Here is a 106,584-nt window from a genome sequence, read left to right on the forward strand (position 1 = left end):
TCAGTCTATCACCCAAATAATGTTTCAGAGGGATGTTGAGGAAACTTTAGAGCAGCTTACAAGCATGGGCGTCAATCCTGGGGGCGGGGGCGGGGGATACGCCCCCACATTTCGATGGGTGGGGCTATGAAAAGTGACCGAGAGTTTTCACTCCGGTATGACCTGCAACTTTGTCTGTGTGTCGCGACGAGGGAAATTTGAGATTGAAACCACAAGCTGTGTGCGGATAATGGTGCGGCCGGAGCCTACAACTAGTTCAAGAAGTCATGGCACTTCGTAGCTAGAGCCAAAGCCTGTACATATTTGTTGTTTAGTTGTAGATGGTGTTTCAAAGACGGTGCCCGTTTCCTAATATTGGGGAAATAGGAGCATATTCCTTAAATATTAATGCCGCATGAACTTTATTGCAGATTTCCTGAGTGACGAATTTGTAATTTTCTCCCGAAATCACGCAACTAGACGGCTGCTATCCAGCCTGGCAAGTGCCGTCTCCAGCGATCTGGCAGGTATTAAAAACTGACATTTTCTGGCTACGCTGCGCGCCAACCAATGGTGGCGCTCCGCTTAGATAGTACTTGCGGCCGGAATACTCGAATCGATTACGTCCCCCAAGTTTCAAATCGGATTGACGCCCCTGCTTACAAGGCCTGGGAAGTGGCGACGATCTAGGAGGCCTCTTTAGCTAAATATTTTCGGTCAGCTGCGCGCCAACTCATGGTGGCGCTCCGCTTAGATAGTAACAAGACGCCCTCCCAGGAAATGGTCAAGCCCCCCCCCAGCGCCCCCCACTGAAAAATTCCTGGCTACGCCACTGGATACCACATTATTTTAACGATTTAGTGCGAAGTCAATGGGAACTTATATGGAGTATGCTAGCAAATAGGTGATTTCTACACCAGCTTTATTTGCTATAGCCGATGCCCGGGCACATTATTGTCATTGAACTACGTGAACGGGTACCAGATACTGATAATTTATTATCTGAAAGTAACTAGTAACCGAATGAAATACAAACAAAACATGATAGGTGCCGCCCCATTCTGTTGACAAAGGTTATCTTAATAGTGTCTAAATCAACCATTAATGGTTGATAATGGAGTCACATTCATAAAAAAATATTTGACTTCATGTTGCCTGGGGATCCTGAAAGATTATTTTATATCGTACAAGCATTTATTACTATTGAGAGGATTATGGGAATCTTAAACTCTATGGCCTTGTGAATCATATCAACGAAATATGCGGTTGTCCTCTCCGACGCCCCTCACCCCTCTCCTCACCCTCTCCACACCCTCTCCACACCCTATACTCTGTACTTGTTATGCTATAGTTCACCAGTTCAGCTAAGATTTCCTATACATACCAGTATTGCTTTGTTAGAGTGAAGGGTAAAAAATGTACCAACTTTATCGAAAGGAAACGGACCTTTTGTAACCTTTTGTTACCAGTTGAAGTTTGCATGCAGAAGCTAAAGAACTCTCTATGCTAAAAGGTTGAACTCATCGAATGCAAAAAGATAGCATAGGTTAGATACAAAATAATAAAGGAACAGATCACATAAAGAAAGAAAATTAGCACAACAGAAATATTCAAACTATGTGTAACTCGATCAATCTATTTTTGACGTTGTCTTGGTTTCCCAGAAGCTCTTAATCAATTATAAACTTCCCCCTTCGGCTTCGTTATTATGTGTAACTTGGCTAGCCATGCTTATGACCTACAATGTAACGAAATGTTAGTACTGAACAGAATAATGCATGAATCCAAACCGTAATCAAAATCGTCCCTGTGTTTTTTCAGTTATCAACAATGTGACTGTTTGCTAGATTCCCTTCCTACCAAAGTGAGTGTAGATGTTTTCGTGTAACGGTAAGGTATATAACTGACAAAGCAGTGTGTTTAGTGAATAGTAACGAATAATTTCGCAGCATTTTATATGATCACAAACTCTACATGATCTCACTGTAGCTATAGCTCTCCCCACTGGCAGGGGAGACTGGGGAGGACGGATGGGGTATTTAGTCATTGAAATGTTTAGAAAAACTTGGGCTATGCGAGTATCGATTATGGTCACGAACTCACGAATTTCATGCAAGGATAAGTGTTTGGCCTTTTCGTTTTAGTTCAACTTGTTAGATTATTGAGGTGGATAAAAATCAAAGGACTATTGTTGCCTATCTCCGTGAAAGAAAATACCCTCATGGGTTCATCATCGTACGATACAAGGGGTCAAAGGTTAGAAACTTCCTTCATTTTCATAATGACTATTGTTGGATATCGAAACAACGCACCACAACAAGAATTTATGTAAACTTACCGTGACTGTTGACCCAGAGTTGCTCACTTGGTCAACAGTTTTCTAACAGCAATTCTGATTGGTTGGAAAGTTTTTGAGTTGTTGTCGCGCATCACGCACCGTATTTTGGGGGTTGGGAGATCTTTGGAGCTATTGTTCAGCAGAGTATAAAAACAAATTTGGAACTTTTCTTACATCAGAGAGGACTTGGAGAAGAACACTTTGGCGAAACCATGAAGTACCTGTTGCTGTTATCTGTTATCGGGCTCGCATTTGCGGGACCCACCCCTGTTACCAAAGGTAAGAAATAACGCCTTACAATTACATGGTTTTTAAAATTATATGCATAATTCAGTCGGTTAAGTTTTATGCTCATTTTGAGGGTCGAATACAATCTCTACACTATAGAAACTTTGTTGACAAGTACTTGCTTAGGACTCTATTTATCATAGCAGTGATATTCTCATATTTCAGACACAGTTCCAGTACGTAGAATATTTTATGCTGCTTGGTGTTTACCTGTATTGCACAATGTTGAGGTTAAGTCCAGTAAGACTCCTTTTGCCTTACCTCCTGTCTCACTAACCCCCCCCCCCCCCCACCCATCCTCTTCTCCTTTTTGCGCTAGGACTCCCTTTCCTTCAAGGTGTAACGGTGCAGTATTTTACCAATTTCCGTCCGTTCGGGATTGAGGGCGCATTGCAAAGTTGTTGTAAGCGGTGTCGGTGGAAGACTGACACGCGAAAAGTTCACACGGTCACATTGATCACTGGTAACAGAAACCATTTGGGAATTCAATCTAACTTCGGTGGAAATGTCGGCTCTTTGCGTCCACACAACTATATATTTCCTTAGAATTAAGTCTTAATGACGGTTTATAGCAAGCCTAACCGTATGATGTGTCATGAAATTCCTCGTCTATCACAGAAAGTTTTGCTTGGAGGATTTAATAACTTGGCAGATCATTTAATTTAGGTGATTGATCCTGCCTATGTATCAGTATCAGTATATGTATCAGTGGCATCGGCCTAGTAAATGTCTTGTCCAGTGTTGGAATGTTGGCGATGGTGTTGACATTGAATTACTACCATTAAGGCTTAACCGTTCCTCATTATCCTTGATGATTACAGCTTTGTACACATCTCAGCGTTATGCCTGCAAAAAGTCACGAGGCCAAAGGCTTTAATGCTAAGTAAACAAACTTCTACTAGATCTAGGCTACCTTAATTGTCAAACAAAGGCCTAGGCTATGGCCTTTGTTAAATTGTAAACTGTGTAATCACTGCATGTTACTGTAACTGGACACTACGATTAAGTAAGGCAACTAAGGGCTAGATTTGTACTTTTCACAACAGTAAAGCTATCATACTGATCTTATTCTTAGGTAAATATTTCCAACCTTCCTGCCATGATTTGTAGTGTTTTTATACTTACATATTGATCAGCATTCCATAATGTTCTAATATTACAGTATTGTCTCTTTTAGTAATAAACCACCCCAACCATAATCACTACTATCTGAGTAGACTACATGTTACAAGTTACAAACTCCATTTGATTGCCTGATGAAACTTGAATTGTAATGACTACCTTGCCAGAGTCCAATATAGGCAAAGAAATTTCAGTAGCATCAAAGGCAATAATGATGTTTGTCGAATATGATGTCCACTTATCAATGTTACACTGAACTATTTGTGTTCCTCACTACATGACCTTTACTTTTGCCACCATTTGAATAGTTTCACACTGGTGACCATGGGTGTAAGACTCCACCAGATAGGTGTAAGACTCCACTAGATAGGTGTAAGACACTACCAGATAGGTGTAAGACTCCACCAGATAGGTGTAAGACTCCACCAGATAGGTGTAAGACTCCACCAGATAGGTGTATTAGACTCCAAAGATAGGTGTAAGACTCCACCAGATAGGTGTAAGACTCCACCAGATAAGTGTAAGACTCCACCAGATAGGTGTAAGACTCCACCAGATAGGTGTAAGACTCCACCAGATAGGTGTAAGACACTCTACCAGATAGGTGTAAGACTCCACCAGATAGGTGTAAGACTCCACCAGATAGGTGTAAGACTCCACCAGATAGGTGTAAGACTCCACCAGATAGATGTAAGACTCCACCAGATAGGTGTAAGACTCCGCCAGATAGGTGTAAGACTCCACCAGATAGGTTTAAGACTCCACCAGATACTTTTAAGACTTTGCCAGAGAGGTGTAAGTTTAACAGATGATGCACCAATCATTATTCTCGTTCCAGACGTAGTGACAACCGGCACATGCCCTGTAGACCATGTCTTCCAAACAGAAGGAATGTGTGAGCCAGATTGCCTGGACGATAGATACTGTCAGGAAGGCCTTAAGTGTTGCATGACCGAAAACTGTGGCCTAAAATGTCTTGCTCCAGTGCCAGTGGTTGAACATGAGAACAGTAAGAAAACCTGTTTAAATTAAAAGTTTTAAATTATGTTAGAAAAATTTTGGAAATATAGGAGTTTTATCAACTTTATCCAGCTCAAGCCTATGGACTTTTTCTCGAAAATATCAGTAAACCTGTCTAAGAATGTTTAATTTATTATTAATTAAACTCTGAGTTAATAATTTTATTGAGTAAACTTTGCATTCCTGCTTCTTTTTAATCCAAAGAATTTGTCTGAAACAAACATCAAAGGAAGCCTTTTCCCAGCATAAAAGTTTACAGAAAACCTTAATTGATATGTTTTTGCCATTTTGATGTAACAGGGTAATGTCATTTTTTATTGTACAAGGCTGGATACATATCTCACCTCTTGTGCCACTTGCTTAAATTTAGTTTAAAGGGAAGCCTACTGTACTCTGTGAAAAGCCTTGTTCAAGGCCCTGACATGGAATCCACTGAACTTAGCACCATTATGATAACTGTATTAATACAGTGAGTAGGTTAACAAACCACTCTCTCCCCCACTGCCAATGAAATTACCTCTCCGCTTTTCAAGTTCAATTAGCAGTATTTGGAATCTGAGAAGTTTTTCAAAGCATATATTTATACTCTGATTTGCCGACAGTCACCAAGACAAAGCAGGAAATCACTGACTTGTTGACCACCATCTTGGAGGAACGTCAAGACCTCATTGAGAAACTGGAGAAGTTCCCACCACCAATGCTTCGTTTCATTGCAATGAAGAACCGTACAGATGTTGTGCGTATGTGCGTTACATCCCCATGCGAGCTCAGGAAGTGCCAGCGACTTGCCACCGAACTTACCTACAACGTTGTTCCACGCAAGGAACACTTTTGTCAAGTTGCCACTTGCACTAAACAGTGCTTGTTCTGGTAAGTACCATACCTGTCTAAAGCTGTTCATTCTTTCACTACGGTGGGATATAGAAACAGGGAAATATAAGATTTAGTGAGTGGAGGTAGTCTGACAGAAATTGAATCATTAATGTAAAACAACTTATTGCAAATTGTTGATTTATTTACAACTGTTCATAAAAATCATTCTTACATATGGATAATAAACAATGGTATTTTTATTCAAGATTTATTGGATAAATGTTTTCGGTCTTGTTTTAGGGTTGAACGCGGATGGGCCGATCTTGTTGTAGCTCATGATCTTGATATCTATCATGCCAAGACCAAGTTTAATGTTACTGCCTTTGCACAGGAGACCTTGAAGAATGAAAATGTGAGTGATTCCTAATTCTATCAAAGCTGTCACTAACAAATATTATTCATAAAAATTTGAATTCTTTTAAATTTATTTTACTTTTGAAAAGAGCAAGGAATTTATAACTTTTCTCATGTGGTAGGTCACTGGTTGAACCCCATTTCTAGCCATTAATTCCTTTTCTCCATTCCATTGTCTAACATTTCCTAGTCAGTGTTCTGTAATTTACTTACTTATTTGTTTACTGATGTGTAATCTTTATAAACAGAAGTTGAGGGAGGGCATGTAATAGCAAAAAAAAACACAAATTTTGTTTTACCTTGGGGAGTTAATTTTGACTACTCCCAGATTAACGAACAACATATATGTGTTGTTTAAAAACCTTGTTGTTTAGGTCAACTATGTCTGTTGTAAGCAGGCAAGCTTATTGGATAATCCTTTATAGCATTTTGATCCATTTCTTTTGTATAAAAGCTGGATTCTCCTCTTGAAATTCTTTACACAGACTGATTTGAATAATTTCAGTGGATTTTTTTCTTCCTGTTTGATAGCTTGCCCTCATTGAGAAGGTGAGCCAGAACATCACCTTGGCTGTTACCATGAGACAATCGCACATTCATACTCTTAACCAACTTGAGGGCGCTCCAATCTGCAGTGCTGGCATCAACAATACTGCTTCCTTCATCAGCCCCGTCGCTACGCTCATCTCCAAGGGTATCATCCCAATAACTGGTAGTGTCTTGGAGAGTGCTGCTGACTTCTTTGGTGACATGTGTGTCCCAGGTAAGTGCATGGCAAGCTTTCATCCAGTTCAAGTAGCTATTAAAATGTGCGCTCTGCGGGCATCATAAATGTTTAACTCCCATTATCATGTCTTTATGTTCTTTTGACTATGTGCATAATAACAATTGATATGCCAGATAATTAACCTTTGACCCTAGAGGGGATTTCTAATGCAGTAAACTGGTGTACTTATATCTCCTGTGTCTTCAATTATCAGGTGCTCTGAACAAAACCACCGTCAACACCAACGAAACTCTCCCAGAGAAGTTTTTGACCGGATGCAACCAGCGTGTAGATGAATTCACTGGGATTGTAGGCTCCCTCGGGTGTGTCAGCTCAGTCAACGGTGTGGCCTTCGTCGACCACAAGATCGTCAAGGAGATGATGGAAAACGCAGAGTACAGTAAGTGTAAAGAATTGTTCGACCCATCTAAGGACATGAAGCCTGAAACATATAACATACTAGTGGGTACAAACATCCATAGTTTCGTCCCATAACTGGCCTATCAAATGGTTGTTTAGTCATCTTGAGAACATTATTATTTTTCAACACAAATGGGAATAATTAATTTACTGAGAGGTTTAATAGAGAGAAACATTTATTAGAGGAGGGGGGCAGAGAAAACTAATGAAACTATCCCTAGACTGAGTAATGTGCAAGTTATAGGCTGCTAGCCTACCATACCCTATTAGTGCAAAATTTCATTTTGTTTGTTGATGGTCAGAGTTTGCATCTGTGCAGGCTGGAACTAAACTGCAGGGCCGCTATTGACAACCCTTGACCTTATAATACTTTTGTTTTTAAGGTTGATCTCATTGTAGTTTAAATTTGATACAAATCTTTGGCCCAGCTTAAGTTATCATTTATTTCAAGTCCATAGCTTACATTACCAGCTGATGGCAAGTACCATTGTGGGCAGGATGACTTGTCTTGAAACCCTTCTATAAATGAAATGTCTGTGTAGTCTTCTTCTTGGCTGATGAAATTGATGCTTCTCTGATAACAAACTTAGCTTAGATAGTATAACTTTAGGGAAATCAATAACAATTGTTGTCTGTATCCTCAGTCCTTTAAGGGTTTTATTTCAATTGGGACAATTTTTTGACTACCATTTTTATCATTTAGGTGTTCTGGATAAATCTTTAGAAATAAATACATTATAGCATTGTTAGCAATCTTCATGAGTGGTCAGCCTAGTATGACATCCTGGCATTATACTAGTTTATATTTAAGTAATTGGTGAAACTGTTAATAGGATTATTTTGAAGAATGAAGATAATTTTGAATGACGACTACTCTCACTTTCAACTTCAGATGCTAACTTCAAACTGGTATGCGAAGGTGAGAACAAACCACTCTCCTCATGGGTTGAGAAGCCTTGCCAGATCGGATACACACCACGTCCAATTCTGTTTGTGAACCCTGAACGCAACACCACATACATCCAAGAACTCACCACCATCATGACTAACGTTGTTAAGGTGAACAGCTTTCTCAATTTGATTTTCCAATTTTGGATGCCATAATTGCTAGTATTGCTTTCTTACCTCTGAATGTGCTAGTTTAATATAACAACCAACGCTGGTGAGGTGCTGGTAAGCTGTCCTTGAAGAGAGATATTTGAAGCAAGATTTGCTCTGTTACTGGTGCTACATGAATACAGTCAAGTTTGGCAGACTTTGTAATGCTCAGCTGGTTTTCTCAGGTTCTTAAATAGCATTATATTTTTCATACCTTTTGTCTTCAGAATGTAGAAGACACAGTTTTCTTTGATGTGAAAAATCTGTTTTAAATATTTCCCTAAACTCACTGTTGCTCTTCTTCTTCTTCTTCTGTTTAATAATTAGAAAAATACTGGCAAGGTTGGTTCACTGAACATCTTCAACAGCACTGAGATTGTGTGTGGCAATGAGCCCAATAAGAACCTCATCTTCATGGATGAGAACAACGCCTTCACTGCCATCAACGAATCCATTGCCGAGCAGAGGATTGAGACCAAGAGCTACTTCAGGACTTACAACATTTGCGAGAGTTTGGTTCCCAAGCCAACTGTCAGATTCTGCGTCACCAAGCCAGTAGAGTACAACAAATGTTTGACGATGAAGCATGTCTTCGAAAAACATGAGAAGGTGAGAGCTGTTATATGGCCCTCCCTTGGTTGAGCTCATAGTGTAATTACATCTTCATTTTTGATGTCCTTATAATTTCTGTATTTGATTTATGGTTTAATTGTTCCAGCTAATGTAGATTTTTACCTTTACATTAGAAACAAGAATCGATAACATCACTGTTAGTCTTTTGGGATCAACTTTGTTTGAGAAAGGAGTAAGGCCATTTTTAAACCCTCCTTCACCCAACCTGCATCTGGCCTCCTCATCTATACTTAAAACCATGTGATATATTTGTCTTTTAACCTGGCTACAGCTCAGCCACATTGCCTGGGGATGTGTGCATGCCCCTACCTCAATGGAATGCATGCGCAATGTCTTAAACGGAACTGCTGAGATCTTCTCTGGCAACGTGAAAGAGATCTTCATTGGAGGTCGCGACTTCTTGCTCCAGCCAATCATGATGCAGGATCCAGTTGTGCGTGAATCCATCAATGACTACGTCACCAAGGTCTTTGGAACCCACTCCGTCTCAGTCATGAAGAAGAGCAAACTCTGGAACAAATTTGGACAGGACACCAAATTCCAAGAAGAGCAAACTCTGGAACAAATTTGGACAGGACACCAAATTCCTTAACATCCGTAACTTAACTGTCTGTTCAGCTGGAATCAACAAGGTAATTTTTCTTTATTAATATATGGGAGAAGAAAAGAATAAAGGGATGATGCATGATTGTTAACACATTTTTTGAGTTTCAGAATTATTCTCAACTTGGTAAATTATTAAACCAAGGCAACCAATCAAGTCATACATAAAAATGAAAGAAAACGAAACATTTGTTAAAGGTAAATATTCTGCAGAGTTAACTTACCAGCTAGTTTTGTGTCAGAAATGTATGACAATTGTAGCTTCACGTGTGTCTAACTTCACAGCAGTATGTTAAGTATAGAATTCACCTATAGTTCACAGTAGTTTGTGAGATGAGAGTCTTCTCCAGTAGTGGATGACTGAATAACCAATATCTTCTACTCTCTCTCTCAAGGTTGAGAGCTTCCATCTGCCAGTCGGACGAATGCTGTCTACCAACGTCATGCCACGCATCGGATCCGTTTTTGAATCAGTCAACAGATTCTTCAAGAGCGCTTGCATCCCAGGTTTGTTGGTGTTTCAGATTTAAAACAGCACAAAAGTAGAAAGTAAAGAAAGTAAAGAAACATATTGAATTATTGGAAGTATATTAAAGCAACTATAAGTGTCTGAACACTTCAATTCTTCATTACTCTTAGCAGTTTTGTTAGTAGTTTTGGTATATTCAGTGATTTCAATTTTGTATTATTTTTTGGACAAAATTTTGCTAGCAAAAGACTATGAAATGTTTCTTTTTATTAGGGGGGGGGGTAAAGCTGCTAACCTCACCCTCTCACATCGGGTAGCTAGCATACCTCTCTGGTCCTAGAATCGGTCGTTGAATATGACTATATTAGCATTATATTAGAATATTACGTGACACTACACGTTGAATATTTATAACAGGAGCCACCCCTGTCAGCTACAAACATGATCTTGATCTTGTTATTGGACATGAACTCAACTGGGGAATCCCTGGACTCAGCTTCTACAACTTCACTGGCTTTGACTGGTTCATCTGGAATGCACCCCACACCTGGACTTTCTACATTTACAATCGTAAGACCCCAGGGTGAGTTGGTCTTGGCTTTTGGACAAAGACAGTGTCTTTTAGTGATGATTCATGCATTCAAAGCAAAATGGAAGCAAATTATTAGATAGCATATTTCATAGTTCATAATGGAAGCAAACTAGATTAAAAATAACTTACTTGACAAGGTATATAACAAGTTTGAGTTGAGTTTATCGGTGGATCATCTCAAATGCTCATAGCATATTTCATAGTTCATAATGGAAGCAAACTAGATTCAAAATAACTTACTTGACAAGGAATATAATAAGTTTGAGTTGAGTTTATCAGTGGATGATTTAAAATGGTCATAGCATATTTCATAGTTCATAAATCAATTATCTGCAGAAGTGAAATTTATTTGTTTGCTTAATGTAAGTTTTTGGAGAAGGATGACATGTAAAAACTAACTATCACTAACTATCAGCAGGCTGGAAAGTGTAGTTATATCAGGCAAGACATCCACGTGTTTGATCTTGATATCTATTGGTTTGTATTATCAATGTGGTGTACATCCTAAACTAGACCATAAACTAGTTATTGCCTCTTGTCTTGTAGAACTCTTCAGAGATTCATGAAGAACCGTCTGCTTGTCCCACTCCTGGAAGGTAAACTCAGCCTCCCTGATGAGTTTGACCCTAACACCTTCGACTACAGCATCCTTGACGATGTCCTCAGCGTTGAAGGACTTGGTGACATCCTCAGTGACATTCCAGACAAGATCAGAGACAGACTGGTGGATATGAGAGTCTCCAACAAAGACAAGGTAATGATGTCCTCCTAAAGTTAAGACAACGTAAGGATGTCCTCCTAAAGTTAAGATAAGGTAATGATGTCCTCCTAAAGTTAAGATAAGGTAATGATGTCCTCCTAAAGTTAAGATAAGGTAATGATGTCCTCCTAAAGTTAAGACAAGGTAATGATGTCCTCCTAAAGTTAAGACAAGGTAATGATGTCCTCCTAAAGTTAAGACAACGTAATGATGTCCTCCTAAAGTTAAGATAAGGTAATGATGTCCTCCTAAAGTTAAGACAAGGTAATGATGTCCTCCTAAAGTTAAGACAAGGTAATGATGTCCTCCTAAAGTTAAGACTAGGTAATGATGTCCTAAAGTTAAGACAAGGTAATGATGTCCTAAAGTTAAGACAACGTAAGGATGTCCTCCTAAAGTTAAGATAAGGTAATGATGTCCTCCTAAAGTTAAGACTAGGTAATGATGTCCTCCTAAAGTTAAGAAGCGTCAAATTTTGGAAAATAAATTGTGAAGTTAAGAACAATATAGGTACAAGGACATTTTCCTACTCAGTGTGTGATATTTATGGTTCTGTTGTAAACGCTTTGCTATGCTTGTTTAAATTGTGACATGTGACACCCTGGAGATGTCAAAGCGTTACTGTAAAGAGCAAATTCAGATGAAAATCAAAGCCAAATGAGATGGTAGCTCAGTCTGTATCCTGCAGTGCTGTTCAAAGATACAAGTCACCCAGTATCATACTTTCCATTCTTATACCAACGGATACAGAATTTGAATATTGTTTCAAAAGTGCTGGATGATCTTGATTCCGACTGAGGCCTGTTCAATATGTCATCACTGATTGTCTTTTACTGTTTAGATGAGCACCTTCAAAGACCTCTACGAGGACCGCACTGGAACTGAATTCGTCAGACCCAAGGACAAACGTCTCAGCAAGCAGACCCTTCGCAGGTGAGAAGGTTGTGTTGAATATTCATGATATATGAAATGATTAATTAAGCTTATATTAATTGTCTAAGAATGTTCTCTGTTACAAAACTACTGCTGTGTGGAAATTAGTAACTTGACTTTAACACAACTTGAACTTGAGTTGAAACTACTATAATATATAAGTTTGATCATTGGGACAACATTGTATTGTATTGTATTTTATGGTATCGTCTGTTCTTTATGATAATATAATATAATGTAGTGTAATAGATTATGATATTGTATGGTACCCTTATATAGGTATAATATATGGTTGGATGACACGCTTGATTCATTTTCCCTGCTTCATTCCTCACAGCTACCTCCAGCAATCTTTCACCAACATGCAGGACGAGTGGGGTATCTTTGAGAATGTTAATAACCCAGTAATGACTCCCAACAAGCCAGTCAAGTCTATGACTGGTAGCAAGGTCACCAATGTCCTCCGATTCTTTGATGAGCATGTTAAGGAAACCGACCCTAACACCATCATTGGCAACCTCCTCATGGACTATGACAGGTATGCTGTCAACAAATTAGACCTATAGTCTACTGGGTAGTATACTACCCAGAAATGTGGACCAAACTGTTGGGATTTCACGTGCTAAATTAACTTAATACATTTTAACTTATATATTTTCACCAAACTTTGGGATTTCACCTGCTAAATTAGCTTAACACATTTTAACTTATATGTTCACCAAAGTTTGGGAATTCACCTGCTAAATTAGCTTAACACATTTGAAAGTTATATATTCTTCAAACTTTGGGATTTCACTTGCCAAAGTAGCTTCACACATTTTAAATTATATATTCCCCAAACTTTGGGATTTCACTTGCTAAATTAGCTTAACACATTTGAAGTTACATATTTCATCAAAATAGATGATTTAATGTTGGTTGAGATATGAACTTCCTTTCGTTCTTTAGTTTTGTGGTTTGATTGCTTATTGGTATTATGACTCTTTATCCTGTAAAGTGGAATCACCAAGCTGTTCTTTGTCTTTGAATTAAACAGCGAGTACACAGTACCACTCATCACCAAGCTCTTTGCAAAGGTCCTGAACCAACGTTTTGATACACTCTTCGGATTGGCCGACAGCTTGAACGTCCTCCATGGTGTCCCAACTATGTCCAGTGTCCACGATGAGCAATATGAATGGATCAAGCACCCTGCTGTCCAGGTGAGGACAAAAATGTCTTAAACTCCTACCATCTCCATAACAAATTAAGCTACTGAAATCAAGTTAATTTACAAGCTTGGCCCTAACTGGCTTTATGTTGAATGTTTTAGCCCAAAAAATGTCAATATAAGCTTACAATTTGATATTTATGCATTAGCGACATGATAGAAATAAGTAGTATCCCATACATATATCTGAAAGCAGAGTATTAAAGTAAATAAGCTTTGTCCAAAAGTTGGGAATAAGCTCCTTGAATTGCCAATTAACTCTTGCTCTCTGAGGTAGAAATAAAAAACTGTAACACTAGGAGGATTTGACAACAGTTACAGCTTTTTTTTTTTAGCTTAAAAATTGTCTGGTGGAATTTAAGTTGTCTGTTATGGTTGGAAGAAAGTAATATGTAAATTGCAAAAGAAACCAACCAAACATACTGTATGGTAAAAGGTTCGTTCGAAGTGTGTGGAAAATGAATTGCAACTGTTTTGTAGTAAGATTTTTCCTTTCCTTGTTTTTTTGTTGCTGCAGGCTTTCGTCAGGATCTATGCTCCACGTCTCGCCACCTACTACTCTGACCTCTACACCAACTCTGAGCTCAACAGCATGGTCCACAGCCGCTACCACAACCCACTCTGGCTGACACCAACTTACCCAGAGTTCCTTGATACCATGAAGGTTAGAATTCAACTTGAAGGCAATGAATATTTGATAGAAAAAATTTAGTTTTAAAATCAATGAACTAATGAAATAATGTCTGTATTGATAACAGATTGATGTGTGTGATTTATCAAGACATTATTGGCTGATTGTCAAAAATGTAAAACAGTGTTGTCTTTGAGATTTCAAGCAAACTTTCTTGGAAATAGGCTGCTTCCTCGACCCCCCTTTTTGGAGAGGTGGGGTGGGGTGGGGAGGGGTGGAAAGAGAAGGAAAGGTTGTGTGTATGTGTGTGCTTGTAATTTCATCCTGCTTCAAGCATAAGGTTTGATAAGAACATTTCATTGTATGAGCTCATGCCAGTTCAATGAATCAGTTTTCCTTTTGATCTAACATCAGACACACATGACAGACCTCATCCACATTTGCCAGGGCTTTGGCGAGCACAAGGGTGAACTCTCAGACGAAGAGCCATTCTATGGCCTCGCTGGATCTATTGAGTGCATTGCTGATGGCAGTGAGGGCGACATCGCTTTTGTTGAACTCGAGAGTTTAGTCAAAGAACTGCCCAAGATGGGCCAGAGCATTTTGGACTACGTTATTGTCACTCCACTTGGTCTCGTCAAGGAAGTCACCCCAGAAATGATCACAAACATTACCTTCTTGAGGAACGTAACCTTCGGTGTCAAGGCCTTCCCCGCTCTCTTGACCTCTTTCAACAAGACAGGTCAGTAACAATTGTTCTTTGGCTATTAGTTCTCATCTACAGCCTCTTTTGAATTATCTGGACATGTCCTTACCTTTCTCAGACCACAAACACCGGAAAAGAGGCAGAAGTTTTACCCTTTGTTTGACCTTTTTGCTCCTGTAACATCTCTGTGTACAAGTTTGTTACCAGGGTAACCGATCTCAGCATCAGATCCTGTGACATATCTCTTTCTTACAGGCTTCCTTTTTTTCTTTCATCTTTATTAGCTCTGCCTTATTTTCTTCCTTTCTTTCTTTCTTGCAGGAAGCTGGAGATGGAATGTTACCAAGGCTCTCCTGGATGCCCAGAAGATCTTCTCCGATGCACAGAACAACGACGACCAGTACCACATATTTGGATCAGCCAGCATCTTTGCTCCTGAGACCGTCAAGCTGGCCCCCATCCCCATCCAAGACCAGACCTATGCCACATACCTTGGACCCAACCTCACCCGCTCATTTGAGGCCATCATCAAGCCATCCACCTGTGAGTTCATGTTTCATTTGTTTGTAGTGAATAATTCTTCACATGTTTTCATGCCACTGCTTTCAACACTGTGAGACATGGATCCTATTTATATTAGAAGCAAGAATTAAAAATCCTACTCTCCTGCTGTTGCATATAATGATATAAACTTGGTACAAATAATATGAAAAAAATTAAAGCTTTGGTTTGTCAAGCTTCTTGAGGAAATGAAATCCCTTTTTCTTTAATAATAGTTGACTGGTGGAAGGAGAGACGTCACATCTGCACCGGAGAATCTTACACCAATGTCATTGAACAGAGGAACGGAACCTGCAAGGCCATCGTCAAGGACGTCACTTGCGGAGGAATGCCACGACCCAAGGTCATCAGTGTCGGAACCACCGAGAACAAGAAACCAGTCGTTGTCAGGATGTGCAGGTGAGGATACAATCTTATTCTGTTTAATTAGAGAAGCAAGGAGAATGAAGTAAAGGATGCCGGGACAAAATTGAAAATTAAAGCATATTAAGAACCTCTTAGGAATGATTCAAATGGTTCAGAACTGGCATAGGTGAGTCAACTATGGTAGGCAGTTCTAAAAAGGTTAAAATTGAAGTATCGGACAGCTGTTCCTTGGTAAGAGCTGAAAAGAAAAAAACAAAGCAACAAAGTTAAGTTTAATAACATAAAAATGGAAGTTATTTAGTTTACTCTGTTTTTCATGAATGTAGAGTTCTCTCCTCTACCTCACAACACTGAAGTTTTGTCTTCATATTCATGACTTCCAAGACCCCCCCCCCCCCACCTTACCCCCTTCTCCACGATACGTCTTTTTTAAATGCATGTGCAGTTGATATCCTGCTACAGTGTATGGGTAAGAGACGAGTAGCTTGAGATGTTTTCTATGACTTTTGACTGTCATAGTAGATTGAATGCATTCTGTTTATTTCAAGATCTTCTTCTTCCTTGATATTATTTTGAGATCGTTCTTTTGCTCTTTCCAGCCGTCCAACCTCTTTCGTTCGTGAGATGGCAGAGTTTGTGTGTGACAACGGCCATGGCTATGTGTCCCCAGTCATGGTGCCAACCACTTGCTCATGCATCCCATGTGAAGATATTGAATACATCCCAGACTGGACCAATGACACCATCTGGAACACCACTACTTTGAACCATACCATAACTGAGCATTTTGAAACTCTCATGCCACTCTGGGGTAAGTCACCTTTTGCTGTACACTTTCAGTATCCATCAGGAATTACAGTGAAATACCTGTTTCTGTACATTATCAGTATCCATCATAAATTACAGTGAAATACCTGTTTCTGTACATTCTCAGTATCCATCAGGAATTACATGGAAATACCTGTTTCTGTACATTATCATTATCCATCAGGAATTACATGGAAATACCTGTTTCTGTACATTATCAGTACCCATCGGGAATTACAGCAAAATACCTGGTGTCTGTACATTATCAGTATCCATCAGGAATTACAGTGAAATACCTGTTTCTGTACATTATCAGTATCCATCAGGAATTACATGAAAATACCTGTTTCTGCATATCATCATGCAGTATCCATCAGAAAATATTATAGTTTCCACCCTTTTGTGTTCCACATAGGTTCACAAAGCAAACTTTTTTCTTTAGAGCCAGAGAAAAATAATGATTTTTAAGGAATGGACTAGGGTTACTGAATATTAGTAATTAAAGGCAAACAGCTCATTTACATAAATGAAGAATAATGATGACTTATACCAAGCAGTCACAATTGGTAAAGATTCTATAAATTATGCTTGGGTGCTGAGATATACTGGTGAGATATCAGGAAAAATGATATCTTTCAATTCAAGAAACTTACATATTGTTAAATAAATATTACAAGTTTGCTAAATAAACTTGCAAAAGGGAATGAATTAGGAAAACAAAACTAGATTGAAATAACCTCAACTTGAGATTTTAGAAATAATGTAATAAGAGACTAGGAAACATTTGGGTAATTAAGGAAATATGACTTTTCACTTTTTCTCCAAGTAAAAGCTGAAAAATGAAAGATGTACGAGTGAATTCAACCATTTTACGTTGAAATGTGGTCTGTTAACCAAGGCCTGGCTTTTGCATTGTATAAGTACATGAAAAATATGACATTTGAAATATGTTGCGTATTTTCTCATTTATTTGCATGTAACATTTCTTATTTGTAAAATTCTGTAAATATACATTTATTCAAAAATGCAGGATAAATAGCCATTTAAATGGAATAATTTTACACAACAGTGTTACCTTGTTAATTCATAGTAAAACGAGCAGACATAAACATTTTATCTCTATTCTGGTGGATTAGATGTCTTAAAAGAGTTTGCTGTTACAGATACTAACAAATTAAGCAATTTAGCCATAACATTCACTGAATTTTGAATAAACCATCACTTACTAACAAAAGCAAAGATTTTTATCAATCAAGTTGACAAAATATAGCAAAAATTTAATATATGATTACTTTTGGTATGATTTTCCCAAAGCGAACATAAAATGAAGTATTTTTTGATAAATAGTCATTTTGGGGCAAAATGGATATATTGTACAATGTTTTTTGTATCTTTGGGGCGTTCCAATACACCCCAACCAGTTAAGTGTAGCAATACACCACTATATATCTTTGGGGCGTACCAGTACGCCCCAACCAGTTAAGTGTAGAAATATACCTCTATGATAAATTGTATATATCTTTGGGGCGTACCAGTACGCCCCAACCAGTTAAGTGTAGCAATACACCACTATGATTAATTACATATATCTTTGGGGCGTACCAGTACGCCCCAACCAGTTAAGTGTAGAAATATACCTCTATGATAAATTGTATATATCTTTGGGGCGTACCAGTACGCCCCAACCAGTTAAGTGTAGCAATAGACCACTATGATAAATTGTATATATCTTTGGGGCGTACCAGTACGCCCCAACCAGTTAAGTGTAGCAATACACCACTATGATTAATTACATATATCTTTGGGGCGTACCAGTACGCCCCAACCAGTTAAGTGTAGAAATATACCTCTATGATAAATTGTATATATCTTTGGGGCGTACCAGTACGCCCCAACCAGTTAAGTGTAGCGATAGACCACTATGATAAATTGTATATATCTTTGGGGCGTACCAGTACGCCCCAACCAGTTAAGTGTAGAAATATACCTCTATGATAAATTGTATATATCTTTGGGGCGTACCAGTACGCCCCAACCAGTTAAGTGTAGAAATATACCTCTATGATAAATTGTATATATCTTTGGGGAGTACCAGTACGCCCCAACCAGTTAAGTGTAGCAATAGACCACTATGATAAATTGTATATATCTTTGGGGCGTACCAGTACGCCCCAACCAGTTAAGTGTAGAAATGCACCACTATGATAAATTGTATTTATCTTTGGGGCGTACCAGTACGCCCCAACCAGTTAAGTGTAGAAATATACCTCTATGATAAATTGTATATATCTTTGGGGCGTACCAGTACGCCCCGCCCCAACCAGTTAAGTGTAGCAATAGACCACTATGATACATTGTATATATCTTTGGGGCGTACCAGTACGCCCCAACCAGTTAAGTGTAGCAATACACCACTATGATTAATTATATATATCTTTGGGGCGTACCAGTACGCCCCAACCAGTTAAATGTTGAAATATACCACTATGATAAATTGTATATATCTTTGGGGCGTACCAGTACGCCCCAACCAGTTTAGAGTAGAAATACACCCCTATGATAAATTGTATATATCTTTGGGGCGTACCAGTATGCCCCAACCAGTTAAGTGTAGCAATACACCAAGAAAATTGTGTGTGTTTCTCAAAACTACATATCTTCTTTTACACAAGTTGTTGCAAGAAAATAAGAGTACACACTGCACAATCAATAGTATGTGTAAAACATAAGGTTTCCTAGTTATTCAGCTCAAATTCTTTATCTATAGCTGCATATCTTTCTTTCAAGTCACAGACTTCCCTCTTTGGAAGGCGATTTTTATGGGTTAAATTAAAGTCCCAGAACATTAAGGAATGGAAAGAAACTGACGGTGTGTATGGCTGCTTATTTCTTCCTTGGCCACAGTCTAGCAGTTTCCAGTCTCCAGTCCAGGATCCCTTCATCCAATGTAAAATAACCTCATCCTTTTAAATTTTAGTGACTTCTCCAAAGTATGGTCGTGTGCTTGAATCAATGAGGTTTACGGCTGCTATATTCCCAACTTTAATATAGTCAGATACTTCAATAACTTCTTTAGCAAAGTTATAACATTTATATATATCACCACTCTGAAGATCTTCAACTCTAAAAGCAAGGAGCAGAAGGGCAGAAGGGCAGAAGGACAGAAGATAGCGGTTCTTATTCTCCCTGTAACAATTATCCATTTGCAAAAACAGATCCTTCCCAAGAGTATCCTTGTGCTTCACTAGTGTCCACAAATTGCATGTAATGGTCATGTTTGAATCATGTTGGATATGCTTCAGATCAGTCATAACATATACCTGTATGCAAACTTGTCACATGGACCTTTAGTGTGAATTAGGACACCTGAAAAGAAAGAGAAGAATGAATATATACTACTTCATTGACATGTATGATAAAGAGGTTGTTATTACTTGTTTTCTGCTATTAAATAAAGTTTGATAATTAACCTACTATGTGCTTTAACAAAAAAAACACAGTCACATAATATTTGATGGATACTAAGGCCATTATCTTTATCAGAACAACAAATAAAGAACAGAATTGATTTGACCTCAACCAAAACAATAGGAACACTAGACTTCTTGTAACCTTAGGTGTCCATCCTTATACTACTTATGAAGATAATCAAACTTCCCCTCTTGAGACATTGTGTTGTAAAACAAGGCATCGTACAAACAAACACCCTGTATAAACACCCACACACATGCTGCTCACGCACATACATACTGTACTATACACCAACATGACATCACAATTTCATACTGTAGGATTACAATTTCTCGGAAACCAGAAAACGTGATGTTTACACTTATAATGACATAAACACTTTCCGGTCACTGCATAATACCATGGAGGTAAAACAGACCTCCATGATAATACTGACCTGTTATGTGGATGTGGATGTTTTACATCCTTATCACTCTGGACAAAATGTGGCAGATCAGTCTTTGATTGGTCCATTCCATCGACTATAAGGGTATTCAGTTCCAAAGAAACCTGGCACGCCTTAGTGCGGGCAAGATGTTACTGCTCTCCTTTTGACCTAGTAAAAATAGAACATATTATGATACAAAATAAACTCTTAACTGATACAGGGTTTACGATATCAGATAAGAAATATTGATTTGAGTTTTGATCCAATATCATTTGAGAAATAATGTAAATGATATATGGGTCAATCCATGCCAAATCAACAGATTTTTGGGTCGATTCCACGTCGACCCTCTTAGAATCGCCTGGAACTGATATGGTGTCTTGCCATATGTCTCAAAGGATGAAATTGGGCAAAAAAAAAATTTGAAAACTTTTTCGTTGCTAGGTTACGACCCCGCCTACTGTAGCAACCAACTTAAAGTGGCGAAAATGAGAGTTACATCAGCCCTACAGAAACATGCTTGCGAGGGCAAACAGTGGTAACATTGTATCTTCATTCAAGGAGACCACGTAAAACAACATTAGAACTATTGAAATGTTATTTATTAAAAGGGTTCTGTCTAGTACTCTTTGACTCCCTCTCACCCCCCCCAACACCCTCCCCATAGTGCACTATGCAGATTTGTATGCATATATGTTACTGAATTTTAATACTGCAAAGAGACTGCATAAACATGCATTCAAGGTATACTGAATTATTTGGTAAGGTAATCTTCTGCTTCAAATTGTCTGTATGCATGTAACTCACCCCCTTCCAACCAAAACCTCTACCCAACCCTATATCAGATTAGAATATGAATGTGAACCAGTGCATACATACAGTGTGCACTATATATGTGTGTATCATATGTGTATATATGTGTGATCATTCCATTCAATACTGTGCATATTTCAGTATCATTTTAAATATTTGCAATTTAGTGTATGCTTTTGCTAATTCAATAATTAAGAGACTTTCAATAATTTCAAAGGAATGTTTAACCAGTACATAAATGTGCAGTGTGTACTGTACATGTTTTTGGACAGTGTTTGTTTAATAGTAATTGGTGTAGAATAACACTGTACTGAACATGTACACACATATATAGTGCAAAGTGCATATTTCAATGTCTTTTTAAATATTTGCAATGTAGTGTATAATTCTTTTGCTAATTCAATAAATTAAAAGACTTTCAATAATTTAAAAGGAATGTTTAACCAGTAAATACATGTACAGTGTGTATACTGTTCATTATCTTGGACAGTGTGTATTTAATAGTAATTGGTGTAAAATAACACTGTACTGAACATGTACACACATATATAGTGCACACTGTGGACCATACCAATAATTCAGTATACCTTGAATGCATGTTTATGTAGTCTCTTTGCAGTAAAAGTCAGTCACATACTGTATGCATGTATTCAAATATGCATAGTGCACTATGGGGAGGGTGTGTGGGGGGGGGTTGGAGTCAAAGAGTATTAGACAGAACCCTTTTAATACATTTCAATAGTTCTTAATGTTGTTAGCATGATCTCCTTGAATGAAGATATAATGTTACCACTGTTTGCCCTCGCAAGCATGTTTCTGTAGGGCTGATATAACTCTCATATATGCCACTTTAAGCTGCTCTCCAGAGCATTAATAACTTATATAAAATATGATTTAGCACATTCTTTGCATCATAACTATACATATCTTACTAGTTTGTATTGAAAACCAAAAATAAAACTTTTAATTGTGACCAAATTTGACCTTGAAATGCCCAAAATAGCTGTTCACAGACATCGTTCGACATCTATGACCCTGGAAATGCAGTTTATTTGTAGTCCTTATGCTAGTGGACCACCCTCTTAATTGTTAAGCACCTGTATGCTAATGCTAAGAAGTTGTTGTCATTTGAATTACTCAAATCAGCTTGTGCAAGCATTTTCATACATATGAACGAGGTGATTTTCGCAATTTTCGAGTCAGAAATTTGAGTAGATAACACAAAATACACAACTTTTTTACTTGAGTTTCTAAAAATAGTGTCAATACGCTCCTGAAAAATGGTATTTAAAAAAAAATTGAAATATACCCACAGGCCCAAAATGGACCCCCCAATTAGGGCCAGAAGTGAGATTTCTTAAGTTTGAGGGCGCTGTTCATAAAACGTACCACCCACTTGACTTTTTTTTGCACTTTCGCCGTACAACTACTACTGGGCAAGGATCCTATGGAAATTAAAACTCAAACATGCCTTTGCTTGTGAATATAGAGCACACTCAGAGTAGGGCTAGAAAAGGCCCCTATCTCATTTTCTGCCATTTTAATTACTTGTTACGAAAACTTGAGACCGATCCAATGACCTTTCTCTGAACTTTATGGTTTATCATCTTAGTTAGGGCTACTATATCCAATTTGTAGTTCAAGCAAGTTTTTGAAAGAGATAAGTGTTAACTAGGAGCATCACTGACACACCCACACATATAGAGGACTTGAAGGAATAGATAGTCTTTCTATTGCTTTTGACTTCTGCAAGGATTCAAAAAGGAAAGCAGACATCAACTTTTAATTCTAAATTAGTAAAATATTTTGACTCACTTAAGATGATTAAGATGAACTTCTTGCAATTGTCGGCATTCTTCATTTTCCTTTCCACTCCTTGTTCTTTCCGCTACCTCTTTCAAGTACCACTCACAGTAAACTCAGTCGTCTAGAAAAATATAATGTTGAAATACTTTAATTAAGCATTTAAAGTATAAGTTTTACTTCACACAATGGTGTAAAATTGAACTGCTTAACCTAATCAAGAAAAAGTTATGTAGTGATTAGTGATAGAGTTTTATTGTGTCAATTTGAACCATGTTGTTTTCATGAATACCCATAGAATAATGCAATGAGCATGTTGAAATTTTTTACTAATAATAACTGAAGTTAAGCATTCTTTTAGGTACTTTAGAGAATTCCTTTAAAGGAGTATAGGGTGTTGAGAGTAGCTAATTGAGAAAAGAACAAGTAAAGCTGTACAACATCTTCTCATGTTATTTATTAGACCAATTGATAGGGATGTTTGGAAATAAGACCCTAATCATTTTCCCAGACAGTTGAGGTAAATGTCCTCAAAGGTGGAAATTAAAACAATTAAAGAAGTTTGACCAAAGGTAAGCACATTTCAATTTCTGGCATATTTGGGGGAACTTTCTGAAAATGTCACTATCTAAGGGAGTTGTTCATTGACATTTCAGCAGAAAGCACTTTTACTCCTGATTTGAGTGGAGGTTGCAATCAAACTTATGTCACATGTTCTTTAGAACTTCTTTAAATCAAAATTTGTGACAATAATTCTAATGTTTTTAAGGAATGATAATGCAGCTTTAGTGGTACACTAGCTGTGAGGTGTATTCTCTCCAGTATGTACAGTACAGTCTTTGTGCTTGCTGAAGCTGAAGCTAACAATAGAGACACATGAATTTTTCTGAAGAGATGTTTAATGGACTGCACATGTAGTTAACTAAACAGATTAAATGTCACTGGATTGTATGAAGTTAAAGCCTCCATAGTCAGCAAAGAAAAAAGGATGCAATGCCTGTGGTTTTGACACCCCGGGCTATAACCCGCCAATTGTGATTGATCAGCAGACCATGTACAGTACTTGAAAGTTATCATTTGTAATGTACACAGCTATTGTTTGTGTGATAATTCTGGCAAAACAGTCTTACAACAGCACTTTCGACCTCACAAGTTTCAGTATACTTTATCAATGTCTTTATGCTAGTTAATCAATTTAAAGCTACTAGCTATGAGGAATTTGAAATTTTATTCCCCTTTTCCCATGCAATGTATGCAACAATAACTGTCATAAATCCATGCACATTCACAAGATAAAATAATTAGGAATCTTGAACTCTTCTAAAGATTTCCATAAAGTATTCCTTGGAAATGATGCTTTGTTCACCAATGCCAATTTCTATCATTTCCTTCTTCATGCGTGCATGGAGAGAAGTCTTTGTGTATGACACTGGAAGGTGCACTTCTGTTTTGTGGGGCATGTAATCTCCAATATGTTCAAATAAACACCTCATCCAAGCTAGTGCAAATGGAGTTTTTGTTCTCATCTTTTTCTTGCCTTTATTGCCATGAATTGCATTTTTCTTGCCAACTTGAAATTATTTCAGACAATCTTTGAATAACTTGCTACTAATACCAAAGAACATACAAAATGCTTTCTCACATACAATCTTCCCACAAATTACATAAATAGAACAAGATTTGTCTCAGGTGTGACATGATCTTTCCTGATGAATCCAAATCTTGTCCAGAGTGAATTGCTTTAGCTCAGTTTCCCTCACTTCACTAACCTCTAGAAAAGACTGTTCTAGGTCATCGTAAGAAAGCGATTTGATACAGCTACCATCACAGCAATCAGATTGGAACATAGGCAGAGGATCAAATGCTTGACTGCGTCTCCTTCGTTTTATCTCACTCCTGGTGAAAAAAAAAGGTTTTGATCACATGAAGAAATTGATGCAGAAAATTCTCTGGCAATACCAAAGCTACTGCTACTACTTCCATTTGAACTTACGTCAAGGTACAACCACAGCGAATCATTTGTTGTATCTGGAGAAATAGTACTGATGTTGTGACTCACAGTGACTGCCCCATTCAAACGACAGTGAAAGTTTTGTTTTAGTATGATTATTTAAAGTTGGTTCCTCTTCCAAATTTTCCATTTCATTATCCATGCTCACGTTCCTTTTAAGTGTATTAGGTAGGGATGTATTTCCCTTGCTTTTGTGTGGAGATGAGAAAAGAGTTGGCTCAATGTCCAATTTGTCAGGATCATCCTCTTTACATTCTGACAGAAAACTGGTAATTTGTTAAAATTTGTAAGGTTTCCTTCACACATTTTGTTTCCCATGTAAGTGGAGCACAATGACAAATGAGCACAACTAAATCTTCATTTACTCAGCTGCACACCACAATAATATGAGCCATGAATGTGAAACAGTATCCAAAGGCATGCATTGAAAGAGTAAGTCCTCAGAGCATGACCACTGCTTAACAGTTTTACTCCCTTTCTGTGGTTAGCCCTGCTTTTGAAGACTGTATATATTCACTGTTGGTTGCTGCAGTATAGACTCCCTTACACTGTGATATGAACTGGCTAGGTGTCATATGATCCTTTATTGACACACTGTTTGACCACAACCAAAGGGACAAAGTTTTCAGGTTTTATTTCCACAATGGAGTTGCAATCAGGCAAGACAATATTGTTGTGATTGATTGCTTCTGAGGTTAGTATATACTTTATGCAGACTGTGTAGCCCTGTTATGAAATCTTGCACATCTGTGAGGTACTGTATGTGGATGTATGGAGGGAGAGGACTTCTCAAATGTCAGTATCAATGCTGCAATGTTGAAAAGTGAATTTTTAGTTGACAATATTTTGTCGAAATGGTAGTGTTCCACCAAACTTCAGTACAACTTGTAAAAAAGGACAAAACTCATTAACTTCAATAAAATAGCCTGACCTTCAATAATTTTCCTAGCCATTGGGACACAGTCCCTAGTTCCCACAATCACACATAGTGAGAGCAACAAATGTGAGTAAAAATCTGCACACTGGACCATGCAGGGACATATATATGCCAAAACTGTTATTTATGTTTTGTTATTTTTTTCTTGGGGGGAGGGGCATGTTTGTAACTGGAAAAGCCTGAAATAAATTATAGCAATATGCACCATGTACAGTATGCAATAATGAAGTATATGAGCCTATTTGCTGCTATAAAGATTAAATTTGAAAATTAGCACTTACCTAAGTTCTTAAATCTGTTCTTGGACTTGTGCTTTTATACAAGATCCAGATCAGATCCTCTGATTTTATCAGACGATCATCTCTCCACGGGGTAAACTGATGCATTGATCCAGTCGCATTTGCACTCGAGCCGTACTATGGATCTGATCCTTGCCCGGGCCGGTAAAAAATTCGGATTGGAAATGTGTCATTCGCAGCCGGAAATCGCGTACTAGTAGTACATTTGGTCCAAAACTTTCGTTTTCAATGTTCATAGCCTAGGCTAGAGTGACAATGCTACGTAAGATGCATAGGTCAGTTATGATTATTATGTTGTATTGTATCGACGATGGTCAGGAATTCAGGATGCAAGCTTTTTACGAAAAACACCCGATTTCGAAGAAGAGTTGACGATAAAAATCGTGTCAGTATGGACGCTAGCAACAAGTGTAGAATTTAAAACGATAGGCTCAATATTCGGAGTTGCCCTGGGACAGGGAGTACAACGTATGTGTCATAACACACGCTGTTTTTGTGCGATTACACTTACAGTATCTACTGTACTACCAGGGAGTTGTAATGGGTTGCGGCACAGCTGATCTGTCAATCACTTAAAACTAGTACGGGGTGGCCAAAGGTCATTTACGGTTAGCATAATAATAATCAGGGTTACCAGCGACAAGTAACAAAAAAACGTTAGATTTGCCAAAATAAAACCCCAGAAAACGCTAGATAATCAGTTTCACTCACTTGTTATGTGTTGTTTTCAATAATTCGTTGACTGTTCGTTGCACTGATTCATATCATAGGCAGTCTAGTGATTATTTTAACAAGTTAAAACGGTTAATAACAATCAGGAAATAATACAAGAAAATTAACTGTGGATTTTACAAAAATACTGATTCAGTCCTAATGAAAAACCCAAGTATGAAAAACCCATTAATATTAAAGCAGTTCACGCGGTATTATAGTGTAAAAGCCACGGAAGCCTATAAATATATTTTATTGGGTTGCCAAGTGGTAATTTGGTCTCAAAGTTTCAGAAAACAAAGTAATTATTTTGTGAATTACCGATTTGGTGCGATTTTTGATAAAACGTATGCTGGAATCCTAGAAAGGTGAAAAAATACGCTAGATCTATTGTGTGAAAAGGCTAACGCTGGTAACCTTTATAATAGTACTGTAGTAGACTTGTTTAGTTGTACTGTGTAAAAATATGCACTATGCGGAGTTCTCATCAGTATTACTTGTCAAACACACATGCATGCCTATAGTCTTATTTGTGTTAGGTTAGCCTTTCTGTAGAAGTATTCATTTGTGGTTTACATGGATACATTTGGAAAATGTCGCTTTCACTTGTTTGTAAACAGTAGCACGGTGGGGTATGGGGGCAGGGGCATGGAGATCTGCCCCACATCGATGCTAACCCCAGCTCCCAACGACTTTGCTGATCCTATATAAACAACGGTCGACCTGACCACCTCCCCCCCCCCACCCAAAAAAATAGCTGCATGCTTGTAAGATAAATTATGGTATATTTTTTTTCAGCCAGCTTGTGATCATAACATTAAAATCACTTGCTATAAAGAATATCATTATATCCCCACCCCCCCCCCCGCCTCACCCATACACAAACACATACACATTTCTGTTGCGACAAGTCCATTACAATATAGTCCTAGCCTACGGCGCTCAACCCTCCGATTTTCTACAGCCATAGCTATTTTCACTTAATTAATCGCACTAACATTGACAATACATTTAAAGCCTCCTAATGTGGCAAAATACATCAAACTTTCATGATAATTTTGGAAAACAGTAAAATGCTTGTGTCTAATTGATAGGGTTATTTTAATTTGTTTGGAGTATAATTATACAAATTTACCAATTTACTCTGTGCATTGTGATCAACTCCTAGCTGAATCATGTTACTATATAAAGGAAAATACCTAGTCTCCAACAAAAGAGGGAAAAAACATATTTTAGCAACAAGATGGAATAGAGGGCGTACTTTTTTGCGACGTGGAAAACACACATATCTCTGGATCTAAAGGTGTTACAAAATCCTCCTTTACATATGTCATTGTCATTAACACAATTAAAAAGATGGGTAAAATTCAAGGTCATATGTATCAATTTGAGAAAAATATCATGTATACATTTTACAACCAAAATTGTTTATTCGCCGACTCTAGGCATATACTCTCATTTAGGATTTGTTCACATTCAGCACTTCTTATTGATTAATATTTTCGGAAATAAGATTGGAAACTGATATGCAGAAGTTATACACAAAATCTATCACATTTAGGGTTGAGGATCTCGCCACCACCTATAGTTAGTGATGTATTGAATTCGTATAGATTATGCCCGCACGTCATTGGGATTTAAATTTTGTAATTTTTGTGAAATAATATGTGATACGGAAAAACAGATGTACTTCGGGTTCTTCATCCATCATTACTGTCCTCTTTCATGTAGTACAGGGGGGGGGGGCACATCACTTACTTATGGAGGCACAATGTGTATTGTTAAATGCCGTCCTGGGGGAGGGGTGATAGGGGAGAGTTCTCCCTTCCACTTTGTGAATTTTGGATCAATTTTAAGGGTCCTCAGATGCAATCTGGTGCTATATTTAGCAACTTGAAGTAATTTTCGGGCTTGCATCTGTCCAATATTGATGTTTTTAATTTAGGCAAATAAAGATTTTTGTCTGAGTATTTTTTTTAACACTACAACCGCATCTGAAGGGGAATGGCACCTGGGGCACGATTTTTTCAGGCCCCAGCCCCCCCCCCCCCCCCTTCGGCGACGCCACTGATGGGTACGTCAATGGTACTTAATGGTAACGGGTTTCTTACTATCATAGGAGGCACCCCATACTATAGCCCATCTATCAAAACGGGAAAAAGACATTACGATTAACATATATACATAGACAACATATGTACTGCACGCAGCCGCGTACACTACACATATACATATTGGTTAACATGCATGTGTGCCCACGCTTTATTGTGCCCACGCTTAGACATTGTGCCCACGCTTGAGAAAGTATGACTGAAATATAGTAGTCTTCACAGAAACTGTTTGAAAATTAAGCGATTTAGAAGGCATTTAAACCCAATACAAACGAGTAGACCCTTTAGGAACTGCACTATTTAAGAAGCCTATATATTACAAACTTTCTTGAATCCTCTTTCCGACCCCCCCCCCCCCGCCTCTTTATTTTTCAAAGGTGTTGCATACGGGGAAGTTTTGGTCTCCAGTTAGGTTCAAACCTTGTTATATGCAACTACAATAGGTTATTTCGAAGGCTTAAAGTTATGATGTATTGGCCCCATATATGCTACATATTAAAATATGGTCACCTTTGGGTAAAATTCTTAAACCGTTTGATTACCATCTAGGAGGAATTTTACCTCACTGGGAAATTCAGTCATCTATAGGTGCCTATGACATACCGATCTTGAGAGACATTTACATATTGGTATACGTTGTCGTATGTATCCGTGTCGGTTTCTTGAAAAATATACGAACTCAGAAGTTCAATGGTAATGCAGGACACTGCGAGTTTCGCCCGTGTATTATTCGACGTGCCGTGTGTATACGTACACTCAGGAACGTCGCTAGAGGGGTGGGGGTGTCTCACACCCCACCCCCAATGTTTGTAAAACTGATGATAGTTGGAAAATTTGAGTGCGACAGTCCGAATTTCTGACTGTCTCACTCTAATTTTTCCGACTGTCGCACTCTAATTTCATATATTCTTGTAATTTGTGAGTGACCTACAATTTTCGGTCAAAATTGACCTTTAATCAGTCATATTTACCACGTTTTCCTTGTCACATTTAGAAATTGTATCTCGCGATCTTTATACTCCACCATACAAAACTTCGTGTGATTTTGAATACTGTAAAAAAAAATGCCTTATAAAACTACTGTACAACGTATACGATAAAAACGCTCAATGCTTATCTACGGAAGCTTTAAAGTGCCATCAACATGAGAAAAACTTTGCCCCATAGGGTGAAATTTTTCAGTAAATTGTTTAGATAACAAGATAAAATCTTATAAAAAATAAGAAAAAAAATGTTGGATTGCTTAGTTGCTTTAACTGAGCAATTGAACAATTTTCTACAAAATGATTAATTGACAACTTATCATATCTCGTGAATTGGACATTTTGCTGCAAAATGTTCAGTTGTTCACTTCATTCCATCTGAGCAATGAAAAATTTTCTGCAAAATGTTTAATTGACAACATATCTTATCTCGTCAATTGAACATTTTTTGGCAAAATGTTCAATTGTTCACTTTATTCCAATGGAGCAATTGAAAAATTTCTGCAAAATGTTGAATTGATAACTTATTGTATCAGTCGTCAACTCAACATTTTTCTGCAAAATGTTTAAGTGTTCATTTCATTCCAAATGCTCAGTTGGAATGATGTGAACAATTGAAATTGTTTTCATGCAAGTGATAAATAGCCCCCCCCCCCCCCCCAAGAAAATAATATTAAGCGCGCTAGGAAAAAGCACTGTATTTTGTCGAATATAATTTGTTGAAAAAAGGTTTTCCCCTTTGTTACATTAACATAGCTTTTGTAGTTAGTAGTCTATGTAGCCTATCAAGCAGATAACTCAACTCAGGTGCTTACCCGCTTAACCAGAGTGATTAATAAGTTTGTGAAGTGAGGGCCAGTGCTACAAATGTACCGCAAAAAAATTCGGAACAAAATTGCAGTCGCGAAAGATGGGATGTCTGACTAACACTGACCGTATCGTTCACGAGTAGTGCGGGTTGGGGGGGGGGGGGGGGGGTTCAAGTCAGCAGTCGGAATTTTCTGGCTCCAAAACCCATCCAGTTGGAATTTCAGCCACTGCATTCCCCCCCCCCCCCCCCCCCAACTTCAGGCCTTAGCTACGTCCCTGCGTACACTCACTTTAAAATTGCAAGGGACAACCTAAATACTATACAACCCTGTTGAATACTAAAAATATCCTAGTGGGAATGTGTGATTGTGAGTAATGATGTAAAATTTGTTGTACACATAGGTTAACGTTTCATTTATCTGTTCTTCAGGAATCACACAATAACAGAAATTCAATGATATTTAACGGTAACGGGTCTAAGACTATAGTCAACTATCCCCATTCCCTCTTTTGTGGTATGTTATTTACATTTTCTATTGTGTACTTTGCAAAGAGGGCAATTATGTAGGTGAACAGGCTCCCGGTTCCGCTTACGTTTTAGTAATCACAACTAGTATATTTCGTGATAATTTGATCAGATTCCCCGTTTCCGAACATTTCAATCTTCATAGACATTCTCTCAAAAACTAAAAATGTATTTTAATTGCCTCGAACTTCAAATTCGCTACTGAACGTAAACGTAAAGAAATCGATTGGATCTTTCGTATTAAGTCACCGGCCTCGACAAAGACTTGGGACCCCTTAAGTGCCTTAACAACTATCAGTTCTACAAACATGTTATCCGTTCTTTGCTCATTCATCCGCTTCCTGTATAGTCATGGTTTATTTGGTTTTTAATTCCATCAATGCAACTTACACTTATCTAGCGTCAAACTTTCATTGTGTTAGTATATTTTGTACTTTTCATTCGACTGCCAAGTATTGCCAACGAAGGCCCCAAGGGGACCGAAATTCTAATATATTTTCTAAAACTTTACTCCTTATTTGTCAATTATGAGTCATCTTATTTCTCTGGTTTTCTATAATAATAATAATAATAATATATATATATATATATATATATATATATATATATATATATATTATTTTAATCCGACGGACAATTACGACGGAATCGGATTAAAATAATCCGACGCGGATTAAAATAATCCGAATTTCTAAAACTTCTGCTCAATTCAGCAGAAATCAGTAAGTCGCTTTGCCTTTACAACTTTGCCGACATCTTCTCTATAAAATAGTTTCAATTCCTGCTACTCCTTGTCACTTTCGGTGATCATGCACTGAAGAAGAGCTAGTTTTGCTCGAAAGCTCTGCAAAAACCAAACATTGGCTGTTTTACTTCCAATCACTTACCTATATATATATATATATATATATATATATATATATATATATATATATATATATGTATATAGAAATATATATTTATGTATACATATATATATATATCTGCAGCCTTATTTTCAATGAAATGCATCATATATTTTTTTAATGCAGCTTCTTTGTTATTCCCATCCATCCATACCTATACATGTACATGCATTGCATACATACATACACTCACGCATGCACACATGCATACACCATGGAGGGAAAACTGTTTTTACCTCCAATTTACCTGTTTTTTTTTTACCTGTTTTTGACCTCCATGCATACACATACTGGTAGGTATATAAATGATCCTATTCCCCAAACACACTGTTTTCATTATTTACAACTATAGTTCTAATTAAAGGCTAAGGCCATGGCATGTCGTCAACTTAAAAAACGTTAACCTTCATTTCCTGTGTGAGAGAACGCAACGTGATAGGAATGATTACGTAATATAATCTTTCATCGGCCCTCTCGATGTTGACCGCAAACGTGGAGATGTTCAACCAGACTTTGTTGTCTTTTTTCTACCACAAACATCCGCACTATTATTTGATATCGTAAATTTTCACTGTGGTAGTTGCATACACATACGTATACGTTTGTTAGACCAGGGAGTTGTTCAGACCACCAACGTATTTATACCCTGACAAGGTTAGACTGCTCATGGACGGATGCACCAAACGCAAAATCGTAGAGCCGAAGTTGCGAAAAAGTTCGAAACGCCTAAATAATAATTTTATAAAATGACGAGACCAAGAAATTGGTGTGTGGCAGAGGAAGACTTATGATTTTTCTTTTTTTCGGACTTGTCCGGACTCTACTTTTGGAACCAAAGAGCCCTTGTCACCAATTACATGAAGATTCGAAATATACCGCTGATCCCAAACAGCATTAAGGTGAGGAAAATTTTTGGACTTATTTCCGTATAATGAAATATATTTTGTGTTAAGAATAACCAAATGGAGTTTTTGTTTCTTGCATGTATATGGGTATGCTTTTAAAATAAATTGAAAGTGCATAGCCAATCGCCCCAAATCATAGCACGCTAAAATTGCTAGGCGTTTTCAAAAAGTACTTTCCTGGAAGCATTCACTCTCCATTTGTTCTCAAATATTCTAAATGAACACCCAAAGCCATTCTTACCAAGGAAGTGATACTTCCCATGTTCGTACACTACTTGCAAGTACAACTTTCTCAGACAAATTATTCCATAACCCTCTGAGAATAAAAAGGAGTTTTGACAAATATATGGTACTTATAACTTCTGGTGTTTAAGGCATTGATCTCTGGTAATTCTGCTTGGCAAACCTGAAAAGGTCAGTGAAGGATAAAATGTCTAAACCATACCATTCTTGAAAACCCGAATCAAGTCACCGCGTAATTAACCGACCTATAACCTCCATTGTGGTGGGTTAACTGTCAGAATGCACATTATCAGTGTTTTTTATCTTCATACAGCACTGACATCAACAGTGAATACTATTGTTCTCTGACTCGAGTCAAAGGACGCTTGAACCGCAGTGTGCTAATGTAACTGCCAAGAGTAACTTATTTGTGATTGCAGGTGTCCAACCGCAGTGTAGACAAGCATTTAACGTTATACATTGAATTCGAACTTCATGATCTGTCGTCATATTTTGTGTATTACTATTTTTAAGTTGTTCATGCAAACACATAATGGACACCCTATACATTGCTCTAGACTGACTTTGACGAAAAACCGTCCGTGTCATGTAGTGTGGCTTGTCACAACCCAAACTGATTAGAAAAGATATTTCAATCAATTCTGACTTGATTGTGAGTGAAAAAATGCTACTTGAAGCAAGTGCAATAACAAGCAAAGCTGACAGCCATTTAACAAGTCAACGAGTGACACTCCTGACGGTTTCCACTACTACAATCTGTTTCTGTGATATTTTCCGACGAACAAGAAAACGGCGACCACAGTCGCGTAGTAACATACAAGTGCTACCTCCTTAAGCTTATATCAACGAGGTAAATGAATCTGGAGGATTCATGTCAATTGGGTGCGCGCGTACCATGTATGGAGGGTCATGTGATGTGTTCCAGGGTGGTACTATACTGATATTTCTCTGCAGCAGTTCGAGAACAGTGTTAGTGACTTCGTGAAAGATTGGTCGGTTCGGACATGGGAACTAACGGCATAAGAAGCTACTGGTACTTCAATCCTACGAAATAGTGCTAATATGCTAACGTTCAACCTTATTCTCTTGAATGAAGGCAGGTCTCTACATAATAGATCTTACTTATTAATACAGCTGTAGGGGCAAGCTTTGTCTCATATGGCCTAACGTTATTACAACACGCTATAAGTGAATGAAATGTGGGGAAATGTTTAGTTCAGTGCAACCACGGAATTCTTCATGGAACAGAGCCTAATGCTGCTCGACGGGAGTATAGCTATCACGTTAGGCTACAGGCACGGTTATTGCTAGGTAACGGGTGTCGTCTGCTGCTCTAAGCACGCAAACACATTTACGTACTAGTTGGGTGAAATCATCATGCGTAATAGGGAGAGTAGTATATTAGTACCACCCTGGAACACATCACATGACCCCCCATACATGGTACGCGCGTACTCGCGTATTTACTGTGTGATAGTTTCTCCAGATTCATTTACCTCGTTGGATTATATTATGTACGTACGTGAATTTGACATAAAACTTGAGGGTCAAAGGTGAACAAGTGAAGTACACTACATGATGTGAGTTAGTATTAAACGTTAGGCCTACTTCAAGTTGATTCAATGACTAGGATATACCGGCATTTTAAATTTATTATTCCTCTCGACAATTTACGGTACAATTAAAGGCAGGAGCCCAGGAAGTTATTGACCAAGCGATTTTGCCAATTTTTTGACAAGTTCGGTTCGTTGTAATACGCCTCAAATAGAACTTAGAAGAAAAGGGGCCTCTACGGGCTCTAACTTAGGCCCTAGGTAGCGTGCACACTATTTCTATACTGAAGTCTGTGTAGGCTAGGTCACAACATCAAAGGTGAGTCCTAATTCGATTGATGCTTCACGTTCCTTAACCTTCAGCTTTCATTTAAAAAAAACGTGTCTTTGTTGTTTGCACCTACAAATCTGTTAAAATTTCGTAGAAAATAACATTGTCACGTCCAACTCCAACTCCAACCTAGCAAGAGCTAGGCCCTAAGCCTATTTAATCAGTGAAGCCAGGATAGTGTTAACATATCAAAATTGTTAAAACGTGAAGTGCTCCTAAATCCTAATTTCGTTCCTGTTGTCGGCTACTCCAAAATCCTAAAAGTTTATTGCAACTATATAATTAGTTTTGAATCAATATAAAATAGTAACAAGGAATATTATTGCTTCAGAGACTGACATGCACCAGTGCAGTAAAATGTTTACAGTCTTCAATTTCATGGGGGTGAAAGCCTCATGTGTACCCCTTCTCCCCTCTGGGTCAGACATTGGGCCAAGATTGGGGTTGAGATATTGGAGTCCAAGGACACTAGCATATTATCATATTCAGGTTTACTAACTGCTCTTTTCCACTTTAAAACAGACCTTCAACATCAGGAAGTAAAGAGAAAAGAAAGGCTCAGCACAAGTTACCTGTGCTTCACAAAAAGAGGAAGAGTAATAAGGATCAGCCAGTTGTCAGCCCTTTAGAATTCATCAAGAAGGAAGTTAATGCAGCATTCTTAGGTGAGAACCCTTAGAAGCTGTCAGGTACGGTAGCAGTACAATATACTGCCTCAGGAATTGGAATTGTGGTTTTAGAACAGGGGCCCCTACTAGCCAGATTGAGCATGCCAGACAATCTAATCTGGCCCACCAAAAAACAAAGGGAAAAAAAACCCAACCCTTTTGGTTCACCAATTTACTGGACAAAAAAAAAATTGAAGAGAATTTGAATAAGCGTTAATTTTCAACACGAAAAAACATTGATAAAAGTTTGTCCTAGATGCTAAAACAATCATCTTCCATTTTCAGCAATCTATTTTTGGCCTTTTGTTAGTCAAAATTTCCTCCTGTGGCTACCATGGTGGGCCCGCATACTGTATGAGTAATATTCAGCAACCCACAACTAAAAGGACAGTAGGCAGCTGTTAAATTCATTTTACATCAGTTTCTGTGCAGTGTCCTTCATACTGAGCCATCTGTATGCCTCCTACTGCATGCCCATTAAGAACTGCCTCAACTGTTGACTTTTCACCAGAAATTTACAACATCAATAGAAGTATCAGTTTTTATTTGAGTGTTATCGGGGAGGGGTCAGAACCCCATTAATAATGTGTTCATTAATTGAACATTGCTTTTCAACATACTTTAACAATCATTATAGTCACTGTGTACATTTGGTTTGGATAGTATTTTTAGCTTTACAAAGTTTACGGAAAACATTTTGCATACCAACATGTATGGCATTTCCCTGTCAGTTGATGTTAGCTTTGCAGAAATTTACTTACCATCGTTTTTACTTCTCCACAGGTGTTGCAAATATTGACATAGAAAATCTAGAAGTTGGTCGGAAGTTGAGAGAAGTGAATGTGTAATTTCTCACCAAACTAAAAGAGGCTATGTTAGAATTTAACAACCACAATATCAACCACTGACTGTTATAGCAACAACTTTGGAAAACTTGGAGAATTTTTCAGAACCCACGGTGAGTAATCAGCACTTGATTATAAAGTGATTTTTATAATGGAGTGCTTCATAATTGTTTATCAAAAACCATGCAGCAGTGACTGCTTGTGTGTGCATATGTGAGAGAGAGATGCCTTAGCTCAAATTTTGAAAACTTTGATAATTCAACAAGTGCAATATGCATGAAGTTCATACTTGGTAGAAAGCTACCCCTTAGCAAATTCTCAGCTGCAATTGTTATTTAATTGCCAGTGGTCAACAGTTATAAACCCCATAAATGACCTTACTGAAGTAAAGGTTAAGTGAAATTAGTATGCTTATCCCTCAATCGAGTGCTTACCACTTGCTGTTACTTAGTACGTAAAAAATTGTTTGAGGTCCACACCACCTAAAAATCTGAAACTTTGTTAACAGGTTATCTCACCATGTACAGCTTACATATAGTTCACACTTTGAACAATTACAAGAATGTATTCGGTATCTACCACCTTAGTAAATTCTTCACTGTTATTGCTTTGGGAGGGGCCAAAGGTCATATGAGATAACCAATGGTCTAAACCTGAAAACTCTGTGAATGAGCTAAGTCAAAGAATAAAGCTACATAGAATGTCAAATTTGTTCCTCTGATTGAATACTTGCCATCTATAATGTTAACTTTTTTGAGGTCAAATGTCATTTGAGGTACATTTTAGTGAAATTCTGAAAACATATCTCACTAAGTACAGCTTGCATGAAGTTAATGCTCAGTATGAAGACACTCTTAGTAAATACTCAGCTGATAGTGTGTTGGGAGAAGTCAAGGTCATTTGAGGTCACTAGTGGTCAACAACTGACAACTTTTCTAGCTGAAGAAGTGAAGTTTTGGTAAATTTCAAATTTGATAGGAATTAAGCATTTGTCTTCTTTTTTTTTGGCTGTTTCGGTCAACGTCACTCAAGGTCAGTTAATTTCAGTCTGAAAAACTTCTTGAACATGGTACCTCACCATGCACATGGCAATATTAGCCCAAGACAAGAAGAACAACATGAACAGATCTTTTACTTGACATGTGGATTCCTACATACATCATAATATTAAAAACCTTTGAAAACATGATAACTCAGGGTTGTCCACACCATATCTTTGAGTACACATTTAGTTCTCCTTTGCTAATAGTTGCAAGAGATTTTTTTTCCATTTCACTGTGGATCCCATGTACTCAGTAGAACTCTCCCCTCCAATGCCCTACAATAACAATAGGCAAAGGAATCACTAAGCCCTGTGGCTTTCTGTTTGCATGTCAATTACACCTGATCTTTGAGGACAAAAGTCTGACATTACGCTACTTTGACTTAAGTTACTGATATATTCATTTTCACATTTTGTAACAAATTTTTCTTTCAGGCAAATGGATACCATTATGAAGTTATTGGTGGCATCCACAATCTGACAGCCTGTAAGGAGCTGAGAGAGAGAAATCCATACAAGAATGTAAAGATACAAAACTTTGGTTAGCAAACAAGCACATCAAAATAGGGGAAACCAGGCATCAGATGAGCATTGAGGTAAAGGTGACTACTATGAATTTTGTTTTTATAGAAGAATTTTTGCCGAGCAGTTATTCATCTCATTCCTCCATATTGTATATTCAGGTTGCAATGACCTATGCATTAAGACATTGAAAGTGTGTATGGAAAGTCCTTGTCTACACATAACACATAACTTTGTGTTGTGCACACAGAATCGCTCTCTTACAGTATGTGAATTTTCAAATAATTGTTATCTAATCACTCTCATAGGAAGGATTAGGTACAATATTGTAGTTCCTTTGCAAGTTGGACCATTAACAGTATTACGCAACAGTTGCCATGGTAGTGGTTAGTTTTCCCAATAGGGGTCATTCATTGTGGGGTATTGCATGGTCACCGGAAGTGTTTGACTGAGGGAGGGGTAAAAGTTGTCTGTGTGGGGTGTCCAATTTTATGTCAAACAGTCCTCTTCAATGACTGGGTTGATTTTCTTAAAACTTGGTATGAAGGTGTTTTAGGGTTAAAGTCTATGTCTAGCAGACCCCTCCCCCCCAGAAACATAGGTCAAATGTCACATCAAATTAAATTCAATGTTTTAATTCAATATTACTCCAAGGGGACACATTACATTCAAATGGAATCTTCACTTGTATAATGGGAACAACATGTAGGCTACTAATACAGGCAGAAATGTGACCTCTGTCATAGTATTACTCAGATTGTAGAGGACAGCAGAGTGATAGCACTGCAATCATATGACAGTATAGTTCTGCTAACTTATCATATCAAAAAACATTTGCAGTCTTTGTTCATTTGTTTTTTTACTATCAATGCAACAGATAAAAAATAAATAAAATGGTTAGACTGTCAGTGTAGAATAAAGTTTTATTTCTCTCTTTTTTTCTGAAGATGACACAGAAATGCTCACACTGAGTCTGTTTGGTCTGGCCATTGCGTTCAAGAGGAAAACCATTGCAAGGAAACTGATGGGATGATGGCACAGAACTTAATGTGACTATTGTTGCTAGGGATGATCCTAGATCACAGAGGATGAAAAAAAAGTTTATAGCACCGATTAAAAGAAGCGTATTGATTTTGGTGAAGGTCAAAGGTCATTTGGGGACAACAGGGATGTTAATTGTCTTGTAGGGTATATGTGTTCAGGAAGTGGCAATACTGAAACAGCCACATGGTCTTCTACTCTGCAAATCCTAAAATGCTTGTTTTAAGTGTGTGTGAAATAAAAAGGGGGGGGAGGGGGGGTAAGGTTACAGTGACTTTCTCTTATTATTGTATTTTTTTGGTGAAAAATTATTAGTAGGGGTATCAGTATGCCCATTAGAGCAATCTGAGAGTCTGAATAGTACATCCTTCAGAACTGCATTGTAAGCCACTTATTGTTGTTATTAATGATGTAATTTCTTATTGCTAACTGACACTCCGAGCAGTAGGGGGTGTATCGGTACGGACTTCAGAACTGCATTCTTAGCCACCTAATGGTGTTATTATGTTATTTCAGAACTAATGGTGTAACTTCTTGGTGCTAAATGACACTCCAACCATTAGCGGGGCGTTTTGGTACACCTCTTAGAACTGTATTGCAAGCCACTAAATTTTGTAACTTCTTGTTGCTAAATGACACTCCAACCAGTAGTGGGGCGTATTGGTACGCCCCTCAGAACTGTATTGCAAGCCACTAAATGTTGTTACTTCTTGGTGCTAAATGACACTCCAACCAGTAGCGGGGCGTATTGGTACGCCCCTTAGAACTGTATTGCAAGCCACTAAATTTTGTTACTTCTTGGTGCTAAATGACACTCCAACCAGTAGCGGGGCGTATTGGTACGCCCCTTAGAACTGTATTGCAAGCCACTAAATTTTGTTACTTCTTGGTGCTAAATGACACTCCAACCAGTAGCGGGGCGTATTGGTACGCCCCTTAATGGTGTTAGTTCTTGGTGCTAAATGACACTCCAACCAGTAGCAGGGCGTATTGGTACGCCCCTTAGAACTGTATTGCAAGCCACTAAATTTTGTAACTTCTTGTTGCTAAATGACACTCCAACCAGTAGTGGGGCGTATTGGTACGCCCCTCAGAACTGTATTGCAAGCCACTAAATGTTGTTACTTCTTGGTGCTAAATGACACTCCAACCAGTAGCGGGGCGTATTGGTACGCCCCTTAGAACTGTATTGCAAGCCACTAAATTTTGTTACTTCTTGGTGCTAAATGACACTCCAACCAGTAGCGGGGCGTATTGGTACGCCCCTTAGAACTGTATTGCAAGCCACTAAATTTTGTTACTTCTTGGTGCTAAATGACACTCCAACCAGTAGCGGGGCGTATTGGTACGCCCCTTAATGGTGTTAGTTCTTGGTGCTAAATGACACTCCAACCAGTAGCGGGGCGTATTGGTACGCCCCTTAGAACTGTATTGCAAGCCACTAAATGTTGTTACTTCTTGGTGCTAAATGACACTCCAACCAGTAGCGGGGCGTATTGGTACGCCCCTTAATGGTGTTAGTTCTTGGTGCTAAATGACACTCCAACCAGTAGCGGGGCGTATTGGTACGCCCCTCAGAACTGTATTGCAAGCCACTAAATGTTGTTACTTCTTGGTGCTAAATGACACTCCAACCAGTAGCGGGGCGTATTGGTATGCCCCTTAATGGTGTTAGTTCTTGGTGCTAAATGACACTCCAACCTGTAGCGGGGCGTATTGGTACGCCCCTTAGAACTGTATTGCAAGCCACTAAATTTTGTAACTTCTTGTTGCTAAATGACACTCCAACCAGTAGCGGGGCGTATTGGTACGCCCCTCAGAACTGTATTGCAAGCCACTAAATGTTGTTACTTCTTGGTGCTAAATGACACTCCAACCAGTAGCGGGGCGTATTGGTACGCCCCTCAGAAATGTATTGTAAGCCATTAATGGTGTTTCTTCTTGGTGCTAAATGACACTCCCTTGCAGTTGTGGGGTGTATTTGTTTCACTGATTCACTTTTGTACAGGGACAAGAGGTATTTTTCTTCCTTTATTCATGTAAGAAATTAACCTACTAAATTTCAGTTTATGGTCATGTAGATAAAATATAACATGAAATACATAAGTTGGTACAAACAAAGAATAATTTTCTGATTGTGTTATTTTTTGTCTCAAATTTATGTATCTGCAGTATGATTACAATGCATTTGCCTTTTTAACTCACATTTTGAAGGTTTAAAGACAATGACAGTCATAGCGTAGATTTTTCCCTTATATATACCATATTTTTATACCCGAGAGCAAACGTCATTAAAAGCAATATAATTTCTGGTAAATTTATCAATGTTGAACAAAAAGTTTTTTTTTTCTTGGATAAAAGTCAGGTTTAAATAGTTCCTAGAAACCCTAAATGTTTCCTAGCCTCTTTAATGTTGTTTTATACTTCAAACAGACCATTTTTCATTGTTGTTAATTAATTCAATGTACATTCTATATCCGAAAACCAGATGTCGAAAAGTAAAGAATATGGAGGACAGAAGAATTGAATTATTCTTCATAAAAGTGGTTTGCTTTCTTCCATAATTGCAGGTAATAAGGCCTTCTGGATGAACCACACACTCAACAGCAACTTTATGATTGGTGTTCCCAAGAATGTCACCCGTAAAGATACCACCACACTCCTTGGCGATGTGAACATCAAGCCCCTGGATACTTGTGAGGCTAACTGGTACGGTTTCGAATGGCACAAGGAATGGTTCCCTGAAACAAACCGTCCCGTCTGCTTGGGAACCGTCAACGGTCTCCGTCGTGTCCTCACCAGTGAACGTGTCCAGACTAAGATCATGCCATAATCCGCCTAAACTTATCTGAACACTTTTTTTATTTTTTACGAAAATGGCAGGAACGTGTTTACCTTTTCATTGCGATCCATGTTTTTTTTCACTCGATGTCCAAACTTGATTGCTTGATGCCAACTTAGCTTTTTCTGAGAAAATTTGGAAGGCTGACCTTCTTGTCATTTAACTCTGCAGTTAATTCAGCTGTTGCTGGGTTTTTTTTCTCTCTATTTTTGCCAAACTAGTATTATTCGATTTGCAGTAATTTTGTGTCTTTTGAAAAACAGGTGCAAAGATGTACCTAATTTTTTTTTCCCCCCTAACATGGTTATTTGTCATTTTTTTAGGACTGTTTTTTTTCTCTTTTTTTTGTATAATTGAGTTTATAATGTATAAATGTATGTGAACAATCTATAAAGAATAAAAATCTATGCAACTTTAAACTGTCTCATTGTGTAGTCCATCAGTTTTGTTGTCTCTGTTCTTATATTTTATTTTTTAACAAGGAGTAAGTTCCAACAGATTTTGCTGCCTTGTAAGAATATTAGACCGTTTTGAATTAATCGGTAGCTGTACTGTTTGACTTGTGAATCGATTGGTTTTGAAAACTGGTCAAAGTAAAAATAGTGAGGAGAGAGTCAACCAGCTAGAGAGAATGTTCTCATTTCAATATTTAGGGGAACTCCTTTTTTTAAGGTTGCAGACTTGAAGAATTCTACTGCTGCTGCTGTGAGAGCATTTTTTCAGAAGAAAAAATGTTTAATTACCAAAATACGATCCTGCAATATATTTTGGAAGAGATTGGCTTTTGAAGAATGTTGGCAAATTAGTTTGAGAAGTTGGTAATACTTTTCATGAATCCAAGCTGTGACAGTTTTCGTGTGCACGAAGGAACAGATTCCCGTTCCCAGCATGCAGTTTGGGTAAAATGGTTTAGGATGTTTCAGCTTCAGCCAGGGAAGAATTAGACCACTGCTACATGTCAGTATTCCTCTTAAATAACAAATACAAAAAACATCCAACCTAATTTATAGTCTAACTTTGCATAGGAAAGCACCATTTGACATCTAAACATTTCTATTTTCTGGAGAGGACCTCCACACCCCATACATGGTATTTGGCTACAAAGTTCCCAACCTCTCCTTGTTTCACCTCTGGCCCCTTTCATAAAGGTCCATTCCCCTACCTAAAACTGTTGGGGGAAATTGAGGATAGACCTCCTCACCCCACCCCCCCCCCCCACTCCGCCTTTGAAATCCTGTGCATATTACTTTGTGAGTGGGAATCAAATGATCTTGAAGATATCAAATAAAACAAAACTGTTTTAGGATACTAGGGTTGTGAGGTATTACAGCTCCCACCCCAAATCAAATCGGGCTCCTACGCCCATGTGTACCACCCCATCCCTTCATCTCTGTGAGATATTTTCAACTGTGGTGTGGCGGAGAACTTTTAAAACAGACACGAAAGAGCTAGTACAAACGATAATATTCAAATAGGGGTCAAAGATCACTTATGTATTTAAAGATGTTTTAAATGAGTTTTAACGGAATGGTCGTTATTAAACTGACCTTTTAGTGGGTAACTTCCATGCATATTGGTATCATATTAAGGGGGGGGGGGCGGGGGCGAGGGGTGGTTTAACGGTTATGCCCTGTACTGAAACTAAAGAGAGCAAAAACGTGTGAAAGGATATCAGAGTTTATCAGAGGATATCAGCGTGTTTACCTTCCAAAAAACAAGGATGCATTATCGAGGGACCATTTATCCTGTTTATGCAGACTACCGATGAGAGTTTTGTAGACACAATCTGATATATATGATCCTGAATGTAATCAGTTACGAGGAACGGTCAAGTTTGACTTTTTATGTAGAATCCGGACTCTCCTCTTCCCCTCACTTTCCCCTCCCCCTCCTTGTCCAGCAGTGTAGCCTGTGTAGGAGGTTGCGCCCCTGACATCAGTAATGGAAAGAACATAAAAAAGTAATTACAGTAATAAAAGTATCAAGAATTGACCAAATGGTGCACTGAAGCAGCAAAGCTAGAATATTTTCTTAATAAAACCTAGTAACAATAATTAATCTTTAATTGTTTTGATGTCACTACGAATGTTTAAAACAATGAGAATGTGTGATTTCACAACAAGCAATAATCAGGGACATATTTAAGGAAGTGGGGGAGGGGGGGGGGGGGTAAGTGGTCCCTTTTTAAATTGTGTTGGCATTAAAAATAAATTATAATAATAATAATAAACATGTATATCGCGCTTTACATAACGAATATCTCAAAGCGCTTTACAAAGAATGTAGAGAAAAAACACTACTAATTAAAGTACTTAGCAAGGAGGACGGTTTTGAGATGAGACTTGAAAGTTTGAAAATTATCAAGAGCACGAAGAGACTGTGGTAGGGTATTCCACAGAAGTGGCGCGCAAATATGGAACGCCCTATCGCTGTAGAATTTGGTATTTCCATATGTTGATGGAGACTATATGTATTTGAGCGTAGGGTGCGCCCACTACTGTGTATGGTCAGTAATTCTGCCAGATAAGCCTGTGCCATGTCAAGACTTTGAATATAAGACTTAGAATTTTATATTCAATCCCCTGCTGAATTGGAAGCCAGTGTAATTCTTGAAAGACAGGGGTAATGTGATCTCTTCTTTTGGTTTTAGTTACAAGGCGAGCAGCGGAGTTTTGCAGAAGTTGATTCCCCCACCCCCCCCCCCCCATATGATGCAAAGGAAGGTCGAAAAAGCAAACAGTTGCAATCATCCAATCGAGAGGTGACGAGGCATGCATTACTTTTAAATGGTAGAATTTTTATCGAGGATATTTGAATTTTGGCAATTTTGGATATAGCATATGAGGCAGACCTACATATATTTGCCACATGAGTCGACATGCTACCAGAATCATCGAATGTTACACCAAGATTGCGAACAGTACAGGAAGGAGCAATACTGCAACCACAAATCTGTATGTCACAGGGAGAAGCAGAATCTCTCTCAGTAAATTTGGATGAGAAGTGTAAAATTTCAGTTTTGTCATAATTTAGGGGTAGCATATTAGCACGCATCCAATGCCGGATATCACTACTGTAGGACTCAATTTATCGACGGGGAACGTATAGGCCTACCTCCCTTACAAGTGGCATACAGTTGGGTGTCGTCGGCATACAACATATAATTGAACCCGTAACGGGGCATAATGTCTTCAAAGGTGGGGGTGGGGGGGGGGGATGTAGACTAAATAAGACCGATCACAGAACTAAACCTTGTGTGATGCCGCAGTCAAGTGCCAAAGCCTCCGACATGACTGATCCAATACTCACATGCTCCACTCTACCGTTAAGATATGAACTGAGCCATTCAAACACTGTTCCAATACTCACACGCTGCATTCTACCCTTAAGATATGAACTGCACCATTCAAACACCCGGCGATTATATGCCAAACCGATGATTCAACCTGTTTAAAAGTATAATAATAAGGCGGCACTTAAATCTAATAAAATTAGGATGACATCATTATGCCGATTCCAGGGCACTTCCGCACGTCATTGTGCACTCTAAGAAGTGCGGTTACCGTACTACGACCCTCCAGGTCAGCTGATTGACATTAAGCATAAAGGTCAGTTTGCCTTAGATCCGTATTCAGTTGTTTGAACACAGATTTCTCAATAAGGTTAGAAAGGAATGATAAATTGGATATCGGGAGGTAGTTTTTGAGGTTAATATCAAGATCACACTTTTTTAAAACAGCGGACGTATTATAGCTTGTTTGCAGGTTTGGGGACATTTGCCCGACCTCGTAAATAAGTTAATTATTTCAGTTACAATCGGGACAACTATATCAATACAATAATTCAACAGAGTGACTGACTGGGAGAGGATTGAGAACACAAGATTTTGGTGGACACGCCTTGATCAGATTAAAAACAAACTCATGTGTGACAGGCTCAAACGCAGTGGCGGACTGGCCACAGGGGCATTTGGGCAATGCCTGGTGGGCCGATGCGGCGCGGTGGGCCGGTGGGCTGGGGAGCCTGGTAAAAATTATAGCCCATTTAGTAGTTAACAGAATACAGACGGGCTGTGTAAAAATATATTTTTAACTGTTAGTTCGTAACAAAAGAACGTGTTATTGGCAACCGTCCTGCATTCTGACATTATTATCCAGAAAACGAAGTAAGAAAAGGTAAAATCTTATTAGACTATTTGGACATCATTCAGTAGCTTGAACAAAAATGACCCACATACAGTAGGGTGTTTTGTACAATGACACAAGAACATGAGGCGTTCATGTTGATGTCTGTCGAAGAAAGGATCTTGGCCAAACTTGACACTAACATATCATCGATGATGTGGCTGCCAGAAGAAGCAAACTGCGTAGGCTCCTACTCACGAAGACATGACATTTGCTTGTGTTATTGAACATATATGTTTAGTTCATTTTATTTAGTTTTTTCCCCCTTCTTTTCAAGCGAGTTGTCACAAAATGCTCGAAAAACTAATTAAATCCAGTCTAAACCATATATGTTGTCTATTTTTTTATCTTTTTTTTACGTTTATAACTTTTCTCAGTTTAATCAAGTGTTGCTTCTGGAAATTATTTTTGGGTCTTTTTTATCGGAATATTGCAACCTACAAAATTGACAAATATAGCACCATTTTGCATCTAGGCATTCCTTAACTTCAAAAAATCTCAATGAGAGGGGGCCACCCCTCTCCTTAGACCCCTACCCCAGGACGGCGATCACTATGCATGTAACATATAAATGAATAATGGGCCGGTCTAGGTGAAAAATGCCGGGCCGGTTTTAAGACCCAGTCCGCCCGGCTCAAACGAGACGAACTTTAAGGAAGTTGACTGCTGATGGTCAATAGGCATTACAAGTGGAGCCCTTCTCTGATTTGAGTATTTTGGTCTGATAAATTGAGCAAAAATATTGGGCAATGTCACAGTTGCAACATCAGGCAAACTAGAGGTAATATAGTTCTTTGCACCTATTAAAATGTCAATGAGACTAAACAGTTTTATATTTGGTCTACGTTCGCTATTCGTTCACGTTGATAATCTGCATGGGGGTCATTCAACAGTTTGCCGTATGAATCCTGAGCAGCTTTGAAAATTTCACGATGGACTTCTAGTCCAGTTGAACGACATTTCATCTCCAATATACGCAAGTCACGGCGCGCTTCGAGAAACTGCTCATAACGGACCCGGAGCCCTCGGTTTATCGTTTCGTGATAGGTGGGGCCAGATCATTAATGATAGATTTCACTGTTGTATTGATTGAGCAAGTCAGAAAAACAGGGGTCACTAAGAGACAAGGGGGGTATGAGGCTATGAGCGCAGAGAGTGAGAACTAGTTACTCTCTCTTGTAGTACATCGTTGTTAATGTCATTCTATCAGTTCCGAGAGGTACGATAGATCATCGAAACTAGGGGACGAGAAAGGTCAGTGGTGAAGCCTGACGTGATCAGATGGTAGCAGCCAGTCGTGATCCATGCTTGTAAAATAAATTGGTCAGTTTATCTTGTAATAAGAAAATCCAACGTGTTACCCTTGTTATGCGTCTGAACCAGTGGCGGAGCGTTCATACAGTCAGGAGGCCGATGCACCCCTGACGGACTCAAATGGACTGCTGGCGCCCTTTTCAGCTCTTTACCACTTTTTACTTATTCTAGCTTGTTGACTTTTTTATTGCGCTCTCATCTACTTATTGACATTTGTCACATTTTGCTGGTGAAATTTGGCGATGACACCTATTTATTCTTTGCTTATCTGCAAATTAGCCAGCCCCGGAAAGGGTCATTTCCGGCGATCTAGGGAGTATCTTTACTCAAAAATTTTCTGTACGCTACGCGCCAACCAGTGGTGGCGCTCCGCTTAGATAGTGTCGAAAGCGCCCTACAGACCATTACCCCTAGCTCCGACACTGGTATGAACTTTGACATGTTGATGAAGGCCCAGTGAATGGAGTAGATCAAGGACCAGGCAATGGACATTATCGGAGGCTTCAACATGTATGTTGAATTCTCCAAGTATTATCAGACGTCCCCGAGGATGAATCACCGATTCCAGATGGGAGTCTGTACACAACAGCAAGACGTATTACATCAGATATCACATGCGCATTAGCGTCTAACAACTAAAACGTATTGAACTAATAATTAGGCACAAATTTTATTTTGATCATAAAAAAATCATAGTGGGCCGAATTTTTGCCTGCTCCACGAGCATGACTTTTTTTTGCATTTTCATCGACGTTTTCTCATGATTTTCTATATCGGTATCTACCAATAGCACATATTCCTTCTGCACCCCCTCCCTTAATCCCCCATCCCCACCCCCGTTAAGATCTTACAAGCCGTTGCCACTTCTCATTCCACTAAGGCAACAAAGTAATTCAACTAACCTTCGCCCTATTTCTCTTGACATTAACTCTCAAACGCAAAACCAATTCACAGCAATGAAATAAAACAGCTTCCTAGCCATCGAATGAAACTGGTATCGAAAAAATAAATCAAAAATGTCATTTACATAAACTGAGACGTCAAAACAAGTTGTCGTTTATCATTATTCCCTAGGTTATTAAAAGAATAAAAAAAGCATTGAAATTTATCGCCGACGTGTGGTCCGGGTATAAAATAAAAAAGAAGACATTTTGGTATGTTTCATATCTAGCCGGTGTCTTTCGTGATGTTTAAACATGAAATTAACATTAGAACATCCGATTCTTTGGAGATCACAGAAAGTATTATCAACGTATCAATGCCTATAGATATAAATGTGAACTATGTACTTCCACAGAACAGACCGAACTAATAAATGGCGTGATCATGCCAGCGGCTATCTGTAGCAACGAAGCACAACTTCGTAATTTTTTTTTTTTGCTTTCACTAAGATAAAAGTGAATTGTTTACACGATTCGATAATACCACAGTGACCTCTGTAATACATAACCACGACAGTGCCAAGAAACATTTTTAAACTTTCCCTTCTTTAATTTACACGAGTGAGTTAAAGCTGATTTCCCATACGGGCGACACAAACCTAACCAACATTATTCGTGTATGTGATAAAGATAATTGCAATGTATAAATTCCCCTAAACAGCTATCAGAACCAAATATCTTATTCGAGGGATATCGCAGATTTAAGTCTAAATGTGACAACATGAAACCACATTTGCCTAATTGTATTGAGATATATATTAGGGGGGGTTAGGGTGGAGTGAGTGGGTGGGGGATGGGGTGTTTATTGCAACTTTATTTTCGGGGTTAGAGATTTATTCGGTGAACGGTGGTCCTAATTGAAGATCTCAACATATTTGGTTTCAGTGTCAATTAGGACTGTTAACATTTCACCTCGAAAATATAGTATGGAAACAGAGAGAAAGTAGAATTGATACGTTTCAGATCCTAGGAATATGATTTATGATATATTTACAAAAAAGCCATGACTCCAAGTCACGACTTTGAACCTAGGATATCTTCCAAAAGGGCAACATTTTTTTCTTCGCTCTTTAGGAAAATTTGTCTTTCATAAAGATCTCTGTCATATCGGCTAAACATCATGTTTGGCTTTATGGATCGTTTAACACATGTAACCTACGGCGTCGCCAGACATTTCCACCTGGGGAGGGGGTAGGGGTTGGGAGAGGTACAGCACTTAATTAGGGGGAACAATGTTTATTTGTGAATGCCGTCCTGGGGGAGGGGTCTAAGTGGAGGGGGTGTCCCCCTCCCCTTTGAGAAATGTTTGATTAATTGAGGGTCCTTGAAGTAACTTTATGTTCAAGAATTTCCGGGCTTAGTCTTTCTAATATTTATGTTTTTAATTTAGGCGGATAACAAAGTTATACAGAAAATGGATATTAACCCTTTGTTTGGTAATGTTTTTTAATAAAAGTGTTGAAAATTGAAATTGAAATTCATGAAATTCAAGGTTGTAGAGAAGTCGAGCACTAGTGATTCACGCCTGGCCTCTTGTGTCTTTGTTAGTGAGAAAACAACTGGTTATTGTGATGGTCGGTGGAAGGAAGTTTTACTGAAGAACATAAAACGTTTCGTCCTTTGTCAAAAGAAGTTTTTGTTTGAGTAATTTTTTTAACACTACAAATCTGAACTGGGGGACCTGGGGGCACGATTTTTGTTGGGAGAGCACGTGTCCCCCAGCCCCACAGCCACCACCCCCCCCCTTGGCGACACCTCTGCATGTAACACTGGAGTAATCAGGATGTTTAATTCATTTTTGTTGTTGTGGTAAGTGACAGGAGTGGCGGATTGATCTTACCGTCTTACTGGCTTGGAAGAGGCTCACCCCTCCTCCATGGTCTGTGGCGCCGCAGGGTGTCATCAGAGTCGTCAAATCAGCAGTGTGTTTCAAACGCCCCAGCGATGTCGGATGGATCACGGAGCCGTTACATAGTACTAAGTCCGCCATTACACCAACATGACTTTCGAACTTTCGAAAATTCGAACATGAACTTTCGAATGTTACGTGTATATAAATCACTTAAAATGTGTATTTGTAATGAATTAAGTCACACAGTTGTCAAATCGACCTTTCAGTTTCGGAAGAATTTAAAAACGTTGAAGGACCGCAAAACCCCCAGACCATGTTTCTGCATATGAGGTCTACATGCTATATAGTCTGGCTACTTGCCCATAGGACTGGTGTGGGAGGTGGGGGAGGGGAGGGGGAGGTGATGAGGAGGGTGCACTTGAGCGTTGAATTTTCTGTTTATTGTTCAGCCTATCAATGAGTCCATATACTGCATGAACTCGATAACAATTGAACAAAGGAAGAATAAAGTTTCCTATCAATATGTGATTTCTTATCGATATGTGATTCCGTTGATAAATATTAGTTTTATGTTCCGCTTTGTTCTATCCTGCGTCTGTTGCTTATCCTCAGTTTATTGTCGACAGTAAATAAGTAATTGATCTAAAACGCGACACTTTACGATGCATTGTTCCTTTATAAAGCAGTTCAAAGTTAGAGTGCTGTAACCGTGATCTCGTCGGGGTATCTATATTTACACAATGATATAATAACCAAAAAAACCTATACACAACAGTTTGATCTCTTAAAACAAACAAGCAAATGTCCTATTGTTTGCAAATCCAAACAGCTCTTGGTTTATTATCGAAAAGATATATAGAGAAGTCACAAAAAGACCATGTTATCATATTCTTCCTCTCTCATTTGTTTTCTTTTGATTCTCCTTAAGGACACTTTTTGGGGTCATGTTGTGTTTCGCTGGGTAGGAAAAGCCAAAGTCGTACATATCATATCGCACCACAATTTTCAACCAATCAGGATAAAGTTCGATATACGTCACTATAGATGTATATAACGAACTACACGATTGGTTGAAAAGTTAAATGTTGAATATTCATCCTTAAGTACTGCCCTTAGTTTCTCTATTTTAAGTACCAGATCCGAAATGGTAAATTTAGAAGAGACCTGAGGACAGGACTCCAAACGTTAAAGAAATTCCAGAAGACTGCCAAGATGAAGTACCTGCTTTTGTTTTGTTTGGCCGTTGGTGCCTTTGCCTCGATCAACATCGGTAAGCTGAAATTAAAAGCTAATTAATATTTTAACTTGAACCAAAAGTGCTAACACATATATACGTTATTTTCTTTAATGAAAATCAATTTCAAGATCAAATAATGGGGTAATTTTGATAAATTGTTTCAAAACTTAATACGGGCCATATACCTGAATTGAAGACAAAGGTGGTCAACAAAGTGTTGAATAATAGAAAGTCAGATTATCTTAATTATACAGAGCAACTTGTACAGGGAAACTATTTTTCAACTCATGCAACTTAGTTTGATGTCTACTATTGTACGTTATTATATTTACCTAACAGCCTAAAATGTGCCCTAGGCATTTCTTTTTTGGCCAGAGAGAGAAATAGAAAAAAGATAAACTATCAAATTGATAGTGCAAAGTAAACCCTTTTCCAGTGCTCTTTGAAAGGTCAAATTTTTAATAGAAATGGTCTTGTTGTGTTCAACCATATCCACTTTGCTAAATAACCTCAATTGTTATACCCGTTGGCTCAACCACCTGAGCTTAACTCAACCTACCGCAGCCCCACTATCACCCTCATTTCCAACATGTATTTATCATGGCCTATGCAGTGTTCAACTTGAAAGATTGGCAGCTTCGCGCTCGCTGATCCATGTTTACGATACGTATGTGCAAGGCAGTAATAGCGATTGGATGAAAATCCAGTGAAAATCAAGATAGTTGTTATTTATTAAGCTATACATCAGCCAGGTAACTTCGAGGCAACCGTACTGACAGTACAATAAGTTCAGGATATTGATACAACATAAATAGGTTTATTCAGACTGCTCGTAGTGTACTTATATGAAGAGCTTTGTATATTGACTAGAATAACGTACTAACAAATGCACCGAATGCGAGGTTACATGAGAAACAAAGTGAATATTCAACGTATGTCAGCGCATGCGCTTAAATACAGCTACGCCCAATTGGCAAGGGTTTTCGATAATCCCTTCAACCGTCTATTTCACAAGAATGTTTGCGGTAAAAAAAATGTTCTTAATCTCTTATTTGACAATTTACGCTATAGTAAAAAAAAATGCTCAAAGCAAACAGAACAGAGATGAAATATTTTCAACCATATATTTCTAGTTTTGCTACCTGCAAATTTAAATATGTGAATCGACTCATAAGAATTTATATTTTTGGAAGAAAAACAATGTTTGTATACACATTGATATTGCTCTCCTTCTTTAAAAATAATAACATTTGGCTTTAATAAAAAATAAAAACAGTAAAAGTAAAACACAAGAATAGCGGTTTCTGTTCCGAAAAATTGTAGGTCCTACAGGGAAATTTTAAATTAAAAAATCAAAGTCTTTATAAAAAGAGAAATAGCGATAGCATTAGATTATAGATAAGGTCGAACCACTTGACCGGCCTTGTTGTTTTCCAGTTATCTAATTTCTACTTTTTGTGGTTTAGAATAAACAAGGGTTTTACTCATTAGCCTATTAATGCTGATATCAGGACCCTCGTAAATTAGTTGTCTATTATAGATTAAAATTGCTTTATCATAATTGGTTAGATGAATCGAAAGATAAAGCTTTGTTGTTAGGGTAATCATTAATCCTTATCTTCAGAGATAAGACAATGGCCTTCGGATCTTAGAATTTTGATCATCTCGATTCTTCGTCTTGGGGTATTATTATGTGATATATGGCAATCAGCTGATTTTTGTTCAGATTACTATCAAACATTAAAATAGCACAAAAGTTTATGACAAAAAAGAAAATCTTTAGGTGTTACATTATCTTCGAATTATAAGTACCCCAACCGTACATCTAAACACACTCTCTCGCACTTCCAAGGCACCGATTATATCCCTTCTCCCTCCCTCAACAACTGACACGTACCCCGGATCCCAAAAGCTTTTCCGTTTACGACCTTGCACCTTTGCGTGTTTATTGCGCATGAGCAATGCTAGTTTAGTTATGGTCAGGGAATTCCCCAAATTGGTGTCTGTGTATTATTTCGCTGCATATTGTAAGGTTTGCTTTCCCACATGGAATATTGGTTATTCGTGGTTCGGCATTTCCCGAAGGATGATATTTACTATGTGAAGTCAATCGTGTTAATACAGCTCCTCGGCCATATTCGCCGATGCATATCTGCATTTGCTCATATTCTAATCTTAATTAGCTAGGCTAGCCGCGATTCAGTCTTATCATTACGTTAAAGCCAGCTTGAACAGTCAAACGTTTGGGTTTACGTATTAATGAATGGCCTACCATAGCCTTGCTCTTTTCAGTTTGAGAATGCTTCAGTCTAACTTTTAAGATGTAGGCCTAGCTACGTACTCCGAAATATGTACAGGTACGTAACGTACGTATAACTGCAGATTCGATTAACAACACTTTAGTAGTTTTTGAAAGCCCGAGTGTGATCGAGACTCACATCAGGAGTTCTATACAGTTGGTGAAGAATATTTTGGAATTTGGACACTAACTATACACTGTAATGTTTGTTTGTCATCAGCTGCCAGATTGTACAAGAGTGTTTAATGATCACTAAGTTGTAGAATCCCACCAATGTTCCTGCAGCTATATATACTTTATTCTTCCTGGTACCATGTCAAATGACCTAATTATTTGCATTTACATTTCACAGAGAGAGAGGGTGAGTGCCCAACCGACATCACCAACGTCGACTCGACCCTGTATGGTATGTGCAATGATGAGTGTGACATCGACTCATCCTGCTCTGATCAGCTGCACAAGTGCTGTGCGACCAACTGCGGTAGGAGGTGTGTCAACCCAATGCGGGTGACTCCAGTCACAGAGGAAGAAGGTAGGTCGAATGTCAAGAAATAAAGTAAAAAATAAATGTAATACTTGATAATGGTAACTTGCTAGACGAAAGTCACATTTTCATTTCTGAAAAGTGTGATTGAATAATGTGACTAACGTGATGTGAGTTCCACATCCAACTAATAATTTTACCTTCTCAGTGAGATGCTATCTTAGTTCTCCTATCTATGCAATATTGTTTAGCTGCAGGTCAAAAAAATTGAGACAATGGTCTAAAGTTAGTACTTGACAAAGGAGTCTCATTTGTGTCTTCCCATATTTTCTTTGTTTTTAGCTCATACCAGCATGCTGGTGTGAGCTTTTGTTACAGTGCAGCGTCTATCACTCTATCACTCTATCCGTCAACAATTGGTAAAACCGCTCCCACTCGCACAGTGTTTGATGGAATTTCATAAAACTTGGACACAAGGACCATTGGGTATAGGGCCATCAGAGATGGTCCGAAATGTGGGGTCAAAGGTCACCTGTGGGCCGTAATGGGCCATTTTGTGGAAATACGCAAAATGCTTCTTCTCCCACAGATTCCATGGTACAATGTTGAGGGTTTGTCACGATAGTACTATGGAAGTTTTACCTTCAGGGTGTTCATGAATCTCAGATCAAAGATCAACTAAGGGTCTTTTGTGGCCCGGGCCGCGGCCCTATATTTCAAATTGCTCCAATTCGTACAGTGTATGGCCAGTTATAATGAAACTTGGTCACAATGTTCCTAGGGATGAGAGTTACGAGGGGTGTTCGGAAAATTGAGGTCAAATGTCATTTAGGGGGTCATCGGGGGTCATTCTTTGTAATATTTTCAAATATCTCAATCTCCTCAAGATTTTGATGGATCATATTCAAAGTTGAACTGATGATTGTTGGATTGTGTATGAATAAGGTGATGCCTAATAATTTTTGGTCAAAAGTTAATTAATTACAATTAATCCCCATTGTTTAAAAAAATTTGAGCCTTCACCTTTTGCCAAAGCTCCTTTAATTTGTCTCCCAGTCTCTGCAGTGTTTTGTTTACATTTGTGGTTAAGCTCTGCAGAGGCTGTTAGTGGAATTAAAGCAGGACTGGGAGTTGTTATTAACTGTTGAACTGTAAGCATGAGAGCCCTATAGCCAATCAGCACTTGCCGATTCTTAGAAGTCTTTGAGCCTGAGGTATGTAGGCAGCCAGCCAAAATTTTGGCAAGGAGTGCTTCAGGTCTGCTCTGGTAGAGGGGAGAAAGTTTAATAGGGTAGGTCAGTGGTATTGTTTGAGAGAGTGGGTAAAATAGGATTTAAATGGGGGAAAATAGGAATTATAGCCAGTGGTGTGGCCAGGGTTCTGCTAACGGAAGGGGGGGGGGGTTATCCCTCATGGGCCCAAAATTGGTGGAATCTGAAAAATGGCCTGAAATTTGGTGCGCCATAAAGTTTTGTGGTCCCTCCATTTTTAAGCTCGAAAAGGTATGAGCTTCTGCACCATTGGTGCTCTAGTTCTAGCTGTATCAATGGCCTCTTCAGAGATCTAAAACTGAACTTGTAAAACAGTTTCAAAGTAACTATTAAACTTGAACTAAAAATTTTGACACATTACAGAGAACAAGACCCGCGGGGAGATCACCGAAATGTTGACTACCATCTTGTCCGAGAGACGGGACCTGATCAAGAAACTTGACATGTATCCACCACCACTTGCCAGGTTTATCATGATGAAGAACCGCACTGATGTAGTCCGTATGTGCGTCACCACCCCATGCGAATTGAGGAAATGCCAGCGCATTGCCCAGACTATGACCTACAAGGTTACTCCACGTAAGGAATGGTTCTGCCAACTCGCCACCACCACAGAGCAGTGTTTGTTCTGGTTAGTACAGTACTCTTCTATCTAAATTATCTTTTCTCTGAAGAATGAATGTAGTCTAGTCTGAGCAATCACGTACATTTTGCAAACTGGACCAAACTGTTATGTCAGATTCTCTTCCTATAATCTTTCACGGCCTAGAAGTTATTTGGGAAGGTAATATGGTCCACTTTCAGTTAATAGAACACAATATAGACAGTTAATTACAATAAACATAAGAACTGATCAGTGCAATAACTTCATTATATAGCTGACCAGTACAATGACTTCACTATTCAACATTTCTCGTTTAATATTTATGAACACATATTAACCAAGTTGTGAATGCTAAACATTTTATTTCAGGGCCGAACGAGGCTGGACTGATACCGTCATGGCTCGTGAGAACAAGATCTTTGTTGCCGTGGATAAATTCAATGTCACCAGCTTCGCCTATGAGAAGAACAAGAATGCTGTAAGTTTATGATAGCCCTCAAATGTATACAAGTCAATGTTACAGTGCAAAGAAAAACTATTTTCAGAATGGAGAAACTCTGTATATGTGATTTGAGGCCTTCTTTCATCAGATCTTCTACAATTCTACAATACGGGCTATAACAACCTTGCTAAATTTGTAGAGTAAGATTCCTGAAAATGCTACATTTTGTCCAACAAGAAATCAACAGCTTAAAGCTTAAACCAATTAGCTGTGTAAAGTACGATGTTATCATTTCTTTGTAATGACAATGTATCAATAAGTCATAATGTTTATGTAACTAGTACAGGTGTATAAAACTAATGTTGAGAAATTATCATATTTCCATTTTCTCATAACTAGCCCACTGAGATCGAGAAGAAGGTACAGAACATTACACTTGCACTGACCATGAGCATCAGTAACATTAATACATTCCATCAACTGATGGGCCGCAAGATCTGCAGTGCTGGTGTCAACATCACCTCTGCTTTCATCACCCCAGTGTGCAACCTCATCTACAAGGATGTCATGTTGGCAACCGGTGATGTGGTCGAGTCATCAGCTGATTTCTTTGGAAAGATGTGTGTTCCAGGTATGGGAAGCACTAAAATGTTTGTCACAGCTAAAAGGTTATCTATTAAGTTCAAATGTAGGAAAATATAGTGGTCTGGGATTGATGAGATAGTTGTCCTTCTCCAGCAGTTGAGCTCATTAGACATTCTTGTTTCTGTGTTAAATAAGGAGAAGTTGGAGGGGGAGGAGGGAGGCGTGCAAGTCACATTTCAAATATAATGCCATCACATGACTTTCTCTTCAAACAATCTCAGTTCCAAAACAGAACTTTGATCTTGAAGAAAAAAAGATGCTTCTGGTATTCCTTGGGTTGAGATTAAAATTATTATCAGAAGAGCATGAGCAAGTAATAGTTTTAGAGTTGTCCTGCAATTCATCCAACTGTAAGACGTTGTGATGAGTAATTTGTATGAATTTCTTGCATTATTTCTTCCAGCTATTTTGTGTCCATCAATTTAAACTCTTTTCCTATATTTAGGAATTCTGAACAAGACTTTCGACAAGAACGAAACCTACCCAGAAAAGCTGACCACTGGATGCCACAACATGGAGACTAAGTACACTGGTATCGAAGGAAGCTTCAAGTGTATCAAGAGCGGCCATGGAGAGGTCATGTTTGTCGACTCAAAGGTCGTCAAAGAGCTCAACGAACGTTACGGTGAGTAATCAATTCAGTAAATAATGAAAGTCAATCATCTGCTAGATAAATTCTCTCTCAACGACTTTTCATCTGAAATCAAGTTCTGTTTATATATAACTCTTGAAAATTGGTGGTATACAAATCTAAGTTTTGCTACTATTTGCATATTCTTGTCAGACACATTTAATGTTTATTGTGGCTGAGTAATTAACACAGCAAACAATGGGATGTTGGTGTTTGCATGATTTGCATCCATATATCTTGGACAGCAAGGGAGATGAACATTTATGTTCACTTACAAACAGCACTAAACATCAACGAACAGGAAGGCAATATTAAATTGATCTGTAAAAGATAAACAGAAAATCATGCAGTAAACCAAATAACATGACATGTGACAGAAGCATTATGCAAGTAACCATCCTGTTAAGTCTTAATATTATCTTGAAAGAAAGAAAAACTAAAGATTTAAGGACAGTTTAATAAGTCATAATTGATAACTATTCATGGTTGGTATAATTAAGCTTGTCTATGAAGTGTGCAGTACTGAATAATTATGTATTATGTCTGTCTTAAAGCAAAGTTTTAATCAAGTTGATGTTAAATATTCATGTATCCTGTTTCAGCTTGTTGGAATTGAATATTCAGGTCTCCTGTTTCAGCTTGTTGGTATTGAATATTCAGGTCTCCTGTTTCAGCTTGTTGGCATTGAATATTCATGTATATTTTTTCAGCTTGTTATAATTGAATATATATGTATCCTGTTACACCTTGTTGGTATTGAATATTCATGTCCCGTGTTTCAGCTTGCTGTTATTGAATATTCATGTATATTGTTTTCAGTTAATGTATTCAAGCTTGTTTGTGAAGATGAATCTCTTCCACTTTCTGAGTGGGAGCAGACCAAATGTCACCTCGGCTACACTCCCAGACCAGTACTCTTCCTCAACCCTGAACGTAACGTCACTTACAAGACCGAACTCAAGGAGATTATTCTTGAGGCTGGCAAGGTAACCACAATTAGCCTGTTTCACCCCTTTTTGTAACAATTTTAAGCCTTAGTTGGATTTTAAAGCGAAACAATCTTTTATTATATGGGATCTTATCATTAGTATCAGATGTTGCAGGTCATGATAGCTTGAAGTCTGCTTTAAAGTGTATCCACAGAGAGTGATCTTTCTTACTTTGAGAGAGAAAAAGAGAACCAGCATAGTGAGAGGGTAGCAGTCAGTCAGGTAAAATAAAATTGTATTCAAAGAAGACCTTCTCTAACAGGCCAGATTGATAAAGTTAGAAATATTTTACCAGATACTGGAAAGATTCGAGTATGATTCCTTAAAGGCATCTGTCTCTTCAAATGAAATTGCCAAGAGTGACTATAGAATGGATGTAATAGTTTGACAATAATAGCCCTGTGATTATCAGTTTTTCACACAACTAGTTTTGGAGGTAATTACTCTGTTAACCCTTCAGTTTCCTTTCTATTTCCTTCATCAGATGAAGACCCCAACTGTTGACCTGTTCAACAGCTCAGACTATGTCTGTGTCAAGGAAGCCCCCAAGGATCTTATCTTTATGGATGAGAACACCAAACTGGAATTCTTGGAAGACCCATTTAGTATCCCAGCTGTCCAGGAGTACATGAAAGTCTTCAACACATGCCAAGCCCTGACACCCAAACCTCGTGCCAAGATCTGCACCACCACTCCTGTCCAGTACCAGAAATGTATCACCATGAAGAAGGTCTTCCAGACTGATATTGAGGTACGTACATCTTGGATTCAAAATAAATAATCTCTCACTCTACATTCCACATACTCCAAATATGGTGGATACCATATTTATTTGAGAATGCACTGGTACTGATGTAGTATCTCCATTTTGGTATTTTCTAACTTTTGTTATGCCGTAATTTATTACTTCAGTTAAGAGGCAGTTAACAAAACTAATAGGTTCGAAACAAGTTGTACTTATGCATTGGGCAGTAAGAGACATCTCTACACCAGCTGTTAATATTTTATGCATGAAAACTACTACTAATTTCACAAAGAAAGAATTTACAAAATGACTATTTGGAATATTTTTATTAGCTGTGCAGACAAATTTAGATCTCATGGAATATTTGGCAATATGTCTGTCAGGCATATGATTATTAGAAAAAAATGAATGATCTAAACATATAGTTGTTTATCCTTTATTTTCAAAAAAATTTAGCTTAGGAACATCTCATGGGGATGTGTGCTTGCCAGGACCGAGATGGACTGCATGCGCAATGTCCTGAACGGTACCGCTGACCTTTACTCTGGTGATGTCAAGGAGATCTTCACTGCCGGAAACGACTTCCAGCTGCAGCCAATGATGATTCAAGATGAGAACCTTCGCTTCCAGAAGAGCCTCTTCCACAACGCCACTGTCAAGAGCTACACCATCGCTGTCATGAAGAAGAGCAAATTCTGGAAGAAGTTCGGAGAGGACACCAAGGTGGTCAACATTCGAAACCTCACCGTCTGTTCTCCAGACATCAAGAGTGTCCCCAACTTTCACCTCCCAATTGGTCACCTTCTCTCCACTGGCGTCATCCCACGTATTGGATCAGTCTTTGAATCGGTCAGCCGTTTCTACAAGAGTGTCTGCTTGCCAGGTACAATTTTTTTGTTTTGTTTCTGTGGATATAAATCTGGCAAACCATCTTTCCAGTGATGTTGGTCAAACCTTAAAAACAATACACTTCTCAACATTTGTTTTCATATCAGATCAAGAAAAGAAACCACTAATTTGGATGTCTTATAAAAGTTTTAATATTAATACTTTAAAGAGAGTTCATGAAGCTCAGCCTAGACTTGAGGACTGCTGAAGCTGATGGTCTTGTGCAGAATAGAATAGAACAGTTAAGGACTTATAGCATAAAAACCTGTCCAAGATGTAGTAGAAGAATAAGTTACTTATTATTAATCCATGGTTGTGCAATCAGGTGCTGCCCCCGTTGACTGGACCTGGGACTCTGATCTTATCCTTGGACATGAAGTCAACTGGGGAATCCCTGGACTCAGCTTCTACAACTTCACTGGCTTTGACTGGTTCATCTGGAATTCACCACACACCTGGACTTTCTACAACATGAACCGTAAGACCCCAGGGTGAGTACACAGTGACATATGCTTTGGGGGGGTAAAGAGGGGGGTAAACAGGAAATGCTGACAAGGTTTATTAGCAAACAGGTGCATGCATTGGTTATAGACATTGTGTTCGTTGTTTTATCGGGTTTGGTAGTGCATGGAACATTGTGGCAAAGAACACTTTGAAGCTTTTCTTATGTCATCTATGTCTGTTCAGACTGTGCCAGCTTTTGAAGTTCACTTTTAAACTAACAGAGCATTTTTCAGATGTATTACTGACAGATCTATGTCTAAAAGACAAAACAAAAATAGTTATAGTTAGTTAAAAGTGAAGAGGAGAAATGACTTACTTTAATTCAGCTACAGTCCAACATATCAAGCACTCTAACTTTTTTATTTACCTGCACAGGCCAGTAGGGCACCAGTTTATTTGCAATTATTTGTTCTTTGATGATTCCATTTAGAACTCTCAAGGAATTCATGAAGAACCGTATGCTCATCCCACTTCTGGAGGGCAAACTCACCGTACCAGAGGGCTTCAACCCAGACACCTTCGACTACAGCATCCTTGACGATGTCCTCAGCGTTGAAGGTCTCGGAGATATCCTTAACGACATTCCAGATGAGATCCGTGATAGCCTGGTTGACATCAGGACCAAGAGAGTTGACAGGGTATGTGGTAGTGTTTCGTTTTTATTGTTCAGTTACATTCTTTTATGTCTACATGTTTTCATGGAGAGATTATAGGTTGTAATAACTTGGATTGTAAACATATATCTTACCAAATATTATGAAAGATGTTTTATTCACATTATTTTGATTAGATACATGGTCAATAAAAGCGATGCTGACAGGGGGTTGCCATGGTAACATTGGTTCGCCTACAAAATAACTATGTTGTCACAATTAGAGTATAGCTATTTCAGGTGTGCAGCAGCTGGTCTATCGGTTATAAGAACTCTTCATCTGTTTTCTCTTTGACACACAGAAAGAGAAATTCAGGGAACTGTACGAGGAAAAGACTGGTGATGCATTCGTCAGCCTCCGGGACCGTCGTCTAGGAAAACTCACCCTCCGTGGGTAAGTCAACTTATTACAACTGACATTGAATCTCCAAAATATATATTTTCAAGTCAGTCATTCTAATGGCTTGCCTTAATGTTGATGCAGTCATATCAAGCATTAAAAATGTGTTAATAAACTTGAGCATTATTGCAGTACATGAAAATGATTATATCAAATGATTATATTCAAATCAATTTAAAGAAAATTGAAAGTTTAACTTGTGCTTCATCATGCAGTCATTCTTCCTGTTTTTGTCTCATAAAGACAAGTCTACATTTTTTAAATAACTTGACAGTAAAAAATCATATTCCAACTTTCCTTTGATTCACCTCATATGTATGTACTTCTCTTACTTAGTTTTATCCTGTTTCAAATGTATTTCATTGAATTTTACCGAATCAGGATTTTCCTCTTCAACCTCCAGATTCCTCCAGCAGTCTTTCCAGAACATGGAAGATGAATGGGGTATCTTTGATGATGTCAACGCCCCAGTCCTGTCCTCCAAGTCTGTCGGCAAGGGTATGACCGGTGGTAAGGTCTCCAACCTGCGTGACATCCTCCGTGGCGCTGCAACCACTGCTGACGATAACACTGTCATCGGTAACCTCCTGAAGGACTACGACAGGTAGGAATAGTTTAACAAAGAGTAGTGTCATGGCTCCTGCAGAACAAAGTGACCATTCATTAATTAGTTAATCAGTTTAGTTTATCATGGCTGTTATTATCCTTGCAGCATTGTCCCTTCTTTTGATCTTAATAAAGCAAAAATACCCAGTAACGACAGAAAATGGATATTTCAGTTTCGACAAGCTGTTAGTGCATACTTGCATGGTATTGAGGAAAAAATATTTCATTGATTATTGCCGTGTTTGTTACACTACTTTAGGAAACTCCAACTATAACTGTTGACAGTTTTCTTTGTCACTGCATGGTGGTTATTTAATGTGGGTGTTTTAATTGTGTATTCATACCTCTGTAATTAATTAACGACCCTCTCATGATGAAATATCACAGTGTATCATAATATCACCTAGTTTAAGTAGTGATAATGTGGGCAGAATAAAATACATCCCGTTGGTAACTTGTGTTAATTACTAACGACAATATAATCAATTAGTCAGTGAGTGTTTCTATCATGTTATCTTTACGCCAGAGCGTTTCCATGTAGTAATATGTAAGAATTGGAAAATTTCAGCTTAAAACTGGAAAATCAGACATACACCCAGACATATGATAGGCAGTCATATTCATCATTCAATAAGTGTGTTGATGGTTCATCCTGAACCACCACTTTGACATGGTTACATATTTAATTGTCTAATATCGATCATAAGTACTTTTGTATAGCTTTTAACAAAATTTGAGTGCTTACATATGCTGAACCTTGATACTCCACATGATGTAATGTGAATTGAAAGTTAATGTCTTGATTTGATGACCTCTTTCAGCGAATACACCGTCCCAGTCATCTCACGCATCTTCTCCAAGCTGCTCAACGAGCGTTTCGAGACCCTCGACGGTTTGGCCAAGACCCTGGAGATCCTTCACCGTGTCCCAACCATGAGTAGCATCAGGGGTACCGACTACGAATGGCTCAAACACCCAGCTGTCCAGGTCCGTCTCATTTAATAAGATAACATTGAAAATAAGATGGGAACTTTAGCTCATGCTCTTCCAAAAATAAGATGAAAAACAGAAAGAAGTAAATTGCAAGATAAGAACAGCACAAATTACTGAATGAAAATGGAAGACCTGAGAATGCAAATCTCTGTATGTTGATAATCAACAGATTTGATAGTGATAGTCTAATTAGGATATGTGAGCTGAGAGCACGCACCTTTGGGAGATCAATAGCTAATTCAATCAAACCATGTGGGAACTAACAGATAAATGAAAGAAGGGTTCAAAGAATGGTTTGCAATTTGAGTATATATGACAAGACTGAATAACGTTCTTGATTTTCATGTAAAACAACTAAATCTTAGCTCGTTATAATATCACTTTCAAAGGTGGATTTACAATTTGAGAATAAGTCTCTTTGTCTTTCTATTTTGTAGTCTTACCTTAAGATCTACGCTCCCCGTCTGATCAGCTTCTACAGCGACCTTTACACCAACGAAGAGTTGGCCAAGACTCAGTTCAGCCGTTATCTCAACCCTATCTGGCTTTCACCTACCTTCAAGGACTTCTTGGATGTCACTAAGGTAAGGATTTTCACAACAGTAACAATGACTAGTTTTCTGAAAAGATGGAGGGTCCATTTTCCAGATTTAAGAATTTGCAAATGGGTAAATCCCTTGCAGAGTATTCCGTTAAAGGTTTCATGGAGTAATCTATTTGGGTGGTATTCATTGTACCTGGTAATATAATTAGCTTGCACGGTATTCTGGATATTCCAGTCTGCAATATTAAAATTAATGGTATGAAAAATAATGCAAAAAGATGCATCAACTGATAAGATTAATTTTGGTGGATAGCTATATAAAAATTTTAGACAAAAACATTCTCAGAGCATTGTGATTTTCTTAAAATAAATTATTCCAAGATGTGGAAGAAATATCCTCCAATTATTGCCGTTTGACTGCAGTCTAGCATACCTTGAAATTCTTGGCTCTTAATGTATAGGGATCGGAGGGGTTTAAGGGATTAATTATATGTAAATTAGTATATTTGTGTAGAAATTTGGGAATAAGATTTATTCTTCTCTCCCTGAAACAGACCCACATGACCAAACTGACAGAAATGTGCCGTGGATATGGTGACCGCCAGGGAGTTGGCAACAGCCACGAGCCATTCTATGGCAACGAGGGCGCTCTTAGGTGCATCGAGGACACAGAGGAGGGAGATATTGCTTTCATTGACACCAACAACTTTGCCACTCTTTCCACAACTGACTACGTGATGGTTACTCCTCTCGGAATTGTTCAGCCCATCAACCCAGAAAGCATCAAGAACGGAACCTTTGGAACCGTTCCTTTCCCTGCCCTCATGACTGCCTTTAACAAGACAGGTTAGAGTTCAATATGATACAATTAAACATATATCAACAATTGTCTTGTGGCATATGCTGGTGATATCATTCACTTCACTTGGTCTGGTGAGGGGGTAAGGTAGGGGGTGGGAGGAGGGGTGTAAATGTACTTTGAAGAAAACTTAAGTTCCTCTAGAAAGGAAGCCAGAAATGTTTCTGCCTGATTTTTAGTTAATACATTTATGCCATTAAGTTAATTAAACTCTAAAACGTCCAATGTGATCACAGTACATTATAAATTGTAACATTAATTAGAGTACATAATATATGTTGCGGATGATTATGGCGTTGAACTCACTGTTCCCTTGGTATTAACATTGATGAAATGTGTCATATTTCAGCAGTCTAGACTTGTGTAGGCTGATCTAGGTACAAATGTAATTACATGGAGGCATCATGAAAGTCATTTATTAAACTTTGACTTGACAAATTCATAACATAGTCTAATTAAGTAGTTTAATTACCTGTTTCTTTTACAATAGCATTAGCTCTAAATTGAAGTACAACAGATTTTAACTGAAATACTTTCTCTTTTTTTGCTCGATAATAGGAACATGGCGCTGGAATGTCACCAAGGCTCTGCTGATTGCCCAGAAGAAGTACCCCACCAACACTACCACCGACTACACCATGTATGGAGTTGACAGCGTATTCATGCCAGAGACCAAGAAGATGTACCCAGTACCTCTCAACATGCAGACACACCCAACCTACCTCGGATCTAGACTGACACGTGCCTTTGAAGCCATCATCAAGCCATCCACTCGTAAGTTATCTTGTTGCAATTGTCCGATGCCTCCATCCCAGACTGAAACACACAACCACAAGAAAAATATGAAACTTGTGTCACCCAATCAACCTCTCTCTCTCTCACATACATGTCCAAAGTTAATTTGTTCCTTTCCGCCCTCCTCCCTTTTAGCCCTCCCCCCCCCCCACTCGACATTGTCAATTTCAAGTGCATATAGTCAATCAATTCTCTGTGATATTTCTCTAACTTTAACTTCACTTACATGTCTTTAAGATGTTCCGACATGTTCTTCTCTATATTTACTTTCTCAGATGACTGGTGGAAGGAGAGACGCCACATCTGCTCAGGAGAATCTTACACCAACGTCATTGAACAGAGGAACGGAACCTGCAAGGCCATCGTCAAGGACGTCACTTGTGGTGGAATGCCACGACCCAAGGTCATCAGTGTCGGAACCACAGAGAACAAGAAACCAGTCGTTGTCAGGATGTGCAGGTGAGCTTTAGCTAAACCTTAAAAGGTTTTTTGGATAACAGTTTTAGTACCTACTTGATTGGTAGAATTGTAACAAAGTAATTTGATAATATGTACTGCTGGTACTAAAGGTGTTCCTTCATCAGCAATGGTATAGGTCTTGGCTAATCTTTGTAATATTAAGGTACCCATGGATCCAATGTGTTTCTCATGATAAAGGAACCACTCTCCTGATATACAAAACTGATAGAACTTCTGTTCCTTCTGTACAAACAGCCGTCCAACCTCCTTTGTTCGTGAAATGGCAGAATTCCGTTGCGATAATGGCTATGGTTACCTCAAGCCTGTCATGGTACCGACCACTTGCTCATGTGTCCCATGTGATGAAATCGAGTACAAGCCTACCTGGACCACTGATATTATGTGGAACACTACCGAGAAGAATCACATCATCACCGAAAGCGTTGAAACTATGATGAAACTTTGGGGTAAGGATGATCATATCCTAACAGCTTAGAGGAATGCACAGCAGTCAATGTAATGTCTTCAACAATAACAAAATGCTGCTAGATTAATATCAAACTAACTAACTGTATTCTTGAACAGAAAATCAAAGATCCTATTAATACTAGTAGTGAGAAAATCTCACATTTTTTATAGTAAACCTGATTTTCACCTTATTAATCTTTTTTAGAGACAAAGCTAACTACATTTTCATGCCTCATTTGAGCATACTTACATTTAATTTAATCATTTTTTCACTCTTGACAATCTTCAGGTAACGAAGAATTCTGGACCAACCACACTCTCAACTCCAACTTTGAAATTGGAGTTGTGAATGTCACCGCCATGAAGAATGAAACAGAGAAACTTGGCCCACTCACCGTCCTCAAATCCGTGGGCTCCTGCGAGGCCAACTGGTATGGTAACGGATGGAACACAGAATGGTTCGTCAACACCAGCCGTCCAGTATGCTTGGGTACCATCCCAGGACTCCGCCGTACCCTCACTGCCCAGAGAATCCAGACTAAGCTGATGCCATGAACCCTGTAACAACTCCTCTTAATTACCTTCTTTTTTTTCTAGGAAAAAATAAATAAATTGATTGTTCTTTGTCCAAAAAGTTATTCAAAGTTTAAAGAAATTTCACCAGCAGTATTAACTAGATGTATTTGATCCACACCTACATATGTTTGTAGTAAAATCTGACTTCTATGCAATTTAGGAAAGTAATAAAGAAAAGTATATTTCAGGATTCATGATATCTTCTTTATTATTTTACAAGAAATTGTCAGTTGTTTGAAAAATAGATGCAGAAAACTACATTTCTTTCCGCTCATTGTCATTTATGGATTTGTCTTTGTAGACTAAGGTGAACAGACAACCCGATTGTTGTGAACAGTCCCCTATTCCATGCTTTTGTCCCCGATTAACTAGTGTCCCCGAAAAATGTCCCAGATTTAACAAGAATTGTTTGAAATTTTAAACATACAACATTTTCTGTTTCTGTCAAATACTCGTTAAAAACCCCTCTCGGGTATCACAACTAGGATGTTGGTACACAGCGCAGCAGTGCTAGTAACAATGCGTGGCAATTTAGTTTTAAACACCTCAAGACTAGGGCTCTCCTTATAACGACCAAGGATTGCGTTTTTCAGTCTTTTATAGTCCTAGGATAGAAACCATACTGAGAAACACGATGACTATGTGGGATTTGTGTATAGCGGCCAGGCCTCCCTGGTTTCAAAAGGATTAGTCTTGTTTGGGACTGCAACTAGGCCATTAATAATTTGATAAAAAAGCATAAGTCTGGCCCTTTTCCTTCTTTCTGTGAGGGGTTCTCATTTCAAAGTCTCCAAGATCTCAGTGACGCTGGATTGCCTACGAAAATCACAAGTTACAAAGCGTGCTGCCTTCCTTTGATTTTTTTCTATTTAATCTTGGTCTGAGACCTTATAAGGGTCCAAATCTGAGCTGCATATCCACAACAAATTTTGAAATGTTGAAAGATCTACCTTCCTGCCCTTTATACTTTAATTAAACGTCTTTAAAAAAAACATAGATGTACAGAAATACCTCACACAGGCGATCGCAGAGACTGAAACAAACAGAGGGAGTAGGTGCAGTGATTCTATCGGCACATAAACCCTGTGATAACATACATAAACAACAAACCGAGGGAGTGGGTGCAGTGATTCTATCTGCACATAAACCCTGCGAAAACATGTATGTATGTATGTACGTATTTTAAATCCTCCTACAAGCAGGAACTTGAATATAAACACCTTCAAACTATGGAGTTACCAGGAGGAGAGAAAGAGGCAGGTTGAATCAGTGTTTGGTTTTCTCTTATAGGATCTTTTAAATTAATCTGCAAATTTAGAGGTAACTAGTTAAATTTAAGTTAATCTGCAATTAACAAAGGTACAGTAACTAGTTAAAAAAATAACTTCTCCCCAGCCAATAGATTCTATGATCAATGACTGGATGGAGATGGCAGAGGGGAAGTGTGGGTGTATGGTATAAAATAACAAGACAATGTACCAAGATTTTAGGTAGAATTGCCATATAGAAGTGGCTTAATTTAGTACAAAATACACAATTTCATCGTATGCTATTGTTAAACTAGCAAAAGTTTGTCATTTTCATAATTTGCTGTCACTGCTTTATACTTATAACATCCTTCCTCTACAAAATTTAAATCCCTCCTACCCCCCCCCCAACCCTCCCGTGCCCTTCACTATAATTGCATCTTGACGAAAACCTTGTTTATAAACATTGAAAATGTCAACTTTCAGTTTGAAATCGACTGAAATATTGCAAACACTTTGATTGCCATCGTAAGCGGTAAGTTATCACTGTTTATAGATTTTAACAAACAGACACACACACAGACAGAAAATAAACAGATACTGAAAACAATGTATATATGAATCTATGAATCTATTTAGTGTATATTAAAATGTGCTGTTATAAGACTTTTAAATAGTACAAATATATAGTACAAAAATATTCCTGGTGTAAAAAAGTAAAAAATAAGAGGTATTCCACAAATAAGCTGTGTGACCTATCTAAATTAAACATACAAAACAAAATAGCTTTTTACCCCAAATTATGTGTTTCTATTTCATTTGCTCTGTTTCCACCTTTCGTAGTACAAAGTATACATGCCCAGTGTGCGAATTTCCTAGAAAACGACATGATCACTAATATTTTCTGATTTTTAATATCTTGAAGAGGAATCTCCTTTTTCTTCTCCTCATACAATCAAAATCCCATTATTGCAAGAGTAGCATAATGATATTAAACCATTCTAGAAAATTCCAGTTTTGATTCTTACTCTCAACTGTTGAACCGCATTACTCGTTTTCATTTCTTTTTAAAATAATTTCCAGTTTCAATTTTCACCAACTTCCATTATAAAAAACAACTTTACTTTAAGTAACATTCAGTGTTAAGTTTAAAACAATGGTTTCCATTACATTTTTAAATTACATTTACTACTTTAAAAACACTGTTCATGTGAGCTTTAACATGGATTAAAAACAGGATTTTCAGCCCGGTAACAATGCCACCATCACAGGTGGTGATTTCAATAACAAAGAATCCTGACTCCGCTAACTGGATCAATAATCAGCCTGCATTTAACAGGGAAACTGAAACAAATTTGTGACCCACTCAAAGCTGATGGTTTGCACATGATTGCATTAACCCACAGACTTGGCAGCTTTCAGCCTCTGTACTTCACAAAATCATTGTCATAATCATTATAAATAGTACTTTTTCCAAGATTGGTGCTTGCAGTCACAACATGATATTCAACTTAACTAGTATAAATTGCTGATTGCACTAACAAGTTTGGCACACACTGCTACTGAACAGAACATTTGCTTCTTTTTCCAACCTGTTGAAGTTATAATTTTGTAAAATAAACTTTTAATTCTAACTGTAAGTAAATGTCTAATATTGATACATTCATATATCATTTCCAATATACAATTTAATTGATAATCTTCACCAGGTGTGAAATAGAGAATGTGAAATAGAGAATGTGAAATAGAGAATGAGATGTGAAATAGAGAATAGACCTAAGAGTGAGAGGCAGGTGGTGTGTTAAGGACTCTCTCATCCTTTCAGGTTTACCTAAGCACAAACCTTGGTTTAGTGTGATATCTACATATTCTCTACTGCAGTGCTTTACAACACTGAACAGTAATTCTATATTGTACTACACTATACAAGTTAAAGTGAAATTCCTTGTGGATTGCTTCCATGAAATTAATTTGAAACTGTCAATAATAACCTGAACTGTCTCAGTGAGTTTCCTATCTGCCATAGCCTATACACTGTCATCCTCTTTAACCAGCCTGAGTTTCTCTCTCATCTATCTCAATGAGACCTTACCCATCTGTCCTAGCCTATACTGTCCAAGTGAGTGTCTCTTATATCTGTCTCAATGAGACCTTACCCATCTGTCCTAGCCTATATTGTCCCAGTGAGTGTCTCTTATACCTGTCTCAGTGAGACCTTACCCATCTGTCCTAGCCTATATTGTCCCAGTGAGTGTCTCTTATATCTGTCTCAATGAGACCTTACCCATCTGTCCTAGCCTGTACTGCCCCAGTGAGTGTCTCTTATATCTGTCTCAATGAGACCTTACCCATCTGTCCTAGCCTATACTGTCCCAGTGAGTGTCTCTTATACCTGTCTCAATGAGACCTTACCCATCTGTCCTAGCCTATACTGCCCCAGTGAGTGTCTCTTATATCTGTCTCAATGAGACCTTACCCATCTGTCCTAGCCTGTACTGTCCCAGTGAGTGTCTCTTATATCTGTCTCAATGAGACCTTATCCCATCTGTCCTAGCCTATATTGTCCCAGTGAGTGTCTCTTATATCTGTCTCAATGAGACGTTATCCATCAGGTCTGGTGATTCAATGGTCAGGTTACTTTCAAGCCTACACATAAACTTCATCTCCAGTAACTGTGGTCGATTTTGTTGGTGAGTGGAATGCTTTACGTTGCTACAGTACCTACAATGTACCTTAACACTGTTCCACGCTGCTGACTATCTTCTGATACTGCTCCCAAACATCTGACCTGTTTAGGCACATTGTACCACCCCCTCTTTTAAACTGGGCACGCTGTAATTAGAAGGGGAAAGAAATGCACAAATTAATATTCACAAACAAAGGAGACTATTTGTAAACTCATTTAAAATCAACTATTAACTTATTTTTACTCTGTTTAGACTACCATAACTGGCACCATTACTGGTGAAGAAACTGTACTTCTACAGAAATTGCCCAGAGTTTATCATTGTCCATTCATTATTAGCCTACTTGTGAATGTTTTAAACACTTTGCCAGTGTTAGATTTATCAGAACAGAGAACTTAATAAGACAATGAGCAAAATTTGCCAATTCAAAATTCATGTTACATGCTAAAAACTATCCAGGTGTACGTAAAATAGTTCATTATGAAATAGCATTCACAAAATAGGGTGACCACTGACATGACATCAAAATGGAGGACACATCGATCACCAAGGATATGACGTGACAACTTAATCGTCTGGGATCTGCTACTTATGAACAGTGTTTAAAACATGTGGCCGCAGCTTCTACATTTGGCTATGAAAGTACTGATTACATGTACACAATAACAAACAATCACGGGCAATACATGGGGTTGCAGATCTCAACTACTCCGCATAATTTAGGCCAATTTGACCTGACCTACATTGACACTTGACCTCAATCCTTAGTGCTATTTTAATATTCCTATTATTCTCTCCATATCTTGTGGTTTAATGACCTTTTCCAACATACTGACAAGCAGGTATAATGGCTACAAATGAGTTTTTTGGGTATTTGACCTTTGACCTATAATGTCACCAATCATGCAGGCACAAGTTTTCATGGTCAGGCACCTACCCACCAAGTTTGAACGTGATCGGACTTACATTGTAGGATGTGTGTGCAACTCACTCTTTTGCACAATTTGTCTTCTGACCTCAATTGACCTTTGACCACGACCCTAAACACCTAAATCTGTCCTATTTTAACATTCTTCTCATCATTCTCTACATATCTTGTGCTGTAAAGACTCCTACATTTTGACAAGTAGAAAATGGCTAAATCCCAATTTTTAGGTTTCTTGACCTGTGACCTCTGACTTTGACCTATGATGTCAGTAATCACGCAAGCATCAGGTTACATGGTCAGGCACCTCCCCGCCAAGTTTGAACTTGATCAGACTTACCGTCCAGGAGGAATTTGCGACAATTTTGCACAATTTAGTCCAATTTGACCTTTGACCTCAGTTGACCTTTACAAGCAAACATTGGCTAAAAACGAGTTTTAGTTTTCTTGACCTTTTGACGTCACTAATCATGCAGTTTACTTTGGTCAGCTGGCACCTACCCACCAAGTTTGAAATTGATCAGACTTAAGGCATAGGAGGGGTTTGCAACACACATTTTTGCTCACTCACTCACACACACACAAACACATACATTTCCTTACATTTCTGACATGGGGTAAAGTACAAGATCTCATCTCCCTATACATTACATTATTATTATTATTATTATTATTATTATTATTATTATTATTATTATTATCATTATCATTATCATTATCATTATCATTATTATTATTATTATTATTATTATTATTTATAATTAATAATATAAATTGTGTACGACAAAAATAATAATAATAATAACAATAATACAAGTAGGGAGATGAGATAACAAAAATTGTGCAACCAGATCTAAGTATGGTACCATCCTTTGTTTATACCTTAGTAAATACTTATGAGTACATATGTACGTTACTGTGCTGAAGACAGTACAATATATACAGAAATACATGTCAAACTAGATCCTTTTAAATGTCTCTACCTGCAGTATGGAATGCAGATTGCTTGGTTTTGTTTCAAATGTTCTTCTTTTTTATAAGATATGCCTTTCATACATGTGTCGGGGCGAGAGGTTGTATTGTTATGCAAATTCTACACACCTTTATTTTGCTGTGCCTGCATTCCTCCCTCATCACTACAAACTGCCTCCTCCCCACCCTTCCAACCTTCCCATCATCTGGTTAAATGACCAACTGTTTCTTTAAAGAGGTCCCAATATTACATTTCATATGATGGCAAAGGCCATCAGTCTAGTGGATTCCTAATAACACCTGAATCTATCGAGTAGATAAAGTAATCGTACTTGGGCACTCTAATTTGGGAACTCTAATAACACCTGAAACCATCTAGTAGATAAAGTGATCGTACTTGGGCACTCTAATTTGGGAACTCTAATAACACCTGAATCCATCTAGTAGATAAAGTGATAGTACTTGGGCACTCTAATTTGGGAACTCTAATAACACCTGAATCCATCAAGTAGATAAAGTCATAGTACTTGGGCACTCTAATTTGGGAACTCTAATAACACCTGAATCCATCAAGTAGATAAAGTCATAGTACTTGGGCACTCTAATTTGGGAACTCTAATAACACCTGAATCCATCAAGTAGATAAAGTAATAGTACTTGGGCACTCTAATTTGGGAACTCTAATAACACCTGAATCCATCTAGTAGCTAAAGTAATCGTACTTGGGCACTCTAATTTGGGAACTCTAATAACACCTGAATCCATCTAGTAGATAAAGTAATCGTACTTGGGCACTCTAATTTGGGAACTTTAATAACACCTGAATCCATCTAGTAGATAAAGTAATCGTACTTGGGCACTCTAATTTGGGAACTCTAATAACACCTGAATCCATCTAGTAGATAAAGTAATCGTACTTGGGCACTCTCATTTGGGAACTCTAATAACACCTGAATCCATCAAGTAGATAAAGTAATCGTACTTGGGCACTCTAATTTGGGAATTCTAATAACACCTGAATCTATCTAGTAGATAAAGTAATCGTACTTGGGCACTCTAATTTGGGAACTCTAATAACACCTGAATCCATCAAGTAGATAAAGTAATAGTACTTGGGCACTCTAATTTGGGAACTCTAATAACACCTGAATCCATCAAGTAGATAAAGTAATCGTACTTGGGCACTCTAATTTGGGAATTCTAATAACAGCTGAATCCATCAAGTAGATAAAGTAATCGTACTTGGGCACTCTAATTTGGGAACTTTAATAACACCTGAATCCATCAAGTAGATAAAGTAATAGTACTTGGGCACTCTAATTTGGGAACTCTAATAACACCTGAATCCATCAAGTAGATAAAGTAATAGTACTTGGGCACTCTAATTTGGGAACTTTAATAACACCTGAATCCATCAAGTATATAAAGTAATAGTACTTGGGCACTCTAATTTGGGAACTCTAATAACACCTGAATCCATCTAGTCGATAAAGTAATCGTACTTGGGCACTCTAATTTGGGAACTCTAATAACACCTGAATCCATCTAGTAGATAAAGTAATCGTACTTGGGCACTCTAATTTGGGAACTCTAATAACACCTGAATCCATCAAGTAGATAAAGTAATAGTACTTGGGCACTCTAATTTGGGAACTTTAATAACACCTGAATCCATCAAGTAGATAAAGTAATAGTACTTGGGCACTCTAATTTGGGAACTCTAATAACACCTGAATCCAATAAGTAGTTAAAGTAATCGTACTTGGGCACTCTAATTTGGGAACTCTAATAACACCTGAATCCATCTAGTAGATAAAGTAATAGTACTTGGGCACTCTAATTTGGGAACTCTAATAACACCTGAATCCATCTAGTAGATAAAGTAGTAGTACTTGGGCACTCTAATTTGGGAACTCTAATAACACCTGAATCCATCAAGTAGATAAAGTAATCGTACTTGGGCACTCTAATTTGGGAACTCTAATAACACCTGAATCCATCAAGTAGATAAAGTAATCGTACTTGGGCACTCTAATTTGGGAACTTTTATAACACCTGAATCCATCTAGTAGATAAAGTAATCGTACTTGGGCACTCTAATTTGGGAATTCTAATAACACCTGAATCTATCTAGTAGATAAAGTAATCGTACTTGGGCACTCTAATTTGGGAACTTTTATAACACCTGAATCCATCTAGTAGATAAAGTAATCGTAATTGGGCACTCTAATTTGGGAATTCTAATAACACCTGAATCTATCTAGTAGATAAAGTAATCGTACTTGGGCACTCTAATTTAATAACACCTGAATCCATCTAGTAGATAAAGTAATAGTACTTGGGCACTCTAATTTGGGAACTCTAATAACACCTGAATCCATCTAGTAGATAAAGTAATCGTACTTGGGCACTCTAATTTGGGAACTCTAATAACACCTGAATCTATCCAGTAGATAAAGTAGTCGTACTTGGGCACTCTAATCTGGGAACTCTAATAACACCCGAATCCATCTAGTAGATAAAGTAATCATACTTGGGCACTCTAATTTGGGAACTGTCATTTTGTGGGTAACTGCCAAACTTGTCTGTCTACTTGAAATGTATAATTGCCTCACCACTCTATTAATATCTCCAACACAGATAACTTGGAGACTGGAGTAAGTCATGGCCAGTTTGGAATGATCCTTGGTTGAAGTGAAGTTGACATCAGGGAATTTCATCATCTTGATGTTCAAAACATCATAATCACTGCTGCAGTTTGATGATAGCTTTCCCTGGCCGTTTTGCCATGTCTCTGTTTGGAGCCCGGTTCTCATGTCGGGTGCCATCCAGTCAAAGTATAGATCTGCGGAAAATATAAGATTGATAGCAAGTTAGTCGTGTTTTACTCTAAATCAAAAACATATTCCATCCAGCAGCAGGATTCACTCAGGTCACCCATGGTACCATGACCTTTAACCTTCATATACTCCTCCAATCTCTTCTTTGTTTTGCTTGATGAATTGGACCTACAACTAATGTGTTTAAACAACACTGTCTGAGCTACACTGTATAACCACAAGCCAGTAACTTCCATATATTTGTCATTGCACCATTAAGTGTTATATTTTTATTAGCGTAGTAATTGTATCAATAAACACACATGAGCTCCATCATGTGAATTCACAAGGCTATCCACATCATTGGTACCAAACTAGCAATGTAGTGTTCTTGGTAGTGTTGTTAGTTGTGCTTCTTTCAATTCATTTCTACCGAGTGGAAGGAATTTGTAAATTCGTGTTTAGGTAAATTCGTTGCGTAATAATAACCTAAGTTAAATGTTTGGAGTGAAGTGGTAGGTGAGGAGAATGGGAGAAAAGTGCAGTAGAAGGAAAGAAAAGGCACTAGTTGTGTTCTTATTAAGTTAATGTTGGATGTCATTTATGTGGTGTTATGATTGGTTTTTAGTGAGTTTTGTGCAAAGCAAATATAATTAGTATTGATAAAAAGGAACTTGACTGTCTTTACGTTTATTCATGTGTTCTGTCTTTTACTATTATCACTACTGGCAATGCCAAACCTCGGCCAAAAATTACTCTACAGGCACCATCATTGACAAAGACATTTCTGCAGAAATTACTCACAGATCCATAAATTCGTTGTCAATATATAGATGGTGACACATGGCACAAGCAAGATACTTGAGAAGATGAGAGATTTATTACAAATTCTGTGAAACTCTCCAGTTCAAAGTCTGAAGTGAGCTGTATTTGAATTGGCACATACATTGTGCATTGTTCTGGTTCATTATAATAACAAGAGAATTTGCAACTGTAAATAATAACAGATTTTCAACTTTTACTTTGAAATTCAATTTCTCCGTTGGCAAACGATTTAGCCCCGTTTAAACTTCCTCTTGGGAAGTGTAGTTGTTTTGGTTACAGAAAGTGAGACACAAAATCATAACAAATTGCTTGAAAAATTGAATATTGTAAGACTATGGACCACTGAGGTTTAGTTAGCAAATGTAATTTTCTGTTCCAGTTTCAATTTTTTAAATAACTCTTTTGTTCGATATGGAATATACAGCACAAACTCATCTTGAGTCATTGTACTATACCACTTCTTTTTGTTCAGTGCTCATGAGGAACTCTTATATTGTGCTGAATATATTATCCGATGGTTAATTTAGGTTTTAGCTCAATTCTCTTTTGAAAAAGTGGTATTGGTTGAGGGCAATTGAATTTTCATAGGTTTAAGCAGGATTGTGTCAGATTATCATTCTCAGGAACAAGGTTGCAAATAAAACATTATAAACATGGGGGTAGTGAGAAAGGTGAGGGAGAAGGCACAGTGCCAAAAACAGGTAGCAGTCAGGCCGCATAGGAGGCAATAATTTGTACTATCCAGCCAGGCTGCATAGGAGGTACAGTAATATTTTGTGCTCTGCAGTCAGGCCGCATAGGAGGTAATATTTTGTGCCCTGCAGTCAGGCCGCATGAGAGGTACAGTAATATTTTGTGCCCTGCAGTCAGGCCGCATAGGAGGTAATATTTTGTGCCCTGCAGTCAGGCCGCATAGGAGGTACAGTAATATTTTGTGCCCTGCAGTCAGGCCGCATAGGAAGTACAGTAATATTTTGTGCTCTGTTGCCAGGCCGCATAGGAGGTACAGTAATATTATGTGCTTTGCAGTCAGGATGCATAGGAGGTAATATTTTGTGCTCTGTTGCCAGGCCATATAGGAGGTAATCTTTGGTGCGCTGCGTTTCCAACATTGTGCACTGCTGGTCAACAGAGATTAATCTCTTCTGTTTGATGTTGATTCAGCCTTGCTGTGCAACTTTCTTTTTGACACTGTGACTTAAACTGTAAAGGGGTTGATTGAGGTCGCAGGTTAGGGGAAGGTAAGGGGAGGGGGAGTTGGCAAATCAGAAACAGTCTATTGGTTGTATCTCATCCCAGTATGACTACACCTACTTACTCCAGTCCTTACTCTCAATTAACTAACCTTGATTAAACTCTTTGGACTTTACATAGTGGGTGAACTGTTGACCATTCTGGGAGTATAATGAGACCTTTCGCATCCACGGTGGACTTTCTACATGATCACCTTTGACCACACCTTGCAGTGATGGCACCAACTGGGATAAATCGGATGGCAGCTTGTAATCATAAATAAAAGGGTATGTGTACCTCATCTGTTCGCCTGGGAAAAGGAAACAGAAATATGAGTGTGCCATGAGGGATGATGATGCATCGACCAGACCTCATATGGTATTTAATTATGCAACTACAAAAGACCACTTATACACAATTATGCATCCAAGATCTCAGATAAGTGTTACGTTGGGGTGTGCTCCGGCTCAATTAGTTTGGGCTCCGTTATTAAATAGGTACAACGAACAACAGATAAAGAGAAACTCCAGCCATAGATGTAATTGTAGAATATGAGCTTTATTGCTGGAGTGTATCTGAAGTACACTCTCTGAAGTCTGGAATCTTAGTCCTTTACATATTAAAAAACAACAGTATTTAAGTCATTTCAACTTCCAGTGAGGGGGCGATAACCTCTCTGTGACATAAACTCTTGGTCTTAGTTATAATTACTAAGGCACATAGGCGAGTGCTATGAGTAACCAAATTCGTAATACACATGAGATGCAACAGGTTGTCATCTGTGGTAACCATGAGTATTTCATAGAATTAAGACAAAGGGGGCTTCTACGAATATGATGTGGGTGTAGGGGTGAATAAGTCATGAACAGGAAGTAAGTAGTTACTCTTAAGACAAAAAGGCATGGAAGCAAATGTTTAAAGTAATATGATGGTGATATAACTACATACTACATTACATAAGCCTACTTGATATTAATAACATCAAAATTCTCCCAGTCTCTCACTACATTCCCATTACTGACACCAAACATGTTAAGATAACCATGGTTCAAACGTTCTCTGTTAATGATTTAGTTCAATACCAACCATATATTCAGGGCTGAAAGACAAACAGGTCTTAGAATAACTGCCACGGTATTAATGTACTGTAGTACTGTATTAAGAATCACATTAATGTACTCAATGCAAATGACACAGGTACGGTGAACAATATACTTTCAATGGTGTCAAGTATCTCCGTCACAGATCCCTGCTAAATCCATCCAAGTATCAGTTAAGTAACAAATAGAGTTGTTGCGTCAAATAATATTGATGATGTAAATTGAGAAGTTTAGGGGGTTGGCATGTACTGACTGTTTCCAGGAAGAGACTATAAGGTTTGATTTGTCACTCTCTCTTCCCTTGGTACGGATTAACATGAATGTCGCACAAAGCATGCATTTATCACTCAAATCAGTTGGTGTACCAGTCAATTCAGTATTTGTTCCTGAAGATAATAATGTGCTTGGAGCAGTACGGACAAATTCTACAAAAAAAAAAACAATACAATGGACGTCAAGTATCTCTTCACTTTTCAAATGATGGTATCTTACCTATTTCTGCCATTTTGGATGACTTAAATGTCACGCAAATCATGCTCTGTCCATAAACCTTTGCATTTTCTGGCCAACTGTAGCTTGTTTTATTTGGAAACCTAGGAACACTATGGATTAACCAAAAACCAGTTTGATTGTCAAATGCGAGCACCCCTGTATGAAAGAGAGAGAGAGAAAAATGAATTTGTTAGTTTCAACTCTCAACCTTTTCCTACCCTAGCTGGATCAATTCTGCCTTCTAAATTCATTCAATGCTACTAGAATTTAAAAAAAAAACATAAATAAATGGATACTGTAAATACATCTTATCCACATTGTTAACATATGAACATGTATATGAATTTGGATTCTCCTGCAAGCAGGAACTCGCGAAGAAGCCTCATTCGCTTATCAAAGCCGCAAGCTGACCGCAGTCAGTCTCTTAGATTCATATTTAATGTCCATGATTATAAATTGTCAACAACTCTGTAACTGGAGGACATACATTAATCTTGGAGTGACTCAAAGTGGGGACCTCATGATTGAAAGGCACCAGCGTTAACACTAGTCCAATTAAACGTTAATCTTAGCCTTTGACTTTGTGTGGAGCACACATGCCAGGTTTATCTCTGGGAAATAGTTTAATGTAATTAGGGTGGGAGCATGGATGTGTAACAAGATAATGACAGCAATGAAATATTACCCTGAAAATATGAAATATCACATCTGATGAAACTGCATATCTCATGATGTCATGTTTAAAATTTCCAGAGTGTAACCTCTGCTGGACCCAAATGACCTGTACCCTCCACCAAAAACAATAATGTTCTTGTACTCATTATAAAGAAGCCATAGCCATATATACCAGCTACTGTAGTTTTCTATCTGGAAATATCGTATTTAAATATTGTTAAAGTTTTGACACATGGTGACCTTAAATGAACTCTGACCTACATCAAATTGTGTACAAATCATACCATACACTAGGCTATTATACCTTTCATGTTATGGTTCTGGAGATATAGCACTTTTGATATATTCACATTTTGCCCTCTGTTAACCCCAAATGACCTTTGACCTACACCAGAAAGAATAGGGTTCACTGCATTAATGACAGGAAGTCATATGCTAAATATAAAACTGCACTTGCGACCTACTGTAAGTTCCTTGAGATGTCATGTTCAGATTTTCACTTTTTCCCTCTGATGACCACAAATGACCTTTGACATTCATGAAACACACTACAGATCGTCTACTCACCAACGGCAAGCTACACACTAAGTTTGAAACACCTGCAACTTCTACTTCTTTGATTGAGTACAAGAAAAGACAAGCTGATAGCTGAAGGGACTTATTTCAGAGATGGGTTTTTGAAACATTGTCTCTGTGATAGTGAGACAAAACCTAAATCCCACCATTAAGTATCACTTAAGTTTCAATCTTCTTGGCCCATCTAGGACAAAGATCAAAAAGAGATAATCCTACCCCAGCAAAATGGTTTCAGAATATGGGTTATTGGATCAGTTTTCTACTGTACAGATGCAATGTCTCAATGATAATAGTCGCCAGAAACTGTCAAGGTCTCGATGATTAAATCAATTGGATGATATAAACAAATTTAGTGTCATTCATCGTGACAAACTATAGATAGAGATTGAACTAACTGATCTATAGCATATATGCAACTATCATCACTGGCTAGCAATAGGATATAGATGATAGTTTGGAAGAATTCCAAAATAAAACTAACAAATATTTTCCTTCTTCTAATTTAAATGAGACATCAGGGCTACAATGTCTCTGCATGTTCTACAGTATAATGGAGGTCTTAAATGAGCCTTACAAAGACACCATAGACATGAACAATGTGAACATTTCATTTACCTCACCGTACATGGTGATATTAATTAAGAGAAACAGAAATGAAGTTAGAGACTACCTATTGAATTGGGGTTTACCTCATATCTCCTTTGCTCAGTTTTCTACTGTAGCATCATCCTGTCCAGTTTAAATCACCTCACTGTGAATGGTGATATTTATTAAGAGGAACAGACATTAAGTTAGAGACTACCTATTAAATTGGGGTTTACCTAATATCTCCTTTGCTCAGTTTCAGACTGTAGAAGCAGCCTGTCCAGTTTAAATCACCTCACCGTGCATAGTGATATTTATTGAGAGAAACAGAAATTGAGAGGGAGATTACCCATTAAATTGGGGTTTACCTCATATCTCCTTTGCTCATTTTCAGACTGTAGAAGCAGCCTGACCAATTTAAAATCATCTCTTTCACTTTGTAAGCACTCTCCCTTCTTTCTAATAAGTTTTCACATCAAACTCCACATAAGGTTTGAAAGGTTAGAACACATATAACAGCTTTCGCATTGTTGGTAGCTTTCATTTTCCTAGCATCATACAGTAGCTTAAAAAACAAACTATATTAGTTAAGATTTCATTCTTATTGTCAAGTGTAAAACGTTTTAAAAATAACTTTCATTCTACCTTCACGACACACGAAAAAAAAAAAAAATCAACAGCTCCTGAAGTCTCCATTTTCAGGAATTCATTCACAAGATGTCACAAAATGAAAATATACTTTTCTTTACCTTTAGTATGACCCTGACTACTGTTTTCCGTATCATTGGGCAATTGGTCATTGTACATTACATATGCAATCTAGAAGAAAACAATAAAATGGCTAATGAAACGGCAATTTAGCTCAAATATTTAACAACATCTCTTGCTTCCATCATTTCCAGTAATTTCTAGTTTTATTCACATTCGCAGTAAGTCTACCAATTTAAAAGTAAAGGTGTCTGTGGTGCACAGGCATATATACCCTTCAGGCCGTACTGTGTGAGCTACAGTAGATTACGTTAATCATTGTTCTTATCCAGCCAACAGTTTGATTTTGAGGTTATTTTGGTCAATCAGTTCAGAACTCTAGTAATTTGCATGGTGAAATTGTTGTTTCTTTTTTTTTTGGTAAGCTCGATGTATATGCGATAAACACAGTCATATGCTGGGAGTAAACTATGACACTTCAAATTGAGATGTTCGATGTACAGGTGATAAACACAGTCATATGCTGGGAGTAAATTATCACACTTCAAATTGAGATGCTTGATGTACATGTGATAAACACAGTCATATGCTGGGAGTAAATTATCACACTTCAAATTGAGATGCTAGGTGTATATATGTGATAAACATAATCGTATTCTGGGAGTAAACTATCACACCAAATTGAGATGTTCGATGTACATGTGATAAACACAGTCATATGCTGGGAGTAAATAATCACACTTCAAATTGAGATGCTTGATGTACATGTGATAAACACAGTCATATGCTGGGAGTAAATTATCACAGTTCAAATTGAGATGCCCTTATGTATATAAGATAAACACAGTCATATGCTGGGAGTAAACTATCACACTTCAAACTGAGATCCTCGATGTATATGCGATAAACACAGTCATATGCTGGGAGTAAATTATCACACTTCAAATTGAGATGCTCGATGTATATGAGATAAACACAGTCATATGCTGGGAGTAAATTATCACACTTCAAATTGAGATGCTTGATGTATATGTGATAAACATAATCATATGCTGGAAGTAAACTATCACACTTCAAATTGAGATCCTCGATGTATATGCGATAAACACAGTCATATGCTGGGAGTAAATTATCACACTTTAAATTGAGATGTTCGATGTACATGTGATAAACACAGTAATATGCTGGGAGTAAATTATCACACTTTAAATTGAGATCCTTGATGTATATGCGATAAACACAGTCATATGCTGGGAGTAAATTATCACACATCAAATAGAGATGCTCGAAGTATATGTGATAAACATAATCATATGCTGGGAGTAAACTATCACACATCGAATTGAGATGCTCGATGTATATGTGATAAACATAATCATATGCTGGGAGTAAACTATCACACTTCAAATTGAGTTGCTTGATGTATATGTGATAAACACAGTCATATGCTGGGAGTAAATTATGACACTTCAAATTGAGATGTTTATTTCCATTCTTCCCAAAACACAGTAGTTGTATTTCCACATGACACACTTCATGCTGTGATACTTCCATTAAACCCTGTACAAGTAAAACCCCAATCATACAAACAAATGGTCGGGTTCTTAATTGAACAGACCATTACTGAATATTGTCTTCAAGAACTACATGTGCTGCATGGTGCAAGGCATCTGATTACGCCCCGCCCTCCCCCACCCCAGCCACACCCCAGTGAAAGTAATGTTTGAATCAGGTAGGGATCATCACCAACAAAGGGATGAACAGCTCAGTTGGTATAGCAAAGTCAATGGTTTGAATCCTGGTGTAACAAAATACCTTTTTTTGACCAATTTGGTTGATAATTTCACTGAGTTTTCTTTCTTCATTTCCTAAATATTTAGCTCTAAAACTTAGACTGTTGCATCAATGGTGACAATTTAGCCCAGTTGAGGAATATTAACAAAAAATTGGGTACAATGTTGTAGTGTATTAGCTTGTTACCACTGCTGCCCAAAAAACTAACAAGAAAACAGATTGTGTTGGAAATTTGAGACTGTCATAAGAAAAGGAACCACAAAGAAGGAAAAAAAAAGGCATGGTGGGTGTGGGATGCATTTGTGATATCTCACATTATTATTATTAAATATTGACGGAAACTTGGAATAGAGAGCAAAGTGTTTTCTGTTTGAATGCTTGGTGTACTGCTACATAGTGTAAGTCTCAGGATTATCCTTAAACCTTGATAAACCTTGATAAAGCTCACATGATAGCTTGTTTTCAACTACATATATATTGACATTATAAAAATATTCAAACCTGATCACGGAGATCATAAACTTGTTGCAATGTCTGGGCCACTGCTTGCGATTTGCTCTCTAGTGAAACGGAAGAGAGCTTGAAATTAGGCGATGAGTCATCAAGATAATAATGGGCAAGTCCAGTCTTTATCAAAGGGTTGGGGTTACCGGATTCCCTTGGTACCTTGTAAACATAATACCTGAAAATAAAAACACAAATGATAAAGATACAGTGTAATCAATGCTTCAAGTTAAGAGTTATTTAGGGCATCGCTAAAGCAAAACTGAATGAGCCAGGGAAGCAAAAACACAAAGCATATAGTCTTTTTACAGCATTGACAGTGTTTGCTGGTCATTGTGCCCATTTGCAAGAACACTTTGTACACTAAGGAATATCATCTGTCTCTGTCATAGATGAGAAGATGAGAGTAATAGATCAGTAGAGCATACACTACCACTGTGTGCAGTTGTACATTCCCTGAGTTGTCTCTACAATGATATTGTACTTGTAATGTTCGAGGAGATTGCATTGTACCACATTACACATTAACAACTCTTAATAACTTAGCTCAAAACTAACTAGTGCTCTCTTCTGTTTGTAACATGGTCTTATATCTTCCCATCTTTATTTGGAAACAAAGATGAAGTGGGTATTGTGACATGTGATAGAACTATTTATAACAGACCAGGAAGAGGCTACTTTGATTGACAGGATATCCTTCAGTTTGTGTTATATTGCACTTTGAAATCTGATAACAAATTGTGTTTAATCACATGTGATTGGCATGTGATCACACGTGTTCAATCACGTGATTGCAGACAAACCTAGTTTCCACACAGATGGTAACTTACAACTTGAACTGCTCTTCGGAATGATTTTTCTACTATACTTCACACATGGTAAGTATGGGGAATGTTAAGTGGGTAAATGTTTAATGAAAACATGTTAGGAAAAGCTAAGCAATGCATATACAGTATCTATGATGACTTCCTCACTATTCACATAGAGTAGACATATCCCCACAACTGAGCATGCACAGACCACAAACCCTAAGAGAATTAATGAGTAAAGCCTGATGAGAATAAACACCCTGCTACTTACTCTCCTCAACAATACTAACAATAGCCTGATAGCTGATTGTTTAATGTCTTCTTATGTGGAGACACCACGTAATTTTATTCCAATTTATCACTTGTGTTTGGATTTACAAGCCATCCTCAACTGACAGTATGGGGAACATTTCATCTAACTGTAAAGTACCAACAGATAAAACTGGCAATCTGAATTATTTTGTTACTTTATCTTTGAATGTTAGAAGTGTCTTCTGTTACAAACCAATCAACATCATTTCCATTCATATCTTTACAGCTGAGAAGACCTCCGCAAACACTGAGCAAAGCTGCAACAAAAATTCCAAACAAGGACCAGCGCACAGACATAATGTTGTATGGATCTAGCAGGAGGCAGGTCAAAGGTCAAGAACAGGTTTGTTATAACAAGTAATCTGCAAAAAAAAAAGGAAATCAAATTAAAGATAATTACAGTAATGTTGACTTGTGAAGATAAAAATAGTCAGTTAATAATTAAGACAATTCCTTTATAAATTCCAGTATAAATTATATAAAATTTATAAATAGGTTCAATTATATGAGAAACATATAATTAATGAATATGATTAGAAGTAAGAACAGAGACAGATTTAAAGAAAAATATAAATATTGAATAAAACTATAAATCAGCTGACTCCATGAATGGTTTGAAAGTTGTCAAGACCCATAGTCGTATTTAACAGACCCCCACACACTGTTCGACTAATGAGTGCACACTCAACAAAGTGGTTCATGACAGGTGAGCATTTACTTCAATCCCTGTGATAAAACTACAAAGTTCTGCTGCACAACCGTCTCTGACAGCCAGCTAGGGATATATGTTGAGTTTTCCTAAATGAAGGCAATAAGAACAACAACTGGCTCCTTGCCAAAGACACAAATCTTAACAAACCTTACGGTTTAAAATTAGGAGAACAGAAATTATATTTGCTGGAACTTATAGGCCCTAGGTACTTTATTGTATTCAGTTATCCGTTCCACCAACAGAGTTATATCCAGCTGCTCACAGTTGGTGGAGAGAGCTCTTAACCTTCCCCTGTGGACTGAATTGATCTATTGGTTCCATATATATTACCATGTATGTGTAAGTTGCCATCTGTGGACTGATATTTTAGTATATTAATTACAATTCAAATTGACAAACCTCTTCAATCTAGGATTCACACCCATATCAATAACATTTGTGTATGCTGAGAATGTACAATTAATGTACATATCTCTTCGACAGAATTGTGGCCTTGAACAGTTAAATAACCGAGTGGAAAAAGTGTGGTCACCTGAAAGGCATTGAAGACTCGCCCCAAACCGCGTGCCACCCTCTGAAAAAGTTAACTTTCCGTCGCTTGCAAGTGAAGTTTTTTGCTTGTCGCTACAAAATGCAGACAGTAATGAAACGTGATATCGTGTTATCTTTATCTAGACCTGAGATGTCCATCGCTGCTATGTACACTGTATTGTGGGTATTGACCGTAGCTGTGTGTATTGACTGTAAACTAGTGTCTAATTACCAACGGTAGCAAGCTGTGTTTTTTTCTGCGATCGATGGTGGTGTCTAACACTTCTGTTACACCTCATTCGAAACTAGGACAGGTTACTGGCATGAGACGTTTCTTTGAGCGCGAGTCTTCACACCCTTTTAAGCTAGATGTACTTACTTGTCAGTACATAGATAACTAATGTGATCATGATTTTTTAAAGTAATCCAGGGACATGAACTTGTTTACATCAATTACTACTGTAACTACACCGTGCACTGTTTAAAGGATCTGAGGGATGACAAGTTAAGTTGATAATAATGTCTGTCAATGAGTAAATCACACACAGTTCTTAAGTTTTGCCTAAACACAGAATATATAAGTCGGTATTTATATCACAATCAAAAGATGGGGGAACACATGGTACATATTTGTGTGTATGTGTTCTTGTATGCGTGTATGTATATATGTATCGGAATTCTACAGTATCATATTTGTTTTCTCGCAAGACAAGATGACGCCCACTGTTCGTGGCATATGCTGACTTTGAGAATTGTTGACACTGCCATATTTGCATCAGCATTAAAACATTCAAGAGTCTGCTACTTTGTTTCGTTTATTTGGTTTATCACTTCACATATAAACACAACAGATTCAACATAACATAAATTGTTAATTAAGCTAGGTCTATACTCTCGACTTACTTCCAGTTTAGGACAGGCCTGGTTGATGTTAACCTTGATTAAACATAAAGAGTAGCATATGCCTAGGCTAAATAATAGACTAAGTAAACAGTCTAAACGAGAAACTAGGCCTATAACGTTATGTTTATGGGGATACGCAAGACCGGGCACATCACTGATATTAAAAAGTAACTGCTAGTGGTTTGAACTTATGGTTGTTTCTTCTCAATAATTCAGTCACGTCTTACCTCAGTTTTAACCGTACAGAAGGTTTAACGCTGCATGAAATGAACTTCAGATCTGGAGGCACTTCCTATTCACAATCACAAGGCTCCGGTTTGGGACTGTTCTTTTAGCACACATCACGTTACCTATATACGTACGTTTGTGCACACATTCTCTAGTCAGCTGTTATTCGCGCAACCGCAGAATGATGCAGTCATATGAAGGGAGTTTCCCCACATCAATAAAATAGCACGCACGAGCAGCAGAGAAAACAAATCCTTAGCTTAGTGATAACGTAAACCAGAAACCACTGTCTACAGCTCTGTTATCCAACCTATTTATGGGACAACAACCTGTAAAGCTCTACGTCTGTAAATTGTAGATAAGTCGGACTTTATATTACGCTAAGTATCGAAATAATTTGTTGTGAATTGTGAGTATGGTCTTCTGGAAGCACTGGAGCAATCAGACTAGCTGACAATACAACATAGCTAAACATTAAACCATCAGTGACATTACATCATGTGATAAATATATTTGTGATGAGAACTAGAAAACCCGTAACAAGAACTCAGAATTAACCGTATTGGAGGTATCATCCAGCTTGTCAGACTGATGACCATGACTCCCAATCCAATTCCAACATATTTTTAAAGCCAAACTCTCACTTTTGGCAAAGGACAAAACACACATACACAATTATAATTGTATGTCTTTATATATTAAATGCAATCCCATGTGTAACCTTCAGTACCGCAGACAGTACAAATGTATTACACAGAAGCTCGGATAATATACTTTGCATAAAATATCGACAAGTTGATGTTTTCTTTTCAGTTGCTTCAACACGTTTCCTTTTAAGTCAAATCAATACCCTTTGAGTATATTACCCTATGAATATAGAACCAATAAAGAAATCGTTAAACTGGTATCTAGTTACCTTGATCTCATGATCACAGTGTCTACATATAGGTACCGTTGCTTTGCCTATAGATTCTGGAGAACGAACAATGCGTGTACGAAACTGTAACTATACTTGGGATATTTGTCAAGCTATATCTTGGATTTATAGGGAGGAGAAAAATATTCCGTGACTGCTTCTAGTATTCTGGCAAATATACCCGATTAGTACTGGCATTTACAATCCATGCAGTTGCCTTTTTTTATTTGTTTATGTTGTTAATCACAAACCTTACACGGGTATTTGCTTGCTGGCTAAATTTGACCATGGATCATTCTCTCTTATACTCTTATAGAAGCAGGTAAGCCTCGCAATATAACATGTATAACATTAGTATGTATAGTAGGTATTCTACACGTATACATAATTTGAAGTATATACTTCATTTAAAAAGCACTATATATATATATATATATATAGCCTATATATATATATATATATATATAGCCTATATATATATATATATATATATAGGCTATATATAGGCTATATATAGGCTATATATATATATATCCAAATCCTCTAAGCATAATATTTCTACTAGGGTCACGTCCATAGTTTGGGTATTCTTCACTGTGATGAATAAATTATGAACATATTATTACATTCAACTTGTAATGTTGACCTTTGACTGATATCATAGAATCAATATTAGAAGGGACCAATACGATTGGATATCATACTAAAAGGCAGCCAAATTAAGTAACAAACTAAACTGTGATTGGTGGAAACCATGGTTCTGCGATAACTAACATGTGCAAACTTTTCGTAGCAAACGATAGTCAAAGCTCTGTTTCACAGTACGTCAAAAGATCAATTCTAAATTTCATTTCTAAATCACAAAATAACTTGTGAATAAAGATTTCTTGAGAGTTTGCAATTTGGATCTCGTTGTCGTACTGGCATCAAATTTAAGCCTTATCGTATATGGAGAAAAGGGAGCTTTGGAATGGACAGTTGAAAAACGTGATCCGTAGTCTATTCAACACGACGTTTTTCGTCGACATACGGTTCAGATGTGATTTATCTTTCCATAATGTATAAATGTGCAAATACAATTGTTGACAGTCGCCCTCTAAAACATGGAAAAACGATTGATACAAAGGCCGTATTTTCGGTACAGAAGTTTAGGCCGGGCCCTAAAAGGGTCAAACACCCAACTGTTGGTATGATCCATGTGAGATATGACATATGAAGAACGCCAATGATAGTTGTAACCATGCACTTTATGGAATAACCCCCTAAAAAAATTATAAAAAAAACATATCCTATATGTAAATTATGATGTCGCGCTTGGTATATCAGTATGAAATATTATAGACCTATACAAGTAAAGAGCTAAGATTCATGCGTTTTGTAGACTAAGAGCAACTTTCGACACAATGGTTACTCGGGTTATATCGTATATTACCTGATAATAGCAAAACATAATCCCATATTTCTTGTGAAAGTTGTACTCAATCTCAAGATATTGACACCGCACCTTTGACTGTTTGTTCCTTTAATGAAAATTCCAGAACAAAAATCGTTAAGTCATTGCTTCACAGCCTAATATCAAAGTTTACTGTTTGCTCTATTTCTCAATTTCAATTGCTTGAGGTGGAAGGGACTTTGTTTTCCTAAATATGGCTACTAATCATTTTTCTACTGAGTAAGAAACAAAATGATATTTTTTTTTTCTGCAAAAGTTTGCGGAAACATTTAACCCAGAGAGCATCCTGGCAGTTTAGGAGTCAATCCGAGTATGTTATAATTCAATGAGGAATCACCAGCTAAAGCGTTGAACTACTTTTGCCGAGATTGCAACTAACATTTCAGAAGAGTAACAAAAACATGATATAGCAAAAAAAGATGACTTCCTACAAACCACGTATGTAGTTGATGGCGGCAGACTGAAACTTACTGAGTTAAGGGTTTAACAGCTTTACCTGCTGCAGTATTATAAATGTGTCTTCTTTGTACCACTTACTGTCACAACCATGATTATCTGTCAATTCAATCACATTTTTGGATGACTTTAGGCAGAACGTTACACTTGATATGACATAGAATTCCTCCCTACCATCTCCCAACCCACAGTGGAGGCGCCAGCCAATGCAATTGGGGGGGGGGCAACTAGGGGAAGACATATTTTTGTTGGGAGAGGGGGAACATATAACACTGATATGGTGGAGGAGTCTTAGGGGAGGGGTTTCCTCTCCTCTCTTCTCTTCTCCTCTCCTCATATCTGATTGTGGGAGGCAACTTACACACAGCCATGATTATCTGTCAATTCGATCATATTTTTGGATGACTTTAGGCAGAACGTTACACTTGATATGACATAGAATTCCTCCCTACCATCTCCCAACCCACAGTGGAGGCGCCAGCCAATGCAATTGGGGGGGGGGGCAACTAGGGGAAGACATATTTTTGTTGGGAGAGGGGGAACATATAACACTGATATGGTGGAGGAGTCTTAGGGGAGGGGTTTCCTCTCCTCTCTTCTCCTCTCCTCATATCTGATTGTGGGAGGCAACTGGGGGGGGGGGCAAAAGGAAAATCTATGGGGCAATGTACCACAACTACCCCCTCCCCCCACGTTGTAGCGCCGCAACTACCCACCCCGAAAGACGGTAGTAAATTATGTTAAAGTGGTTTCGACTTTTTAGATATCCACCTTTCTGTACAGTGATAAAGACTAAAATGAGGGCACGCCAGGCCTAACTAACATTTAAATGTCTATACCCGGCATAGCATGTTAATGTGGACAAAAGACATGCTTAAAATTTTCATTGATGGCTTCTTTTGGAGGCCAAAAGGATGGAAACCGCCAATATCCATTGTTGGTTTGCTTTTGGAATATTTTTCAATTATTACAATTTAACAAACACACATAAGAAAGTTATTCGCGCTGACTGGCTGACATAGATAGCCTTGGGCTATTTCTTTTGTTCTGGTTAACCCTCCAGGTTCATGTGTAAATATTAGAGAATTAAGCTTGGATATCTAAAAATATTTCAAAAACCGTTCTTCAATTCAACTCCAGTTATTTCAGTACAATTATGCTTTATAATCTGACGTACCCATTATGTTACCACTTTCAAGCCTTTCTTTACATATAAGTTCACTGTGCATAGCCTATAGGACCCGTGGGAATGCGAAAGTGTGTTCACGTTTAACCTATTATATCACTCGTATATTATGTCAACAAGAGAAGAAATGAACTTAATAGGCGGAAAACATCGCATTTGCCATATTGAAGTATAGTGCATTGTGTAATATCTGTATAGTTATTATGTGTTGTGGTCAGCAGAGAACGGCCTTCGATCGATCCAAGTGCGTTTGCCATTTCTAATTAGATTTGTAACGATGTCGTATAATGAACGACACGTACGACTGCATCCCAGTCTTTGAGGCTAATATGCATATAGAGTACGAGATTCGTGTGAAATGCACGCTAGGACCGCGGCGAAAGGACACTGCACTTAAATCCTTGGACGCGTTCTTTTGTTGCTAATATCATACATATGTGGAAGTTGTAAATAAATCTACAGGCTAGCGTGCATATGCTTTTCATTTTTATATAACTGGTTTCTTTTCGTTGCTAAAATTACAATAACCTATATTTACTTTCAATTAGCTAACTTCAGTTTAATTTTCCCTGTGAATGATATTAACCGTGCACGTCCCTCGCATGCTCGCTCCAACCCCCCCCCCCACACACCCTTGCCTTTTGACCAAAAGCGCAGTTTAGATTACCTGGTGGGGAAAAAACATGGCATAAACAAATTCGTAGGCGATATGAAAATGTATAATAAAGTAGGCCAGATAACTTAACTTTAATTTTGCAAATAGAATCCAAGTAAATCTGGAGCAGACAATATAACGTGTCTTTGTTTTCGGTGTATTGTTCAACAGGCTTACGGTATATAAAGGATATGTTTCGTGTGAAAGCTAACATTGCCTTGAATCAAACATCAACGTGTATGCTACTGTACTAGTTATTTGAGCAAATAAAGGCTGCGGGAGTTGTTCGTGGGTGTGCATGATACAGAAGCTGGCTTACGCTGATTTAGTAATAACACAGAACTAGCTTCTATAGGTGATTAGGCCTATACAAGAAACAGCATGTCTGTTAATTAACAAATCACACCAAATAATAATGCTTTCCGTTTATTGCAAGGAAAATTCCACTCACTCACTATACATGATCGAGAAAGTCAGCCACCATTTAGGGCCTACAACAATTTGATAAACGACAAAAATAATTTGTTCTACAACACGGTTCGCGTATAACAATCCGCACACTGGTAAAGCTATTTCAACAACAACGCATTGATCTAGTTGAATGGGTTTGGAAGGGCGAGGGGAGAGTTGTGGGGGCTGGGGGGGGGGTGTTTATATGATGTAAGACTGAATACCTCTTGCATGGAGTTCGTCCTTTGTACCTTACATGAATCTCTTTGGGAATGTGGTTACGTAACTATACTAGCTTGAAGACGGGGCTGGGTGTGTTGGACGAGGAAAGTATTCCATGCAGCGTGGCATCATTGCTCCTGATATATCTAGTTAAGCTGCAAACACTATTAACTAACTTCCTTTACAGACCTATTTGACTTTTACAGTCAATTGAAGAAGTCATCGCGTATCGGGGAATGCATTGTCACATGTCACACACTGATTTTGCTGTATGATTTTCTCTTTTTAGATTATCTGCACTTAGATAAGCGTTCCCCATTCTTCATGTATTTCGAGTATGAGATTGACACACCCCCCCCCCCCCGTATAGTGAATAGCAAACTACATCCAACGCCATGGTACTTGACAGCTTCGACAACATGCTTATAAAGTCTTCCTCCAACCTCCCAACCCCCGCCCCCTCCCAGCCTCCGTCTGCATGAAGACTCACTGTACCAACACGAACTAGCACAGAATTATGACCTATGATTTTTCATTAGGACTACTTTCACTTCATTTCCTCGATATTAAATACATCAATCCCGACCATATTGTATAAGTGCTTATATCAACATGTATGGTTTTGGTTTCGGTGAAAAAGTGTAATTAGTAATAACATGAACCTTTAAATAAATAATCTCATGCCCTAAGGAGTTGTTACCAATTATATCCTTATTATGTATACGTCGTTTACTTTCCAAATTTCTCATTATGCAGATGAACTCTTCCCGGGTTTTCAATACATCTGTCGTCTGCCCGTTAAATGCGTATACATACAGACTGTTGCAATTGATCATTGCAAATATTGCGTGTGTGAAGATATATCTGCCACACAAAACGTTAGATAGGCATTAAACCCGCACAATTTGAGGCAACGCCAATATATATAGAAGTGTGTGTTTTGTTTCTTAGTGTATACTGCTGCTGATATTTAGTGCCGACTCTGTATTAATTTTTGCATCCCTTGTCTAGATTTCATATAGACACAAGGTATACTTACGTCACTATCCATAACGTACTATAAGTATTGCTTTCTTTTAACGCGGGGAATTGCTGTCAACTCAAATTGTGGTAAGTATTATAGACTATACTATATTCATATTATGAACTAAGGTTAGTCGTACGTACAGGTGGTTAGATTTTACATTCATATATGATGCATGATTTCTGCGTATTTGCATGTTATGTTTTCGTAATCAAATGTTCCATTGTCATAAAGAAGTTTATAGTTGTCCACATTTATCAAATGTAAAGGAAGAAGAAGTAGAAAACAGACAACATGCAGTGTATACTTTACATATTCATTTTTTTGCAAGCGATTTGATATTAACCCGTTAAGTATAACATTAAACAACGTATTGAAAGTATAACCAACGGACTAATGACGTGATTATCCAGCGGTTATGAGGCGAAGCTTTGTTGGTAATTATAATTACATATAAGTAAATTGTCAGCTAATAAATCTGCATGAAGACAATATAGTGTACAATTTATATTATGCATGTGATCATTTCAATAGGTATATCATGGTACAATGGATAGATGAGTGTGGTGGGGCGCTCCTAATTGACATTTATATACTCTTGAGTTTATACCGGCATATATGCATGCATGGAGGTGGAGGACAGTAATGATTGCGTGACAACAAGCTGTTTAACTGTAGGCTTATATCAACGAAACAATTGCATAAAAACCGATTCATATAACAGATAGGTATGCAATAGTGTTAAGGTCAATCAGGAGTGTGTGTGGGAGTGGGGGGCGTCGGGGAGGGCGTAAATATTCTGCAGCCTGTTCGGCAGCAGGTGTCAGATACTACGAAACTCTGTTAAATACTATTATCCAGTGTCACAAATGCCTCTGTAGAAGAAGCTACCCCCACCTCATAACAAGTATAGCTTAGAATTTAAAGTGACCTTTGCCCTTAGGTTAAATATTTTACTTTGGGATACTCAAAAGATTTTGAAATATAATGATCTCTGTAGGCCTACATGCTTCCAGAAATCCCTAAAATAAGCATCAATGCGTGGGCACCCTTTCAGAAACTTATCCAAGTACTAAAATAAAGTACTGACCTCAAAGGCTACGATCTTAAAATGGATTGCGTTATCTTACGCGATTAAAAGGTTACCGCGGTATTGCTCCCAATTTTCGGCAGGCTAAAGATGCTAAAACTGTCAAAATATATTGACCTGTATAAGATCTGACCCTATTTGCTTAACTTATTCTCAGACATATATATGGTAGGGCCAACCAGACAAATGTTTAAGTGAAGAAAAATGCTTTATGGTGAAATCTGAAAATGGCAGACCAATATTTGACTTGCTATCGTATTTGACGGTCTTATTAATACCTTTTAACTCTTACATTGTGTCATTACTAAGAACATTTTTTTATGTTTATTTTTTGCGTCTGCGCAGACTCAATATAAATCAGAATATATTTAAACTAGGTTCTTTGAGATAAACAGAGCAATAGTTCGAGCACAGCAGTATATGTATAACATAATTGTTTTTGTCTAGACACTTACTCTAGTCCCGATTTATTTGTTTTTGTCTTGAAAATTGTCAACAGCGACCTCGAATTTAATCTATACAAACATTACATTACATTACGAACAAACACACACACACACACACACATATATATATATATATATATTTATATATATATATATATATATATATATATATATATATGTTTGTTCGTAATGTAATGTTTGTATAGATTAAACATGATTTTAGTATCGTGCCATGATCACTGTCAAAGGATATACATAGATTGATGGATGCACCGACCTTTGACCTAGCTCAATATAATCCAATGATATATATTTTGAAGAGATCCATTTCCAGAAAAATGTACTTTACCACCTATAGGCTACGTAAATTTATTGCAGTTTGACATTTGCTGGAGTGCCGTAGTAATTTACATAACAGGTATTGAGCATATACTAGAAGCGTTGTAAAAGTATATGCCTATATACCACTGTACTTATGTCAATATCTGCTAGTGCAATGATAAACGCCTGTCTGTAGAGGAATTTTAAATTGGTTACAGCTATATACTCACCATGTGGAACGGACCCTGGTCCTGCTTCTATATCTTCAAATAATTACAATTAACCCCTCCACAGCCCCCACCCCCAGCCACTATACACGCAGATACCAATTCACACTCACAACTGAATATATAATAAATGGGCATCTATTGCATGTTTGTATAAAATTGTACCACATTCTGGTACAATATTATTCTTTCACAAAAAGTTCCGTTTAGGTAACATCCTTCCCATTTCTCTCCCTTCCCCGCCCCCTCCCATAGCCTCCCGCGTATGTTAATCTACATCTGATGTTGTACTCCACAATCCGTCAACCTGTCATCTTGTACCATCTTTGTCTTATTATTCCGGATTAACAGCTCGACCGTCAAAGCCTATTTGTCTGCAAAGCCATTTTAATTATAGCTCAAACTGTGACAAGAAACATCTATGTTGATTTTTTTAGAAACTGGAGTACAAATATAAAAATAATAAGCTGTTATGACTCACCAAAGCATTTGTTAATACCATTATAGCATATGGCAGTCAGACTTGAATAATTAATGCACCGTCTCATTTTGCGGGTATATAATGTCACTCATTATACGTATTACTGCAGTTTTGTATGTATTAGGTAAATTAGTAAAACATATGTGTATACCAGTACAAGTTATATTCGTGCAATGCCATAATGATGAAATGAAACCACCTTTTCACCCTACCGGTACAGCACAGATAAGTAACCACATATACTATGACTTGAATGCAATGTAACAAGTAATGAGATATTATTGTCATACAATATACTACAGTGATAGTGGTTAAAGCGTTGATGGTAAGTAGGGTGCATGAACGTCCATGGGTTTACCCACTTTCAACCAATGTATTTTAAGAGGTGGAATGGGGCACAAGAGGAAGGTCCCCCACCCCCTCCGACGCACGAAGGGGAAGGTTCCGTCGCATGGCCAAATGCCTCTTAATAATTTCACATCAGTTAACGATGGGGTGGGTGGAAGGTGGGGGGTGGGGTGAGGAGACAGGATATTCATGTTGAGGGTTAGGACAATCAGTTTCCGTGGCTTGGTAAGTTTTAGGCGAATGTTGTGGTTAAAATATACTCATGTTCTCTATGTCGTTATAACCTATGACCTGCGCAGTCAAAATTAGCAGTAATGTTTTATTAGTTAACCATGTTCAGTGAATGAACTGCTGGTCAAAGAAGGTTATAATTCGTAATCGTACTATCACCCCACTCCCACCCGCCCCATCCAACCACACCCTACATTTGGTCGATCTCTAGGAAATATACCTTCATATGCTTTAAAGGAAGATTAAAGTAACACATTACTTCAAAGTGACAAGTGGCTGATATGCATATATATATATATGATGCTTACTTCACAGTAAACCGCAATCGTAAATGTAGTAAAATAAATACTCTGTTGAGTCTGTAAGTGTAAGTCTATATTTAGACCTTGACGTATATCATTTTGGTACCGCCTCTATACCCTCTGTAAACAAACGCGGTGATAGTTGCCCACAAAAATGTATAGGGTTGGGGTATTGGACTTGAGTCAGAGCTCAGTATAGGGAGGGAACCATGAGTTTAAAATCATGTTAGGGATGTGGTCCTCGGGTAGGTGGATCGGACTCACATTTTGAATTTTCAATTGTGATCATAGGTCAAGCCATCAGCTATCATGTGTTGGGTAGGACACGTCATTTACTTACGTCTATTTATGCTAAGGGGCTTGGAAATTGACCAATATATTATGTCAGTCATTGGCGCGATTAATGATATATATGTACAAGCTTATATATATATATATATATATATATATATATATATATATATATATATAGGAATAACGGAAAAACTGTTAAACAACTATGCTGCATTTATATATATATATATATATATATATATATATATATATATATGAATACATACATAGAATCACTGCAGACGATATATATATATATATATATATATATGAATAACGGAAAAACTGTTAAACAACTATGCTGCATTTATATGTATATATATATATATATATATATATATATATATATATATATATATATATATATATATATATATATATATATATATATAAATATATGAATACATACATAGAATCACTGCAGACGAATCTTTAAAGCCTCATGACATGCTCCACGTTCTCATATGCATTTCAGTTACCGTGTAAACAATGCACAAACTAGGTTATAGTAAATCAATTATCGATCTATCGGATTGTTGCAAAACCTTTTTTACTGACCTGGAGTTTTTAAGCTTTATATAGATAAAGCTCTATGAACTGGATAACATCCCATATTAACAGGCAGAAATTACTATTATTTCCTAAATGTGTAAAAGAATTTAAATGTTTATATCCTTGTTCTGGGTAGAGGCGGGGGACGGGGGTGGAAATTTGTACATGTAATATTTACATACATTGTTGATATTGACAACAGCTGTCATAAAAATGTTTCATATGAAATATCTCATATGAGCTTGTATATTCATCACTTTACGAGGGGCTATAGTTATCATTTATTACATGATGTTTTCCTTCATAAAGAACTTTCTGTTTACCCACGGTGTACCTTACCCTTCACCCTTTTACGACTTACCCCTTTCTATTAAACTGGAAGTATCATGACTGAATATGTAGATTAACTTAGAAATATGATCATTCTTCGTTCGTTTCTTTGGTACAACTCAGCGATGTAAACATCGAATTGAGTACAAAGCTGTGAAAACAAAGAAATTGGTAAGATCAGGTAAAACAGCATGAGCGTTTGAAAGTCTGTTCAATCTGTGTGAGTCCGTTCAATATGTTTGAGTCCGTTCAATCTATGTGAGTCCGTTCTATCTGTGTGAGTCCATTTAATCCGTGTGAGTCCGTTCAATCTGTATGAGTCCGTTCAATCTGTGTGAGTCTGTTCTATCTGTGTGAGTCCGTTTAATCCGTGTGAGTCCGTTCAATCTGTGTGAGTCCGTTCAATCTGTGTGAGTCCGTTCTATCTGTGTGAGTCCGTTTAATCAGTGTGAGTCCGTTCAATCTGTGTGAGTCCGTTCAATCTGTGTGAGTCCGTTCAATCTGTGGGAGTCCGTTCAATCACTGTGAGTCCGTTCAATCTGTGTGAGTCCGTTCAATCTATGGGAGTCCGTTCAATCAGTGTGAGTCCGTTCAATCTGTGTGAGTCCGTTCAATCTGTGGGAGTCCGTTCAATCAGTGTGAGTCCGTTCAATCTGTGGGAGTCCGTTCAATCTGTGTGAGTCCGTTCAATCTGTGTGAGTCCGTTCAATCAGTGTGAGTCCGTTCAATCTGTGTGAGTCCGTTCAATCTGTGTGAGTCCGTTCAATCAGTGTGAGTCCGTTCAATCCGTGTGAGTCCGTTCAATCCGTGTGAGTCCCTTCAATCTGAATGAGTCCGTTCAATCTGTGTGAATCCGTTCAATATATGTGAGTTCGTTCAATCTGTGTGAGTCCGTTCAATCTGTGTGAGTCTGTTAATTTTTGTGTGAGTCCGTTCAATCTTTGTAAGTTCGTTCAATCCGTGTGAGTCCTTTCAATCCGTGTGAGTCCCTTCAATCTGAATGAGTCCGTAAAATCTGTGTGAGTCCGTTCAATCTGTGTGAGTCCGTTCAATCTGTGTGAGTCCGTTCAATCAGTGTAAGTCTGTTCCTTCACCATAATGCTTTAAGATGCATCTCGTTATCTTCGCTAGACCGTGTTCTTTGCTAGACTGTAATGTCCTCAACTGCTCATTACATTTGTTGATATGGGATTAGTGTTCGTTTCGGATAATACAACAATGAAGATGCCCTTGTTAAAAATTGATTGGAATTAGTGACGTACACGGCACGATTTGAAATGGGGGAGGGGGGGGGGGGGTTAGGGGTTGCAAATAGACCCGACTGAGTAATGTGGGGCATGAACCTGTATCATTGTGGATACAAAAATACTTTTAAAATAGTAACGAGGGGTGTGACTGTTGCAGGTCAATTGTTGCATTCTGAGGCATATCATTTAGGTATTTAATATGGTCTAAGCCCGACGTTGTGGGTCCAATAAATACTACTGAATCGAACAAATCCCCAACTAACACAATCGAGGTGGAGGGGGGGGGGGGTTGTGAAGGTCGGCCTCTGAGTGGAATATCTTATTCGTTGTCTGTCTTCGATAGGACGGTAGCTTGTTGCTGATACATTGCAATCACATATTGAAAAACAAAATACTTTTGTTGTGTACAATGTAAACTTAATACTTGTTTGCAAATATAACACACTTACAGATGAATAATAACCTACACCCGCGGTGCAAGGTGTGCGTTTTAACTTTATCAACCTCGTATCATTTCCATGAATAAAATCAAGTTTGACCCGGAGATTTTGCCTGCCTTATGGTTTACATAATCCCATAAAGTTAAATGTCAAGCGCCAATTTATCATTCAAGTGTTTACTTAATTATTTGATAGACTAAGGGTGGGACTGTCGAACACGTGTCATTGGAAGCCTCCTTATCGAAGGTCAGGACCAACTGTGACGTAGGCTATGCATTGTCGAACACGTGAGTTTGATGCTTGCTTATGGAAGGTCAGAACCAACTGTGACGTAGGCTATGCATTGTCGAACACGTGAGTTTGATGCTTGCTTATGGAAGGTCAGAACCAACTGTGACGTAGGCTATGCATTGTCGAACACGTGAGTAAGATGCTTGCTTATGGAAGGTCAGAACCAACTGTGACGTAGCCTATACTCCTACACTGTCGAACACGTGTGATAAGATGTTTGCTTATGGAAGGGCAGTACATAATTGTACGTAGCCTATGCACTGTCGAACACGTGAGTTAGATGCTTGCTTATAGAAGGGCAGTACCTAATTGTACGTAGCCTATACACTGTCGAGCACGTGTGATTAGATACTTGCTTATGGAAGGGCAGTGCCAGTACCTAATTGTACGTAGCCAATACACCGAGCACTATCCATTTACTGTATGCGATGACGAGTCCTGTACTATATTGCACTAGTTATACAGGGCCTAAATTAACTTCTTGTAAGACAGTGGCATCAAATCTGGTTGCCTTTATGAGATATGCCTCACTTTCCACCCGCAGAGTTACTGCATGATGAAAACCCCCAATGATCTCTGTATATTTTATCAGGCTGTATTAATTTACAATACCGTAACATGCGTTGCAACAATACAGCCAAACAGTAAATAATATCGAAGAGAAAATACTTAAATTTACATGACAGCATCATAATAATCAATAAAGTTGCATAAGTTGCTGTTGTTCCTTGGTAAAAAATAATGAACTTCGAACTCAGAGCGCAAATTAGACTAAAATTCATGAGCATTTCTGGGAATTTTGTTATTTAATTTTTGACATCCAGAATTAAAGCATTCATCGTTTTATCTATATCATCAGAAATCCCAAAGCACACAAAAGCCAAATTGAAATTATGATTTACTTTAATGATATTGCGTTTAACGTATACCATTCAGAAAGCACTCTATATGATTGCTTGCGCTTCTCCTTCAAAAATCAGGCTAAGAGCCGCTAGAACTAGTTGGTGACTATGACCACTTCAGCCCCGACTCTGCATACAAAGTCGCCTATAGGATAGGCTATGCACACCTGCTATGTGTGGTAGGCTAAGAACCAATTCTCGGTGTGTCAAGTATCTACTGAAATTAATATTAATAATAATAATAATCATCAAACATAAAACTTAAGTTGGATTAAAAGATAACGTAGTTTTTCCAAACAGTCGAGTCCCGTATATACTGAAGTGAATCGTTCACAAAAAATTAAGACAGTTATTTGATGCTGGAGGAAGTTTGCTTTTGATGATCGATAAGACTAAATCACGATAAGACATCGGAACAAACAACAACTTTAGTGTTTCTAATTTGTTTACTTTATACAGGCGCGTATCCAGGATTTTCTAACCCGGGGGGCGCGAAGTACTATCTAAGCGGAGCGCCACCATCGGTTGGTGCGGAGCGTACAAGAAAATTTCTGGTTTTGATACCCCCCAGATCACCGGAAATGGCACTTATCGGGCTTGAAAATGACCAACCAGATGTACACTTTTGCCTGATAACCAAGTATTTCCCAAAAGTTTTTTTTCCATCCATAACCTTTTTGAAGATTGTCACCAGTCACACACCATGTTCGACCTCATTGCATGTCCTATGGATCATTGCTTTTGTAGGTGGTTCTACGTCACGGCCCACAATATCCGAAAGCCCCACTTTTCAAGGTTTTAAGCCCATTATTTGTTGAGAATTTGAAAATTCACATTTCTCGTGAATAAAATCACTTGAAAACATACCCATAATGTTGCACAAAATTCAATCTATGGACAACCAATATAGAAAAACCTCCTTGAACCCCTAACAGTCAGGTCAAAATTGCACGAGTAGAGGAAAGTATGATGAAGAATGTTGGTGAGGAAATTTTCGAAAATTCAGACACAGTTAATTTATTGGTGTAGAAATATTAAAACCTCTTATAATGGCTATTATAAAACTTGGTTGAAGGAAACGAAAAATAGCAGATATTTCCGATATCAGGTATATCGAAACCGAACACTACACACATAGGCGTAGGTCCCGTAGGAGGCGGGGGCTGCAGCCCCACCCCCCCTCGCAACCAAATTTTTCCCACTTTTTCGGGCACCTACTGAAAGAAAAATAAATAGCAATGAATAGCTTAAAAATGATCTCCTTGGTAATTAAAATAAAGGTCTAAGCTTGGCCGACATTACTACTGTAAAAGAGAGTTTTGACATAAATGGATCTGTATGCTTTTTCTCCATTTACATAAGACATTTGGTTGTTTACATTAGCATCCGGCGGTATAATGTGCGACTTTCACGGACTGTAAGGTACACTATGCCATGCAATGTAATGACCGATGCTTGCTTATATGATATTGACATCGGTATGCTAAACGCGCGCTTCGCGCGCGAAAAATTTGGGCTTTTTTCGGGCAAGTCATTACAGCCCCCAAATCCAATTGGGCTCCTACGCCTTTGACTACACACATAGACAGTTTTTGAGGCTGTTCATCGTGGAACATGCATGCATTGCTCACTGATATGATGTTATATATGCTCTTTGCTTTACAAATTCGAACAGGCGTGTAGCGAGTAATTGCCAAGGGAGGGGCGAAGCCTGTAGGCAAAATATCTAAGCGAAGCGCCACCATGAGCTGGCGCGAAGCGAACATTAAAAATTTTGGCCGAAAATGCCTCCCAGATCGCTGGAAATGACACTTTCCAGGCCTTGTAAGTTGCATCTAAGCATTGTATATTTTGAAATTACTAGCGATGTCATAAAGAAAATTTGCTCGGGGGGGGGGGGGACGGTCGCCCCCTTCCCGATATGCGTCATGTTCTTGAACTCGACTAGGTCGAGTTCAAGACCAGCCACAGTTGGTTCCATATAGCACAATTGTACAATTGTTTAAGGCGTCCATACACACACACGCGTTATGATAGACCATATATAGTATTTATATAGATACATTAGTGAGAGAGGAAAAATAGAAACGTCAAAAATGGAGTTGTCGGTGTAAGGGGTAGGGTGAGGCGCACACCCCCTTCATAATCCTTGATCTGTCACTGGCTACCCTGTGTATATTATAGGGATCAGCGCTTTAACTATGACTGTTCCTCTTTCTCTTCCCGAGGCCTTGGCTATCTTCTACTCCTTCCTTTTCTCTCTTTTTTCTTTTTCTTTTCCCTTCCTTCCTCTCCTCCTTTTCTTTTTTCCCCCTCCTTTTCCCTTTTTCTTCTCTTTTTTTATCTCCTCTTTTCCTTACCCGGGGGGCGCGCGCCCCCAACGCCCCCCCCCCCCTGGATACGCACCTGTTATACGTTAGACCGCATTAGGATGGTCAATCTCAGAGTCATATCAACGAGATTGTCAAATAAATTAGATAGAGTCACACACGATAGTTATACATACAATATAACTTTGCCTTTTGCAGACATGGCGAGGAGGAAGGGGGTCAGGGAGCTATAGCCCCGGCCCTGGACTGAGGTTAACAAGATGGCCCGGGGAAATGCTTAAATAAAGAAAACTGTATTTGGCTTTTCAAAGTATACTTTCAAAGAAAAATGTAGACTTAAAAAACGTGAGGCAGCTGGTGAAAAAAGTGTCCACAGGGCCCAACTCTCGACGCCCCACAGCTAAGTAAAGGCTCCTTTCGAAATGATTTGAAATGAAACATGACTGATCATGTTACTGACATACGTTAATAACGTAGTGTATCATTTAACAACATTGAAACATCTATCAACATCAACGCAAAAGGGTCCTGCAATGAGATTCTTGTATTTGCACTGTAAAATCTCACACAGAGAACCCGACACAAGTTTGAGATTGGAGAGGAGTCATACCAATGTTCAGTTGTAAAGTTGCTGCAGTTATCGGCACCGCGCATGCGTGAACACTATAGTCATCGGGGTTTTGGGGTATGGGAGAGTAGATGGATGCTATGTATTGCATACAAATTATTCAAATAGTAAACATAAACGTGTTTTAACAATGCATCCGCGTTGTTTTGGGCGGTATTGTAGGACCCGCATTCACCCCTTTCTCTATAACACCGCTTGGCTGCTTCTCTGTAGTATCATGGACTTTAATTGATATAAAATCCGCAATATGAGAAACGAAGTTACATTTAAAATTGTATCAAATTAATCTTGTGTAGAAAAGGGAAAGGGCGTGGATTGCGGAATGGATCAATTTGCTACAGTCTGTATATTTCAGTATTTGTTGAGTAACTGGTCATTTTAATACCACTAAAGAAAACGAATTTAAAATCAATTGCCGTATGACGTGGGTCGCTATCTAAAGGTCACAACTGTTCAAACATATGACCTGTGTTAATTACACTGGGCAATCTTCTATACGAAGTGGTGGCCTATATAGTTTGTTTGTGTCGAACGAATTAACGAGGCAGTGGAATTTTTTGGGATGGGCCGACCTTTGAGCTGTTAGCAATTCTGGCAGCATTGAAGTCTATAAAGGACAAGCTTTGGTCTTGTCCTTATTTAGAACTTGTTCTGACTCGATTGTCTAAAGCTGTGTTTATATTTTGGGTTGTCTGCTTGACGATAAAGTGAGGTAAGTTTATAAATTACAAGTCTTTAAGTAAATGTGCGAATATGTATCTGTATGTATATATATGTGTGTGTTTTAATCATCTCAATATTTTATTAATATTATCATATTTTTGCTGACTTTCACTTTTTATCGTAGCGAACTCATTTACTGACTGTTTTGTTTTCTTCAAAGAAGTTGAAGGTGGAGTTAGGTGGGGGTATAGAGAGGGGTGGGATAGGGGTTCATCATTCCCCCATTTCGGTTTATCAGTGCTCGTTATGATATAAACATAATCAAATACCACCTTAGTCTCAACTGAAAAACATTCTTCTACACAGTTACCAAATTAACATTTCAAGATTTGCTAGACGTTTCAACGGTAACGTTTATCCACATATACTAGGGAGGCTAATCGAGACAAGAATGAAATGATTGAGACGGCCTTGTTCTGTCTGGTGGCGTTACGCTGTCAAGTTCTGGCTACTTTACATATCATTATAGGAAACGAAATAAAACCAATTTAACTAAACTAGATATGTAGACGATGATGATACTCAGTAAAGTATGCATAACATAAGAACACACATGGAAATTTTAGAGATTAAAAGGTTACGGCGATTATAAAAATAAGTTATTAGCCTTAAAAGAAGTTTAAGAAGAGATTCTTAGATTCGAAGGAAATTAT

General features: G+C 38.0%; 4 protein-coding genes and 2 long non-coding RNA genes across 12 annotated transcripts in view; 4 read left to right on the plus strand and 2 right to left on the minus strand.

The window, feature by feature from the left end:
• Positions 1-2,453: 2,453 nt before the first annotated feature.
• LOC139963773 (major yolk protein-like) lies at positions 2,454-42,747 on the plus strand. Of its 2 annotated transcripts, XM_071964893.1 has the most exons (22): positions 2,454-2,596; positions 4,566-4,736; positions 5,350-5,617; positions 5,861-5,972; positions 6,506-6,737; positions 6,955-7,140; positions 8,053-8,219; positions 8,586-8,867; positions 9,163-9,387; positions 9,434-9,523; positions 9,890-10,001; positions 10,381-10,546; positions 11,102-11,309; positions 12,157-12,248; positions 12,586-12,786; positions 13,285-13,450; positions 13,976-14,122; positions 14,504-14,831; positions 15,117-15,338; positions 15,572-15,755; positions 16,322-16,533; positions 42,057-42,747. In XM_071964893.1, exons 1-22 carry the CDS (start codon positions 2,530-2,532, stop codon positions 42,317-42,319), a joined length of 4,101 nt encoding a protein of 1,366 aa, XP_071820994.1. In that variant the 5' UTR covers positions 2,454-2,529; the 3' UTR covers positions 42,320-42,747. The 2 variants fall into 2 exon arrangements, with proteins under 2 accessions (XP_071820994.1, XP_071820995.1); XM_071964894.1 differs by lacking the exon at positions 4,566-4,736 and having other exon boundaries at positions 2,515-2,596.
• Positions 18,632-27,732, minus strand: LOC139963902 (uncharacterized). Its single transcript, XR_011791791.1, has 5 exons — positions 26,273-27,732; positions 24,813-24,939; positions 23,056-23,167; positions 20,437-20,595; positions 18,632-19,895 (listed from the first exon to the last, which is right to left on the minus strand). It is a non-coding gene; the product is annotated as an uncharacterized lncRNA (long non-coding RNA).
• On the plus strand, positions 32,493-41,613 carry LOC139963774 (uncharacterized). Of its 3 annotated transcripts, none has more exons than XR_011791755.1 (5): positions 32,493-33,235; positions 35,891-36,033; positions 36,820-36,994; positions 38,359-38,519; positions 39,393-41,613. It is a non-coding gene; the product is annotated as an uncharacterized lncRNA (long non-coding RNA). The 3 variants fall into 3 exon arrangements; XR_011791754.1 differs by lacking the exon at positions 32,493-33,235 and adding an exon at positions 35,071-35,356 and having other exon boundaries at positions 38,359-38,525; XR_011791753.1 differs by lacking the exon at positions 32,493-33,235 and adding an exon at positions 35,071-35,356.
• An 8,984-nt stretch (positions 42,748-51,731) lies between the features above and the next one.
• LOC139963775 (major yolk protein-like) lies at positions 51,732-67,970 on the plus strand. Its single transcript, XM_071964895.1, has 20 exons — positions 51,732-51,889; positions 54,508-54,687; positions 56,274-56,541; positions 56,884-56,992; positions 57,356-57,587; positions 58,047-58,226; positions 59,052-59,218; positions 59,706-59,972; positions 60,423-60,849; positions 61,180-61,345; positions 61,789-61,996; positions 62,313-62,404; positions 62,814-63,014; positions 63,838-64,003; positions 64,447-64,593; positions 65,108-65,399; positions 65,971-66,186; positions 66,483-66,666; positions 66,922-67,133; positions 67,424-67,970. The coding sequence occupies exons 1-20, from the start codon at positions 51,832-51,834 to the stop codon at positions 67,687-67,689; spliced, it is 4,038 nt and encodes a 1,345-aa protein (XP_071820996.1). The 5' UTR covers positions 51,732-51,831; the 3' UTR covers positions 67,690-67,970.
• A 1,601-nt stretch (positions 67,971-69,571) lies between these two features.
• Positions 69,572-88,503, minus strand: LOC139963779 (plancitoxin-1-like). Of its 2 annotated transcripts, XM_071964905.1 has the most exons (9): positions 88,347-88,482; positions 86,872-86,983; positions 86,167-86,335; positions 84,850-85,030; positions 82,596-82,665; positions 80,011-80,166; positions 78,531-78,728; positions 76,157-76,386; positions 69,572-71,789 (listed from the first exon to the last, which is right to left on the minus strand). In XM_071964905.1, the coding sequence occupies exons 3-9, from the start codon at positions 86,268-86,270 to the stop codon at positions 71,691-71,693; spliced, it is 1,038 nt and encodes a 345-aa protein (XP_071821006.1). In that variant the 5' UTR covers positions 86,271-86,335; positions 86,872-86,983; positions 88,347-88,482; the 3' UTR covers positions 69,572-71,690. The 2 variants fall into 2 exon arrangements, with proteins under 2 accessions (XP_071821006.1, XP_071821005.1); XM_071964904.1 differs by lacking the exon at positions 86,872-86,983 and having other exon boundaries at positions 88,347-88,503.
• Positions 88,504-94,497: 5,994 nt separating this feature from the next.
• The window catches only part of LOC139963813 (uncharacterized), a 29,009-nt gene continuing 16,922 nt past the window's right edge, over positions 94,498-106,584 (plus strand). Inside the window, exon 1 of one of the 3 annotated variants that reach the window (XM_071964995.1) lies at positions 94,498-94,795. Coding sequence is in view for 1 of the 3 variants with exons in the window: in XM_071964994.1 (XP_071821095.1) it covers positions 95,128-95,146 (19 nt within the window). In the remaining 2 variants the exon portion in view is untranslated. Of the gene's footprint in view, positions 94,796-94,980; positions 95,147-105,763; positions 105,921-106,584 lie in introns of those variants that run through there. The other 2 variants (XM_071964994.1, XM_071964996.1) reach the window with 2 other exon arrangements.

This window comes from Apostichopus japonicus, chromosome 22, assembly GCF_037975245.1.
Source record: "Apostichopus japonicus isolate 1M-3 chromosome 22, ASM3797524v1, whole genome shotgun sequence".
Taxonomy (NCBI): Eukaryota; Metazoa; Echinodermata; class Holothuroidea; order Aspidochirotida; family Stichopodidae; genus Apostichopus; species Apostichopus japonicus.

Excerpts from the sequence above, each read along its gene's own strand:
- LOC139963773 (XM_071964893.1), top strand. The coding sequence starts at position 2,530 with ATGAAGTACCTGTTGCTGTTATCTGTTATCGGGCTCGCATTTGCGGGA. Across the intron at positions 2,597-4,565 it reads ACCCACCCCTGTTACCAAAG|ACGTAGTGACAACCGGCACA; the intron begins GTAAGAAATAAC and ends TTCTCGTTCCAG. Across the intron at positions 12,787-13,284 it reads CTCCTCATGGACTATGACAG|CGAGTACACAGTACCACTCA; the intron begins GTATGCTGTCAA and ends TGAATTAAACAG.
- LOC139963775 (XM_071964895.1), top strand. The coding sequence starts at position 51,832 with ATGAAGTACCTGCTTTTGTTTTGTTTGGCCGTTGGTGCCTTTGCCTCG. Across the intron at positions 54,688-56,273 it reads TCCAGTCACAGAGGAAGAAG|AGAACAAGACCCGCGGGGAG; the intron begins GTAGGTCGAATG and ends GACACATTACAG. Across the intron at positions 61,346-61,788 it reads ATGAACCGTAAGACCCCAGG|AACTCTCAAGGAATTCATGA; the intron begins GTGAGTACACAG and ends GATTCCATTTAG.
- LOC139963779 (XM_071964904.1), bottom strand. The coding sequence starts at position 86,270 with ATGTCTGTGCGCTGGTCCTTGTTTGGAATTTTTGTTGCAGCTTTGCTC. Across the intron at positions 82,666-84,849 it reads TTTATGATCTCCGTGATCAG|ATTGCATATGTAATGTACAA; the intron begins GTTTGAATATTT and ends GTTTTCTTCTAG. Across the intron at positions 76,387-78,530 it reads GTCCAAAGAGTTTAATCAAG|ATCTATACTTTGACTGGATG; the intron begins GTTAGTTAATTG and ends TATTTTCCGCAG.